The sequence below is a fragment of the Anabas testudineus genome, chromosome 4, assembly GCF_900324465.2.
Source record: "Anabas testudineus chromosome 4, fAnaTes1.2, whole genome shotgun sequence".
Classification (NCBI taxonomy): domain Eukaryota; kingdom Metazoa; phylum Chordata; class Actinopteri; order Anabantiformes; family Anabantidae; genus Anabas; species Anabas testudineus.
Window position 1 is genome coordinate 7,710,439 of NC_046613.1, and position 137,506 is coordinate 7,847,944.

The following is a 137,506-nucleotide window of genomic DNA, read 5'->3' on the forward strand; positions in this document are numbered from 1 at the left end:
GCAGGCAGCAGCTCGACGTGTGTGTGACGGGACAAGAGGCAGACTGCAACAGGCAGCGAGCGACAGGAAGTGAGCTCTGGGACAAACAACCCCTGGCAGCTCACTCGTGTTGTATTAAATATGTTTTATTTTAAACTGCAGTGAGTGAGCGTCGTTTGAAGCATGAAGACACACACACACACACACACACACACACACACACACACACTCCATTCACAACAAGCTCAGCTGAAGTCTGTGCCGTGCTTAGTGTCAAGTGTACAGTCATCGATTGACACGTAACCTCGACCTTTCATAATGACAAACATTATTGGCTGCCTGCGTCACGCTGTGGCCCCCGACCCACATGAAAGGGGACACCGGCTCCTCGGTAGGTAATGGTATCCAACGAGGCCTAGCCTTCCCTGCCATGCTGGAGCCAAACGTCAGCTTGATCGCACGGGACGGCATCAGACAGACATATCAGAGGAGGTTTTAACACATAGAACATGGATTAATGAAGACTGAGGGGAGGGGGGCATCAGAGACAAGTGGAGGAAGAAAAGAGTTGAAACAAGCTGGACACTCATGTCAGAAAATCTGTCCCCTCAGGGACGGACATACAAATGTGAGTGTGAATATGCCCCCACACCAACCAGCATCCCAGTACTCTCTCTGTTCTTCTTTCCAGTTGCCTCTGACGCCCCCTCCCCTCAGTCTTCTCCGTGCCTCCCCCTCTCCTTTTCACCTCTCCTCTCCTCTCGTCCCCTGTATCCCTCCTTCCCTGCCCCTCCAGATTGTATAAATATCTGTGAGCTGGTTGGGGAGAGCTCAGTGTTACAGACCTGTCCACTGAGGAGAGAAGACAACAGAAGGAAGTAGAGAAGCCACACTGACAGCAGCAGGAAGAAGAAGAGAGCCGGGAATTACTAGATTTAGAAAAGGAGACTTCACATCTGAGAAAACATCATTCCAAACAACGTCATTCCTTTAGAGGGAAGTTTAAATTATTCAATTCTGATCTGTTTGGGTGGAAGGAGCGGCTGCAGCATGTTCCTCCTGCTCTCCTTGTGTGTGTGCGGTCTTCTGCTGGGAGGTGATGCACAGAACCGAGCTGCTCTGTGGAGGAGAAACGACCAAAGTGGCCAGTGCCAGTACACCTTCACCGTGCCCAGCCCTGTCGAGTCCAGCTGCCCCCAGAGCGGAGGTCCCGAGATGGAGAGCCTGAAGGCCAGACTCAACCTGCTGGAGGTGCTGGTGTCCCGGCTGACAGGAGGGGAGACTGGGGGTCCCCAGGCGGCTGGAACCAGAGCGCAGTCTGACCTCCAAGAGGCTCTGAATCGGGCGCTGGGAGAAAGGAACCTGCTCCAGCAGGAGAAAGAGCGTCTGGAGAGGGAGTTGGGGACGCTTCAGCTGAGGATGGAGGAGATGAGGAGGGAGACGGAGAGGCTGAGGAACAGACCCTGTCCTCCACAGAGCCCCATGGTGCCACCAGGCACACCTCTGCAGAACAGTGGCCCCATGAGACCTGCTACAGGTAAGGGAGACACTGAGACCACCACATACATTCTAAAAAGCTTTGTCGTCCACTGTCCACACACACACACACACACACACACACAGGGAGCCTTTTCTTCTGTACCCTGATGCTGCAGCACAGGTGACACACTTCAGATTCACCGTAATATATCCTCCTGCACAAATTCTGTTCAAGGGGAAAGGGGGATCACACACTCTCCTAACGCTCACAGCTGTGAGTCTGTGTTGGTGTGGTTGTGTTTTGGTCGCCCTATTACTCTGCTGAGAGCCGTGTCTCGGGTTTCTCTGCTTCCCTCTTCCTGCCTACATTTAGGGGTGATGGTGGCAGGCCTGAGAGGGTCTGCATAGTATTTATGAGCAGATCCTGCTCTCTTTATGACTGGTGTTTCCCTCTGCATGGCGAGCAGGGTGCGAATAGCCCGGTTGGAGAAGGGAGGGGCTGAAATGTGAGGCAAGCATTTGAAGTAAGGAAGGATTTACTGCTGCTGGCAATCCACCATCTCCTGCTGGTCACCATCTCCCTTTATTTCTCATTTAAGCCATCCCTCTGTTTACCTCCTCAGCTCCCAGAGTTTATTGCTTGCACCCCCCCCCACTCCCTCTGCATCAGAAGAGCTTATAAACTCAGTCTCCTGCATACCCTTGGTTATCTGCTGGGCTCCTGGCGTTTTCACCTGCACACTGAAATGCACAGAATTGGCCCCTCGGGGTGAAAAGCAGATGTAGAATAGATCTTAGTGAGAGGACGATGTGCAGTCCCAGAGGAGAAGAAGCATTTTTGTAGATTTGTATCTGAGAACGACTCTTTGACAGTTGAATACAACCCAGACTGTGATAATGACATTTAGTAACCCTCCAAATATATGAGCTCATATTCTGAAATGTTACTTTATGTCTTTAAAAATAGACCATCACGTGAAATGTGCAGTGGAAGTGACAACACAAGGCAGCAAGGCTGGACGCTAAAAATGGTAACATTATTTGTAAAGGGAGACCTGCTCTGTGCTGGAAGCAGAACTTGTTAGAGCAGAAAATACAGGAAGGAAAATTTGTTTAAAGTGAAAATTTGCAAAGACCAGAAGCCTGGAGAGCGGATTTATGAAACTCTGGACATAGACTTTTAGATTAGAAGTTTATTTTGTTGATAACTGCGTGCACCATGTTCCATGTGTAGGTTACTCAAGTCAAAGACAAAGTCTTTCAGGTGTTTTCTGACGCGACGCCAGCAGGCGTCACAAATAAAGTCTAATTCACTGTGTCTGTCATGCAGAAAAATGGATGATTGTGAGAGGGTGTGTAGAAAGACAGTTAAAATGAAATAAAAGAATGAATGAATACTACAAAGTAAAATGCTCAGAAGCTAAATGTTTCTTAACGTTACAGTAGGAAAAAGTTGAAGCTGTGCTCGACTGGATCTAAATAAACTGTGAGGAAGAAGCTCGGTAAGCTGGAGTTGATTAAACCATTGTCTCTGAAGCTCTTCTGGGAAATTCAGACCCAATCACTCTGTTTTCTTGCGAAGATGATGAACATCTGTAGAGCTGAAAGCGAGGAATTAAACACTGCTCTGTTTTACAGACCTTTACATGAACTCGACCTCCACCTCGAGCTTCAGTTTAGTTTAACGTTTAATGTTCTCTGCATCATTGGGGTTATTATGTGCCTGAAATCACAGAACACTGCAAATGCAGGAGCAGAGCTGGCACGGAGACAAGAAGAGAAGAGAAGAGAAGAGAAGAGGAGAGAAGAGAAGAGGAGAGAAGAGAAGAGAAGAGAAGAGAAGAGAAGAGAAGAGAAGAGAAGAGAAGAGAAGAGAAGAGAAGAGAAGAGAAGAGAAGAGAAGAGAAGAGAAGAGGAGAGAAGAGAAGAGAAGAGAAGAGAAGAGAAGAGAAGAGAAGAGAAGAGAAGAGAGAAAGAGAAGAGAAAGCTGATATCTGACGGTGATCCAGGGGAACTTCTGAAGATGGGGAGATGACAGTGTTGGGGTGGGATGGGTTGTTGTGTGTGTGTGTGTGTGTGTGTGTGTGTGTGTGTGTGTGTGTGTGTGTGTGTGTTATGGTCGGACAGTCCACCGTCTGTCTGACTCCAGAGCAGCTGGGAATCCGTTCAGGGCAGCTCGTTTCCTGCTGCCACATTCCCTGCTGTCATTAGTGCCATATCCATGTTTGGGTACAAAACTTTCACTTTTTCTTTCTTGTTGTTGTTGTTGTTGTTTATTTTCAGTATCATATTTCAAATGTGTAACGCGACTCACTCAACGTCTTGTGCCTGTTTAGGTTCCAGTCCGATGTCTCACCTGGTGAGCAGACCCAACAGGCAGGGAGACAGCAGCAGTTTGACAGGTGAGATAACTCATCTGCACAATTACCTCCATCTTGCTGCTGCTTCCTCAACTGACTCCCCCCTCTCTCTCTCCCTCTCTCTCAGATTCAGCATGGCAGTACAGACATCCAGGCTTCCAGGAGCTGAAGGCTGCAGTGACTGAAATCCCTGCTCCTGACAGTTCAGAGGACAACACAGGTCTCTCTCTATAACTTGACATACATGGTTTTTAGTTGTAGAGGAAGAATTTGGCTCTTTTCCTGACGTAAAAGCAGTGATAGCACCCCGGGCTGAAAATGTCACTAAATGTATGGAAGTCTAATCCGGACAATGTATTGAAAGCATCTAAAGTAAAAGTGCTCCTTGTAGAAACATGTTTCCTGTGATTGTTATTTTGTATTTATGTAATTTAGATGATGCATGATGCATTATTCTGGCAACATTTTATGTATTTCATATTAGGAATGGGATGATAGCCAGTTTATATTCACTGATGAAATCAATCATTCATGGCTTTACCGTGCACACTGATGCAAATTTGACGAAAAAGTGCCATTAAGCAAATATTAGACCTGTTTTCTTACCACTAAAGCAAAAACCCTCATTGAAAAAATAAGCTATGGGTGGAGCGCTGAGGGGATCGGGGGTGTGGGCGATGTTTTTAACTTCTATTTCCTTACCTAACACTTGTAATACTGATCTGTATTCATCAGTTTGACAGTTTAGAAGATGAGTAGCTAAGTGAGCTTTGTAGCCTGCACATGTCATGACAACACACACATATGAGCACAGCGGCAACGCGATACACATCACTGCTCCGGTGATACAGCTTTAAAATCAGATCTGCAGGGACGATCCCAGACTCTGGGAGGTAAACACGTCCATTGACCCTCGTGTTTGATGAATCAGGCCCAAAGGGGCTGGAAAACGACTGCAGACGTGTCACGTTGTACTGTCCAGTGAACACAGAAGGAACATGCAATTTATGTAGTTAAAACTTGGTGCTTTAAAATCCAGTCCTCCAACCTCTCTCACTCACGCCCTTCTCTCTCTCTGCCCATGTGACCTGGCAAACATGACACTCAGCCTCCTGCTGACAGCCTCAAAGCAAATACTGCTATTAATACTGCAGCATTCAGGGCGGGAATACCAGACTCATGCCAATCCGTAGGTACGGGGGCCCTCCTGAGTTTCCCCGTTTGTCTCGTAAATGTAAAAGCACAATCTCTGACGCACATTGTTAAACCTTTCACTGATGGATTTCCCAAAAGCACATCACAGGCCACGCTGCTGAGTGACTCTCAGCTGCTTGTATTGTTCGGGCGACATGTGCAGTGACCATGTAAAGTCATAGAAGCTCTGTTGAAGCTGCGCCACACAGAAGCTACATGGTCATAGATGTATTTATAAAACATATTCATATCTGAGCCTAAATCCAGCGCTACGTCCTGGACCTGAGATCAAGGGTGTATTTTAGGAAGAGGTAAATATACGGCCGGCCTTATCGTTTACCCAGTGAGGGGAAGCAGAGGGTTCTTGTGCACGGTGACACACAGCTGCTGCTCTGACTGCAGTGACCTAGACTCTAACAGAGCTGTCAGGCAGCATCTCTAGACCTGCCGTCTGCCATGATGAGAAATCATGACTTCTTCATATCCGTGATCCGCCGCCTCAGCCACATGCTGCGTACCACTGACTGAGCGACTGTCTCCTGAAGTCGCCTGGATGACTTAAAGAAGACGACAGTCATCATGTGCAGTCTTGAAATCGTCTTCCTGATCACTTATTGCCTCCCCAACCTTAGCTCAGTGATTTCAGTGACACCTAACCAAAACTTAATCCCTAATCTCAACCAATGCTGTCACAGAACACATTACTGAAGTAATGCAGTCTATCCGGTTAAGTCTTTTTGTTGGTTCTCAAGCAGATCCGCTGCCTCTAAAACGTTCTTGATGCTCTATCTGAACCAGAAGTGTTGTAATGTGCTCCCAGCCTCATTTGGTCTTTTGGTATTTGGTTTCCCTGCTCATCTCCTCTCCTTCCTTCCCACAGGCTGTGGGGACTTGATTTCAGTCGCTGATCCTGTCACTCATAGGAGGGCTGACAACATAGCTGGTAAATACGGTGTTTGGATGCAGGACCCCCAGGCCGTCTCCCCTTACGGACCGGACATGGTTTGGCGCATCGATGCCATTGGCTCCGAGGTCAGGCAGCTGTTTGGGTATGAGGACATGGAGCAGCTCTCTAAAGGCTTTCCATCCAAGGTAGGTGTCACGTGGACGACATTCACACACGAGTACAAGTCAACTGTCTTCTCAAAACCATCATTCAGAGCTGTTGTCTTGATGTTTTCCCTTAACAGGTGCTGCTGTTGCCAGAGCCGGTGGAGAGCACCGGTGCCACCATGTATCGTGGTTCTCTCTACTACCAGAGACGTCGTAGCCGCACCCTTATCCGCTACGACCTCGGGTCTGAGAGCATCGCGGCCCGTCGTGACCTCCCTCACGCCGGCTTCCACGGCCAGTATCCATACTCCTGGGGAGGCTACACAGACATCGACCTGTCCGTGGATGAGCAGGGGCTGTGGGCCGTCTACTCCACCAGTAAAGCTAAAGGAGCCATCGTGATCTCACAGCTGGACCCACACAGTCTGGAGGTGAGGAGGAGCTGGGAGACCAACATCAGGAAGACCTCTGTGGCCAACTCCTTCATCATCTGTGGCAAGCTGTACACCTTGTCCAGCTACGCGGCAGCCAACGCCACCATCAACTACGTGTACGACACCACAACCAGCCAGGGGAAGGCGATAGCCATCCCCTTCAAAAACAAGTACTTCTACAACTGCATGATCGACTACAACATGGCTCAGAGGAAGCTGTTTGCCTGGGACAACTACCACCTAGTGTCCTACGACCTCAGGCTGGGTCGCACGCAGGCCAACTGAGGCCAGCACGAGTGACTGCTGAAATGACATTTGCTCACCTGTTCCTGCTCCGAAGACTCAGAGCTTTAGAGAAATGTGTGTGTGGTTGAAGTAGTTAGAGCACCAACACCGTCAGTATCCACGTGCAGAAGAAGCTAACTACCAAACTCCAAAGTGAATTGAGGTCGATTGAGGAACAGCGTCCCCTGCAGGTCTGCTTCTTTTTCCTCAGTGGGAGGGCTTTAGCTGTGGCATGGTCCACAACTCTGTTTTTAGAGGAATTATTTTTGTACTGCCTTTAATTCAGATGATTTCCTTGTTTTACGTTAAGCTATATAAAGTATATTTGAGGTCTGAAAGATGAAGCATAGTCAATATCATTAGCTAAGTGGGATAATTAATGCAAACCATTTACATTAAACACCTTTCAATGAACTGCTCTCTCACTCAGCATATATTGAATATTGCATGTACCTTACACTGTAGTCAACAACTCCTGATGAAATAAACGCGTTCCTAAACCTAAACGTTTAAGTGGTCATTATTGTATTGAGATCAGAGATGCACAATTTCATGAATCAAAGAATCGCTTACTGAAAATAAAACTGTCAATGCTTTCAAAGCTAATAACATATATATTCAATAATGTTTGAAATCTTGGCAAGACTTCCATCCATCTACTCTGAAATGCTAATTCCAGTGTTGTAGTGACACCTAGTGTTTAAATGTGATGGATTATCTCCTGCAGAGCAACAAGAAATCGACAAGAATAATAATTTAAAAAATTAAGAAAAGAAACAGACATCACTGAAAAACATCAACAGTATATTATTTTTATTAGTTTCTGTAACCAAACCAAGAGAATGTAAATAAGACCGTACATCTTTTAATACAGCGATGAAACCCCTGTACAAGTACAACAACAAAACAAAACAAAACAAAACAAAAAAAAAAAAAAAAAAAAGAAATCCCTCCCTCCCCCATCCATCCATCCATCAACCACTCACTCATCCATCCTCTAAAGCAAGGACTCTTCCCCTGGCTAGGGCAGAGGTGAGGAGGACACACTCACCACCTCATGGTGCATACCACTGTACATTTCAGAAGGACCCCTGTCACCACAACCCCAAGATGAGAGCATTGTGGGTGGGACAGCCAGCGGAGGTGAGGCAGAGACAGAAAACAGCACTGATTGCTCTCATCAGTAAAGACAACAAAACAATAAGTGTCCTCCTGCCAAATTTCAGAACTTGAGGCTTCTCTCTTCATCTTTTTCCATCGTCCTTTCCTGTGCTTGTTCCCTCTTGTTGTGAGGGTTGACATACACACTCAAAGGTTTTCCACGGTTTCAACAAGCGGCTCCTCACCAATTCTATTCCACTAACTAGCCCTATCCTGCTATATTCTAGCTAAGGGCACTGGAATCAATCAATAGCAGCAGGTCTGGGTGCTTTACAGTGAAGTGTGTACATGTGTTTGTGTGACAGCAAGCGTGAGTGTGACAGCAGTGAAAGGGTGAGAGACGGCTGCCTCGAAACTAAAACAGCTGCAAGTAGTGATCATACATCGTCCGTGTAATCCTAGTTCACTCAAAACTCTGCTGCGGTGGCAACAGCAATCTGAAAAGGCGGTGACTTCATCTCTGCGCCGCTTTAACCTTTGGTTAAATATACAGGAGCCCAGCTGCGAGCTTTCCCCCGTAAACACACTCCAATCAGTACAACTCAGGCAAGGAGATGAGAGCAGAAGGCAGGAGCAAAGGCTCATAGGCAGACTAATCAATAAATCAATCAATCATTAACGTCAATCAAATGCTGCAATTTTCACATTTCCATTCTGGTAAAACGAACAAAAACACAAAATAACGATTTCTGATGTCATGTCTCTGTGTGGTAACCGTGGATGAAACCGTTGGGCGAGTGTGTGCAAGAGCACAAATCTCTATCATTTAGTTATGATGGGAGGCTGGACAACAAAAATACGCTTCACTACATGGCATCTCCTTAAGATTTCTTTGACTACAAAAACAGAGCAGAGTCATTCTTCCGATACCAGGTTTCTTCTATTATATGCGTGATCCTATTTAGGGGGTAAAAATTCAAACAAATCAAGAGCTATAAAAATGGTAAACTCAGCAGCAAATCCCGTTTTAATTTTATTTTATCTACCGTCACAGTAGAGTTCTATGGAAAAAGTTGTGCAGCCATTTTATCTGCATCTAAATATGATGGGAGAATCCAACTCAAACACCCCCCCACCTACAGTGGGACAAGACAGGGGAAGAAAGAAGAGGAAGAGGATTATGTATATGCAGGACAGCACCTCCTCTCAGTAACCACTATCATCCAGATCTCTAACCAACTCATCCTCCTCTCCCACACTGTTCCCCAGTGTTGATATGAGATGGTGATTGAGTGAATGGGGCCAGACTCTCTTCCATCCATTCATTCATATTGTCATCCGAGGAGGGTCGGCAGCTCTTTACTTGCCCTCTTCTGGTTTGATTGCCTGTGGTTTTATGGGGCCAGTCCGTATGGGCTTGGCTGTGGAGACGGAGGGTTTGTCGGAATCCGTGCGATCAACTCCTGCCTGGTGGTTTGGGGCTGAGGTGTCGAGTGGGGGCTTTCCTCCCTGATCAAGCCGAGACGCTTTGCTGACTTGTGGGGCTTTGAGTTGCTGTTGCTGCTGCTCTGAGAAGAACTTATGAGTAGACTGGAGCACCTCAGCCCTCTGCTTTGCCTGTGGGGGGGGGATACAGCAAAACCAACTAATTACTCAAAGATAATCTCATCACCTGACTGACCAATGAACAAGAAAATATTCAGAGTCATCAGATTAAAGTATATGGCACCAGACCTTTAGGTCCTGTTCCGCCTTCAGCGATGCCTGTGTGCTTCTGGCTCCAAGGGAGGGACCAGAGGGTCCTCGTGGAGGATGCTGGCTGTGTTGTGGGTGCTGGGGTCTGGGATGCGGCATTAGACCTCCCCCCACATTGGGTGACATTGGAGGGCCCATGGGAGAACGCTGGACACCTCCAGCAAATGAGTTAGTGTGAGGAGGTCGAACCAAAGGTGAGACGATGTTGGGCTGAGACAGAATCTGACCAAACAGAAAATTAAGGGATCTTTAAGAAGTCCATTTCTTAACAAGCACATTCAAAATGCAGGTCTCATGGTTATTAATGTACCTGTGGGTTGAACTGGCCAGGAAAGTGCTGAGTTATTCTCATACCGGCAGAGTTGGGTTGAAATTGCTTCTGGTACAATATGCTGTTCATTTTACTTGACTGGCTGCTAGGAGAGGTGGAGCTGGCCCTGCAGGGATAGGAGAGGGATTCAAATCATCCGTGTAAAGTATCAATAATAATCAATACCATTTGTAACATCTAATAAATAAGGACTTGCGCTTTAGGTGCTACAGACATGTATGCACATGTATTTAAATAGTGGCAGCTGTTGAGACTGAGGAGAAGCGTCTATGAAGTCAGGTAGTACCTGTAAGGACTGGAGGTTGGTGTCGTGCTCCTGGCGCTGACTGGTGGGGTCCCAGGCTTCACATCCATCCCACTACCAAAGAGTTTCAGATCCATGTCCATCTGTCAACAGAAAAAACGGTTACAGTTCCATTAATTAAAAACCCAAACCAGGCTGTTCAGTCACACAGAGCCACACACACCTTGCTGCTGGGTGGCTGCATCATGTTGTGGTTTGGACCCATGATGCCTCGGTATGGCTGGGAGACAGGGGGCTGTCGGTTTATATTTGGAGGCTGGGCCTGAGGAGGGGTGGGGGGCAATGCCAGGAGTGGCTGACCCCCACCCGAGCCAAAGTTTGGCAAAGACAGCTGGGAACCAGGCAGAGGGACTGTCACCTGGAGAGAGAGACGTTAACCACAAAGAAACAAGCAATTAGTTGATGCATCAAGCCATCAATCTACAGTAAATTCCTCTGATTTCCTATTTTACAACACTAGATATTGAGCTAATTTGGGAGTCTGATGATTGGTTAAACAAGATAAGGTATTTAATATATCCATGAAGTCTAAATGTCTACAAAGTTTGAACATAGGTTACCTGTTGCATTGCTGAACTTGGCGACTGAGTGTTGCTGTAGTAGCTACTCTGGCCATGTTGTTGCACCTGCCCTGAGTACATGTTTGAATGCTGATTCATTCCCTGTCGAGCCTGAACAAAAAAAAAAAAAAAAGCATAAATTAAATACAGATGCCAGATAACAAATGTGAATCCATATTGTAAGCTAGTGTGAAATAGTAACCTGCAGCAGGTGAGTGTCGATGAGCTGGGATCCTCCCATGCCAGACGGCTGGTTGAGCTGTGGCTCAAACAGAATGGGAATGTGCTGAGTGGACGAGGGCTGTTGATAAGCCAGGTTGGACTGAGGCTTGCCCAGCTCTGGTGCCTGCACGCCAGGATAGCTGTGCAGGGACGGTCCTGACAACATCATGGAGGGCTGTGACAAGCTGCTCTGCATGAAGGCCTGCTGCGACCTGGAAGAGGACAGACAAGTGAGATCAAATGACAGAAACAATGGTGCCTACAAATAGTCTCTGTCCTGCTGTCTCATTGTTTTCTTTTATTTATTTTTTTACCTGTAAGGCTGCAGTGAGGAGCTGAACAGGTCCTGTGGCTGGGAGACTGAAGGACCAGTGCTGAGTCCTAGCTGAGCCTGGTGCGTGTGTTGGTGCTGCGGCTGACCTTGCAGTGGAGCATAGATGGGGATAGGAATCTGCTGCACAGCTGTTGGCTGCAAGATGAACAAACCCAGACAGGTGGTTTGTTTATGAAAAAGCCCCCCCCGGAACATAGAGTAGCTACACCCCAAAACATTGGTGCATGATGTTTCTGACTTCAAGCAGACATTCCTACCTGTGAGAGTCCAGGCTGGAAGCCTTGCTGCTGGGCCAGGGAAGGAGGAGCCAAGCGAGGATGTGGGGCGCTGAAGAGATGGCTCGTGTCCATGTAGAAGGCGGGAATCTGGGCTGCAGAACCTGGACATAAACATAAGTAGCTACTTTCAGAAAGAATCCTGAACATCATTACCCAGAGGAGCTGCACAAATGTCCAAGTCAGCCAGCCCAGACATCCAATGGACTTTGTCCTGCAACCCCCCCTAGTACCAGAAAGTACAAAAAATATTAACCATGCTTTCTGTGTATCAAGCTTCTCTTCTTGAGAAAACTGGGGTTACATGCATAACACATTGTTTCTAATCATGTGTCTGGCTCTACTCTATTTCCATCCTGTGCTTATTGTGTTACATCGTGCCTCCTGCACAGTCCTCCCAGAGACAAACTTAACGAAATCAAACAGATTATTTCTTCAAGTGAGAATCCATCTTTCACAGACTATGGCCTGTAGTGTGCTGCATGTGTGAACACGCAGCCCCAGGCAATGTTCAGACCCGATTCGTCACACAGTGTTTGGAGTGCATATGTAAAAAAGACTGGTAATTAGAAACAGACAGGGACAGTTCTTCAAATATGTAAACTTGAACCAACACTGAAGTATAATTCTGCCATCACATCTGTGCCATGTTTCTCACCTGCTGCAGACTGAGAGACGTACACCTGTGGGGTCTGCTGCTGTTGGGGCAGGAGGGGAGGCACACAGCCTAGCTGAGAGAAGCTGCTGCTACTGCTGCTACTGCTGGAGGACGACAGACTTCCACCCTGGAGCTGCTGAGGCTTCACCTTGCAGATGTTAGGGGGGTCAGAGGCCGTGGTGGTCTTGGTACTGAGGGATGATGTTGTATATGTACCAGAACCTGTTAATTAAACATAACAAATAAAAAAATTTGTGAATAAAAGGATTTCATTGATGCACAACTTGAAAAACACTTGTGTACAGTTGTTGAGAAAATCAAGGTGTCAACATATAGTACTGTGGGAGATACACAGCAGATAGTTATGTTACCTGACAGTGAGGTGCTTGGGGTAACAGAAGCCACAGGGATCTGTGGCATGGAGGCTGAGGAGAACGAGTATGAGGATGCACATGAAGTGATGGGAGAGGAAGAGGAAGTGACCGGAGAATTTTTCTCTAGACTAGGAGAGTTTTCCCATGCTTTACGAGCTGATTCCATCTGAGGCGGAAAGAGAACAAGCACATGGATTATGTTTAACTGCAAACAGACTTTGTTAGAGAAACTAATATTGCTTGGGGTGTGCCGTATGTTTGTGCACCTTTAGTGTTAGATCAACAGTAGCAGGGGAGACTGTGCTGAGACTGGAACTCTGCTGCAGGGTCTCTCGTCGAGGAAGTGGTAACGAATGGGGTAGTGCCACCTAAAAGAGAGGGGTTGAATATTAAAAGAAGAATAAAACATCACATCATGTCCAAATATAGGATGATGTTTAACATGCAAGCACAAGAAAAGCCCACACAGATACCAAATACTGAATAATGCTGCCGTTTTTATTTCATTTACATGTTAATGCACCCAAGTATACATCTCTCTGTCCCTCATAAAGACTGTGGGCCACATAAAAATGTTCCTGCTCCCCTGCACAGAATTTCCACCTGTTGGGAGCATGTGTATTTTGTCCAACAACATACCAATAACATGTTTACAGAGGCACAGGTTAGTGACACCACCGCAAGTCCAAATGCAAAAGACAAGTAACTGAAGTCTTAGTTTCACAGTTCGTTTTGGCAGCAGTAAATAGGATATGTACTCACATTAGCCACCAAACTCTCTTCCATTTTGTTGCCTCCAGTAGGAACACTGTCAGCCAATGAGGAGGAGGGTGTGGTGTAGTCTGTGACAGACTCCTGAAAGGAACATACATAAATTCAGTAGTAATTCATACACACACTTTTACATAAAAAGTAGATGTATACTGCATAAAAAAAATAATAAAAAATAAAATAATAATAATTGTTTCCTAATTTGTTTCCTACAACTGGTCACACACTCACAAGTAAAACATAAAAGCAGCAATGATGAAGGTATCATTTAATTGAGATTAATCGTTTTTATTTTGTTAAACTAATTATTAGGTAATGAGTAATTAATTACTGGTTAAAATAATCACAGATACGATTTAAGAGTAAGAAGTTATAATTGCTTGGTTACCATTTACCAAAAAATAACTTTTACAAGGAAGTTATGCGACTGATACCTTTGAGTTACTATTGTAGTCTGCTGTGGGGACTGTAATCATGCCCTCAATGTCCCCTCCCAGCTCTGGTACTGTGGTGTCACTGGTGGGAGGACTCGAGTCTGTAGCTCTGCTGACACCACCGCCAGGTACCCCTCCCTCCATGCCCTCACTTTCTCCTGCACGTGCATCTTTGGCCTTGCGGTTCTTTAGAGAGCGCTCTTTACCAATGGGACCTGGTTTGTACTCCTTTGTTTCCACTGGTTCCATTTCAGGAATCTGAGGAGAGATAAACCATTGTCATTTAATTGTGGTTTTACATGACCCACTAACGACTGGACTGAATACAAATCACTATATTTCAGCTTTAAAAACGTGATCTATTCCAAAGCAGTTACCTTCTGTGTTTTGATTGGGCCAGCTCGATTTTGTTTCTGTCTCTGTTCTTTGGGAGCAGGTAGTTTATGTTCAGAGCCAGTTTCTAGCAATGCTGGGACTCCATCGCTGTCGGTGCTGCCTGCAGATGATGGTGCTCCAAACTGAATACTGTCTATGGCCAATTCTACACTGCCCTCTGATCCTGGTTTCACACCCTAAAACAATGCAGATTTTAGTGGTTTACCCTGTAGTAAAAGGATCAATGCAATCACAACCAAAAATGATGTACGTACGTACCTCAGAGGTGACAGTGCCAGTAAAAGAGGTAAGAGGTTTGTTCCAGGCACTCACAGAAGGTGGCTGTGGAGGACTGATTGGACCAACTGGAATACACAGTATTACAGGTTTAAGACGAAAGGGCCAAGAAATAAGACAAACAAAAGACATTTTGACAAAAAATAAACACTCACGCTTCTTGACATCGGGAAGAACAGTGGAGCCTGCTACCTTGTTCTCCCAGAGCTCTGTACCCAGAGTGCTGTGTGTCTGCGCAGGTGCAGGGGGTAGGCTTTTTGAAGTAAAGTCTACACTAGCAGGAGGTATAGATGGAAGAGGAGCCACGGCTCCTTCCAGAGTCTGAGGGGATGTAGCAGGCTGAGATGGGGCAAGATGAGAATGCTGAGGGGCAGAAATGGGTGGCTGCTGTTGGGCCTGGGTGGTGGAGGCGACAGCAGGTTGAGGTTGTGAGGCCTGTTGTTGCTGGTGTTGTTGTGATGACTGCTTTTTAGCAAATCTTGGTGGTAGCTTTCCTCCACCACCTCTGCTCTTCTCGCCAGAACCTTTTTTACCCCAATTCTGTGGGAGCAGTGTCAATATAAATTCAAAGGTTCAAGTGTTTAGCTCATTCCCATCATGGTAATGCTGCTTAACTACAATTACACAGAGATGGCTATCCTACCTGAGTGGTCTGTTCTTCCTTTTTCCTTTTCTCCTCATCTTGAAGGCGTTTTTGTTGCTTGCGTGATACGACCTCTGTGAAGCCGTCATCATTGGTGCTGGACTGTGGGTCCTCTGTGGTGGTGACCTCTGGGTGGTCATCAATTATCACAACACCTATAGCAAACGAATGGGAAAGGGGTGGGAGTGAATATTGTAAATGACAAGCAGCTCGATGCAGGTGTAGGTTCTAGTGGTCAGCTGATTAATCAGTTAAATTTTCTTTAATGACTGGTATTGGTCAATGTCTGCACCCTACACTGGGAACATTTAACTTGGATATACAATAAAATCTAAGAGTATATTAATCTAAAAAAGTTCTGCCAAAGACTCCCCCTCCCTCTGCCAGGAGTAGCTACCTATCACATCAGCAGCAGAGAGGAGAATCAAACAATGATAATGTTAACATTCTCCATCGTTTTTTTTAACTTAAATTAATTTGAGCTTACCTAATGTGTTCCACAAATGAACAACTCAGTGTACCAAATTTAAACATACAGTAGTTTTACCAGATATTTCTGTTGCTCTCCTTTTAGACAATAAAAGATTTCTAATCAGGTCCTACATTCAGTTTGCTAAATGCACATTTTTATATAATAATGTCTACTTAGGTCAGCATGTGTGTGTCATTTGTAATTATTAAATGTTGTATTTGTATTTATGCAAAACAAACCTCAACATATCAACATTATTTATCACCAATTGGCCTCTGGGAGTATAGGAGTATAATGTTTTTACTTACTGGCATAATTGTTAAGATCGAACTGAGAAAGAGCATTCTCCTTTGGCTTCTTAGCAGCCTGTTTGGCCTCATCTTTACGACGAGAAGGCTGATCTTTTGCAGGCCTCTGGGCTGCTCCTCCAGCTGTTGCTGCTGTAGCGTCAGAATTCTGCTGGGCCGCAGGGCTGTTTGAGTGACATTTTGAGAAAAATTTAAAAGCAGCTAGTGAAACCGTGACACACCTTACTGTTGTTAAGTGTGGTAGTAAAAAAAGCTTGAGAAACTAAAAACCATTGTGTCATCCTAGGGTAAAGGTAGAAAATGCTTTCAATTCAGTTCGGGTGAAGTAGGAGTCTAAAAATACCACCACACTGATGCCATAACAAGTGTTATTGTGTGTGAACAAATGTGTTATTCTACATTGTTCATTAAGTCAACTTCATAATGCAAGTGTTAGTGTAAGCGGACAAAGTAAATGCCTAACAACAAAACAAAAGCCTGATTGTTTCAAACTCACCCTTTGCGGCCAGCTTTGGCCCCTCCCCCTCCTCTCCTTTCTCCCTTGCCCCCTGTGTAGCTTCGGCCTGGTTTGGCTCCACTGTTGCCTCTACGATTCTGTCTCTCTGTAGGTCGCTGACTCGAGAAACTCCTCTTGGCTGCAGCAGCTCCTTCACGTTTTTGAGTCACCCCTCCATCAGGAGGGCTTTTGCTGGGGGTCAAAGAGCGCTGAGGAGGTGCAGGTGCTGGAGCAGAGGCAACCGCTGCTTCATTAGTGGCCTCCAGTGCTCCTTTCCTCTCTTCTCTCTCTCTCCTTTCATTAAAGTCACTGCTCTCAGAAGCAGTTTCCCATTCCTCATTGGCTTGATCTGAAGAGTTCTGGTTGGACAAGTCTGGAGATTTGGTGCCAACTGCAGTGACGTTGGGGCTGCTCGTCTCAGGCAAAGGTGTTTCTGTAGGAGAGGGTAAATCGGGTGCAGGCATAGCAGCTGTAACCTCCGCAGGCACAGTTACAGGGGTTCCTGGAGCTCTAGACAGGGTTGGCGAGAGGGAGATTGGGGCAGAAGCAGAGCTAGGAGCAGTAGTAGCAGGCGCTGCAGGTAAAGGAACAGTGGTACTTGGGGCTGTCTCTCCACTAGCTAACACTGCAGCCTCCCGTTCCTTCAAGCGCCTGAAACGGGGAGGTTTATCTTGCCTGGGTGGACGTGCTGGTCGGGATCTACGAGGTCTTTCTCGGCTACTTTGAGGGGCCCCGTCCCCAAATTTTTTGCCTTCAGACTTGGGGGGCCGTCGTTCATTGGGAGGATTGTCATATCTTGGTGTGGATTCCGTGTCCTCAGGCCTGAACGTCTCCATGGGTTTAGAGGGCCACTGAGAAGATGATTCTCTCGCCACTGGCCGTCTAAGAGGTGCTGAGCGAGGGCCTCCACGTTCCCTTGCTCCACCTCGTCTACTGTATAGTCCTCCTCTTCCTCGCCTAGAAGGCTCTCCCTTAGGAAGAAATCCTGGCTTGGGTCTACCTTCATCATCCCCTCTGGATCCAGCTTTTTCCCCCATGTGAGGAGGGCCAAAGCCTGGCTTGTGTAGCCCAGAACGACCTTCCCCAATAAGGTCTCGCCTTAGTGGACGGTTAGGTTTGGCGCTAGGTTCACGGTCAGAGGGACCAGTATCACTGGCAGACTCCCTCCCACCTTCACTTTCAGAATCTGTGTCTGAACCACGGCGCCGTCTGCGTTTTGGTATAACCTCAAAGTCTGAACTCTCACTGCGTGTCTCGCTTTCCTCCCTGTTACGGAAGCCAGCAGCACCCCCAGCAGAAGGTAAATCAGAGCGTGATCGAGGCTCTCTGTAAGGATATTCTGCCCGACTTCGACCACGACTCCCCCTGCCTCTACCACTGTAAGTCCCCCGATAGCTACGTCCTCTGGAGTAATACTCTCCTCGACCTCTTCCCTTGAAACCAGAGTCAGCAGGCCATTCTCTCTCTCTGTCCTTGTCCATTTCCTTGTCCCTCTCATGCTCCCGCTCTCTCTCCTCTCGTCGGTAAGCACGGGGAGGAAGATTGGACTCTTTCCTGGAGGGCAGCTTAGGTTCTGGATGTTTGTCATTGCTGGGTGGTTTGTCCGTTTTCTCTTCCTGAGAAGACGATGTGGGAGCCCCAGACGAAGGCTGAGACTCTCTGGATCTTTGATGGCCAGTCGGTGTTTCTTCGACCTCTGTAGATTCTCTCTTCACTTCTCCCTGAGGTCTTGAGGCCTCAGCTACAGCAGCAGCTGCAGAAGGGGCTTTGGATGACTGATCCTTTTTTGACCTGTCTCCTCTTTCCCCTCTCTCATGACGTTTCTCTCTTTCCTCTCTTTGTTCCCTCTCTTCCTTCATGTCCCTTAGAACAGGCTTCTTTATAGGCCCAGACCTGCGGACAGGTCTCTCTCCACCTGGGCCTTCCCTGCGACCAGCTCCTGATCTTCCACCCCAGCGCAGCTCGGCTTTCTGCTTGCTAGGAGCTGGTAGAGGGAGCTTCTCTTGTTTGTGTAACCCATCAGCAGGAGGTGTTGCCCTGTTGCTGGTCACCACAGCCTGGGAGTACAGTTCATTCTGAGGCTTATCATCAACCCTTTCCCCCGGGTCCTGTAACTCCAGTGATTTTGTTCCCAGAGGTATCCCATCAAACCTGGGCTCATCCAGCTTGAGGGAGTGGCTAGACCCCTGGGAGACACTTCTTTGGAGCATAGCCTGGCCAAGAGCCTCTACCTCTTCTCCACTTGGTAGACCTGGCTCCTCAGGTTCAAAGGTTGAACCTACAGGGACTCTTTCTAATGGTCCTGACGCATCCTCTGGACCTTGGGTAAACGCTGACAGGGACTCTGTAGGGTCCCGGAAGAAATTGCTTTTACGGGAGTCCAAAGCACTGTGGTCCTGGGGGTACATAGCTGTGATACCTCTCTCCAAATCCAAACCAGAGTCCATCCTGTAAAGAAACAAACAATTGTTATTTGTCTCGTGCAGAAAATAAAAGCTTCTTCATGCAACTGTAATTAATTTATTACCGCTGTTCCTTGTTATCATCCCGTCCTTTTGGTGGAGTTACAGAAGGTAATGGTTCTGGCTGTGGGTATGGGTCAGATCCCCACACCATCCGCGAGTCAGAGGGGAGGCCATGGTCACGAATGGGTCGGGTCAAGTGGTCAAAGGAGTCAGAGCTGGAGCTGGAGTTGTCACCAGGTTCTCTTCGCACAACCTGCTTTGGAGGCATCCGCCCTGAAGAAGACAAAAGAGGACAATTTTGAACAGATGTCTATCAGTGACAGCTGTCAGTAAATTCATTACGACATAATGATGACTGCATGCTATTATTGTACTAATTATTAATACAGGCTTTTTGACCACAACTGGTCTTTCTGGAAATCAATTTAACAAGTAAATAAATCATAAACAGACATACAGTTAATGTTCTACAGATCTCCCTACCAGGATGAATGTTAGTTGGCATGTCCATGGGAGGGCGGCCTGACATCATGCGGGGGTCCATGTAAGATTGCATCATAAGCCAGCGGGGATCGAACCCCATGGAGGCCAGATGTTGGTGGTGGGGCCCCATAGGTTGATACATTGAGCGGTGCTGCTGCTGCTGCTGCTGCTGCTGCTGCTGCTGCTGCTGCTGCTGTTGGTTAGTTGGCACTCCTCCACCACCTGATGGGGACACAGAGCCCCCACTCTGCTGTTGCTGCCACTGTTGCTGCTTCATCTGCTCCTACAACACCAAAGAGAAACAGCCAATGAAAAATTTGGATCAATTCAGCCAACTTCTTTTTTAATGGCATAGACTACACTAGTGTGTCCTATCTGCTTCTTCTAACAAAATAACAAACTAAAAATAGACATCTATGAACACCACTGGGAAATATGAGAAAGCACCTCTTTCCTGGTGTTTGCAAACTGCAGAGTACTGAACATATTGGCCCCAAGAAACTAATGCCATTAGATACTGTAGTAAAATATTAATCTAACTGATTTCAAGAAAATAAAGTAAATGTAAAATAAAACAAAATCATGAAGTCCTGTTGCAGTTCGGTTTTGAAACAAGCTTCCTAGCTGCTGATACACCCACATTATTATTTAACCAGTTACATCCCAGACATTAGTAACTCATGACGCTAGAAGCAGGTACACTTGCCTGCTGTCTGAGGAAACGAGGTGGCAAAGACTTTTGAAACTGTTTGGAATAGCCTGAGGTGAGAGAGGGACGCATAGCCGCTGCTGCTTCTCCCTCCACCTGTGGGGTAGCCACAGGGACCTCCTCACCACTGGGGGTGTCCATGTGCGGCAGAGACAAGTGAGGTTCATCCACTGCAGAGATGAAAGCAGGAATATAAGATCTATGACTGAAATTCTGCCAGATAATGATACAAAAGTAAGCCTCTGAGCTTGCTCACCTCTGTTGTCCTCTATGTTGAAATAGTCTCGGATGGGCACTGCTGTCCTATCAGCCTGGTTCTCCTCCATCAGCGGGCTGACTTCAGCCAAGGAGCTCTCTCCCTCACTGTGAGGTTCTGGCACTACAGCCACTGATCTTTGGACTGGGGGGCTGGGCTGACGAGGCAAGTGAACCTCATCCTCTGCATTTGGTTCAACTCTCTCTCGTTCTCGCTCCATCCTCTCCCTGTCTCGATCCACCCTCTCAGGTAGAGGAGCTTGCATGATTGTGGCCTGTGACTGTGAAATGGTGACTGAAGGTACAGGACTGGGTACAGGAGCAGGAGCTGATAAAGAGGTTTCCTCACGTGCAGTTTCTGAATCATCATTGGTGATCTGAGCAGAGGCAGACTTGCTCTCAGCTATCTGGCGATGTTTTTCATTGAGACGTTTAAGCTTTTCAGCACAGGCAGCAAGTCGTTGTTCTTCCATACGCCGTTCTTCCTCCTCTCTCCTCCGTCTTGCCCGTTCTACAGCTTCAGAGACTTCTACAGGCTTCTTACGCTTCTGTCTCCAGGCCTCAGAGTCCTCATCAGCACCAGGTGCAGCTGTGGCCTGTGGTTTGCTGCCCCGTGGCGCTGTGCCACCAACAGGACGGCTGCCACCCTGAAAAAATACAGAAATTAGTAGATACAGTGAAAGTGATCACTTTGCCTTTACAGCTGTCATGACACACATAATGAGAGGCCTGTGTAATGCATAATTAGCTTTTACCTGGTAGTCTTGTGGAGCAGTGGACTTATTGTATTGTGACATGCTGCCAGATGATGGCGCGCTGGGATCTACACTGTCGGCCCATGAGGTTTTATTGCCCCCACGATCCTCAGATCCCTCCTTCCATCCCTCCTGACTATCAGATGGTCGAGATCTTATACGCTCCATTTTACCCATCCACTCCCTGAAAATGATGCCAGCCAATAAAAAACAAGAATTATAGGTTGTTCCAATTGTCCACTTAGATAGCTCACCTAAATTTGTTCCTCCAGCTCACTAAACACACAAATTGATTATGATAATTTCTAGCATGTTTATCTTTGTATCAACTATTCAGTATTTTTTTTTTTCAGTATGCTATAGTGTAAAAATGTTTAAGGTTACCACTGCCTACACTGACTATACCATTAATAATTTGCAACCATAACAATATTTCAAACTATTAACTACAAATTACAAGTCACAGTCAGTCATGCTTAAAGAAATGTCAGTGTTGGAGCTCTTTCTCATATGCATTTCTCCTACTTAGCAGGCAGACATACCCCTACTATTCATTTGTATACAGTATGAAAATCAACTTGCTTTGCCTCGACTTATTTGTTTGTGATAGTGAACCCATCAAAGTAAATCTGTCTGATTTCATTGTTGTGAAAAATATTATATGGTAGGGCAGAGTAAATTAAAAGAATACTCACCAGTTTTCTCCTTTCTCTTTAGCAGCTTGGTTCTCCTCATCGTCACTGAAGTTTAGTTTCTCAGTGTAGTCCACCTCCATCTGAGCTCCTGGTTTGCAAAAGGATTGAGACAACTGTAATAAGTACTGTAAAAAGTGTATCTATCTATCTATCTATCTATCTATCTATCTATCTATCTATCTATCTATCTATCTATAGCCACTGACCTGCCCAGCCCTCATCAGCATCAGTGTCCAAGTTGTCCAGTTCCTTCAGTTCTGTAGCGCTGACAATAGAGGGTCTGTCTGGGTCCTGGAGCCAGGACTGAGGAGGTGGCTGCTGGGGTCGTACTGAACGAGGAGCTCTGATCACCCAACAGAGAAGGGAGAAGAGGAAAGTTCATTATTCACCCATGATTAATTGATTGATTGATTGATTGATTGATTGATTGATTATATAAATATAAATAATATAAAGAATGGAACACAAATTAAGATAAACTCACTTGGCTCCATCTTGCGAGACTGGGTATCTGAAGTTTCCTTGTCCTTGGCCAAACGACATTTGAGGATAGGTGTGGAACATCTAAAAACACAATAGACACCAATAATTACACAAGGTAAAGAAAACAAACACTACAACTATTTAACTTTGATATCCTTAGGTGGCTCATCCAAGGAATTAAACTTACATAAGGAGGCATCATACTCCTGAAAGCAGGGTCAAAGTGAGTTGGCACCCCACCAGCAGGCTGCTGCCCCCCATTAAGTTTGGGCTGAGGAGGGCCAGGGGGGGGCAGCCTTTCCCTGGCATCCCTCTTCTCCCTCTGGCCATCAGTGGTCGCATTTCGGCCAGGCTCATCAGCTTCTGCAGGTGGTGTGGAGTTACCGAGCCCCGTACCACCCTCCTCTGGAGCCCTGGTGTCCATCTCAGGAGGACCAGCTGCAGTGTTCAAATTTCTCCCTCCGCCCTCACGCCAACTGCCAACATCTAACAGGACGGAAAAAATAAATATTTCTTGTTTAACTTGACTCGTGTATAGTCAGGGAACATGTGGTCCCTAACACCTGAGAGACAGAGGCCAATCAGTGAACAGTGGATGTTCATGATGTGCATAAGTTTGGCCATACTTTGAGGTCTGAGGCTGGGACCTGGTCCATAAGGCTCCTCCTCCTCTTGATCGTCCCCTTTTTCCACCTCCCCTGCTGCCTGCAAGCTTGGAAACTCCTGGTGAAAATGGCTGCTCACACGTGTTCCTGCACAATACAAGATGATTGTGACTACACAGAAGACACACGATTGGATGCAACTTAAGCCTCAATTGTTGAACCCCTTCCATCTCAACCTCGGACATAGAAAAACGTTTGTATCCTTGGAAACGTATTGAACAGCCTGCCAAACTTTAAGGCTGACCACAGCTTTACAACATTAAATGAGCCGGTGTGATGATACAGAGTGAGTGGAGAGAATATTTACCGTCTAGCTGCGTCTGCTTGCTGTTGGCCCAGGAGCGGCTGCCCCCAATAGAAAGCTCTTGTGGCTGGTGCACTGCTGGTTTGTTCTGGGGTGGGGGTGTCTCTTGTTGTCTGTGGCACAAAAACAGGGCACAGTTTCAAACATCTTATAATTTGAAATCTGTATCATAGGCACCTCATCCTCCCCTAGGACTTAACATAAATCCCTTCATTTAGTATATATGCAGTTTACCTCTCCTCCCCTGCCTCAGTTCGAGATGCCCAGCCACTACCGTCTTTGGGGACAATGTTGACGTTGGGATCGTTTCCCTTGTTCTCTGCCTTCAGGCTGGGCAGGTTGGCCGGAGGGGGCATGCGCCGGCTGACAGCAACTTTGCCCAAACTCTGGAGCCCATGTCTGGCAGCCACTGGAATGGACAAAAATTTGACAGAAAACAGTGACCTTTTTTTTCATATATATATATATATATAAAATCAACATTAGGTGCAAGATGTGAACTAGATCATCCTTAAAGCTTATTTGCAAGCTTTATTTTACAAGCTTTGTATATTTACTACAAATCCATAAGTATGTTTATTGGCTACTGTATATGTATATGTAAATACTGGGTAAGATTGGAATGGAAACTGTTTACCTGCAGTTTTTTGGGTTTCCAGAGATTTGCCCTTGTAGGTGTTGAAGAGGCTAAGGGTTGCATACTTTGTTTTGCCATCCTTTGCCTTGGTGCTCTGCCCTGACTTCTCTGACATTTCGCTGGAAACTCATTGAGTCTGGTCCTTTGGCCTCGCCCCCAGAACCAGCCTCCTGTAGACCAAATGAGAACAAAGATGTAGATGTTATTGGCTCTAGACACTACAACACAACAGATAAAACCTTTGTGAAGTTCACCAACAGACATCACTTGTGTTACCTATACCAATGGTCATGAGAAGATAAATACTATGCTTAGCACAGCAGGTCATATTATATTACAAAAATATCACACTTCACATAAATTTACACATTAAAATTATTCAGGTGAAGCAGTTATAAAAAAACACTAACATGGTATAAGAGTGCAACTAAACTAAACCTACTGTGTTGTAGGATCAGGAGCTTTGATCAACTTGAGCCATTACTGATCCTTTGTGTGGTCTGAGAAGGAGTCTGAGTGACCTATGGTGCACAACAGCCAGCAGTTTTAATTCCTCTTATATCATGTGTGTTAGTGGGTTGTACATGAGAAGTTGGACTGGAGTGATCCAGCTTTTGTAGAAGTCAAAGCATTTAATATGCTGCTTAATTCTGCTGAAATTAGAATGCAGTGGTGTGAGAAACTTGGAACATTAGAAGGGAATAGCAAGAAAGGTAAAAGCCAAAAAGTAAACTAGGGTGAAGAGTTTCAAGCACAGGGTGACAGCATGCTTGGGGCTGCTGTGTCTTTTCTAAGTCACACCAAGGTAATTTATTATTAATGGATGAAAAAATTAACTATGAGATTAGTCTGCATTAAAAAAAAAAGTTCAACTCATACATTTTTAAGATTATAAGTTTTCCCCTGTGAGGAAAAACACAGTAAGATTAAATTATGTCTGACGACAAAAAAAATAAAATAAAAAAAAATAAAAAATTGTATTCACACTTTGTGTGTCTTAATAGTCTTAATAATACAATGCCCTAAAAATTAAGTAATGTAAGGGAACCGGTAGCAAATCAATCTAATCTGAAACTGGATTTATATTCTGTCCATCTCCTTTAGATTACTCATTCAACTGTGTTCATCAAGTAAAAACTTTACATTGCTATGGACTTGAGCATCAAAGTGTGCCTCTGTGTCCATTTAACGAATGCAGAAGATATGCAGTAAACAAGCTATACAGACATTATCTTGGAACAGACACAGACTGAACATAAAATTTTTCTAGTTGGAGCAATGGTTGCTGATCACTGAAGGCTGAGAACTGTATTTTATTCTCCATCCATCTGAAACGCGTTCTTCAAGAAATAACAGTGCCACACACTCAAGCCGAGCGCACACTTCAATTGACTTGCAGAGGTGACAACACATAATTCACTTGTCTCAGTCTTTTAGTCCAACACATAACAGGTCTAGACAAACCACTGGTGCTAGTGCCTGCTGACCCAAATGTTGTCAACACAGAATTCCTTTAACACACAGCTGTTGATTTGTGTCTACTATGTACAGCAGAACAATAAGAAAAGACAAAAAATGTTGTTGAATCACAGGCTGAATGTGACTTCCAAATTTGGCAGAACAGACTGATTACAGGTCTGTAGGCACAATTTATGAGAAACTGACATATAAAACAGCTGCATTTAGCATAATTCTGTGATTCTAGTTTGATTTTGTTAGATACAGCAGAAATGCTTGACTCCTCCTTGGCTATTGAGAGTGTTTAGAGGCTCATACATGGCAATCACCTTTTTATTTAACATGTCTAATCCTAACCAAAGGGATCAGAAAACAACTCTCCTGTTGTCAAGTGTCAGGTAAGGGACTATGAGGCAGAGGGTGGATGGAAGATCTCAATGTACTGTATCCATAATATTCATGATGTGCACAAACATCCTGACATCAGAAGGATATGGGGTGTGTAAGGATGTGTTTCAAAATAGGAAAAAACAGGACAAGACAGCAGAAACCTGGCAGCCAATGTCACCTAGGAACATTAAAAATACTTTTTTATTCACTGAGAACTCTAGTTTTAGGGCACATTAAGAGACTGTGAAAGAAAAGCACATCAACATTTCTCATCAAGCACACATTCCTGCTCAAGCTTGATCTCCTCTGCCTGACCTCCAGCATGACCCTCAGCGAGTGTGAATGCACATCTGCATCACTGTTTATCCATCAAGGTAAGTCCTTTGCTTCCCCATTTCCAAACACTCAAAATAACAACTTTACATGTAAATGAGGGTAAACACAGTATGGCTCTTCTTTCTTGTAGACCGACTTCCGGTTCAACTCGGATGATGTACCTGTACAGTGTTTATGTTTTGTTGACACTGTGCCATGGGACCAACCTGTCTAATGTAACTGTAAAGTCACAAAATAAGACGTCTGGCAGACGACCTAGTGATGGGTGCTTAACGAACAGGCTTGCATTTCACTGTTCCTATTGGTTTGTTTTAAAGTACTGTCTCCAGTGAAGAACAGTGGCCACAAATCTAACACTAGAGGGTATAATATCTCAATCATCAGCTGCAAGAGCCAAAATAATGACAAGATTACAGCTATTTGTACCAACATGGGTTAAGGGCATGAATACCAAATCAAGCTGTCACTCCTCACAGATGCTGGACTACTCAACCTGGCTCATATGGCCAACTTAGACTGATTAGCATTATTACACATCAAGTATCAGTGCAAGGGACATCTTCCACTAGCACTTGTGTTTACTGGTTTTAGCCAAATGAACAAAAAGCCTTGAAAAATGGTTAATACTGCAAGACACTTAAGACTATTGTGATTCTCTAACACCAGGCCATCAATAGCTCCCAAAGGAGACGATTTCCCTTTGGGGTTGTAAGTAATTTCATTAAACATATGAGGAACTGGAGGGTGGCTATGTTTTCACAAATTGGATGTTAAAATGCACACAGTTGATGCTCACCATAAACATATTTTACAACAAATGGCAGCTACAAACACACACGTAGGGATTTATAAGAAACAAAGTGATAAACTGTATAAAATGTTACATTTGATCCTTCCCAAAGCCAGTTGATTGCAAGAGGAATCATAAGACAGAAATTGTTAGCATTTCCTTTTGTTTAAATTACCCAAAGTGTTTGGGGGGGGAAAAAATGCATGCTAGTAAAAGCTCTGTGAGCAGATCATGTCACTGACTGGTCAATCAATAAGCACTACTCCAATCAATACACATCTGAATGGCTTCCCTCAAATTAAGCAGATGTGGACCCATTTCAAATCATGAATGCACACATTAAACAACATTGTCTACTGATACTCTTCCAGGTAGTTTCCATCTCCCAGTAGTTTATGAATCATCTGGACTCTTTCTCACCGCAGCCAAGCTGAACTCTCCAAAGCGCACTCACACACAAAAAATGTGCTCCTTAAAACACACACACTTTGTTGAATGTGCAAGATATCATGAAAGGAAAAAAATGACTGTGCAAATCTGTATACAAGACTCACATAATGACACATGAATAAAACATCCCCAGAACGTCTAGTAATGTAATGTAGTGTCGCACTGTTTGAGTAAATCACTGCCATTGATGAGTCTGCAGGCCACCCCTCTCTGTGAACACAACTTATTTTTATTTATTAATCTTAAACAGCAGAACATTATTGAACAAGCAAACACTTCCTCAAACAATAGGTCTCTATGAACCCAACTGCTGGTGGGCTGGGTGGCTCGTACCGGCAGGGAGTAGAGGCCCTGTCCGCCCGGAACTCAAGCAGACCGGCCTCAAATAACACGTTAATTGCGCAAATGTTATCAAAATGATCAACGTTAAAACTAAAACAGCAAATTATTTTGCTATACAATGTAAACACGGTGCTCTTAGGGTGCAGGCCGTCAGCTGCATCGTTTAGCACAGTTTCGTTTCGCACTAGTCGCCATCACATCCACTTTCAGCCCGTCAGTGGCCGGAGCATGCTAACCAGCTAGCGCTGTGAACACCAACACATCAGCTACGGAGCAGAACTTTAAATTTTCCACTGACGTGACATGCAGACCCACCTGCCACCGCCGGTGCCTTCTTTGTCCTTTTGGCTGTTTTGTGGCCTCCTTTGAATCCGGTTTCGGCCTGGTCTGCGGTGGACGACTGTGAGTCTGGCCGGCGGATTACAAAAGCTGGCTAGCCTGCTAACGGGGGCTAGCTACGATGCTCGCTGGTTGCTAACTAACCACTCTCCACATGCACGGCTTCAGTTTTGTGTCCTGTGCGCCGGTTCAAGCCACCGGGCCGTGCTCGTCTGTCGGGCCGCTGCTACGGGATCCGGTTCGCAGTCCTTCGGTGGTCCAGTGTCTCTCCTCGCCCGTTATCTCGTGCCAGACCGTTTTCTAGAGGAGTGAGGCCCCGCTCGCGCCGCGGCCTGTCGCACAATCAAAGATGGCAGACTCTAGTTGCCAGATTTATAATCTCACATCCCCCTCTCTCACACTCTCCAACCCGCTTTGCAGGTGTTCAGTCACACTTGTGTTATCTCAACACCACTCATTCACTCAGAGAGACCACAGAGAGTCGGTTTCCTCTACAGAGAAAACTTACATTTATATCCTGCTGACAACATTGGTATTGGAATTATACAGGATATAGACGTACATCATCATAACATTATAATAATCTAATATTATAACTACACACAAACATGGATAACTTTAAGTCAAATAAAATGTAATGTAGCGCAATCCATAGTTACGGAAAATAAAATCTAATAATGCACAAATATGAACTGGTCTTTGTCTTGATCTATAGCAGTGACTGGTAGTTGATGACCTGCACTGGTTATTATACAAGATTATTATAGTGTGAAAAAAACTGTACAAGAACGAGTCTTTACTACTATGAGGTTTTATTGAAATTCAGTGAAGCCTTTGATATCAAACAATTTGATATGCAATAGAATTATCAAGAATTCAACACATACTTTGAATAAGCAGTAACAGGCTCATATAGTAATAGTTTTAACAGACTTTTTAAAACACATAGCTGCATAGGGAGACTGTAGTATATAGTCAGTTTCTGATTTGATTACAAGTAGATACTTGATACTTACATCTTGAGACCTGTTAAATATTAGTTTAGAAAAAATTATATATTCTAATTACTAAAAGCCTCACTCTAAACCTGGCAACCCAAATGTTAACGAGTCACACGTGGACCGTTCTTGTTCCGGGTCTACCGGTAGTTCACGGCGGCTATACTGAAATCTATCTATCTGTCTATCTGTCTATCTATCTATCTATCTATCTGTCTATCTATCTATCTGTCTATCTGTCTGTCTGTCTATCTATCTATCTGTCTATCTATCTGTCTATCTATCTATCTGTCTGTCTATCTATCTATCTATCTATCTATCTATCTGTCTGTCTGTCTGTCTGTCTGTCTATCTATCTATCTATCTGTCTATCTATCTATCTGTCTATCTATCTGTCTATCTATCTATCTATCTATCTGTCTGTCTATCTATCTATCTATCTATCTGTCTGTCTGTCTATCATCTTATCGTTCTTTCTGTCTTTGTCTGCCTGCCTTTCTTTCTTTCTTTTTAACCATACATCTAACAGAATATGCAAAACAATATATGGTTAACAAAGTCTGTTATGGATATGTGATGATGTATTACAAATGTAAGTGGATAAATTAGAAGTGATGAAGGCACATGACATTTCTCTTTCACAGCCACGCACAAGGTTCACAAATGGATTGAATGTCAAAACCAGGCAAGCCTACAGATCATTTGATTTCTTTAAAAAATAATAATTATAAGAAGGAGAAAGCCTTTATAATAAACCAATATTGAGCTTAACGATGAGCAAGCATCATCTCAGTATTTCTCCTCCTGTATTTGAGTCATGTTAATTAAGAATCATCATGAAGCTGCCATTAGGTGGCATCACTGGCCAATCCACAGTGTAAAGTGGGCCAGTAGACTAGATTTACCATGTGTGACATTAAAATACTAGTGCTTGCAAATGAATTACCTCATTAGTAAATTAACAATTAGTCTAATGTCTACAACTTATATCATTTTTATAAATTTTATTTATATGTGATTGCTACATTTTTTAGCATTCAAACTTGACTGTGTTAATTATAATTGATAAATCCCTATCAGCATTTCTGCCATGTACTATACAGTTATAATTACATCAGTCAAATATCAAAAATCAACTGCACATCACTGTGCAGGCAGGTACAATTTAATCTTGTCCAGCAATGCAGTGGGATCCTGTAGGAAGGCTGGGAGGTTGTTCCGGTAAACCAATACAGCCAAACCCACAGCAGCAGCCGACAGAACCAGAGGCCACTTGAATGATCTCTTGGGTTTGGGATCATTACAGGGCCTGGTCTGCATGGGCTGAGCCACTCTCTCCCACTGAGTGAGGATGGCCTGACGGGCCCCAGCCCACTTTCCTGGCCCTCTCAGACGATACTGGTATGGGGTACAGGGGCCGAACATCACATTCAGGCCCAGCCTGGGATCAGTCAACAACAACCTCCGGATTCTTGGTCGGACTCCTACAAGTTCTGCTATCTCGTCCATGTAGGTGACATAGTCCACCTGGATGGTGTGTCTGTTACTGCTGACGTACCTGAAGAAGAGACTCAGGTTGAACATGTGGAGGAGATACAGTTTGGACTTAATCACCTACACAATATGTCAGTGATCACAAAGGTAAATAAATCTGTCACAGCACCTTTTAGTCATTGCCTCCTGCTTGCACTGAATGTCTTTTAGCATGGCTGCCACTGAGGGAAGCTTGATGCAGCCTGTTTCAAAGGAGACATCGTGACACAATAGTTTAGCTTCTTAAACACAGAACACTTCTGAAAGGGACGGAGTGATGAGAAAAGACTGTCTCACCTTTAAAGACACGTGTGGCCCATCTGGCCTGCATCTCAGAGATGGGCATGATGGCTCCCAGTGGCTGCACCAGACCAATGATGGCCAGCGTGGGGCGGTCCAACTCAGGAGGAAACACATACTTGTACAGAGATGCTTTGTTCTCAGACACAGAGACCACATGTGAGGCCAGGAATGGAAAGGAAAACCTGTAACCTGTGGCAAATACCTGCAAATCAGGAGTTCATGTCGGTCAGACTACAGGGAAACTGTGCTGCAGAAAAACAGACAATTAGTGCAGTGGGGTTGGTGTGTGTCCACTTTTATAAGTTAACTTACCACCAGGTCTACATCTTCCACAACACTTCCATCATCAAACTCCACACTGGATCCCTGAAATCTGCGGATGTTGGGTTTCACCTGAATTGTTCCAGAGAGGATGCGGTTGGGCAGCTCATCATTGACTGTGGGATGTTGGCTGAACAACCTGAGAGTCACATTAAGACTGATAAGTAACACTGCAAGTATTGCAATCATAGAAAAGTCTTTGACTACTCTTGCTGCAATACCTGTGCTTTGGCTTCAAGTTGTAGAGAGTGTGATCAAATCTTTGGTTGAGTTGTCTTTCTGTAATGCTGCAGAATAACCCAAAGGGAAGAGCTTTTCGAAAACAAAGCATTACCCTGTTGTATAGCAAATCACCTGGAAGACCATTGTCTGAAACTCTGTTTCGGATCCAGGACCCCCTTCGAGTGCTTAGATATACCTGAAATGTAAGTTTTAAGAAGTCATTACGCCAGCAGATTAAAGAATAGTGTACTCCTGAGAACCCATAAATGTTTGACCTGTTTTGTGACTCTGCTCAGCTCCACTGCTAGGTCTCCTCCAGAGTTTCCTATTCCGATCACTACAACTTTTTTATTCCTCCACTCCTCAGGAGTCTTGTAGTCTCGGCTGTGGAAATATGTTCCCTTGAAAGTGTCAATGCCTGTAAGAGATTTGTGACTATAAGACAAAATGTATTATACTCTTACATTGTTGACATTTTGTTGGGAGACCCTGTATATGGCTGGAGGAGCAGATGGACCAATGTAAAAACAACATTAAAGACCTATACACTATTTAGGATGAATGGTGTTTTAAGGCTTCTACACCAAAAGTATCAATATGACTTTATCAAGGTGTTTTGGCACATTTTTAAAAATATACCACATGAAACTTGTATATTTAAAGATGACTGAAACCTACTGGTAAACACTGAGTAGATGGTTAAAATCAAAATGTCTTCTCCAAAAGGTCTTGAGCACTAGTGAGCCACAAGCATTTCTTAAACTGTGCTTGATTGAAATGAAGAGTTTTTTTATAACCTGTAGATCATACCTGGAAAGTCATGGAGGGGCAGGTTGGGGTGGCAGTGATGTCCAATACAGATCATCACAGCATCAAAAATGTGTTTCTCCTTTTTACCGTCCTTGTTCTCTGTTTCAACATCCCACTGGCCTGAGTGAGAAAAATCAGACCTCTGCTTCACCTGCGAGACTTTGGTCTGGGAGACAGAAACAGAGAAACATGACAATTAGCCATCAGTAGGACACATTCAGAGACATGACTGTTAAAACTATTTGTAATCTAAACAGTGTTAAGAAAGTTAATGAGGAATCCTCACATTGAAGCGTATGTGCTTGGTCAGCTGGAAGTGGTCAGCGTACATCCGAAAGTAGTCCATGATCAGGGAGTTGTGCATGAAGTTGGGGAAGTGTGCAGGAATGGGGAAGTCACTGAAACACATCATCTCCTTGGAGGTGTTGATGATGACAGAGTGGTAGATGCTGGCCCTGTCTGGCTCTGGATTCTCCTGCAATCATCCAGTAAAACAAGCGTCATCCTCACTTTAGAAATATGTTGTCTGAGTGAAGGAGAAGTCCAGCTTGAACATAGTGTGACCCACCTTGAACCTCCACAGACCACCGATATCATCACTGCTTTCAAAGCAGACAGGCTCCAGCCCTTCATCCAGACAGCACTTGATGCAGGCCAGACCTGAACTTCCTCCTCCAACCACAGCTACACGACGAGTCATGCTTCAGCTCTGAAAAATGATTTGAGGATCTGTTGGTGTGGATCTTTCCTGGTTGTGGTTCCCTTTCTTTCTGTCCAAGTTGAGAGCAACTGTAACGAAGCAAAGCAATTTCCCTCCGGGATTAATAAAGTTTTTTGAATCTTCAGTCTTGAATCTTAATATGTCTCCAGTGTGGTAACACTTGTGTAAAGAGTCCACACACACTTTATCATTCAGATTATTAAATTAATACATTTGTTAATGTGACCCAGCATCTATAGTAATGTTTTAAGTGACTAAAACATTGACTGTTTTTTAATGTCATAGTCATTTTAAACAACACACCAAGACAGTCTAATACAAAAAAAGATGTGAGCACTTTTGCAGAAAGCAAAGAAGATAATTCATCTGGCCTACCCAATGCGTGACCTGTGTTACAGAATATGCGTTTAACTGCACAGCAAATAGAAAAAAAAGGTTTGCAAAAAGCAGCTTCAACCAATAAATGAGAAAAAAACAAACCATTAGTTCGAGCAACTTAACTAAATCAGTGTGTTCATGCAGATAACTTAGTTCAGTAGATGAGCTGAAACGTAAAAAGTATCGGTGGAATAACACACACACTTACCTTTGGACCCTGTAGCATGAATGTGTAACTCGTTAGTAAACTCCGCTGCACACAGGACGTTTAAGAGAAACACCTGAGCCCGTTCACAGTGGGAGAGACATGAAGTTACTGAAAGTTACTGAAGTCTTTTACTCTTAACTTCCAGCGAGAGGTCGGACTATTTGCAGGAAAGGCGGTGACGTCACTGTTTTACGACACCGTGAGTCGAAAAGTGTCAATTAAAGTGACGTATTGTAGTTTTTCTGACAGCTGAGCTTTGTAGTTGTTAGACAGTGGAAAGTGAGAACTTTATGTTCATACGGAAAAACAAACAGAAGACGACACAGCTGATAAAAACCTAAGTAATATACTTCTAGTTGTTGTATTATGTAATTTCCTGTTCCCACATTTAGTCTGTTCTTACTTGCATAACGTGGTTTACACTCGTGTCAGTGTTTAGGCCTGTGCATTGTACTCCAGGTGACTACTCTGATTTCCTAACTTATGAATGTTAATAGTCCACCTGTTGACCAGGAGTGAGACGCTTAGTAAATCGGGGACTTCTTTTAGTTCTTTAGATTCAAGATTCAAAGTGTTTATTGTGATATGCACAGTGAGGAAACGAGTTTCCCTGTGCAATGAAATTCTTTCTTTGCCGCCCACAGTGAATGCCTACAGCTTAAACAGTACAATACAAATAGGGCTTAGAAATAAGAATAGAATACAATAATCAAGTAATGTTAATAAAATAAAATATGTACAAATAGTATGTGCAATAGTGCAGTACAAAATGTGCAAATAGTACCGTAACAGCAGCAGTATCATTAACATGGCAATGACATATGATATTTGTATGTTGTGGGAGTTATGCATTTAAGAGTCTGATGGCTGAGGGAAAGAAGGAGTTGCTTAGTCTGGACGTCCTGCATTTCACACTCCTGTACCTTCGTCCTAAGGGGAGAGGTGTGAACAGTCTGTGTTGGGGATGTGTGGGGTCTTTGAGGATGGTGGCAGCTCTCCTGTGAACTCTACGATGGTAAATGGTCTGCAGAGAGGGCAGTGGAGTTCTGATGATCTCCTCAGCAGTCTTCACCACTCTCTGCAGACGTTTACGGTCTGCCACAGTAGTGTTGCCGTACCACACAGTAATGCAGCTAGTAAGGACGCTCTCCACAACACAGCTGTAGAAGCTGTTGAGGATCTTGGGAGACATGCCAAACTTCCTCATCCTTCTTAAGAAGTACAGTCTTTGTTGTGCCTTCTTGACCAGTTGTGTGGTGTTTAGTGTCCAGGTGAGGTCCTCACTTATGTTGACCCCCAGGTATTTAAAGCTGCTCACCCTTTCAAGCTCTCGGATAAACAGTGGCTGGTGAGTTGAGCTCTTTTTCCTCATGTCCACTATCATCCCTTTGTCTTGTCTGTGTTGAGGGTGAGATTGTTGTCCTCACACCATGCCACCAGACTGGCCACTTCCCTCCTGTAGGCTGCTTCATCCCCGCCAGTGATCTTTCCTATCACTGCCGTGTCATCAGCGAACTTCAGGATGATGTTGTCCTTATGGGAGGCAACACAGTCATGTGTGAATAGCGATGAATAGATAATAGGATGGGACTGAGAACACACCCCTGTGGGGTGCCAATGTTTGTTATTGTAGTGGCTGAAGCCTTATTTCCAATCCTGACAGACTGTGGTCTGCCAGTCAGGAAGTCTAGGAGCCAGTCACAGAGTGTAGGGTGTAGTCCAAGTGTTAGCAGTTTGTGAGAGAGCTTATGAGGGACGACTGTTTTGAAGGCAGAACTGTAGTCGATAAAGAGCATCCTGATGTAAGTGTCCTTATCTTCCAGGTGGGAGAGGGAAATGTGAAGGGCTGCGGCAATAGCGTCTGAAGCGGACCCGTTTGGTCGGTATGCATATTGCAGGGGGTCCAATGTATCCGGTATACTGCTTTTGATGTGGGCCAGCACCACTCTCTCAAAACACTTCATAATGATTGGAGTGAGTGCTACCGGCCTGTAGTCATTTAAGCAGGTTGGGGGGCTCTCCTTAGAGAGGGGGACAATGGTTGTGGTCTTTAAACAGGTGGGGACGATGCACTGGCCGAGTGAGAGGTTAAAGATGGAGGTGAGTACATCAGCCAGCTCTGTAGCACAAGCTCTGAGGGCCCGCCCAGGAATGTTGTCTGGTCCAGACAAATAGTTCCTTAATAGTTTTTGTACAAACTCAGAACTTGAAAATGATACACTGGACAAGCTGCAAATAATAAATCAAATCATGTTATATATAATACACATGCCATTTGGTGAAATCAACATTTTTTATTTATGTAAAGTATTGTAAGTAATTACAAAGGTATAAACAGCAATCGGGATTGTGATATAGTAAACAGCTCGAGTTATCATCTGATTTACTTGTGTTTGCAAACAAAACTGCTAACAGCCTCAGAGAAAAATACTGTGTTCTTATTTAGCTGTTTCATAAAAGCCAATTCATTTGGGAGATTTCTAGAGGTGGGGATGAGATTTTCTTATACTGTAAAAGACTTCATCTTTACATGGTCCAGTTTCCTGCCAGGAATGTAATTATGTAAGTAAGAAAAATATTTAGTAACACTGTTGTTGTAGAAAGCGCTGACTTACGTAAAAAATTAAAAAAAATGAATGATGAAAGAAAACCCAAACTGTAACATTAATATAAAGAACTGGCAAGGAAACAAAATTTAAAAAATATGATAATGATTATTTTTAAAAAAAATGTTTAACTGCATCTGTGTTGCTTCTTAGCTATGCTCTTCTTTATACACACACACACACGCACCCACACACACACACACACATATACATATATGCAGATACATATAAATAAAAGAGCATTAACAATATAATAATAAGCAAATAAGCTTTCCACAAATCAAAATTCAATATTATTAAAGACTATACAAGGCATGAGAAAAGCATGGCAGTGGTTGTGTTATGCTGTGGGCATACAATGGGCAAAATAAATGAGATGTCTGCGACATGGCTGAAACTAAAGGATCAGATGAATGTAACATTGTGTAGTAAGGGACAAAGACAAAATACAAGTGTGGATTCACCAATAATAATTAATAATAGTAGCTCAGGAATAACATCTATTACGAGAATATAACTTTCCCATCAAGGTAGAGATCCCTCACTACAATCCTATAAATTACACAACATGATATTCAGAATAAAAAAATTTAACTGTAGTACTGCTGGGTTGTGAAGCTGCTGCTAAAGGTTTGTATATTGTTTTTAGAACTGAGGCCGTAGTGTAAAAATTACATGTACCAGTGTAATTACAGCTGTAACTCATTCAGTGTGGGCTCCACATCACTGTGCAGGCAGGTACAGTTTAATCTTGTCCAGCAGTGCAGTGGGATCCTGTACGAAGGCTGGGAGGTTGTTCCGGTAAACCAATACAGCCAAACCCACAGCAGCAGCCGACAGAACCAGAGGCCACTTGAATGATCTCTTGGGTTTGGGATCATTACAGGGCCTGGTCTGCATGGGCTGAGCTACTCTCTCCCACTGAGTGAGGATGGCCTGACGGGCCCCAGCCCACTTTCCTGGCCCTCTCAGACGATACTGGTATGGGGTACAGGGGCCGAACATCACATTCAGGCCCAGCCTGGGATCAGTCAACAACAACCTCCGGATTCTTGGTCGGACTCCTACAAGTTCTGCTATCTCGTCCATGAAAGTGACATAGTCCACCTGAATGGTGTGTCTGTTACTGCTGACATACCTGAAGAAGAGACTCGGGTTGAACATGTGGAGGAGATACAGTTTGGACTTCATCACCTACACAATATGTCAGTGATCACAAAGGTAAATAAATCTGTCACAGCACCTTTTATTCATTGCCTCCTGCTTGCACTGAATGTCTTTTAGCATGGCTGCCACTGAGGGAAGCTTGATGCAGCCTGTTTCAAAGGAGACATTGTGACACAATAGTTTAGCTTCTTAAACACAGAATACTTCTGAAAGGGACGGAGTGATGAGAAAAGACAGTTTCACCTTTAAAGACACGTGTGGCCCATCTGGCCTGCATCTCAGAGATGGGCATGATGGCTCCCAGTGGCTGCACCAGACCAATGATGGCCAGCGTGGGGCGGTCCAACTCAGGAGGAAACACATACTTGTACAGAGATGCTTTGTTCTCAGACACAGAGACCACATGTGAGGCCAGGAATGGAAAGGAAAACCTGTAACCTGTGGCAAATACCTGCAAATCAGGAGTTCATGTCAGTCAGACTACAGGGAAACTGTGCTGCAGAAAAACAGACAATTAGTGCAGGGGGGTTGGTGTGTGTCCACTTTTAATAAGTTAACATACCACCAGGTCTACATCTTCCACAACACTTCCATCATCAAACTCCACACTGGATCCCTGAAATCTGCGGATGTTGGGTTTCACCTGAATTGTTCCAGAGAGGATGCGGTTGGGCAGCTCATCATTCAATGTGGGATGTTGACTCATCAACCTGAGAGTCACATTTCTACTGGTTAGTTACGTTATAACCAGTAGATGAACACTGCAAAAACTGCAGAAAAGCTCAGTGACAAGAGGTAAGAGAGAAAAACTTCCTATAATAGAAAGAAACCTCTGACAGAACCAGGTTCAGGATGGACGACCGTCTGCCTCCACCAGTTGGGGTGAGTAGAGAGCAAAGAGAGAAAAGAAGAGAGACAACAAGTGACAAACAGGATGTTGGGGCCAGTACCTGCAGAAAGGTGAAGAGAGGGAGACAGAGATGTGAAGAGAAGAAGGTAGTGACGCGAATGTAACACCTTGGTTTTCAATAGAGAGATACTAATAGAGGATAGGTAGTTGATGGGACGTCCTCATAATGGTACAAAACCAGAAACAAGTACGATACCTGTGCTTTGGCTGAAGATTGTAGAGACTGTGGTCGAATCTTTGGTTCAGTCGTCTCTCTCCCAAACTACAGAAAAATCCATAGGGCAGGATTTTCCAAAAAAAATTAAATGATCTATCAAACAACAGATCGAGGGGTAATCCATTGTCTCCCACTCTGTTCAGAATCCAGGCTCCTCTTCGAGTGCTCAGGTAAACCTTGAAAGAGAAGACATGTCACTCAATATATTTGTACATTACATGTCTTCATTTAATGACAGTTTTAACTTCTCTGATGGCTTGTGTTGTGTATTCTGGATTCAGTACTACAATATTTTGACCCTGGTTGCATATAATGTCGATATAAATTGAATGTACACATATTTCAGACACATCTGTCTGTCTCAGTTTGACCTGTTTGGCGACTCTGCTCAGCTCCACTGCTAGGTCTCCTCCAGAGTTTCCTATTCCGATCACTACAACTTTTTTATTCCTCCACTCCTCAGGAGTCTTGTAGTCTCGGCTGTGGAAATATGTTCCCTTGAAAGTGTCAATGCCTGGAAAAAAAACACACGCTGACTGGTAACTGCTATACAAAAAGACTTTGATCTGTGTTTGAAGTAGGTTTTGCAGCTTTGCCCTAAAGGCACTGTTATAATCATCATATTGACACACTGATTTATGCAACCACATTTATGTAAGCACTAGTACATGGTTGATCATTAAATATCATTATCTCTCTTTGATACTGCAAAACATCTCCAGCCCGACTCGCCCTTGAATAAACGGAATCACAGCTAACATCTGTGGATCATACCTGGAAAGTCGTGGAGGGGCAGGTTGGGGTGGCAGTGATGTCCAATACAGATCATCACAGCATCAAAAATGTGTTTCTCCTTTTTACCGTCCTTGTTCTCTGTTTCAACATCCCACTGGCCTGAGTGAGAAAAATCGGACCTCTGCTTCACCTGCAAGACTTTGGTCTGGGAGACAGAAACATGACAATTAGCCATCAGTAGGACACATTCAGAGACATGACTGTTAAAACTATTTGTAATCTAAACAGTGTTAAGAAAGTTGGTGAAGAATCCTCACATTGAAGCGTATGTGCTTGGTCAGCTGGAAGTGGTCAGCGTACATCCGAAAGTAGTCCATGATCAGGGAGTTGTGCATGAAGTTGGGGAAGTGTGCAGGAATGGGGAAGTCACTGAAACACATCATCTCCTTGGAGGTGTTGATGATGACAGAGTGGTAGATGCTGGCCCTGTCTGGATCTGGATTCTCCTGCAATCGTCCAGTAAAACAAGCGTCATCCTCACTTTAGAAATATGTTGTCTGAGTGAAGGAGAAGTCCAGGTTGAACATAGTGTGACCCACCTTAAACCTCCACAGACCACCGATATCGTCACTGCTTTCAAAGCAGACAGGCTCCAGCCCTTCATCCAGACAGCACTTGATGCAGGCCAGACCTGAACTTCCTCCTCCAACCACAGCTACACGACGAGTCATGCTTCAGCTCTGAAAAATGATTTGAGGATCTGCTGGTGTGGATCTTTCCTGGTTGTGGTTCCCTTTCTTTCTGTGCAAACATATAGAGAAGTTTGAAGAAGGTAAATGAACCCCAAACGAGAAAGAAGGACGCAGCACAGAGGATCAAACCAGCAGAGCCTCTTTGGGATTGTTTTCTGTGGGATGTCTCTGCTCTTGTTTACACCCGTGGGGTGGACTTCCTCTCTACAGGTTGGATCTGTGCCACACGACCAAGACGTTACTATAATCAAAGTTCACCTCGAGTTAATTTGTAACTACTAGTCGTATTTCTGTCGTGATTGTACTTTGGGATCCAGCGGGTTTCCCACCTCGATGTGCTCCAACACACAGTTGAACCCTGTGGTCCAGCTCCGCACGGAAGTTGTCAAAACTCTCGATTCAGCTGCAACGTCGCGTTTTTTTAACACAACTCAACACGTTTTCACTGATTATAGTCGTCTTTTGCATTTTTCTTACCTGTTGCGATTCGAGGACGGAAATGTCTCCTTAGAGTTGCATGGGAGTGGACAGTGGGTGGAGTGAGAGCTCTGGATCAGTACCTTCAAAACGACCCACGGAGGTTTTACACACACTGACAGGCCAATGGACGACGCCTCTGCTCGAAAACAACACACCGTGTCCCACTATTACTGTCCAGTTGACTTTATTTTATTAGAAACACTTATCGGAAACAACAGGACGTGTCTCAACTTTCGATCAAACGGTCTTATTTTTATTTTCCCCAGTGTAAATAATATCTAATCTTGCATCTAGCGGTCGAACTTCAATATATTACTCAGATCACAAAAATGTGATTATATGTAGATTACATCGTCTGCGATTATACATGAATATGAGCTCAGTCGTTAATTAAGGGCAACATGTTTGTCGCTTTCTATAATACAGCCTCATAATGTCCATAATTAAAGTCAGTCTACTTGTACAATCTGCTGACTGAGGGATCAGATATCAGCTTTCTGCTCGTGTCTCCATCTGCTGGTTGTAAACAAGAAACAATATACAGTAGCTTCCTTAAAAGTATTGAACTGGTGAGACCATGGGGTTTCTGTTTACTGCAACCCTAAGACATTTGGTTAAAGGTCATAAGGTGAGATGACAGTCTGGTGTTTACACCTGGATACAGTAAAGATCGTATAACATAGAGCTCTGCGTCAGATAACCTGATTTTAAGAATTGGAAAAATGTGACATGATTGAATAAATGTCAGTGTTTATGTAATAGCAAGTGAAGAAATACAGTGTGGACAATTCATGTTAAATTATATATTTCATTGCTTGAGCTCATATGAACGGTTGATTGCAACTCTGTGTAGAAAGAAACAAAGATGATACATAAGTGTGGATTGCACAAGTATTATTAAAATAATAAATGTTTTAGATTAACGCCTATTAGGAGAATTTAACTTTGCCAGGATTTCAACACAACAGAATCCTCATATCACACAATGCAAGATCCTGAATATTAGATTTTTGTATAGTATAACATCAGCTAGCTGATGTGGTGTCTGCCCCACTAATGTCTCCTAGTATAATCACTACTTCAAGACGTGGGACAGTTGTGTAAAAATTACATGTACCAGTGTAATTACAGCTGAAACTCATTCAGTGTGGGCTCCACATCACTGTGCAGGCAGGTACTGTTTCATCTTGTCCAGCAGTGCAGTGGGATCCTGTACGAAGGCTGGGAGGTTGTTCCTGTAAACCAATACAGCCAAACCCACTACAGCAGCCGACAGAACCAGAAGCCACTTGAATGATCTCTTGGGTTTGGGATCATTACAGGGCCTGGTCTGCATGGGCTGAGCCACTCTCTCCCACTGAGTGAGGATGGCCTGACGGGCCCCAGCCCACTTTCCTGGCCCTCTCAGACGATACTGGTATGGGGTACAGGGGCCGAACATCACATTCAGGCCCAGCCTGGGATCAGTCAACAACAACCTCCAGATTCTTGGTCGGACTCCTACAAGTTCTGCTATCTCGTCCATGTAGGTGACATAGTCCACCTGGATGGTGTGTCTGTTACTGCTGACGTACCTGAAGAAGAGACTCGGGTTGAACATGTGGAGGAGATACAGTTTGGACTTCATCACCTACACAATATGTCAGTGATCACAAAGGTAAATAAATCTGTCACAGCACCTTTTAGTCATTGCCTCCTGCTTGCACTGAATGTCTTTTAGCATGGCTGCCACTGAGGGAAGCTTGATGCAGCCTGTTTCAAAGGAGACATTGTGACACAATAGTTTAGCTTCATAAACACAGAATACTTCTGAAAGTGCCAGAGTGATGAGAAAGGACTGTCTCACCTTTAAAGACACGTGTGGCCCATCTGGCCTGCATCTCAGAGATGGGCATGATGGCTCCCAGTGGCTGCACCAGACCAATGATGGCCAGCGTGGGGCGGTCCAACTCAGGAGGAAACACATACTTGTACAGAGATGCTTTATTCTCAGACACAGAGACCACATGTGAGGCCAGGAATGGAAAGGAAAACCTGTAACCTGTGGCAAATACCTGCAAATCAGGAGTTCATGTCAGTCAGACTACAGGGAAACTGTACTGCAGAAAAACAATTAGTGCAGTGGGGTTGGTGTGTGTCCACTTTTAATAAGTTAACTTACCACCAGGTCTATATCTTCCACAACACTTCCATCATCAAACTCCACACTGGATCCCTGAAATCTGCGGATGTTGGGTTTCACCTGAATTGTTCCAGAGAGGATGCGGTTGGGCAGCTCATCATTGACTGTGGGATGTTGGCTCATCAACCTGAGAGTCACATTTCTACTGGTTAGTTATGTTATAACCAGTAGATGAACACTGCAAAAACTGCAGAAAAGCTCAGTGACAAGAGGTAAGAGAGAAAAACTTCCTTTAATAGAAAGAAACCTCTGACAGAACCAGGTTCAGGATGGACGACCGTCTGCCTCCACCAGTTGGGGTGAGTAGAGAGCAAAGAGAGAAAAGAAGAGAGACAACCAGTGACAAACAGGATGTTGGGGCCAGTACCTGCAGAAAGGTGAAGAGAGGGAGACAGAGATGTGAAGAGAAGAAGGTAGTGACGGGAATGTAACACCTTGGTTTTCAATAGAGAGATACTAATAGAGGATAGGTAGTTGATGGGACGTCCTCATAATGGTACAAAACCAGAAACAAGTACGATACCTGTGCTTTGGCTGAAGATTGTAGAGACTGTGGTCGAATCTTTGGTTCAGTCGTCTCTCTCCCAAACTACAGAAAAATCCATAGGGCAGGATTTTCCAAAAAAAATTCAACGTCCTATCAAACGATAGATCGAGGGGTAATCCATTGTCTCCCACTCTGTTCAGAATCCAGGCTCCTCTTCGAGTGCTCAGGTAAACCTGGAAAGAGAAGACATGTCACTCAATATGTTTGTACATTACATGTCTTCATTTAATGACAGTTTTAACTTCTCTGATGGCTTGTGTTGTGTATTCTGGATTCAGCACTAAAATATTTTGACCCTGGTTGCATTTAATGTCAATGTAAATTGAATGTACACATATTTCAGACACATCTGTCTGTCTCAGTTTGACCTGTTTGGCGACTCTGCTCAGCTCCACTGCTAGGTCTCCTCCAGAGTTTCCTATTCCGATCACTACAACTTTTTTATTCCTCCACTCCTCAGGAGTCTTGTAGTCTCGGCTGTGGAAATATGTTCCCTTGAAAGTGTCAATGCCTGGAAAAAAAACACACGCTGACTGGTAACTGCTATACAAAAAGACTTTGATCTGTGTTTGAAGTAGGTTTTGCAGCTTTGCCCTAAAGGCACTGTTATGGTCATCATATTGACACGCTGATTTATGCAACCACAATTATGTAACCACTAGTACATGGTTGATCATTAAATATCATTATCTCTCCTTGATACTGCAAAACATCTCCAGCCCCACTCGCCCTTGAATAAACGGAATCACAGCTAACATCTGTGGATCATACCTGGAAAGTCGTGGAGGGGCAGGTTGGGGTGGCAGTGATGTCCAATACAGATCATCACAGCATCAAAAATGTGTTTCTCCTTTTTACCGTCCTTGTTCTCTGTTTCAACATCCCACTGGCCTGAGTGAGAAAAATCGGACCTCTGCTTCACCTGCAAGACTTTGGTCTGGGAGACAGAAACAGAGAAACATGACAATTAGCCATCAGTAGGACAAATTCAGAGACATGACTGTTAAAACTATTTGTAATCTAAACAGTGTTAAGAAAGTTGGTGAAGAATCCTCACATTGAAGCGTATGTGCTTGGTCAGCTGGAAGTGGTCATCGTACATTCGAAAGTAGTCCATGATCAGGGAGTTGTGCATGAAGTTGGGGAAGTGTGCAGGAATGGGGAAGTCACTGAAACACATCATCTCCTTGGAGGTGTTGATGATGACAGAGTGGTAGATGCTGGCCCTGTCTGGCTCTGGATTCTCCTGCAATCGTCCAGTAAAACAAGCGTCATCCTCACTTTAGAAATGTGTTGTCTGAGTGAAGGAGAAGTCCAGGTTGAACATAGTGTGACCCACCTTAAACCTCCACAGACCACCGATATCATCACTGCTTTCAAAGCAGACAGGCTCCAGCCCTTCATCCAGACAGGACTTGATGCAGGCCAGACCTGAACTTCCTCCTCCAACCACAGCTACACGACGAGTCATGCTTCAGCGCAGCGAAAGATGAACCAGATTAGATCAGTAAATCGTTTCTGTGCAAACAGGGAGAAGCAGTGGAGCTGCACACATTAAAGAAGAAGCTTCTGAGCACTAAGGTACATATGCTACGGTTGTGTACTGCTGACCTGTTGCTCATTTATAGTTGAAGTCTTTAGTGTGTGACGTAACATGAGTGGGTGTAGTTCATCCTAAGTTAATATGTAATAAGCATGATTCACGGAAGTCTCTGTAGATGAATCACTGCATTAATCTGTGTCACCGAACACCTGTAGAGCTGTTCTGTAGGCATTACAAACCAAATCAGTACAGCACGGCACAGCACACCTTACTATGAGAAAGAACTGCAAAAGATACTGAAGTTAAAGACTGTAGTGTTATAATAAATTAAAATTACAGTAAATATATGGACTATGTTTGTTGTTTGCTCCATTGTGATCTTGATCTCAGTGAAATTTCCTCATTAAATAAAGCTTAACTAACTAAATGCCTTAGTTCCTAAAATACAGTGTAGTGAATTAGGAGCCAAAAGAAATGAGGGTCATTTACCTTTGGTCAGCAATCGGACTCTTTAGCAAAACACACACACACACACACACACACACACACACACACACACACACACACACTGTTTCATTGTTTTCACGCCTTTACAAACGCTGCACTTTGAGCAACAGGAAATACTATACAGTAATAGTATAGAATGCAGTTATGAACCAACCCAGTAATTATATCCATCCTTACATTCTACAAGCCTAACTGTGAACTCAAACAGTCAAACAATCATAGTCACAGTTTAATTGGCATTTGAAGTCGAAACAAAAGTGAACATCAAAGTTATAGTGTCAGTCAGACTTTCCCTTGTAAACGAAGAAAAAACTACAGCCTCACTGCTTGGCCAGTGCATAAAACCTCAGTGCAATAATTCTGTTATTATGTGGTTTTGCAGAGCTGTAAATGAACATCTTGTCTGTAGTCATGAAGTAAACCATTATTTATTATACTGGTCAATCAATTCATGCTGACAGTTAGCAAAATGTTTTTTTTTTTTTAACTTTGATAAGTTAATGTAGTTTTTCTAAAGTGCACTCAAAATAAGGTGGTTAATCTGTAAAATGTGGTTTCTAATATATTTCACTTGCTCTCATGGTTATTAACTGTGTCTGAACAAAACCTTTCACCCAGTTGTTGTATCCAGGTCATAAACACCACCATTTAATCTAATCAACATATGAAATTGAAAACAAAGGTGAACAATAAATTTGCAATGTCAGCTAAACTCAGCAGTGGTGTCCAGTACAGATCATCACAGCATCTACAATTTGTTTGTTCTCTGTTTCAACATCCCTCCGGTCTGAGGGAGAAAGATCTGATCTCTGCTTAAACTGGAGAACTTTGTTTTGGGAGACAGGAAGGTACAAGTAGAAGCAAGTAACAGTGTGTGTTTGCTGATGACGGTACAGAAGCTGATATACTGTACATCCCTTTTTAGTTCAGCAGCACATTTCCTGTTCTCATTGTCTGGTAACGTTACTAAAACACAATCTGCCAATATGTGTTCATTATGAATGAATATAATTAATAGGTAAAAAGATTGACCTCATTATCCAAAGAGTTTTTCTGCATATTTATTTGTACAGTAAACAATTAATCATAATATATATAAAGTAAAATGTTGCTCATCTAAATAATAAATTGACTTATAACCTGATGCTTATGAAAATTAATTGAACCTTTAAAATTAGAACCAATATTAATATATTTGAATATTTATGGAGTAAAACAGAGAAATAAAACCTCAGGATAAGATAAGAAAAGCATTTATTGATCCCTCAAAGGGGAAATTCACATGTCACAGCAGCACAGTAAAACAAGCAACAGCAGCAGTCAATTGACAGGTGCCTTCAATCAGGCAGATCAGTGGGAGGTTTTCCAGGTCGCTTGAGTTGCTGGAACTGATGGAGACCAAGAAGACCCATGGTAGCAGGGCCTTGTTGTCCTTTTCATCCTCACCAGCTGAAAACTGTTAGTTTCTTCAGCCATGTCCCGATCTGGTCCTGGTTGAGCACAGACGACCATCTCAGCTGTTTTCTCAGCGTGTCTCTCCTGCTCCACACCTCTGCCTCTTCTGGTGGATTTCAGCTCTCTCTCCTGGGATCAGGCCGGTGTTTTGCAGGGTTAGTAGCTGTCTGTCAGTCAGTGACCTAGTCCACCTGGAGAGGACTGTGCTCTGAGCAGGCAAATCTAACAGAGAGGAACAAAAACTGTGTTTATAATACAACAATTATCAGAACATTTACCAGAACTCACATAAAAGAAGCCTGAAAAAGTCTCATTTGTTCTGTTGTCACTTCCACAAAGTGAAATCAAATAAAGGGGTTTTGTTACCCATGGTTTGGCTTCAGGACATATGGTGTGTGGTCAAATCTTTTGTTTAGCATCTTCTCCAACACCCTGTTGATCCATGAGGGGAAGAGCTTCTAGATCATCAGGTCAGCACAGAGATGGTAACACTCATGTCCTTCTTCCCCTGCAGACCCTCAGTGTTTCCAGCTGTGGAAACAGCTGCCAGACAAACAGAGATAAAGTGCAGCAGCTGCAGATAAAGCCTGATTAGAGTGTACAACCTGTGAGCTTGTGTCCTGGTACCTGGGAAGTCTTTCAGGAGCACGTGAGGCTGGGTTCACGTGTCCACTTCAAACTATCACTGCATCAAAAACACCAGTCTCCCTCTGATCAAAATCTGGTGTCTGCCTCACACTGACCACAGATGTCTGAGAAACACACACACAGTGCACTGAATATCCTGCAACGCATCTCACATGTAGATGACATGGTAGCTCTATGATCATGTAAGGCCACCAACCTCACAGTGGATGTGCTGCAGCAGTTTGAAGGTCTGAGAGTAGAGGTGCAGGTACTGCAGCAGCTCAGACTGGAGCATGTTGTTGGCAGGTGGAGCAGGAAAGTCTCTGTAAGATATCATCTCCCTGGAGGTGTTGACAATCAGAGATTCACACATGTTGGCTCGTCCAGGCTCTGGCTTCTCCTGCTGAATGACATCATAATCATTTGGGGTTTTGGAGTCACTCAAACACAGATATAAAATAAAAATCTCAAAACCTTTGATTCATTCTCACATTAATTACCTGTTCCTCATGCTCCTCCATGTCCACCGTAAAGACAAATCTTCTCGTCTCTTTTCTCCTCTTAGCATGTTTCCTAATTCCTGGAGTCATCAGGTGTTTTCTTCATATCGTTCCTCCTCATCTGTTCTCTCCTTATTCTCCTGCTGGGCTCCTCTTGGTCCTGGAGTCGTCCAAAGTAAGCACTGCGGGAAACAAGACAAACACAACAACCCAGCAAAGACCTGTCCAAAATGTCTCACTGCTCATCTTCACCTTCACTCATTCAATGTGTTGTTTAAGGAGCAGGAAATTGGAGCATATCCAGTGGTACCTGATCTTTACTGTATCTATCCAAGTACCAAACATACAGCAGCTTTCAAACTCACCTTTTCATACAGCATCTGCATCGAATGAGCCTCTCCCAGGTTTCACCGTGATGATTTACATGTGGACGTTTCATTCTACTACTTGTTTCTGTTCTGTTACCACACCTCTTGTTTCCACTGCTAGTGAGCAGAGGAGCCTGGAACACTACAACTACTGTCATCATCAAGTGGGTTAAAATCAAATAAAGACTGATTCCAATAAAACCCACACATTAAATCAAATCTGAGTTCAGATCAGACAAAATCACAGCAGATCAATTCAAAGAAAATCTGACCCGATTACATGAAGGCACCACAAATCAAATCAAATTAAAAGCACATATTAAATCCATTCAAAGAAAGTTAGATCACATCAAATCAGACAAAATCACAGCAGATCAATTCAAAGAAACGGACGTTAGAGGTTAAACTAATTATTAAAAGCTCGTTTTCTCAGAGGTTCACCTTGTGGAGCTCTAGCAGCTCTCTTACCTCCTCTGACACCACGCTGCCGGTTCCTCTCCCTGAGAACAGCCTGGATGTTCCTCACCCACTTCGGCTTGGGGCCAGCTGTCATCACAGGAGGCTCGGGGGGTCTCTGAGGAAGATTCAAGATTCAAAAAACTAGATTAATCCCAGAGGGAAATTGTTTTGCCTCATTACAGTTGTTCTCAACACAGAAAGAAAGAAAGGAAACCACAGCCAGGAAAGATCCAACCAACATAAATACACAACAACATCAATAGAGAGAACTCAGTATATGTACAGAATATGTGAGATGAATGAAGGACCGGAGCGTGCAACACAAACCTCACGGGGTTCAGGAGACCTCGCTGACGGCAGTCTTCTAAGGACAATCTTGTTCTGGTCCTGGAGCACCTCACAAGTCCAGCGGTCTTCCTCCGGAGCTGCACAGGGCTGCCTAGGAGGAGAGCTTGACAAAGAGTTAGGGGACAATCTGGAAGGACTACAAGACAAGTTAGTGGAAGAGGAGGCAGCGGAGCCGGAGGAAGAGGAAGAAGAATCAGAGAAGGAGCCAGGACTGGAGCCACAAGAGGAGGAGGAGGAGGAGGAGGAGGAGCAGGGGGCAGGAGAGGAACCTGGGGACCAGCTACTGGACGAATCAGGGGAAAACCTGGAGGACAAAGAGGAATTCAGAGACAAGCCAGAAGAAAGGCATGACAAATAATCAGAAGTGGAAGGAGAGTTAGAGGGGGAGTTCAAGAGGGAGGAAGGATGTGAGTGGGAGACCTGGATGTGGAGCCTGGGAAGGTGCTGCTGCAGGGGACTGGTGCTGGGACCTTCCTCAGGATCAGTCTCGGGCTGCCGGGCCGGTTCGGGTCTGCTGTGAGGACAGCTGTCCAAGTGAAGCTCTGGTGAACCAGAGACACAGAAAACTCAGTGAGACTTCCTTTTTGATTTGACACTGTTCAAACAGGACACGTGCTCAGGTGAACACGTCCAATGGTACGACCCCAGAAATACACACAGAATTGACAATATGTGGAAAATGGAGCATTCATTTTTTTAATGTCTTTCTAATCTCTACACCAACGTCACATGTTTACATAGGAGTTCATGTCTGTCCTGTCTAATGGGATTTTTTAGTCAAATACCAACAGTTTCACTGCTTCCTATAAAACCAATTGACTCCACTTACAGGTCTCATTGTTCAAATCCCACTGTTCACTGGTCTTATTTCTTATTTCAAGCTGGTTCAAACCAACACCTACTGTGTAGCTACTATTTATTTAGAAGTGTCTTATCTGTTTCAAACCAAATGGCTCTTTATCTCCAGCTTTCTTGTCTAAGGACTCAGCAGCTCTGCTCAAACCTTGTTCACTACTTGTGGATCTTTAGAAACTCGTCAACTTGCACTAATGTTCCCACACACTTTGATTTAAGGGACCTGATCGTTGACTTTGGCTAAAATACACAGTAAAAGCACCTGGATGTGAACCATCTAATCTTACATCTTCCATGCTCAGACTGCTGTGATCCCTGTCAGTGGGTCGTCAGTCGAGGTCAGGCTACAAAAAGTGGTCGATGGAGCTTCGTCTTTTTCAACAAATCGTCGAGTGAAAAGTGTCCAAACTGGGACAAATGTTCTCACCGTGTTTCCGGAGTTTGTTTGTGTTTAAATGTTGATGGAGACGAAGCAGCAACCACAGAACCTTCAGCACAGAGACGTCATCCAGCTCGATCCAGCACCTGATGCTGCTCGGTGTGTCTGCAGGAAACACAGGAGACACACTGGGACACTAGATGGCGCTGTTCGTCTGCAAATGATGTGGTAAAAGTTACCAATTAATACGACACAGACTGACGATGTGAAGCGCTACATCTGGAGAAATACTTATGTTTTACAATCAAATCTACAAGTCACGTATTTATATTTAAGCTAATAATACAAAGTTAGCTTCAAACTGACTGACAGCCGTGCTATCCTAGCATTGGCTAGCGTTAGCTAGGTAACTTAATTTACAGATCGTTATAATCGGTGTCTGTTCTTCTACACTAACTTTAACATTATTTTACTTCTATTTGTGATGACAAACATTAACATTAAATACTCACCAGATATTTAGCTACAACAACAACAGGAGCAGCAGATTGTTCCACCACAGAGACGCAGGTTGACTCAGCATTGATCCAGAAAAACTGATCAACTATATTTGTTTTAAGTGGGAAAAACATCTCACTAACTTTAACAAACACTTTTTATTTAGAAATTACAAGGAACATTTCAGAGATCTAGTGTTAGAACTTACCTTAAACCAAAATTAAGCTCTTAAATGAAGGAGAGTCTTTCTAAGACTATGGGACCAGTCTCTGTGGCCAGTCTATTTGCTTTTGCTTTTTTTTCCCACAACAATTTCCCATACTTTAGATTATAATTATTTTCTTCTCTTTATCATAAAAGTTCTTGTGCAATTTATTTGTCTCTCTAAGTATATTTTGTTAGTTGTTATAGTTTCTATTAATATATTTATAAATATTAATTAATTTCAAACTTAAACTTGATCTTTCTTATCTTTTTACAAAATATGTATTTTATTCTCCTGTCAACAGCCAACTCATTTCTATGGAGCAACAAGTCCAATCAGCAGATCACTGTTTGCCTCTGTTCGTTGTTCTACTGAGACACTGTTTTAACTACTTTTCCCACAGGAAAACCTATTTTAATATTTTATTCTACTGGTACCTGCCCCCAGTAGAGGAGTGCCTGGAAAGTGTAGAAAACCTTCCAGGGGTCAGTAATGTTAATGATTTTGTCCACTAGAGTAGTTGGAGTCTCGGATTTGAGCCACTTCCTCTCAGCACTCCTGAGCATGGTGCAATGTTCATGGATCTGGTCAGTGAGGGCAGACCTGGAAGACAGAGGACAGAGACTATCCAGACACGTTGAAGGTGTAGTGTAGAATCTTTCACTGGATGTGTCTGTGTCAAGGCAGAGAAGCATGTCAAACTCATCACAGTAGTGACCCAGGGGGCCCGGTGGTCAATAGATCAATCAAACTGTAAATGGTGAAGTAATCCTGATGGCGTGATCCTCTGGTAACGAGAGACTGTTGAGGGGTGCTGTGGGGAAAACTTTCAGGTGTCACTGATGAGCAGTCCAACTTCACCTCACTGTCCTGAAGGGCTTAATTAGTGGAGAGTGAAGCTGGGGTGGCCGTGATCTGTGGAGTGATCCAGGTTTCTTTAAGTGCCAGTAACTGAACAGCTGACTGTGTAGCAAAAACAGAAATTAAGTTAATGACGAAGAAGAACAGTGATTTACTGAAAACACATCATGGAGTCGCAAATATGGAAGTAGGGTGTGCTGAGATGTAAACAGGAAAACCAAAACAAGACAAGATAAGAGAAGCAAATCTAGCAAAGATAAACACCATCTGTTCACCACTGCTGCTGTTTGGAGACTCTGCTCAGCTCCATCTCCTCCACTTTCCTATTCTGATTCCTACAACCTTTTCATCCACCAACTCCTGTTATAAGGTTTAAGTAGGTGAAGGACCCAAGAAGAGGCTGGACACTAAAGAAACATTTACTGAGTTTAAGTGGAAGTGTGGAGATGATGTTGCTGGAGTCTCAACATCAGGACCTCTCAGCCAGTTGATGAAGTATGGACGGGCGAGTATGAAGGTCTAAGTTTCCCCAGGATCCAGAACAGCTCAGTGAGTAAAACAGCTTCTGTTCATGTAAATGAATGGGAGTGAATAGTAGAGGTCTGACTCAGAGGAGCCAGTGGAGGAGTGAAGACCCAGAAGACAGAGGACATTACTGAGAGGTGAGAACAAAATGGCGGATGGAACCAGAACACAAAATGGCGGCCTGGACCGGAACACAAAATGGCGGCGGGAACCGGCCATCTTAAAGCACAGAAATCAGTCCAGAGATTCAAACCCAGTTCTATAGAATTCACAGTTCAAAAACACATCAGAGGTCCAGAGGCAGAGAGACCGTGAGATAAAAGGGGGAATCAGAGGCAGAATCGGGTCTAGAAACAGTCAGAGGTCCAGAAACAAACTGAATCTGACATACCTCTGTTGACTAGGGTTAGGCAGAGGTAGGTTTGAGCCGGAAAAATCACACACGGTCAAAAACGAGGATGGAGAGTTACTTCAGAGAAGAGACAGCAGACAATCTGGTCAGGTGAGAATGAGAGAGGTGCTGCTGCTTCTACAGGGGGAGGCAGGTGAAGGCAGCAGGCAGATAGCGACTGTCAGGTAGAGGAAATAAGACACGGACCAAACCGGAAGTGAAACGATATTTCAAAATGAAACAGGAAGTGAGGGCCACTTGTGATCTTGGTGGAAAAACTTCCCTTCAAAGTGTGAATGTCAGGAGTTCACTGGTTCACTAGTGGTTAGTGCGTGAACCAGAAAAGATCAGCATCCCTGCTGCAAGTCTGTTTGGATCCATTATTTCATGTCATACCCTCTCTCTTCTTTGTTTCCTGTCTGCCTCTCTACTGTCAAGCTATCTAATAAAGGCTAAAACGATCAAAAGAAAGTATGAATGCCTATAACTATTCCACTACTTTCATGTTTTTTTGGAGAAGGCTTTGCCCTAAAAGTGCTATTATAGTCATCATATGTACACACTTCTGCTGATCAGAATTGTAACCACTTGTACAAAGTTAATTATTAAATTATGTCCACTTCATACTGCCACAGGCTCATTCTATAATTTGTGGTACATTTCATATCAACCAGAAAGTGAGTGAATTAGTATATTATTTTGTTTGTTACACTAGATGTTTCTGTAAGAGACCACCTTGATGTGCTAAATTAATTTATTGCCAAGCTTAAACAATTTATTATCCTACATTATTATCATACATTTGTTGTCATGCAATTAAGACGATGAGATCAAGTGAAAAGATTAAAAACATTAGAACAACGCTGTGAACGAATTCTTTTGTTCTAGCAGTATTATTACTGTTTTCACAGCAGGTCTTTACTGTATAAACTGTGTACAGTATATTACTGTAGATATTCTGTTTTAAAAAGTATTATTACTGTATTTATAACAGGTCCTTACTGTATAAACTGTGTACAATATATTACTCTAGATATTCTGTTTTTAAAGTATTATTACTGTATTTATAACAGGTTCATACTGTATAAACTGTGTACAGTATATTACTGTAGATATTCTGTTTTTAAAGTATTATTATTGTATTTATAACAGGTTCATACTGTATAAACCGTGTACAGCATATTACCTACTGTAGATATTCTGTTTTTAAAGTATTATTACTGTATTTATAACAGGTTCATACTGTATAAACTGTGTACAGTATATTGCTGTAGATATTCTGTTTTTAAAGTATTATTACTGTATTTATAACAGGTTCATACTGTATAAACTGTGTACAGTATATTGCTGTAGATATTCTGTTTTTAAAGTATTATTACTGTATTTATAACAGGTTCATACTGTATAAACTGTGTACAGTATATTGCTGTAGATATTCTGTTTTTAAAGTATTATTACTGTATTTATAACAGGTTCATACTGTATAAACCGTGTACAGTATATTACTGTAGGAATTCTGTTTTTAAAGTATTATTATTGTATTTATAACAGGTTCATACTGTATAAACTGTGTACAGTATATTACTGTAGATATTCTGTTTTTAAAGTATTATTACTGTATTTATAACAGGTTCATACTGTATAAACTGTGTACAGTATATTGCTGTAGATATTCTGTTTTTAAAGTATTATTACTGTATTTATAACAGGTTCATACTGTATAAACTGTGTACAGTATATTGCTGTAGATATTCTGTTTTTAAAGTATTATTACTGTATTTATAACAGGTTCATACTGTATAAACTGTGTACAGTATATTGCTGTAGATATTCTGTTTTTAAAGTATTATTACTGTATTTATAACAGGTTCATACTGTATAAACTGTGTACAGTATATTACTGTAGATATTCTGTTTTAAAAGTATTATTATTGTATTTATAACAGGTTCATACTGTATAAACCGTGTACAGTATATTACCTACTGTAGATATTCTGTTTTTAAAGTATTATTACTGTATTTATAACAGGTTCATACTGTATAAACCGTGTACAGTATATTACTGTAGATATTCTGTTTTTAAAGTATTATTATTGTATTTATAACAGGTTCATACTGTATAAACTGTGTACAGTATATTACTGTAGATATTCTGTTTTTAAAGTATTATTACTGTATTTATAACAGGTTCATACTGTATAAACTGTGTACAGTATATTGCTGTAGATATTCTGTTTTTAAAGTATTATTACTGTATTTATAACAGGTTCATACTGTATAAACTGTGTACAGTATATTGCTGTAGATATTCTGTTTTAAAGTATTATTATTGTATTTATAACAGGTTCATACTGTATAAACCGTGTACAGTATATTACTGTAGATATTCTGTTTTTAAAGTATTATTACTGTATTTATAACAGGTTCATACTGTATAAACTGTGTACAGTATATTGCTGTAGATATTCTGTTTTAAAGTATTATTATTGTATTTATAACAGGTTCATACTGTATAAACCGTGTACAGTATATTACTGTAGATATTCTGTTTTTAAAGTATTATTACTGTATTTATAACAGGTTCATACTGTATAAACCGTGTACAGTATATTACTGTAGATATTCTGTTTTTAAAGTATTATTACTGTATTTATAACAGGTTCATTCTGTATAAACTGTGTACAGTATATTACTGTAGATATTCTGTTTTTAAAGTATTATTACTGTATTTATAACAGGTTCATACTGTATAAACCGTGTACAGTATATTACTGTAGATATTCTGTTTTTAAAGTATTATTATTGTATTTATAACAGGTTCATACTGTATAAACTGTGTACAGTATATTACTGTAGATATTCTGTTTTTAAAGATTTATTATTGTATTTATAACAGGTTCATACTGTATAAACCGTGTACAGTATATTACCTACTGTAGATATTCTGTTTTTAAAGTATTATTACTGTATTTATAACAGGTTCATACTGTATAAACTGTGTACAGTATATTACTGTAGATATTCTCTTTTTAAAGATTTATTATTGTATTTATAACAGGTTCATACTGTATAAACTGTGTACAGCATATTACTGTAGATATTCTGTTTTTAAAGTATTATTACTGTATTTATAACAGGTTCATACTGTATAAACTGTGTACAGCATATTACTGTAGATATTCTGTTTTTAAAGTATTATTACTGTATTTATAACAGGTTCATTCTGTATAAATCGTGTACAGTATATTACTGTAGATATTCTGTTTTTAAAGTATTATTATTGTATTTATAACAGGTTCATACTGTATAAACTGTGTACAGTATATTACTGTAGATATTCTGTTTTCAAAGTATTATTATTGTATTTATAACAGGTTCATACTGTATAAACTGTGTACAGTATATTACTGTAGATATTCTGTTTTTAAAGTATTATTATTGTATTTATAACAGGTTCATACTGTATAAACTGTGTACAGCATATTACTGTAGATATTCTGTTTTTAAAGTATTATTACTGTATTTATAACAGGTTCATTCTGGGAAAATATGACTGTAAACATAAAAACATTAAAAGTATCCAACAAACCTCCATCTTAAATAAAAGACTCTCCTTCATTTAAGAGCTTAATTTTGGTTTAAGGTAAGTTGTAACACTAGATCTCTGAAATGTTCCTTGTAATTTCTAAATAAAAAGTGTTTGTTAAAGTTAGTGAGATGTTTTTCCCACTTAAAACAAATATAGTTGATCAGTTTTTCTGGATCAATGCTGAGTCAACCTGCGTCTCTGTGGTGGAACAATCTGCTGCTCCTGTTGTTGTTGTAGCTAAATATCTGGTGAGTATTTAATGTTAATGTTTGTCATCACAAATAGAAGTAAAATAATGTTAAAGTTAGTGTAGAAGAACAGACACCGATTATAACGATCTGTAAATTAAGTTACCTAGCTAACGCTAGCTAATGCTAGGATAGCACGGCTGTCAGTCAGTTTGAAGCTAACTTTGTATTATTAGCTTAAATATAAATACGTGACTTGTAGATTTGATTGTAAAACATAAGTATTTCTCCAGATGTAGCGCTTCACATCGTCAGTCTGTGTCGTATTAATTGGTAACTTTTACCCCTGCTAACTGCTGCTAATTAGTGTCACAGGATAATGTGTGTAGGAGTCGCTCAGGTTAAACTTAGCATCCTGTGGATGAACCCCTTCTGTCTGTTGTACTGACCAAACACAAAAACTCAGTCTTTAAGCCTGAGTGTGATCAGAATACACAACAGCTCTCTTTTCAAAGGTACTTAAATAGTGTGTATTAGGGAATTTTGGATTAGGTTTACCTCAGTTATTGATTTGTATTTTATATATTTTTGCAGGACAGACATTTTCTCCCTGCCCCCCTCCCCAGTGATGCCTCCACCCTCACATTTTTAATTCTGCCATCAATTGTTCAGTAAGAAGAATCAGTCTATTGTAGTTATACAGTAGTATACAGTGTAGAGTAGCACTGTAAAATAAATTACACTTATATTTCAATAGAAGAACTGTACTTCATTATACAGTAAACCAAAAATAACAGTATAGTACTGCAGGTTAGCCTGGTAAACAAGAACAGCACAGTACTGTAATGTACCCTATATTATGCTAAAATCTACAGTACTCATTAGTAGAGAGCACATTTTGTGGCATTCATTTTTATACCAGTGTCTGTCAAAGTCCTACACCAGCACATCTAATTCTACTTCTTGAGGTACTGATTAGTTGATCACCTGAATCCTGTTGCATTTATTGCAGAAGCAGTGGTTTACAGTGACGCATCAGCAACGTCAACAACTGGTGGAGAGCAGCCAAAACACACGAAAGCAGTGACAGCAAATCAGAGTTATTCAATCAAACACTGATTTGTGAATGTTCTTCAGTGGAAACATGATCATCACTTTGTTTAGAGGTGAATAGATTTCTTTTAATTTGTTAATATGGAGTTTTCTTTGAATTATTCAAATTCTGCCAACACTGTGACACGTTTGTTATTTTAATGTGTTGTCATTTCTTTCAAATGTATTTTCTAAATAATAGTTTTATTCAGAATTTAGGAGAAATATTGTGAGCAGTTCACAAAACGTAAAAAAAAGCTGTGCATGCAGCAATAAAAGATAAAACCTGAGAAACAGATTGTTTTGCAGTGGTCTCCTTTATTATTTCTGAGCTGTGTTTATTCTTCCAGGTTTGTTCAGGTAACAGTTCTTGATTAGACCGTCTCTGAACGTCACACATGGAGTTCCTGCAGCTTTTGTGGGAATAAAAGTGTCCTTTAAATCTGAAACTAAGACTATGTTCTAGTATGATTCAAGTCATGGTAAAATGCTTTCTATAAAATGTAACTTTTAAAGATGATGGTGAATCAGTGACTAGACCTCAGTCAGAAACAGTGTTACAACGATGATGATCATTTGCAGACGAACAGCGCCATCTAGTGTCCCAGTGTGTCTCCTGTGTTTCCTGCAGACACACCGAGCAGCATCAGGTGCTGGATCGAGCTGGATGACGTCTCTGTGCTGAAGGTTCTGTGGTTGCTGCTTCGTCTCCATCAACATTTAAACACAAACAAACTCCGGAAACACGGTGAGAACATTTGTCCCAGTTTGGACACTTTTCACTCGACGATTTGTTGAAAAAGACGAAGCTCCATCGACCACTTTTTGTAGCCTGACCTCGACTGACGACCCACTGACAGGGATCACAGCAGTCTGAGCATGGAAGATGTAAGATTAGATGGTTCACATCCAGGTGCTTTTACTGTGTATTTTAGCCAAAGTCAACGATCAGGTCCCTTAAATCAAAGTGTGTGGGAACATTAGTGCAAGTTGACGAGTTTCTAAAGATCCACAAGTAGTGAACCAGGTTTGAGCAGAGCTGCTGAGTCCTTAGACAAGAAAGCTGGAGATAAAGAGCCATTTGGTTTGAAACAGATAAGACACTTCTAAATAAATAGTAGCTACACAGTAGGTGTTGGTTTGAACCAGCTTGAAATAAGAAATAAGACCAGTGAGCAGTGGGATTTGAACAATGAGACCTGTAAATGGAGTCAATTGGTTTTATAGGAACCAGTGAAACTGTTGGTATTTGACTAAAAAATCCCATTAGACAGGACAGACATGAACTCCTATGTAAACATGTGACGTCGGTGTGGAGATTAGAAAGACATTAAAAAAATGAATGCTCCATTTTCCACATATTGTCAATTCTGTGTGTATTTCTGGGGTCGTACCATTGGACGTGTTCACCTGTGCACGTGTCCTGTTTGAACAGTGTCAAATCAAAAAGGAAGTCTCACTGAGGTTTCTGTGTCTCTGGTTCACCAGAGCTTCACTTGGACAGCTGTCCTCACAGCAGACCCGAACCGGCCCGGCAGCCCGAGACTGATCCTGAGGAAGGTCCCAGCACCAGTCCCCTGCAGCAGCACCTTCCCAGGCTCCACATCCAGGTCTCCCACTCACATCCTTCCTCCCTCTTGAACTCCCCCTCTAACTCTCCTTCCACCTCTGATTATTTGTCATGCTTTTCCTCCGGCTTGTCTCTGAATTCCTCTTTGTCCTCCAGGTTTTCCCCTGATTCGTCCAGTAGCTGGTCCCCAGGTTCCTCTCCTGCTCCCTGCTCCTCCTCCTCCTCCTCCTCCTCCTCCTCCTCCTCTTGTGGCTCCAGTCCCGGCTCCTCCTCTGATTGTTCTTCCTCTTCCTCCGGCTCTGCTGCCTCCTCTTCCACTAACTTGTCTTGTAGTCCTTCCAGATTGTCCCCTAACTCTTTGTCAAGCTCTCCTCCTAGGCAGCCCTGTGCAGCTCCGGAGGACGACCGCTGGACTTGTGAGGTGCTCGAGGACCAGAACAAGATTGTCCTTAGAAGACTGCCGTCAGCGAGGTCTCCTGAACCCCGTGAGGTTTGTGTTGCACGCTCCGGTCCTTCATTCATCTCACATATTCTGTACATATACTGAGTTCTCTCTATTGATGTTGTTGTGTATTTATGTTTGCTTGGATCTTTCCTGGCTGTGGTTTCCTTTTTTCTGTCTGTGTTGAGAACAACTGTAATGAGGCAAAACAATTTCCCTCTGGGATTAATCAAGTTTTTTGAATCTTGAATCTTCCTCAGAGACCCCCCGAGCCTCCTGTGATGACAGCTGGCCCCAAGCCGAAGTGGGTGAGGAACATCCAGGCTGTTCTCAGGGAGAGGAACCGGCGGCGTGGTGTCAGAGGAGGTAAGAGAGCTGCTAGAGCTCCACAAGGTGAACCTCCGAGAAAACGAGCTTTTAATAATTAGTTTCACCTCTAATGTCAGTTTCTTTGAATTGATCTGCTGTGATTTTGTCTGATTTAATGTGATCTAACTTTCTTTGAATGGATTTAATATGTGCTGTTAATTTGATTTGATTTGTGGTGCCTTCATCTAATCGGGTCAGATTTTTGATTTTGTCTGATCTGAACTCAGATTTGATTTAATGTGTGAGTTTTATTGGAATCAGCTTTATTTGATTTTACCCACTTGATGATGACAGTAGTTGTAGTGTTCCAGGCTCCTCTGCTCACTAGCAGTGGAAACAAGGGGTGTGGTAACAGAACAGAAACAAGGTAAGTAGAATGAAACGTCCACATGTAGCTCATCACGGTCAAACCTGGGAGAGGCTCATTCGATGCAGATGCTGTATGAAAAGGTGAGTTTGAAAGCTGCTGTATGTTTGTACTTGGATAGATACAGTAAAGATCAGGTACCACTGGATATGCTCCAATTTCCTGCTCCTTAAACAACACATTGAATGAGTGAAGGTCAAGATGAGCAGTGAGACATTTTGGACAGGTCTTTGCTGGGTTGTTGTGTTTGTCTTGTTTCCCACAGTGCTTACTTTGGACGACTCCAGGACCAAGAGGAGCCCAACAGGAGAATAAGGAGAGAACAGACGAGGAGGAACGATATGAAGACCAGACACACCGGGAGGGAACATATGAGGAAAACACCTGATGACTCCAGGAATTAGGAAACATGCTAAGAGGAGAAAAGAGACGAGAAGATTTGTCTTTACGGTCGACATGGACCAAATGATTATGATGTCATTCAGCAGGAGAAGCCAGAGCCTGGACGAGCCAACATGTGTGAATCTCTGATTGTCAACACCTCCAGGGAGATGATATCTTACAGAGACTTTCCTGCTCCACCTGCCAACAACATGCTCCAGTCTGAGCTGCTGCAGTACCTGCACCTCTACTCTCAGACCTTCAAACTGCTGCAGCACATCCACTGTGAGGTTGGTGGCCTTACATGATCATAGAGCTACCATGTCATCTATATGTGAAATGCGTTGCAGGATATTCAGTGCACTATGTGTGTGTTTCTCAGACTACTGTGGTCAGTGTGAGGCAGACACCAGATTTTGATCAGAGGGAGACTGGTGTTTCTGATGCAGTGATAGTTTGTAGTGGACACTTGAACCCAGCCTCACGTGCTCCTGAGAGACTTCCCAGGTACCAGGACACAAGCTCACAGGCTGTACACTCTAATCAGGCTTTATCTGCAGCTGCTGCACTTTATCTCTGTTTGTCTGGCAGCTGTTTCCACAGCTGGAAACACTGAGGGTCTGCAGGGGAAGAAGGACACGAGTGTTACCATCTCTGTGCTGACCTGATGATCTAGAAGCTCTTCCCCTCATGGATCAACAGGGTGTTGGAGAAGATGCTAAACAAAAGATTTGACCACACACCATATGTCCTGAAGCCAAACCATGGGTAACAAAACCCCTTTATTTGATTTTACTTTGTGGAAGTGACAACAGAACAAATGAGACTTTTTCAGGCTTCTTTTATGTGAGTTCTGGTAAATGTTCTGATAATTGTTGTATTATAAACACAGTTTTTGTTCCTCTCTGTTAGATTTGCCTGCTCAGAGCACAGTCCTCTCCAGGTGGACTAGGTCACTGACTGACAGACAGCTACTAACCCTGCAAAACACAGGCCTGATCCCAAGAGAGAGAGCTGAAATCCACCAGGAACTGAGGAGGCAGAGGTGTGGAGCAGGAGAGATGGTCGTCTGTGCTGAACCAGGACCAGATCGGGACATGGCTGAAGGAAGCGTTTTCAGCTGGTGAGGATGAAAAGGACAACAAGGTCCTGCTACCATGGGTCTTCTTGGTCTCCATCACTTCCAGCAACTCAAGCGACCTGGAAAACCTCCCACTGATCTGCCTGATTGAAGGCACCTGTCAATTCACTGCTGCTGTTGCTTGTATTACTGTGCTGCTGTGACATGTGAATTTCCCCTTTGAGGGATCAATAAATGCTTTTCTTATCTTATCCTGAGGTTTTATTGCTCTGTTTTATCCCATAAATATTCAAATCTTTTAATATAGGTTATTATTTAAAATGTTCTCATATTGTTATATGTTTGAAGTAGTTTTTATAACAGCATCAGTTAAGGACAAGGTAAACTAAAGTGAATAATTCCTCCAGCTAAACAAAACTGGAATAATAAATACAGCACAGAAATAAAAAAGGAGACCTTCGCAAAACAATCAGTTTCTCAGGTTTTATCCTTTATAGATGTTTGTAATATGAGTAGAAACTATTACTGAGTTAATTTGTATTAGACATCTTGGTAAAAGAAAAATGTACAAAATCAGAATCAAAATCAAAATGTGTCTCATTATATGTCATCAATAAAGGACATGGTGGGTTATTTGGTGAGAGTCTCCCTCTTGTTGGTTCCACTGTGTGTTGTATGTTAGCAGCAGTGAAACAGCAGTAACAGAGTCTGAACACAAGTTATCTTGTTATATAGACAGTGACGCACTTCAGATGTTCACCTCTGTTTGGATCACTGACATGCATCTTAACACCAAGTGTAAGACGAGTGTTGACACAGCTACCACCTGTCTCCAACTACGGTTACAGTTTGTTACATAAACAGCATCTGTTCACCAGTGAACCAGCTGTCTCTTAGGAAATGTTGATCCTGTCCACCATGTGAGCTGCACCCTGCAGTGATGAGAAGACCTGATTCTTACACAGAAGCATAGCAATAACCACACTTCCTCCAAACGTGAGAAGCCAAGAGGAAAAGAAAACCGACGACCTGGTCACTGGTTCTGGTGCAGCTCTGGTTCTGAAAGGCTGAGCAACCCGCTCCCACTGAGTGAGGATAGCGTGTCTGGCACCAGCCCACTGTCCAGGCCCGGTGAGACGATACTGATACGGAGTGCAGGGACCAAAGACGACCTCCTTCCAGAGCACGGGATCTCTCAGAAGTAGTTTCAGGAAGTTTGGTCGAACTCCTATCTGTTAGTAGAAGTCTGTCATGATTGTGGATTTGAAAAACTTATTGTGACACATTTTCTATAGAAAGTTGAACTGAACTGACCTCCTGAGCCAGGAAATCCAGGTATGGGATATAATCTACCTGGAGAGCAGCCACTCGTGGACTGAAAAGGCTGAGAAAAGACAGTTGAATCACAATCATTTCATTTTTAACAACACTTTTATTTTGAGTTGAATTTCAGTTTTCCACAAGTAGGATCAGATTAATCTGCTTAGGTCATCTAAATGTACCTTTTCATGTTCATCTTCTTTTTTGACTCAATGACCGCCAACATTTTCTTCTGAGATGGAAGACGACAAGAACCTTGAAGATACAGTCGCAAGGAAAAGTATATGAACCTTTTTGAATTTCATGGTTTTCTGCATTAATCACAATAAAGTGTGATTTGATCCTCATCTAAGTCAAGAGTATTAATAAATATAAGGTGCCAAAAGTAATAACTTAATAATAAACTTAATAAAAATTCTGATCTTTCGTGTCTTTATTGAGAACAACCACAAAAACCTCATAGTGATACGGTGGTATGTGAACTCTTGGAATTAATAACAAGTTGAATTCAACTTCGGCCTTCTGTAGCTGTAGATCAGACCTGCACATCGTTCAGGAGACAATTGTGTGTCTTTACCCCAAATGTAGAGCTGTGTGTTCATTCCAGAAAGTTCAATATAGTTTTATCAGTCCACAAAACATTTTTCCAATACTGCTGTGGAGTGTCTTTTTAGTAAGCAGCAGCTTCCTTCATGGTGTCCTGTCATAGACACCCTACTTGTACAATGTTTTACCTACTGTAGACTCATGAACACAGATGTTAGTCAGTTCCAATTATCCCTTCAAATCTTTGACTGTCTCTCTGGGTTGTTTATTTACCTCATTAATGAGTGTTTGTCGCGTTCTTGTGGTCATTTTGATTGGCCGCCCCCTTCTTGGTAGAGTAGTCACAGTCCCAAAGTGGCTCCATTTGTAGATTGCTTTGTACTTCGTAACCATTTCCAGCATTATGTAAATCATTCATTCTTGATTGTAGATTCTCTGAAAACTCAGACTTAGTGAGGCATAGCTCGCATAAATATATTTTTCTTGTGCAAACTTAACAAGTTTGAGTGTTATCGAGTTATTGAGTATTGTTGTCTAGTCCACACTCTCAAAATACTGTTCTTCCAGGTTTGGTAATAACTGACTCCAAGTAGCTTTTTGGATGTCATTATTTCAAGGGGCCAAATCAGAGCCCAGACCTCAACCCAATTAAAATGCTATGGAATGACTTGAAGAGAGCCACGCATGAAACGTCAAAGAATATGACGGAGCTAAAGCAGTTCTGCAGGATGAAAGGGCTAAAATTCCTCCTGAACAATGTGCAGGTCTGATCCACAGCTACAGGAAGCTACTGGGTGAGGTTATTGGGGGAAGGGGGGATGGGGTCACCCAGTTCTCAATAAAGACACGAAAGATTAGAATTTTTAAAATTATTATTTAAGGCACATTATATTTATTAATACTCTTGACATAGATGAAGATCAGATCACATTTTATGACAAACTAATGCAGAAAACCATGAAATTCCAAAAGGTTCACATCCTTTACTTGGCAACATCTTGCTTATAAAAATAATGTGTGCTGTATGTTATGTGTAAAGATGTTTGAAGGTGTTTACCTGAAAAGACCTTAACAGTCCACCGAGCCTGCATTTCCACCAAGGGCATAGCTGGTCCCTTTGCATATACATTACCTATAATAGCTAATGTATGGAATTGAAGAGAGGAAGGAAACAGTCCCCTAAAAAAAATCAAATCAAACCTGTGAGGCAAAACTTTAAAATTATATTTTAATATAGGTGTATAATGTAGAGTTTCAGTCTTCTGTCTTTACATAATACAAGTTATCATCTGTAGCTATACAGTTCTCTATACGTCATATACGTACTTGTACAACATCAGCTCTCCATGAGGCCCATGAGACAAAATTGTGGTCAGGAATGGGAAGTGTTCTTTATAACCTGTACCGAAGACCACAACATCAATGTCCTCCTCCAAGGTGTCGTCTTCAAATAAAACTCCAGAGTCCTTGAAACCTTTCAGATTGGGCTTCATTACTATTGCTCCTTGAAGGATTTGACCAGGAAGGTTATCATTGATCACAAGCCTTCTTTCCAAAGCTCTGGGAAAAGAACAAAAGTTGGTTTACAATGCTGACAAATGTGCTTAGCTGACCAGCCTATCTAGACCTATAATCTGATTTATCCAGAGTCCAAATGGCTGTTTGTCCTAGATATAACGAAATTCCTTCCACGTTTTTTTATTTATATCCACAACAAATCCCAGTGGCTTGGTATCATGACGCAGACAGCAGAAGACTTCAACACAGGGTTGAAATAAGTCACCTGTGTGAGGGCTTCAGTCCATACAGTCTGTGGTCATATTTTTGGTTCAGTGATCTCTCTATTGCCCAGTTGAGCAGAGTCTTGGGAAGAAGCTGCATAAGGATGTTGTTGAACCTGGTGATGGCTGTTATGTCCAGGGGAAGACCACGGCTGGACATCTTGCCAAACACCCAGGCCCCTTGACGTGTGCTGAGAAATGTCTGTCAGAGGGAATAAGAACACATTGGGCTGCATGTTCTGTCACTGACATTCAGAAAATACTGTATGTACTGTATATACTGTAGATTGAAGCGCAGAACTGTGACAAACATCTTGCGAGATGTTTCACAACAGAAATCAGTTTCTGCATGATGAAAAAACTAAGCTGAGACTTACTGACACCGAGTGTGTTGTTTTATAGCTTTTAATCATACAATACACAGGGTAGTAGAATAAAGTCAGCATGAAAATAAAAGTCATTGCACATCACTGGAGACAAAGATCTTCTACTCTCTTACCTTCTGTGCAGATCTGCTAATCTCTACAGCAATATCTGCTGCAGAACTGCCAATGCCAACCACCACAACTCTCTTTCCTTTGCAGGCATCTGCATCTTTATATTCCCAGCTATGAAAACACCTGCCAGTGAACGTCTCATATCCTAAAGAAATACAGATGGTTCGGCACCTCAGAGGAAAACAACAGAATGTGCTGATGGAAAAGAAATGCTGGAAATGTTTCAAGTGGTTGTTCACCAACCTGGAAAGTCTGACAGGGGTAAGTCTGGGTGGGTGAAGTGTCCTGAACAAACCAGAACAGCATCAAAGATGTGTCTTTCTTCCTTTCCATCTCTGTTTGTGGTGACTACATCCCACTGACCCGTCACAGAAAAATCTGGTCTTTGCGTAACACTCTTCACTGTGGTCTGTAGCATGCGCACACACGCACACACACACACACACACACACACACACACGAAAAAAAACAAGAAAAGATGAACTTTGACTCATTATCATATGTTGACACAACCTGCGACAGTGACTCTCTCTGTAAATGGAGCAACCTGAAAGTTGATGTATCTGAGCAGATCAAAGTGATGTGCGTAGAGCCTGAGGTACTGCAGAACTTTAGAGTGGTGCATGTAGTTTGGATAGTCAGCTGGCATGGGGAAGTCACTGAAACACATGATCTCTTTGGAGGTGTTGGTCACCAGGGAACGATAGATGCTGGATCGCTCTGGTTCAGGTGACTCCTGCGGACACAGTGATAAACAGGACAGTGCTGATAAAAACACACCTGATGAGGACATTTCCCTACTGTTCTATTCAACGTGTTCGTTAACCACCTTTGTACACGAGCTACGACATGTTGAATAGACGGGATTGATATTTGAGACTGTGTCCTCACTCACCTTAAATTGCCAAAGGCCACCAATGTCAGTGCTGCTTTCAAAGCAGACCGGCTCCAGGCCCTCATCAACGCAGGTCTTAACACAGGCCAGACCAGAAGTGCCTGCACCCACCACTGCCACACGTCGAACCATTGCTGAACACTGGGTGGAAAGGGGACAAAGTCAATTTGAAAACGTGTCATGTCTGGAGCTCTGTGAGGCTGCTAAATACTAACATCAGCATATTCAACATATTTCCCATGTGCACTGTCCTTGCAATGTTCTTCAAACCTTCGTGTGTTTGCTTTGGTCTCTCGGTTCAGTTTCTTTGTCACACTGAAAAATCCAGGTGAACTCAAACGAGTCACGTCAAATCACGCGAGAACTCCCTCTACGCTCATTGGTCGGATGTGTCCGCAGCGGGAACAGAAAAGGTAAATACAGGAAGTTGGTGAAGTGTTGTTGACACTGTATGTTTGTGTGACAGTGGGGAGGTGATTTCACAATGGAGGTTAACACAGGTGGATCATCCCGTTGATTTTTTATTTTTTTTTTTTACTTTACTTCGCCTGCATATTCATCAAACCTGGTGTCTGTGACTTCACCTCCTCACGTTTCCACGTTTGTCCTCGATTAAACAAACAGCATGTTTTTAGTGGACAAACGAACAAATAGAAATCTACACACTACCCAAAGTCCTCAAATCATGCGATTCATCGCGTTTGGTCCCGTTTCGGTTCGGTACGGTTTCTCACCAGAGTTTATTAGATGATGCGGATCGAGACCAGCTCTTGTTGGGGTGTCGGTGCGGTTGTTTTGGTGCGATTACCGTGTTCACACCGGACAAAACGAACCACACCAATTAGCTTGTGTAAGTGCAATTTTGTTTGGATCTGAATCCTGAATTGTTTCCATTGTAAGAAAGGTAGACAACCTCCTAAGCAAGCAGACATGACATTAGAAGTCTGTGATTATTATAAGCAAGCAATCCAAAGAGTTGGGTGAAGGAGGGTAAAACTGAGCCAGGGAACAGTGAGAGAGCACACAGTGTGACACATCTGTATTAGTTTATAATCCACCCCTGTGCTGCTGAATAATGTTTTATGTGAAGTTCATGATGCAAATTGATGTTAACAAAATTTCACAAATATTTAATTCATTTAAGTTTAATATGTCTAAATTAAAAAATGTGATTTAATGTGCAGTAAATTCATTTGTTACAGCCAATTTGTCATTGTTAAGGAACATTAAGACATAAAGTGTTGTGTCTCATGAGAATGTACTGGAGAGTTAAAGGGAGAGACATAAGAACGATCTCTCCCATGGATTGCAGGTGAGCAGATGAAGAGAAAGGCAGAGAAAAGCTAAAGCAATAAACACCCGTTTCAAAGTGCTGTCCTGTGTCTGAGTTGTCGTGAACAGAGATTCCCTCTTCATAAAAAACACAGCATGGCATCATAACACTTTTTCTCAGAATCAAACTTGAAGCATGCACCAATAAAAAAACTGTAAACTCGCCACTTTCACAGCAAAGAGTAGAACACAACTATTTTCATCAAAGCTTTGTTTTACATGTATGTAGGTTCTTGAGCACTGCAAGGGTCACTCAGCTTATGATGTAAATATCATTAACCATTTTACAACTCATAAGAATATTGTTGAAAGTTTTTATGTCTACAACCTCATTTTAGAAACGGGATCATCTGCAATCAATAAATAGCAGGAAATAGTTTGTTGTTGAAGTCTGAAAGGCGTCAGATCTCACCTTGTCTATTAAGCGGATTGGAAGTCCTGTGGAGCTGTGAACACCCTGTTCGCTCAAATGAACTACTGAACTACTTGTTCTCACCTTATCACTTAAAGAGCATTACGGAGAGGCACTTTGACCCTGTTCACTGTTTTGTTATCCTTTCCCAGGCATATTAAATCATTGGGAAGAACAAACAACGCATCATTTGTTCACAACCATACTTTGTTGATTCATTAACTCCCCACAAAGTCCAGCCTGACTGCAGGAGGAATGGATGCTACAAATTTTAAATTGCAGACAACATAGTTTATAATTAATTAAACAATACTACTTGTTTTATCATTTTCTTTTATTTTTTACACAGCAGGTACCAGGTAGACCTGTGCTTCAAGTTAGCATTTTATATTCCTAACAGATCTCAGAGTTGTCTAAACGATACCAAGAATACCAAGAAGGGTAATGTAGAGAAATGATGATGCCAGTATCTTAATTGTAACTGTGTTACCAGCACATTCGTGTAAAACTGGTTACAGAGCTGTAATGTGAACAAACACAAGTCAAATATCAGTAAATGTAAAGCGAGGAGATAGAACCTTTCTGTGTTAAAAGCTCATGCTTCCCAAATGATCTAGAAACACTAAATATAGACAGAGGCAGAAAATGAAACGTTGGACTTGTGCTTCAGCACGAGCAGCAGTTCAGACTGTTTGTAGACGAAGCTTGGACAGAAAGGTGGGGATGGTGGCTGGGTCGCGAACATGAATGTAGTACAGGGCACCTCCTCCAGCCATGAGTGTCAGACTCAGCTTAATCAGGCGACCGGTGCTTGAAGGCTGTTGTACATCAAGCTGGAGAAGACAGGAAAAGATCATGTTCATGTTCATCTTAGTCACACTTTACACCTGCTTCAGCTAATTTGACAACTGTATTGTATATTTAACATGTACGAATAGATTTTTAAAATTCAGACCTGTCTGGTTTTTAGGGGCTGGTACATGCGATCAAACTGGGTAAAGATTGCTTTGCGGGCTCCCTCCCATTTCCCTGGTCCCATTAAACGATACTGGTAGGCTGTGACAGGTCCCCAAAAAACCCTCTGAAACAGTGGGAAGTCTGTGAAAAAGAGCCACAGGAGACTTGGCCCCACTCCAATGTCCTTAGCTAAGCTGTCCATGTATTCAACAAAGTCCACCTGAATTGGTGTCAACTTTGACACAATGTAGCTGTAGAAAGGGCAGATCAGAAACAAAGCATTTTAATATGGACGAATGGAGTCCTGATTTACTACGTTATGTAAAATCAACGCATATATGTGGGTGATGAAATGAATACTGGAAGCTTTACTTTTTCTCAGTGTCTTTTGTGTCCTTCTCAACGGCCTTAATCATAGCCTGGTTTGATGGCAGCTTTTTATGTCCTGCAGAGCAAAACACAAACAGGGAGAAAAATGCAGACTTTCAGTTACGAGGTAGGATTGTTTATCAGTCCTCATTTAGAAGGTCTTCATCGTGCGCAGAGGGTTTACAGCCACTGTATTTTCCTCACCTTTGAAGACACGTGCGACCCACCGGGCCTGCATTTCAGCCTGAGGCATGATGGCTCCATCAGAATGGATAAAACCCACAATAGCCAGAGTGGGATGCTCCAGATTTGGGGGCAAGACGTGTTTGTACAGACCTACACGGGGCCCAGACTTGTAAATTGCATTCTTTTGCAAGTAAGGAAAATCATAGTTGTACCCTGTGGCAAAAACAATCATGTCCACCTGTAACAAAGAGGAAGAGAAAAAGAAAATTCTGAATTGATATTAAATTACTGAAAGGTAAGTGTGTAGTACATAGGCATTGATTTACGTTTTCAACAATGCTGCCATCATCAAAAACCACACTGGAGCCTCGGATCTCCTTCAAGTTTGGTTTGACGATGACCCCACCAGACAGAATCTTGAAAGGCAGGTCATCGTTGATCACTGGGATCTGACTGAAGAACCTGATGTAGTGATGGACAGCAGAGGGCAACAGAGACAATGCTCTTATTTTTGATTTGAAGATTACTGTACATTGGAGACTGCACATGCGCCATTGTTTTATGAGACTGAACAAATGCTGCTATACACTGCTGCTTAAATTCAGTTCACCAGGTAATCTGAAGGAATAATAATATGACGTGAGACTGCATTACAATATTAACAATACTTTTAAGAGAGAAGCACCAATATCCTACCTGTGTTTAGGTTTGAGGCCATACATGGCGTGATCATACATGGAGTTCAGTTTTTTCTCACCAAGCCAGTTGAGAAATCTCATTGGCAGCAGCTTGAACATGATGTGGACAAAGCGTGTGTTGAATCTGTCCACTGGCAGGCCGTTGTCAGAAACCTGGCGGATGACCCAAGCACCACTACGAGTGCTCAGATACACCTACAGAAAGAGCAAGAAAAACAGACGAGTGAGACTTTTATTACTTTGATATTGACATAGAAATTATAAGTTCACTATTAATGTTTTCACATTCTGCTCCTTGTTTCTTCTTGGACTCTCCTTTGTTTGTAATTCAAGGCATGTGCCTATAATACAAGGTTCCCTAAGGATCGATTTCAGGGCCACTGCTTTTTAAATATATTTTCACTGTCTGCTGAATCCTCAGGAGACATGTCTCCACATTCTTTGTATCCTATGATTGTTTTTACAGCTCTACCAGGATAAAACTGCAATTTTAATTTTAATTACAGGTTCACAGACTCAAAGTGAGAAATTGTTCACGTTCAAGTTGAATTCTATCGAATAGCCCAGAAACCTGAGGCCTTCAGTAAAATCAGGTAGTTTAGGCTTTACATTAAAAATGTTTTTCAAGCACTTCATTGTCTTAGAAACTGCTTAAAAGGTGCAATTCAATCAAAGTTTGACTGATTGACTTCCCAACCTGCTCTGCCACTCTGCTTCCCTCCACAGCGATATCGCCTCCTGAATTACCAATACCGATGACCACTACTCTTTTTCCGTACATGTCTTCGGGGCCCTTGTAGTCCCAGCTGTGGAAGTATTTTCCTTCAAATGTCTCGATACCTGAAAAAGCAGAATGATATTTATACATTTCCCCAGCTCTGTAGTTTTTCTGTGTGTTATAACAGATGGTGGAGTTATGCATCAAATGCTATTTGCATCACATGTGAAAAAAGCTTATGCATACTATAAAACATGTCTTTACCTGGAAAGTCCTTGAGTGGCAGGTTAGGGTAGTTGAAGTGACCAGAGCAACAGATAACTGCATCAAAGACATGCCTCTCTTCCTGTCCATCTCTGTTCTCAGTCACCACTTCCCACTGACCAGTGCGAGAAAAGTCTGATCTCTGTGTGACACTTTTTACGGAGGTCTGAAATATGAAAGTGATAAACAACAAGTTATTCTATATAAATACTGTTTAAAGATATTGTATAATAATAAATATTGTAAAATATTATATATATAAATATATAAAAACTGTATTGAGCTATTTTATTTTCTGGGTTTTCCTACCTGCAAGCGAATGTGTTGCAGCAGTTTGAAGTGTTCTGCATACATCCTGAAGTATTTCAGGATTTTCGAGTGGTGCATGTAGTTGGGATAATCAGCAGGAATGGGGAAGTCACTGTAGCACATCATCTCCTTCCAGATGTTGATAGTAAGGGAACGATAGATACTAGCCCTGTTTGGCTCTGACACCTCCTGCAGAAATGTACATTTCGAAGATCAGGTGCTAAGAAATTATGTTAACACTGAAAAGGCCTATTTACCAAATGTTATATGAACCACTATTAAATGTGGAACAAATGTTCCCAGACATTTTTCCAGAGAAAAGTCTTGCCTTGAACTTCCATAGTCCGCCGATGTCATCGCTGCTTTCAAAGCAGGTTGGTACCATGCCTTCTTCCAGACAAGCCTTCATGCTGGTCAGACCAGAGGGGCCAGCCCCAATCACTGCTACTTTGTGCACCATGATGGAGCTATAACAGGAAATGGGAAAGTTAGCCAACAAAAAGCTGGATAGAAGGAATAACATTGCATCAATAATTTAAGGACTTTTACAGTATATATGGAAATCAAAGCTTTTACTTTTAACACCATCCGGATCCTTCACTGAATTGTGGATTTTTTTCATGCTTAAAGTCACATCATGGTTAAATCTAAGCTACAAATGGCAGGAATACTACATTGTATTGTGATCAGTATGTGGGTTTTGGGAAAATCTAAACATATTGATGTATGGTGAAGAGGATTATTCTGCAGGAAGAGTTTTCAAAGAGTTTTCATGCTTTGCTGCTGTTTTCTATATTAAAATCAATGGAGTCAAGCAGCATCTGCAGTTACATTTCTAGCTTTCAGAACAATAAGGTACTATATGTCAACTAGGTCTCTGTATACTCATATCGGCATGCAATAAGATTTTAAGATCATACAGGTTATACACTGTGTGGTTATGGCTCCATTTCTATAATTGAACACTATTGTGTACTGAGCAACCCTTAATCTCAGCTTCTGTCATAAAGCTTTGTCACATCCCAGAATCAGAATAAAGACCAAAGGTGCAATAAAAGCATTGAACTGTGGAATGATACTTTAATACTCAACACTTCATTTCTAAAATGAATTATTACATAATTAGGTATTCTATATTCTATTGCAACTGTGCAAAAGCAGTGCAAATGTTTTAATTTAGTGGGTAATATGAATCACCATGTTGCTCTTATTTGGATCTGTACATAACTGTTAGTATTCACCCTCTATCTTTATTGTAGTGCACATGTAGAAGTCAGTGCAAAGCCGACAAATTCTTAATCAGCTGGCTGATTTTGCATCTCCCATGTTAACCATTCATTCATGTATTTGCACATGGCTGATAACATAGTATATGAAATATATATTGAGGATATTTGAAGTCAGACATATTGCACATGCAACATATCTCAGTGTGATATGACTATGAATACTGAGTATCTAGAGTGAAAGAAACATGCTGAGGTATCAGCTTTCTAGCTTACCTTGATCCTTGTGTGTGTTGGCTCTGTGGGTCTGGAAAGAGGGAAGGGAACCATCAGAGCGCAGACTTTTATACTCAGACAGTGTCCAATGGCACACATTCGGCTTTTCCCAACACACATGAGATGAGTGTGTTCCTCACTGCTAGACAATCAACTGGAAAAAAACCCATTGCTTCTTTATGCAGCCTAATTCAGTCTGTGTAATTTGATATTAAATTGGATATTGTGTATACAATGAGGATGTTAATACGCTAAAAAAACACTTCACACACAGCCTATAGCATACCGCATATACTCCACTTTGGGGCGGCGTTCTGATGACGCACTAAAGAACAGTTATCTCCTGCTGTGTGCACTTTTCTCTCTGTGACCTCTTCAACCCCACTGATAATAGACTCACTGCTTTAAACCAAAAGATAAATGAAGTAATGTTTTACTACTCTAGCATATCTTTTGACATACTTTCCAAAAACTTGACAGACTTAGCGTGTTTTTTATTTTTAAGTAATATTATGTCTGTTACAGGGTTGATCAGTGACCACAAGTTACACTGTAATCAGGACGAACGTGGAGCTGTTTCTTTGGCATGTGCGCACAGCTCCACCTGAATAAATGATTGACAGCCTGCTGCTTCCCTGTCTATATGCCTTTAATTTGAACATACAGCACAGATGTGGAAAAGTGGATCTATATCTGTTCCAGGCTGTGCAAAACATTATAGCCCATTATGACAGACATACGAAATCCAGCAGTGCGCTTTAAGAACTAAACTTTAACTACAGTTAACAGTTCTGTTAAGCTATTTGGGGCTCTTACACACAGTAACAATCAGGTATTTAATAGGTGAGTTACTGAATACACATTATAAAATAATCGCTACGTGAAACTTTCCCAATCAGCAAATGTCAGCTGTCACGTTAGTTGTGTTTACTCAGCACCAAAGAGATTAACTTTTGACTTAAGTTCAATTTGTGTCCTCTGGCTCAAATTGCTAATGCTGCAGGATGAAGGGTCTGGATGTGTGGAGTTTTCCTGATCATAGACTAGCAAATAATACACATTAAAACATTTCATTGACACTGTACTATAGACTGAGACCATCATTTGTATCCATGCGTGAACCACAACACGGGTACAGTACAGCTGGGAAAATTAGGTTTCAGTCGATTTCTCTGAACATCAAAATGTTCTGTGCAAACAAAAAATGCACCAGAGGAGCACGTAAAGGAGGGGTGAAATAATGACAGAGCGAGAGCGAGAGAAAAAAACATGAGGCAGACTTTGCCCAGGCTGATGGAAATTTCCACCACAGTCTCTGTCAGTGAACTCAAATGTGGTGTTCAGTAGACGTTTTTTCAAATTATACCTTTGATATGAATTAATAATGATTTCACAGGTTCAACAAGATGACATATATAGGAAGGAATGCAAAAATAAAAACAATGTGCAAGTAAAAGTACTAGTGCAACACTGTCTATCTTAGGTAAAAGTACAGAAATACTGAAACATCCTGTGAATGATTATAAATGACTAATCCTACTACTACTACTAATAATGTGTCAGTGCATTAGCAGCCTTATAATATCGTGGACCTGCATTTAAACAACCCAGGTTGTTTAAATGTCTATTAACTTATATGAAAGCTTCTCTGCAAAATGTGTTGGTGTCACCCATGTAATATCAAATGGCTTTTTTAAAATTAAAAAGAGATGTTGCTGGTTTGTTGTTTTAGTCACGCAACAGCACTTCACATTCATGGTAATACATGATGTAAGTAAATCTGGTTACCTTAGTTGTGCTTGATATTTAAAGGATAAGTTCACAACTCAAGGTTGTCTCAGTCAGTCAAGTCCTCCAAATGAACACTGAAGTGGGTTTTGTTTACCATAACCATTAAAGTTTATTTGAAGTCGATTTAAGTTGTCAGTCATCAAAATTAGTCACATTAAGTGGATATCTTTCAAAGATTTTATAATTTCCCTGCACTGAAACTCAACAGAGAGATATTTTCCAGGGAAACACAAAGAGGAAATTATATACTAAAAATACTTTGATTACTTTCAGTGTTACATGGAACAAGGATAGTAGATGTTGTTCCCCATCATTTCCACTGAAAGGGTTTGGGAAAGGGTGTAGTGATGGCCAGTGTCAACAGGAGATCATGACACCAAATAAGACTCTTCACATGGACACTCGGCCATCTTAATGTGGACATTGTAGAATTTGTGAACTTTTACTTTAGCGATCTGGTCAATGTGGACAAACAGACAACAAAGAAGTAACAAACTTATAAAAAGGCACTTCCACACATTCAGTTACTCTATTTTCTACCAGCTGTCTACATATACAACTGTTTTGCTAAAGTCATTTATATCCACTACAAACTTTATGTTCCACCATAGAAACTTTCAGCATAAAGCACTGTAAGACTGTAGAGGTCAGGAAGCTTAATAACTGATGAACTGCTGCGTATGTATATTAGTGATAAAAGGGAAGCTGGTACACCTACAGCCTACGTATCCCACAAACAAGGATTTAGTATCTTGCACCAAAACAGTAGATATGGTTCTTGGATTGAATGTTTCAGACTTCTCTTGTCAGCATATTCACACTGTTTGTGGATGGATTTTGGACAGCAGGGAGGGGATGGCAGTCGGGTGGTGAACATGGACATAGTAGACAGCAGCTCCTCCAGCCATGATGGTCAGACTCAGTTTAATCAGGCCGGTAGCAACAGAGGTCTCTTGTTCCGCAGGCTGGAAGAAATGAAGTAACGTGTTTACATTTGCATAGAGTACTTCATGTTCAGATAAAGCTGTACTGTGGAACTAGAATGGAGAAGAAACAGCATCCATATCAGACCTGTCTGGTTTTTAGGGGCTGGTACATGCGATCGAACTGAGTGAAGATTGCTGAACGGGCTCCCTCCCACTTCCCTGGTCCCATTAAACGATATTGATAGGCTGTGACAGGTCCCCAAAAAACCCTTTTAAATAGTGGGTAGTCTGTGAAGAACAGCCAGAGGAGACTTGGTCGCACGCCGATGTCCCCAGCTAAGTCGTCCATGTAGGTAACAAAGTCCACATGCAGGGGTGTCAACTTTGACACAATGTAGCTGTGAAGAAAATACACTGGAAATGAATGATTTAATATAGTATGTGCAGGATGAATATAACATGTAGCATAGGAAACTGTAAACTAACATTGTACAACACCTTTATATGGTGTTCAAGAAAAAACAAAAAATGTATTGATGCCATCTTAAAAATGATTACTAATGTGCTTGATAGGCGTAAAATATAACAATATTGATTATAACATTAATAAAGTACAGAGGGCTTTACTTTTTGTCAATGATCTTTGTGTCGTTCTCAATAGCCTTGATCATTGCCTGGTTTGAGGGAAGTTTTTTATATCCTGAAGAAGACAGAGATAAATGTACTTGACACATATCAATTTAATTTAATGTTTATTTATATAGTGCCAAATCACAACAGATGTCATCTTAAAGCACTTTACAGTATGAGGTTTAAGACCTTACAAATGTAACATTATACAGAATTATAAAGAAAACCCAACAATCCCACTTGAGCAGCACTAGGAGACAGTGGAGAGGACAAACTCCCTTTAACGGAAGAAACCTCCAGCAGAGCCAGGCTCAGGGTGGGCGGCCATCTGCCTCGACCGGTTGGGGTGAGTGGAAAGAGAAGAGAGAAAAGAACAACAAGCAGGAAACCCTGCCCTCTGGAGATATACAGCTTCAAGATGGAGGAAACCTGTGAAGAAGAGAGGAGAGGAAGACAGAGAGGAGGAAGCACATCTATGGGTGAGAGAAGACACAAAGTTAATGACATGAAATAGAAGCATATGAATAGATAAAGCAGAGAAGAGAGAGTAGAGGAGCTCAGTGTATCAGTAGAGTTCCCCCAGTCGACTAACCGGTAGCAGCATAACGAAGAGATGGTTCAGAGTCACCTGATCCATCTGTAACTGTAAGCTTTAAAAAACGGGTTGTTTTAAGTCTAGTCTCAAATGTAGAGAGGGTGTGTGCCTCGCAAACCTGAACTGGGTGCTATATAAGTAAATGGTCACTTATATAGCACTTTTCTACCTAGCTGGTACTCAAAGCGCCTTACACTGCATCTCATTCACACACACACACACACACACACACACACACACACACACACACACACACACACACACACACACACACACACACACACACAAACACACCGATGGCAGAGCTGCTATGCAGCTGACTTGACTCACCGGGGGCAACTTGGGGTTCAGCAACTTGGGGGGGGTGGAAAGAGGACCAGGCCTTTATGTATTTTAAGAATGAGTGATTAGTTTGATTAGTTTCTTCAGGTTTCATGTCTAGGTGTCCAGGTATCTATTAGCGGTTACCTCACCTCTGAAGGCACAGGCGACCCAGCGGGCCTGCATTTCAGCCTGAGCGATGATGGCTCCAAAGGCATGAATGAAACCCACGACAGCCAGGGTGGGATGCTCCAAGTTGGGAGGAAAAACGTGCTTGTACAGACCCACACGGTACCCAGATTTGTACATAGCACTGCTGGGCAAGTAAGGAAAACCATAGTTGTAGCCTGTGGCGAACACAATGATATCCACCTGTGATGAAGAAGAGTTAAGTTAGATACGTTGAAATTATGTTTAAAGTAAAGGAGGATTCTTGGTTGTAAGAAGCACAGCACTAACTTTTTCCACAACGCTGCCATCATCAAACACCACGGTGGAGCCTTGGATCTCCTTCACATTTGGCTTCACGATGACCGCACCAGACAGAATCTTGAAGGGCAGGTCGTCATTAATCACAGGGATCTGACTGAACAACCTGACGAGGTGGGAGCAGCACAGGACAAGAGATTGTGATATAGTTAGATATGCAGTGACAGACGGAAAGTAACATCCTCATACACCTACTGCACATTTCTGTTCATTATACAAGATGTATTGCTTCAATGAGGTTGATTTTATAGCCTGCACACTTCAGCTACAATGTGAGACTTTATTGGAGGTCCTGGTGACACCTACCTGTGTTTAGGTTTGAGTGCATACATGGTGTGATCATACATGGCGTTAACTTTTTTCTCACCAAACCAGTTAAAAAATCTCATTGGCAGCAACTGGAACAAGATGTGGACAAAACGTGTGTTGTACTTCATGTCCACTGGCAGGCCGTTGTCAGAAACCTGACGGATGACCCAGGCACCGCGACGAGTGCTGAGATACACCTGAACAGTGACACAGAATAAAAACCTACATTATCAAAATGCAACTGTGTATGAAAAGAAGTTATCACAATCAGACTGACTTCCCAACCTGCTCTGCCACTCTGCTTCCCTCCACAGCGATATCACCTCCTGAGTTACCGATGCCAATCACCACCACTCTCTTCCCGTACATGTCTTCGGGGCCCTTGTAGTCCCAGCTGTGGAAGTATTTTCCTTCAAACGTATCAATTCCTGCAACACAGCAGACTGATGTTTGCACATATGATGTTACGGTGCCTGCTGATATCTTTCAGTTTTTTGGAGCAGATGTGGGAAACTTGTGCCAAGAGCAAGAAGTGAAAACCACGATCCCACAGTGGTCTTAATGTTGAATGTAGAAATCAACCCTTATGTCAAATCTGTCTTTACCTGGAAAGTCCTTGAGTGGCAGGTTAGGGTAGGTGTAATGTCCAGAGCAACAGATAACTGCATCAAAGACATGCCTCTCTTCCTGTCCATCTCTGTCCTCAGTCACCACTTCCCACTGACCAGTGCGAGAAAAGTCTGATCTCTGCCTGACACTTTTTACGGAGGTCTGAAATATGAAAGTGATAAACAACAAGTTATTCTACAAAAATACAGTTTAAAAAACTGCATTGAGCTATTTTACTTTCTGGGTTTTCCTACCTGCAAGCGAATATGTTTCAGCAGTTTGAAGTGTTCTGCATACATCCTGAAGTATTTCAGGATTTTAGAGTGGTGCATGTAGTTGGGATAATCAGCAGGAATGGGGAAGTCACTGAAGCACATCATCTCTTTGGAGGTGTTGATGGTGAGGGAACGATAGATACTAGCCCTGTTTGGCTCTGACACCTCCTGCAATTTGAAATGATAGAAAACACAAAGAGCTAGAAAGACTGTTTCTCACATGGCACATGGAAAGCTTGGAGCATAAACACAAACTGCTTGTCAGCACTTGTTCCTAATCTGGAGTCTTGCCTTGAACTTCCACAGTCCGCCGATGTCATCGCTGCTTTCAAAGCAGGTTGGTAGCATGCCTTCTTCCAGACAAGCCTTCATGCTGGTCAGACCAGAGGGGCCAGCCCCGATCACTGCTACTTTGTGCACCATGATGGAGCTATAACAAGAAAACTAATTATGTTCAGAATTATTTCTGTAAAATAATCTGCAGAATCAGTTTCGAGTGGATATTTCCAGATGTGCAATTGTCCCATCCAGTGCATGACCCAGATTAATGTTGCGTATTCTACAACATGATTAGTGCATGCACTGTCCTGCTGCATCCTAATGTGGCTGGAACCTGCACTATATATACGGTGCCTATAAAAAGTTTTCACCCCCTTGAAAGTTTCATCCTTTTATTGACATCATAAATCAATCATGGTCGATAAAAGTTGGTGACTTTGACAAAAATATTTCAGAAAAATACCTCATTAATGTCAAAGTGAAAACAGGTATCTACAAAGTAATGTCAATTAAATAAAAATATGTCAGGTGAAATCAGTGAAAGCAGACGCTTTTACACAAAGTGACTTACAAGTAAGGAACAAGACAAGCAAAAATCTAAGTGAAGGAGAAAATATCAAAGCAGCAAAGTTCTATCAAAGAAGTGTTTCTGTTTCATGAAATGCAAGGACAAGAAAGAGCAGAAAAGTTTTCTTTAGGGGAAAGGAAGATGAAGAAGAGTTCTGTTATTTAAATATTGAGAGTGAGGTCGCTGAGCTTGCAGAGTTTGGCAGCTCATTCCACCATCGTGGGATCACTGAGCTGAAGAGTTTTCCATGGTGTCTACTGTGTAGTGCTGGGACCACCAGATGTCATTCACTGGTCGAACGCAGTGGACTGGAGGGGATGTAGACCTGCACGATTGAGTTGAGGTAAGTTGGAGCTGTAGAGTTGACCACTCTGTAGGCAAGAGACAGAGCTTTGAACTTAATTCTGGCAGCCACAGGAAGCCAATGCAGAGATCTGAAGAGAGGTGTGACATGAAGTCTTTTGGGTTGATTGAAAATGAGGCCTGCTTCTGCATTTTGGATCAGCTGCAAAAGTTTGCAGATGCCGGTAACCCCATCAGCAGTGCATTGCAGTAATTGAGACGGAATATGATCAACGCCTGTACAATGAGTTGCGTCATGTACTCCGACAGGTAGGGTCTGATCTTCCTGATGTTGTGGAGGGCAAATCTACATCACCTAGAGACTGTGGCGATGTGTTCTGTGAAGGTCAGTTGGATGATGACCTCCTGATTTCTTGCTGTCTTAGCAGGGACAATCACAGCAGATCCAATGTTAATGCTGATGTTGTGTTGTGTTGAAAGTTTGGCAGGGAAAACAAGAAATTCAGTCTTGGAGATGTTAAATTGAAGATGGCTCTCTCTCATCCAAACAGAGATGTTAGAGCGACATGCAGAGATGCGTGATTAGACTGTAGAGTCATCCGGCGGGAAAGGATTATAGAGCACAGAGAAAAAGTATAGATGGAAAAAAGAAAAGGACCAAGGACTGAGCCCTGTGGTACACTGGTGGAGAGATTAGGAGAGTTAGAATCATTCCGCTGCCAGGATACCTTGAAGGTTTGCCAGACAAGTAAGACCAAAGCCAGGCTAGAGCTGATCCAGAGATGCCCAAGTCAGAGAGACCAGTCTTAAGGATTTGATGGTTCACAGTGTCAGAGGCTGCAGATAGGTCTAATAGAATTAAGACAGAAGAGTTACCTGCAGCTTTTGCAGCCCATAGGGATTCTACAACAGTCACAAGTGCTGTCTCTGTGGAGCGACCACTCTTGAAGCCAGACTGATTGACATCAAGGAGGTTGTTCCGGGAAAGAAAGTCTGAGAGTTGATTGAAGACTCATTCCGGGGTATTGCCCAGAAATGGAAGAAGAGAGACTTGTCTGTAGTTTTCCACAAGGTGGGGATCAAGAAAAGTCTTTTTTAACAGTGGAGTAATCTGGGCCTTCTTGAATGAGGTGGAAAACGTGCCTGTTGTGAGAGAAGTGTAAACGTGCCTGTTGTGAGAGAAGTGTTGATGATCTGTGTATTAGTGTTGGTGCAACAGCTTGAAGAAGAGTAGAGGGGATTAAATGCAGAGAGCAGGTGGTCGGGCAATTCAAAAAGAGGAGGGTGGATACATGATCCTCTGAGAGGACTGCAGATGTAAAGTGAGATGTGTCATTGAATGTAGTTAGCAGGACGTCATCCTCAGGAGGCGGGAGTTGATGGCTGCCACCTTGTTAGTGAAGAAGGAGGCGAAGTCGTCGACTGTGAGACAGGTGGATAGAGCAGTGACTTGAAAGTGGAGAACAGCTTTCTGGTGTCTGTGGTGTTGCTGAGTGTGTCCTGGTAGTATTCAGTCTTCGCCCTAGTGACACTGAGAGAGAGATGCAAACAAATCCTGATATTCTGCAAGCGCAGGTTGAGTCTCGGATTTGCGCCACTTCCTCTTAGCACTCCTGGGCACGGTACGCTGCTCACGAATCTGGTTGGTGAGCCAAGAGGTGGAAACTGAAGGACAAGCAGGTCTGGAAGATATCAGACAGAGACTGTTCAGGCAGAATGAAAGTGTATTGCAGAGCCTGTCCGCGTCAGGGGTGGAGAGATCTTGCGGCGAGGGCAGCGTGGCAGAAACCAGGGAAGAAAACCGCTCCAGGTTTAGAGATCGGAGGTTGCAGTGGAATCTTACCAGTGTCGATAAATGAAGACTCTGAGCTGAATGAAGAACTGATCTGATAAATACAGGTAGCAACAGAGATGTCGTCCGAAAGACCAAAGACTGAGTTTAGGACAATCCTGGAGGATAATCTTATTCAGTCAGCAAGACAACTATGGCTTAGAAGAAGATTTGTTTTCCAGCAAGATAATGAACCGAAGCATACAGCAAAAGCTACACAGAGATGGTTTACCGACAACAAGGTGAATGAGTCAAAGCCCAGATCTCAATCCAATAGAGAATTTGTGGATGCACTTGAAAAAGGCCGTTTACACCGATCCCCACACAACCTGTGATTGATTTATAATGTCAATAAAAGGATGAAACTTTCAAGGGGATGAAAACATTTTATAGGCACTTTATTACACAAACTGTGCCAAAAACTAACTGTAAAAAACAGTGATCATGCGTAAGTAATAAGGCAAACTCTGATTCCTAATACATGCAGCACAAAGCTGTTAATGGTTTATAATAGTCTTTCTGGGTGTTATTGAACTTGTGAGCAACATACTAATCACAGGTTCTGTTATAAAACTGTCCGTCTACAAAGAACTATTCACAAGCTATTGCACATCTTTAAAAAGTGAATTTTCTTGTTTTAGTCACGTTGCAGTTTAACAATATGCACATAATCATAACATCTCACTAAAACACTCAGCCACCTCACTTGCAATCTTTAAAAAACTGCTGAAAACAGAACTCTTCCGCATCTTCCTTTGCACCTAAAAAAAAAAAAAAGTTACTACTCTCTTGTACTTACATCTCTTTAAACAGAAACACTTTTTTGATAGCACTTTGATCAGCTCAGTGATCCCACGATGGTGGAATGAGCTGCCAAACTCTGCAAGCTCAGCGACCTCACTTTCAATATTTGAATAACAGAACTCTTCTTCATCTTCCTTTGCACTTAAAAAAACCTTTCTGCTCTTTCTTGTACTTGCATCTCATGAAGCAGAAACACGTTGATAGCACTTTGCATTGATGTTTTTACTCTTTGACTTAGGTTTTGTTTGCTTGCCTTGTTCCTCACTTGTAAGTCGCTTTGAATAAAAGCGTCTGCTAAATGACTAAATGTGAATGTAAATATAAAACACTTGATATCTACACATAGGCAGTGAAACCATTAGCTCTCTGCTGACAAATTTTCCAGAACTACAAATGTATTTACTTTTCTTACCTTCAATTGCGCGTGTCCGTTTTGTCTGTCAAGTGAAGTGGTCACAGAGTTTAAGGCACACTTTCTTTTCTATTTTTTTAATGGTGCCCAAAAAAGGCAGCAGCCAAGTTAAGCAGTATTTACCCAAAGCCAAGGGGCATGACTTTGTCTAAAGTCCAGTTTGGAGTCCTCTGTATTAAATTAAGTGGAATTCGGAAAAGTGCTGATGATTAACTGTGTCCATCCAACGTGTATGACATGAGACAGGTTCAGATTTTGTTTCCTGTTTAATTATTAATCTAAATTACAACCCAATAATTCAGAATTATATTTTCCTCACCTTTGAAGACACGTGCGACCCATCAGCCTGAGGCATGATGGCTCCATCAGAATGGATAAAACCCACAATAGCCAGAGTGGGATGCTCCAGATTTGCGGGCAAGACGTGCTTGTACAGACCCACACCGGCCCAGACATGTAAATTACATTGTTTTGCAAGTAAGGAAAATCATAGTTGTACAAAAACAAGCATATCCACCTGTAACAAAGAGGAAGAGAAGAAGAGAATTCTGAATTGATATTAAATCACTGAAAGGTAAGTGTGTAGTACATAGGCATTGATTTAAGTTTTTAAAAAATCTTGCCATCATCAAACACCACACTGGAGCCTCGGATCTCCTTCAAGTTTGGTTTGACGATGACCCCACCAGACAGAATCTTGAAAGGCAGGTCATCGTTGATCACTGGGATCTGACTGAAGAACCTGATGTAGTGATGGACAGCAGAGGGCAACAGAGACAATGCTCCTTTTTTTGATTTGAAGATTACTGTACATTGGAGACTGTACATGCGCCATTGTTTGATGAAACTGAACAAATGCTGCTATACACTGCTGCTTAAATTCAGTTCACCAGATAATCAGAAGGAATAATAATATGACATGAGACTGCATTACAATATTAACAATACTTTTAAGAGAGAAGCACCAATATCCTACCTGTGTTTAGGTTTGAGGCCATACATGGCGTGTTCATACATGGAGTTCATTGTTTTCTCACCAAGCCAGTTGAGAAATCTCATTGGCAGCAGCTTGAACATGATGCGGACAAAATGTTTGTTGAATCTGTCCACTGGAAGCCCCGATCACTGCTACTTTTACAGTTTATAATAGCTTAAAGGTGTTTACTATTGTCCTATAACTGTCATAACACTTTGTAGTGTAAATCAAAGCTTTTGTCTTAAACAGCATCCAGATCTTTCACTGAATTTTGGATTGTTTTCATACTTAATTTCACATCATGTTTGAATCTAAGCTACCAATGGCAGGAATACTGAGTATAGTATTGTGAATAATATATGAGTTTTAGGAAAATCTGAGCATATTGATGGAGAGTGAAGAGGATTATTCTGCAGGGAGAGTTTCCAAAGTGTTTTCATTGTTTGCTGCTGTTTTCTATATTAAAATCAATGGAGTCAAACAGCATCTGCCGTTACATTTCTAGCCTTCAGAAGAATAAGGTACTATATGTTACTGACTCATTTCACCTGTGTGTCCCTTTTGTTTTATTAGCTCCCCTCAGTCTTCTGTTCATTGCTGGTTTGTTGTTCGTCACATGCCCATTACTCCTCACACGCTACACCCTCCATGACTCCAGTTTGTTTGTTCGGCGGTCTGTTTGTCAGTCAAGTTCTTTCTGTTCTTTTGCTGGATCCCCTTGGACTCTTCCTTTGTTTGTTGTACTCTGTTTTCAGATTTGTAAGTTTGCATTTCTTTATGTCTGCCATTTGCAGTGCCTTTTTGTTGATACTTTGTACTGTTTGGTTTGTCTGTTTGTCTGTTTGTTTTTGTTTGTTACTTTGTATTTCCTATTCAGTGAATTTGTGTTTTATTGTCCTCAGTTTGGTTATTCGGTTCTTTGTGTGTTTTAGTTTGTTAATTTGTATTTTGCCTGCGCCTTTGCAGAGTTTTCCCTTGTCACTTTGCATGTCTGTTTATGCTTTTGTTGTTCCCTCAATTTTGTTAATAAATTATCCTTTTTGTACTTACCTGTTTGGTCCCCATCAGTCTAACCCTCCCAATTGACAATAAAATTCAGACATTTCATTGACACCGTACTCTAATCTGAGGTTCATTCATCATTTGTGTCCATGCGTGAACCACAGGTAAAAGATAAAAGTAAAGTACTGAAATCCTGTGAATGATTAGAAACGACATCTACTACTAATAATGTGTCAGTGCATTAGCAGCTTTATAATGTTGTAGTTGACTGAGGTGAAGCTGAAGATGGTGAGACTAAATTATTGTTGTGATTTCACCAATTATTTTAATTTAAATGTCACCCAGGTTGTCTAAACTTTGTTTGATTAAACTAAAAACACTGTTTGTTCAGGTCAATTGTTGCTCAGGGTGATGTAGTTCATGCATAATCTTCCAAAGAGCCAAAAAAAATATTTTTAAATAAACATGTTGTTTATTCACTTTTATGAAAGCTTCCGTGCAAAATGTGTTGGTGTCACCCATGTAATATCAGATGGCTTTTTTAAAATAAGAGATCTTGCTGGTTTATTGTTTTAGTCACACAACAGCACTTCGCATTCATAGTTACACATGTATTCAAAAGTTCATTTGAAGTTGATTTGAGTTGTCAGTCATCAAAATTAGTCACATTTAGTGGATATCTTTCAAAGATTTTATACAAAATTCTGTCTTTTGTTAATTTTCCTGCATTGAAACTTAACAGAGGGATATTTTTCAGGGAAAGACAAAGAGGACATTTTATGCTAAAAATACTTTGATTACTTTCAGTGTTACATGGAACAAGGATAGTAGATGTTGTTCCCCATCATTTCCACTGAAAGGGTTTGGGAAAGGGTGTAGTGATGCAGAACAGGAGATCATGACAGCAAATAACACCTCTTCAAATGGACACTCGGCCATCTTAATATGGACATTGAAGAACTGGTGAACTTTTACTTTAGAGATCTGGTCAATGTAGACAAACAGACAACAAAGAAGTAACAAACTTATAAAAAGGCACTTCCACACATTCAGTTACTCTATTTTCTACCAGCTGTCTACATATACAACTGTTTTGCTAAAGTCATTTACATCCACTGCAAACTTTATGTTCCACCATAGAAACTTTCAGCATAAAGCACTGTAAGACTGTAGAGGTCAGGAAGCTTAATAACTGATAAACTGCTGCGTATGTATATTAGTGATAAAAGGGAAGCTGGTACACCTACAGCCTACGTATCCCACAAACAAGGATTTAGTATCTTGCACCGAAACAGTAGATATGGTTCTTGGATTGAATGTTTCAGACTTCTCTTGTCAGCATGTTCACACTGTTTGTGGATGGATTTTGGACAGCAGGGAGGGGATGGCAGTCGGGTGGTGAACACGGACGTAGTAGACAGCAGCTCCTCCAGCCATGATGGTCAGACTCAGTTTAATCAAGCCGGTAGCAACAGAGGTCTCTTGTTCCGCAGGCTGGAAGAAATGAAGTAACGTGTTTACATTTGCGTAGAGTACTTCATGTTCAGATAAAGCTGTACTGTGGAACTAGAATGGAGAAGAAACAACATTCATGAAAGACCTGTCTGGTTTTTAGGGGCTGGTACATGCGATCGAACTGAGTGAAGATTGCTGAACGGGCTCCCTCCCACTTCCCTGGTCCCATTAAACGATATTGATAGGCTGTGACAGGTCCCCAAAAAACCCTTTTAAATAGTGGGTAGTCTGTGAAGAACAGCCAGAGGAGACATGGACGCACTCCGATCTCCCCAGCTAAGTCGTCCATGTAGGAAACAAAGTCCACTTGCAGGGGTGTCAACTTTGACACAATGTAGCTGTGAAGAAAATACACTGGAAATGAATGATTTAATATAGTATGTGCAGGATGAATATAACATGTAGCATAGGAAACTGTTAACTAATATTGTACAACACCTTTATATGGTGTTCAAGACAAAAAAATCTATTGATGCCATTTTAAAAATGATTACCAATGTGCTTGATAGGTGTAAAAATATAACAATGTTAATTGTAACATTAATAAAGTACAGAGGGCTTTACTTTTTGTCAATGCTCTTTGTGTCGTTCTCAATAGCCTTGATCATTGCCTGGTTTGAGGGAAGTTTTTTATATCCTGAAGAAGAAAGAATGTGCTTGAGACATATTGATTCAATTCAGTTCAATTCAATTCAATTCAATTCAATGATGTAATCTCAAATCACTTTACAGTATAAGGTTTAAGACCTTACAAATGTAACATTATACAGAATTATAAAGAAAACCCAACAATCCCACTTGAGCAGCTCTAGGAGACAGTGGAGAGGACAAACTCCCTTTAACGGAAGAAACCTCCAGTAGAGCCAGGCTCAGGGTGGGCGGCCATCTGCCTTGACCAGTTTGGGGTGAGTGGAAAGAGGAAAGAAAACAACAACAAGCAGGAAACTGCCGTCTGGAGATATACAGCACAAAGTCTGAGGATACCTGCAGATTAGAGAGGAGAGAGGGAGACACAAAGTTAATGACATGCAGTGGTAGCATTTGAATAGGTGTGACTATTGCATCCTTCACATCTGCCCCATCATTTGTTTCACCTAACGAGCATATTCAGGCCAAGGGGTGGAGTGAAACCAAACCTTGAGCATAAATTTGTGGCCTCTAACCAACTATCTTCAGACTGAAGAAGCTACTTGGATGAGTAGCGAAACGTTTCAAGCTAACAAAAGAAAGTCCAGTTGCCACGACTCAACTTCCAGATAAAAGAGGTAAGTTTTAAGTCTAGTCTTGAAGGAGCTAGTTAGCTAAAGCTAAGAGACTTTAGCTTGATAGCCAGAGTCTCTGCCTCTCATTCTACTTTTATAAACTCTATGAACCACAAGTAAACCTGCAGTCTGAGAACGGAGAGTTCTGCTGGGAACTTTAAGATAAGATGGAGCTTGATTATTAAGTGATTTATAAGTGAGATAAAGTGTTTTAAATTCAATTCTGGATTTTACAGAGAGCTAATGGAGAGAAGCTAATGTAGGTGAAATATGATCTCTCTTACTAATTCCAGTCAGGACTCTGGCTGCAGCTTTTTGGATTAACTGGAGGCTTTTTAGGAAGTTTTTGGGACAAACTATTAAGTTAGGACCAAATAAAATAACCTCTGTCTTGTCTGAATTTAGGGTAAGAAAATCATCAAGAGGACATCCAGGCCTTTATGTATTTTTAGCATGCCTGAAGTTTGATTAATCAATTTGTTTCTTCAGGTTTCATATATAGATGTCAGGTATTTAATAGCAGCTGATAAACTGGACATTCTGCCTCACCTCTGAAGACACGGACGACCCAGCGGGCCTGCATTTCAGCCTGAGTGAGGATGGCTCCAAGGGCATGAATGAAACCCACGACAGCCAGGGTGGGATGCTCCAAGTTGGGAGGAAAAACGTGCTTGTACAGACCCACACGGTACCCAGATTTGTACACAGCACTGCTGGGCAAGTAAGGAAAACCATAGTTGTATCCTGTGGCGAACACAATGATATCCACCTGTGATGAAGAAGAGTCAAGTTAGACACGTTGAAATTATGTTTAAAGTAAAGGAGGATTCTTGGTTATGAGAAGCACAGCACTAACTTTTTCCACAACGCTGCCATCATCAAACACCACGGTGGAGCCTTGGATCTCCTTCACATTTGACTTCACGATGACCGCACCAGACAGAATCTTGAAGGGCAGGTCGTCATTGATCACAGGGATCTGACTGAACAACCTGATAAGGTGGTATATTTAGATATGCAGTGACGGACGGAAAGTAACATCCTCATACACCTACTGCACATTTCTGTTTATTATACAAGATGTAATGCTTCAATGTGGTTGATTTTATAGCCTGCACACTTCAGCTACAATGTGAGACTTTATTGGAGGTCCTGGTGACACCTACCTGTGTTTAGGTTTGAGCGCATACATGGTGTGATCATACATGGCGTTGAGCTTTTTCTCACCAAACCAGTTAAAAAATCTCATTGGCAGCAACTGGAACAAAATGTAGATAAAACGTGTTTTGTACTTTATGTCCACTGGCAGTCCGTTGTCAGAAACCTGACGGATGACCCAGGCACCGCGACGAGTGCTGAGATACACCTGAACAGTGACACAGAATAAAAACCTACATTATCAAAATGCAACTGTGTATGAAAAGAAGTTATCACAATCAGACTGACTTCCCAACCTGCTCTGCCACTCTGCTTCCCTCCACAGCGATATCACCTCCTGAGTTACCGATGCCAATCACCACCACTCTCTTCCCGTACATGTCTTCGGGGCCCTTGTAGTCCCAGCTGTGGAAGTATTTTCCTTCAAACGTATCAATTCCTGCAACACAGCAGACTGATGTTTGCACATATGATGTTACGGTGCCTGCTGATATCTTTGTGTTTTTTGGAGCCAAGAGCAAGAAAAGAAAACCACAATCCCACAGTGGTCTTAATGTTTCCATGTAGAATGTAGAAATCAACCCTTATGTCAAATCTGTCTTTACCTGGAAAGTCCTTGAGTGGCAGGTTAGGGTAGTTGAAGTGACCGGTGCAACAGATAACTGCATCAAAGACATGCCTCTCTTCCTGTCCATCTCTGTTCTCAGTCACCACTTCCCACTGACCAGTGCGAGAAAAGTCTGGTGTCTGTCTGACACTTTTTACTAAGGTCTGAAATATGAAAGTGATAAACAACAAGTTATTCTATATAAATACAGTTGAAAAATATTGCATAATAATACATATTTTAAAATATTATATATATAAAAACTGTATTGAGCTATTTTACTTTCTGGGTTTTCCTACCTGCAAGCGAATGTGTTGCAGCAGTTTGAAGTGTTCTGCATACATCCTGAAGTATTTCAGGATTTTCGAGTGGTGCATGTAGTTGGGATAATCAGCAGGAATGGGGAAGTCAACTTAGCACATCATCTCTTTGGAGGTGTTGATGGTGAGGGAACGATAGATACTAGCCCTGTTTGGCTCTGACACCTCCTGCAGTTTGAAATGATAAAAAACACAAATAAAGAGCGAGATAGATTGTTTCTCACATGGCACACAGAAAGCTTGGAGCATAAACACAAACTGCTTGTCAGCACTTGCTCCTAATCTGGAGTCTTGCCTTGAACTTCCACAGTCCACCGATGTCATCGCTGCTTTCAAAGCAGGTTGGTACCATGCCTTCTTCCAGACAAGCCTTCATGCTGGTCAGACCAGAAAGGCCAGCCCCGATCACTGCTACTTTGTGCACCATGATGGAGCTATAACAAGAAAACTAATTATGTTCAGAATTATTTCTGTAAAATAATCTGTAGAATCAGTTTCGAGTGGATATTTCCAGATGTGCAATTGTCCCATCCAGTGCATGACCCAGATTAATGTTGTGTATTTTACAACATGATTAGTGCATGTACTGTCCTGCTGCATCCTAATGTGGCTGGAACCTGCACTATATATACGGTGCCTATAAAACGTTTTCACCCCCTTGAAAGTTTCATCCTTTTATTGACATCATAAATCAATCATGGTTGATAAAAGTTGGCGACTTTTACAAAAATATTTCAGAAAAATACCTCATTAATGTCAAAGTGAAAACAGGTATCTACAAAGTAATGTCAATTAAATAAAAATATGTCAGGTGAAATCAGTGTTTGCATTAATACATTTTCACTTAGTCATTTGGCACTTGACGCTTTTACACAAAGCGACTTACAAGTGAGGAACAAGACAAGCAAAAATCTAAGTCAAGGAGAAAAACATCAAAGCAAAGTGCTATCAACGTGTTTCTGCTTCATGAGACGCAAGTACAAGGAAGAGCAGGAAGGTTTTTTCTTTTGCAAGTGCAAAGGAAGATGAAGAAGAGTTCTGTTATTCAAATATTGAAAGTGAGGTCGCTGAGCTTGCAGAGTTTGGCAGCTCATTCCACCATCGTGGGATCACTGAGCTGAAGAGTTTTCCTTGGTGTCTACTGTGTGGTGCTGGTACCACCAGACGTCGTTCACTGGCCGAAAGCAGTGGACTGAAGGGGTTTTAGACTGGAATGATTGAGGTAAGTTGGAACAGTAGAGTAGACCACTCTGTAGGCAAGAGACAGAGCTTTGAACTTAATCCTGGCAACCACAGGAAGCCAATGCAGAGATATGAAGAGAGGTGTGACATGAAACACCTTGGAGACTTGGAGCTGTTAAGCTGAAGATGTTATTCTCTCATCTAAGCAGAGATGCGTGACACGACAGTAGAGTCATCTGGCGGAAAGGACAGAACGAGCTGTGTGTCATCCGCATAGCAGTGATAGGAAAAGCAATGTGAAAGGATGATAGAGCCCAGAGAAGAAGTATAGATAGATAGGAAAAAAGAAGAGAACCAAGGACTGAGCCTGACGGTACACCGGTGGAGAGGTTAGGAGAGTTTGTCCAGACAAGTAAGACCGAAGCCAGGCTAGAGCTGATCCAGAGATGCCCAAGTCAGAGAGACCAGTCTTAAGGATTTGATGGTTTACAGTGTCAAAGGCTGCAGATAGGTCTAATAGAATTAAGACAGAAGAGTTACCTGCAGCTTTTGCAGCCCATAGGGATTCTACAACAGTCACAAGTGCTGTCTCTGTGGAGTGACCACTTTTGAAGCCAGACTGATTGACATCAAGGAGGTTGTTCCGGGAAAGAAAGTCTGAGAGTTGATTGAAGACTCATTCTGGGGTTTTGGCCACATATGGAAGAAGAGAAACTGTAGTCTGTAGTTCTTCACGAGGGAGGGATCAAGAAAAGGCTTCTTTAACAGTGGAGTAATCTGGGCCTGCTTGAACGAGGTGGGCAAGGTGCTTGTTGTGAGAGAAGTGTTGAGGATCTGTGTATTAGTGTTGGTGCAACAGCTTGAAGAAGAGCAGCGGGGATTAAATCCAGAGAGCAGGTGGTTGGGCAATTCGATGAAGACTGTGAGCTAAATGAAGAAGTGATCTGATAGATGCAGAGGAGCAACAGAGATGTTGTCCCCAGTGCAATTCCAGATCAGAACAAGGTCCAGGTTGTTGCCAGCTTTGTGGGTTGGAGGAGTGGAGACCAGTCTCAGGTCAAACGTGTTCAGAAGAGCGAGCACGTCAGCCGCCTGGGGTTTGTTCAGGTGGATGATGAGGTCTCTTAAGATGATAAGAGGAATGCCATCTTCAGGGACCTGGCACAACAGCATATCAAGGTCATCACAGAATGGCCCGGTGGTCAGTAGATCACAATGCCGTGGGTGATCGGTGACATAATCCTAATGGCATGATATTCCGACGAAGACAGATTGTTGAAGGGTTCCAAACATGGAAAACTTCCAGGTCTCGGTTACGAAAAGTCCAGTCCTACCCACCCGACCTGATGGGCAAGGAGTGTGAAAGAAGGCAAAGCCAGTGGAGAGCGCAGCTGGGATGGCTGTGTTCTGCAGTGTAATCCAGGTCTCCATAAGTGCAAGCAGCTGAACAGCTCAGTGTGTGGCAAAAACTGGAATAAAGTCAGCCTTGTTCACCGCAGAGTGGCAGTTCCACAGGGTAAAGTGTTAATATTCACCCCCTTTAAAATGACTGACATTATCCAACAGTGGTCCAGATATTTGGTGCTAGTGGTCCCACGACAAAGAGATGGGGATCACCCGAGTGCAGTGAATGTGTCTCAAGTGATTGCGGTATAAAGACCCTTGTTTCTGGAAGGTCCAGTCACTGGTTATTTGGTATTCCTGGTTACCATTACACCATGAAAACAAAAGAATACTCCCAGCAACCCAGAAAACAGGTAATTCGAGAGCATAAGTCAGGGGATGGATACAAAAAAATCTCCAAGGCACTGAATGTCATCAAGAAGTGAAAGGAATAAGTGACATGTCTAAATTTGCCTAGGACAGGCTGTCCACACAAACTGAGTGACTGTCCAAGAAGACTAGTGAGAGAGGCCACAAACACAACGATGACTACTCTGAGGGAGTTACAAGCTTCAGCAACTGACATAGGAGAGACTGTACATACAAGAAATGTTGCCCGGCTTCTTCACCAGTCAAAGCTTTATGGGAGAGTTGCAAGGTGAAAGCCACTGCTGAAGAAAAAAATCACGACTTGAGTTCGCCAATAGGCATGTGAAAGACTCCATGGTCCAGTGGAAGACGGTTCTTTGGTCTGATGGGACCAAAATGGTGCTTTTTGTCCATCAGACAAGATGCTGTGTTTGGCGCAGGCCAAAGACTGCACATCACCACAAACACACCATCCCCACTGTGAAACACGGTGGGGGAAGCATTATGCTGTGGGGATGCTTCTAGGCAGCCGGCCCTAGAAGGCTTGTTAAGGTAGAGGGTAAGATGAATCTAGCATAATATATGACAATCCTGGAGGACAATCTTATTCAGTCAAAAAGACAACTACAGCTTGGGAGAAGATTTGTTTTCCAGCAAGACAATGACCCGAAGCATACAGCGAAAGCTACACAGAAATAGTTTACAGACAAAAGGGTGAATATTCTGAAGTCAAAGCCCAGACCTCAATCCAATAGAGTATTTGTGGATGCACTTGATTCCAGTGTCCAGGTGTCCAAGTCTAATTAAGACCTATCCACACAGACTTCATGCTGTGATCACAGCCAAAGGTGTATCTACTAAATACTGACCTGAAGGGGGTTCATATTAATACAAACACTGATTTCACCTTATATATTTTTATTTAATTGACATTACTTTGTAGAAACCTGTTTTCACTTTGACATTAATGAGGTATTTTTCTGATTTGTTTTGTCAAAGTTGCCAACTTTTATTGACAATGATTTATAATGTCAAGGATGAAAAATCCAAGGGGGTGAAAACATTTTATAGTCACTTTATTACACAAACTGTGCCAAAAACTAAAAAACAGTGATCATGTGTAAGTAATAAGGCGGACTCTGTTTTTCAGCCAATATCATACAAAATACTTTAGTAAGAATTTTAAATAAAACATGAAAGATATCATCTATGCTTCTGGTTGTAAAACTGTCGGTCTACAAAGAACTATTCACAAACTATTGCACATCTTTAAAAAGCGAATTTTCTTGTTTGATCTCAGTCACGTTGCAGTTTAACAATATGCACATAATTATAACATCTCACTAAAACACTTGCTAACTAAACATAGGCAGTAAAACCATTAGCCATCTGCTGATGAATTTTCCATAATAAGTGTATTTATATTTCTTACCTTGATTTGCATGTGTCAGTTTTGTCTGTGAAGTGGAGCGATCACAGCACACTTTCTTTTCTATTTTTTTATTGAGTGCAAAAAAAGGAAGCTGCCAAGTTAAGCAGTATTTACCCAAAGCCAAGTGGCATGACTTTGTCTAAAGTTCAGTTTGGAGTCCTCTGAATTAAATGAAGTAGGTGGAATTTGGAAGAGTGCTTGTGATACTGTGTCCATCTAATGTTTAATTATTAATCTAAATTACAAACCAATAATTCAGGAATTTAATTTTCCTCACCTTTGAAGACACGTGTGACCCATCGAGCCTGCATTTCAGCCTGAGGCATGATGGCTCCATCAGAATGGATAAACCCACAATAGCCAGAGTGGGATGCTCCAGATTTGGGGGCAAGACGTGCTTTGTACAGACCCACACGTGCCCAGACTTGTAAATGACATTGTTTTGCAAGTAAGGAAAATCATAGTTGTACCCTGTGGAAAAAACAATCATATCTGCCTGTAACAAAGAGGAAGAGAAGAAGAGAATTCTGAATTGATATTAAATCACTGAAAGGTAAGGGTGTAGTACATACGCATTGATTTAGAAAGATTTAGAGATCAGACGTTTTCAACAATGCTGCCATCATCAAACACCACACTGGAGCCTCGGATTTCGGAGACAGAATCTTGAAAGGCAGGTCATCGTTGACCACTGGGATCTGACTGAAGAACCGGATGTAGTGATGGACAGCAGAGGGCAACAGAGACAATGCTCTTGTTTTTGATTTGAAGATTACTGTACAGAGATGTTGATGGTGAGGGAACGATACTAGCCCTGTTTGTCTCTTACACCTCCTGCAGAAATGTACATTTTGAAGATCAGATGCTAAGAAATTATGTTAAAACTGAAAAGGCCTATTTATCAAATGTTATATGAACCACTATTAAAAGTGGGACAAATGTTCCCAGACATTTTTCCAGAGAAAAGTCTTGCCTTAAACTTCCACAGTCCACCGATGTCATCGCTGCTTTCAAAGCAGGTTGGTACCATGCCTTCATCCAGACAAGCCTTCATGCTGGTCAGACCAGAGGGGCCAGCCTCGATCACTACTAATTTTATATATATATGAGTTTTAGGAAAATCCGAGCATATTGATGGACGGTGCAGAGGATTATTCTGTAGGAAGAGCGTGATGTAGTTTATGGAAATTCTTCCAAAGAGCCAAAAAACTATTTTCAAATAAACATGTTGTTTATTCACTTATATGAAAGCTTCTCTGCAAAATAGGAAACTGTAAACTAACATTGTACAACACATTTATATGGTGTTCAAGAAAAAACAAAACAAAACATGTATTGATGCCATTTTAAAAATGATTACTAATGTGCTTGATAGGTGTAAAATTATAACAATGTTGAATATAACATTAATAAAGTACAGAGGGCTTTACTTTTTCTCAATGTTCTTTGTGTCGTTCTCAATAGCCTTGATCATTGCCTGGTTTGAGGGAAGTTTTTTATATCCTGAAGAAGAAAGAATGTGCTTGAGACATATTGATTCAATTCAATTCAATTCAATTCAATTCAATTCAATTCAATGATGTAATCTCAAATCACTTTACAGTATAAGGTTTAAGACCTTACAAATGTAACATTATACAGAATTATAAAGAAAACCCAACAATCCCACTTGAGCAGCACTAGGAGACAGCGGAGAGGACAAACTCCCTTTAACGGAAGAAACCTCCTGCAGAGCCAGGCTGAGGGTGGGCGGCCATCTGCCTTGACCGGTTGGGGTGAGTGGAAAGAGAAGAGAGAAAACAACAACAAGCAGGAAACTGCCGTCTGGAGATATACAGCACAAAGTCTGAGGATACCTGCAGATTAGAGAGGAGAGAGGGAGACACAAAGTTAATGACATGCAGTGGTAGCATTTGAATTGGTGTGACTATTGCATCCTTCACATCTGCCCCATCATTTGTTTCACCTAACGAGCATATTCAGGCCAAGGGGTGGAGTGAAACCAAACCTTGAGCATAAATTTGTGGCCTCTAACCAACTATCTTCAGACTGAAGAAGCTACTTGGATGAGTAGCGAAACGTTTCAAGCTAACAAAAGAAAGTCCAGTTGCCACAACTCAACTTCCAGATAAAAGAGGTAAGTTTTAAGTCTAGTCTTAAATGTAGAGAGGGTGTCCACCTCCCGAATTGGAAGTAGGAGATGGTTCCACAGGAGAGATGCTAGGCAGCTCTTTAAAATAAGATGGAGCCTGATTATTAAGTGTTTTAAATATGAGATGAATTGTTTTAAATTCAATTCTGGATTTTACAGGGAGCTAATAGAGAGAAGCTAATGTGGGTGAAATATGATCTCTGGCTAATTCCATTCAGGACTCTGGCTGCAGCTTTTTGGATTAACTGGAGGCTTTTTAAGGAGTTAAAATGCCTTAAAAAGACTCACTATTAATAGTGAATTACAAAAGTTCAGTCTGGAAGTAACAAATTCATGGACTAGTTTTTCAGCATCACTTTGAGACAGGATGCTCCTAATTTTACTAACATTCAGGTAAATTCAGGTTTTATATCTAGATGCCAGGTATCTAATAGCAGCTGATAAACTGGACATTCTGCCTCACCTCTGAAGACACGGACGACCCACCGGGCCTGCATTTCAGCCTGGGGCATGATGGCTCCATGGGCATGAATGAAACCCACGACAGCCAGGGTGGGATGCTCCAAGTTGGGAGGAAAAACGTGCTTGTACAGACCCACACGGTACCCAGATTTGTACACAGCACTGCTGGGCAAGTAAGGAAAACCATAGTTGTATCCTGTGGCGAACACAATGATATCCACCTGTGATGAACAAGAGTTAAGTTAGATACATTGAAATTATGTTTAAAGTAAAGGAGGATTCTTGGTTGTAAGAAGCACAGCACTAACTTTTTCCACAACGCTGCCATCATCAAACACCACGGTGGAGCCTTGGATCTCTTTCACATTTGACTTCACGATGACCGCACCAGACAGAATCTTGAAGGGCAGGTCGTCATTGATCACAGGGATCTGACTGAACAACCTGATAAGGTGGTATATTTAGATATGCAGTGACGGACGGAAAGTAACATCCTCATACACCTACTGCACATTTCTGTTCATTATACAAGATGTAATGCTTGAACGTGGTTGATTTTATAGCCTGCACACTTCAGCTACAATGTGAGACTTTATTGGAGATCCTGGTGACACCTACCTGTGTTTAGGTTTGAGTGCATACATGGTGTGATCATACATGGCGTTGAGCTTTTTCTCACCAAACCAGTTAAAAAATCTCATGGGCAGCAACTGGAACAAGATGTAGTTAAAACGTGTGTTGTACTTCATGTCCACTGGCAGGCCGTTGTCAGAAACCTGACGGATGACCCAGGCACCGCGACGAGTGCTGAGATACACCTGAACAGTGACCCAGAATAAAAACTACATTATCAAAATGCAACTGTGTATCAAAAGAAGTTATCACAATCAGACTGACTTCCCAACCTGCTCTGCCACTCTGCTTCCCTCCACAGCGATATCACCTCCTGAGTTACCGATGCCAATCACCACCACTCTCTTCCCGTACATGTCTTCGGGGCCCTTGTAGTCCCAGCTGTGGAAGTATTTTCCTTCAAACGTATCAATTCCTGCAACACAGCAGACTGATGTTTGCACATATGATGTTACGGTGTCTGCTGATATCTTTCAGTTTTTTGGAGCCAAGAGCAAGAAAAGAAAACCACAATCCCACAGTGGTCTTAATGTTTCCATGTAGAATGTAGAAATCAACCCTTATATCAAATCTGTCTTTACCTGGAAAGTCCTTGAGTGGTAGGTTAGGGTAGGTGTAATGTCCAGAGCAACAGATAACTGCATCAAAGACATGCCTCTCTTCCTGTCCATCTCTGTTCTCAGTCACCACTTCCCACTGACCAATGCAAGAAAAGTCTGGTGTCTGTCTGACACTTTTTACTAAGGTCTGAAATATGAAAGTGATAAACAACAAGTTATTCTATATAAATACAGTTGAAAAATATTGCATAATAATACATATTTTAAAATATTATATATATAAAAACTGTATTGAGCTATTTTACTTTCTGGATTTTGCTACCTGCAAGCGAATGTGTTGCAGCAGTTTGAAGTGTTCTGCATACATCCTGAAGTATTTCAGGATTTTCGAGTGGTGCATGTAGTTGGGATAATCAGCAGGAATGGGGAAGTCACTGAAGCACATCATCTCTTTTGAGGTTTTGATGGTGAGGGAACGATAGATACTAGCCCTGTTTGGCTCTGACACCTCCTGCAGTTTGAAATGATAGAAAACACAAATAAAGAGCTAGAAAGACTGTTTCTCACATGGCACACAGAAAGCTTGGAGCATAAACACAAACTGCTTGTCAGCACTTGCTCCTAATCTGGAGTCTTGCCTTGAACTTCCACAGTCCGCCGATATAATTGCTGCTTTCAAAGCAGGTTGGTACCATGTCTTCTTCCAGACAAGCCTTTATGCTGGTCAGACCAGAGGGGCCAGCCCCGATCACTGCTACTTTGTGTAAAAATCTAAGTCAAGGAGAAAACATCAAAGCAGAAAAGTGCTATTAAACGTGTTTCTGCTTCATGAGACGCAAGTACAAGGAAGAGCAGGAAGGTTTTTTTAAGTGCAAAGGAAGATGAAGAAGAGTTCTGTTATTTAAATATTGAAAGTGAGGTCGCTGAGCTTGCAGAGGTTGGCAGCTCATTTCACCATCGTGGGATCACTGAGCTGAAGAGTTTTCCTTGGTGTCTACTGTGTGGTGCTGGTACCACCAGACGTCGTTCACTGGGTGAGCGCAGCGGACTGGAGGGGTTGTAGACTGGAATGATTGAGTTGAGGAAGTTGGAGTTGTAGAGTTGACCACTCTGTAGGCAGGAGACAGAACTTTGAACTTAATCCTGGCAACCACAGGAAACTAATGCAAAGATCTGAAGAGAGGTGTGACATGAAACCTTTTTGGGTGATTGAAAATGAGGCGTGCTTCTGCATTTTGGATCATCTGCAAGGGTTTGGTCGTTGATGCTAGTAACCCCATCAGCAGCATTGAACACATTGCAATTGCAATTGTAATTGCAATTTTTCTGTGAAGGTCAGTTTGTTATTGATGATGACCCACAGTTTTCTGGCCGTCTTAGCGAGGACAATCTCCACAGATCCAATGTAGATACTGATGTTGTGTCGAAGGTGTGGAAGGGAAGAAATTCAGTCTTGGAGATGTTAAGCTGAAGATGGCTGTCTTTCTCTCCAAGCAGAGATAGAGACAGGCAGAGATGCGTGATGAGACAATAGAGAGCGGTGTGTCATCTGCTTAGCAGTGATAGGAAAGGCCATGTGATTGGATGATAGAGCCTAGAGAGGAAGTATAGACGGAAAAAAGAAGAGAACCAAGGACTGAGCCCTGTGGTACACTGGTGAAGAGGTAAGGAGAGTTAGAATCATGCCGCTGCCAGGAAACCTTGAAGGTTTGTCCAAACAAGTGAGACCGAAGCCAGGCTAGAGCTGATCCAGAGATGCCCAAGTTAGAGAGACCAGGATCTGATAGTTCACAGTGTCAAAGGCTGCAGATAGGTCTAATAGAATTAAGACAGAAGAGTTACTTGCAGCTTTTGCAGCCCGTAGGGATTCTACAACAGTCACAAGTGCTGTCTCTGTGGAGCGACCACTGAGGTTGTTCCGGAAAAGTAAGTCTGAGAGTTGATTGAAGACTGCTAATTTCAGGGTTTTGACCAGAAATGGAAGAAGAGAGACTGGTCTGTCGTTTTCCTCAAAAGCACAATTCGGGGGATGGATACAAAAAAAACTCCAAGGCACTGAACATCCCACAGAGCATACAGCAAAAGCTACACAGAGATTCTTTACCGACAACAAGTTGAATGTTCTGAAGTAGCAGAGTCAAATCCCAGATCTCAATCCAATAGAGAATTTGTGGATGGACTTGAAAAGGGCTGTTTACACCCAATCCCCACACAACCTGTCAGAGCTTGATCAATTTTGCAAAGCAAAATGGCATTAAATTCCGGTGTCCAGATGTCCAAGTCTAATTAAGACCTACCCACACAGACTTCATGCTGTGATTGCAGTCAAATGTGCATCTACTAAATACTGACCTGAAGGAGGTGAATATTAATGCAAACACTGATTTCATCTTATATATTTGTATTTAATGGTAAAAATAGAAACCTGTTTTCACCTTGACATTAATGAGGCATTTTTCTGAATTTGTTTTGTCAAAGTCACCAACTTTTATTGACCATGATTCATTTGTAATAAAATAAAAGTATGAAACATCCAAGGGGGTGAAAACATTTTATAGGCACTTTATTACACAAACTGTGCCAAAAACTAAAAAACAGTGATCATGTGTAAGTAATAAGGCACACTCTGTTTTTCAGCTAATATCATACAAACTACTCTAGTGAAACTTTTAACTGAAAGATGAAATATATCATCTACTGTATGCTTCTAGTTATAAAACTGTCCATCTAAGCGAATTTTCTTGTTTTAGTCATGTTGCAGTTTGACAATATGCACACAATTATAACATCTCACTAAAACACTTGCTAACTAAACATAGGCAGTAAAACCATTAGCCATCTGCTGACGAATTTTCCAGAGCCACAAGTGTATTTACTTTTCTTACCTTCAATTGCGCGTGTCCGTTTTGTCTGTCAAGTGAAGCGATCACAGAGTTTTATACTGAGATGGTGCATGAAGGCACACTTTCTTGCCCAAAAAAGGCAGCTGCCAAGTTAAGCAGTATTTACCCAAAGCCAAGGGGCATGACTTTGTCTAAAGTTCAGTTAGGAATCCTCTGAATTAAATTAATGAAGAGTGTGGAATTTGGAAGAGTACTGATGATTACTGTGTTCATCTACTGTTTAATTATTAATATTAATAATTCAGGAATGAAATTTTCCTCACTTTTCAAGACATGTGTGACCCATCGAGCCTGCATTTCAGCCTGAGGCATGATGGCTCCATCAGAATGGATAAAACCCACAATAGCCAGAGTGGGATGCTCCAGATTTGGGGGCAAGACGTGCTTTTACAGACCCACACGGGCCCAGACATGTAAATGACATTGTTTTGCAAGTATGGAAAATCATAGTTGTACCCTGTGGCAAAAACAATCATATCCACCTGTAACAAAGAGAAAGAGAGAAAGAAAATTCTGAATTGATATTAAATCACTGAAAGATAAGTGTGTAGTACATAGGCATTCATTTATGTTTTCAACAATGCTGCCATCATCAAACACCACACTGGAGCCTCGGATCATCAAACACCACACTGGAGCCTTGGATCGCCTTCAAGTTTGGCTTGACGATGACCCTCTAGACAGAATCTTGAAAGGCAGGTCATTGTTGACCACTGGGATCTGACTGAAGAACCTGAAGTAGTGGTTGACAGCAGAGGGCAACAGAGACAATGGTCTTGCATTTGCTTTATGAGACTGAAGAAATGCTGCTATACATACAAATGCTGCTATACATACATTGCTACTGCACTGAAGACTAGGACTGCAATACAAAATTAACAATTATTTTAAGAGAGAAGCACTAATATCTTACCTGTGTTTAGGTTTGAGGCCATACATAGCGTGATCATACATGGAGTTCAGTTTTTTCTCACCAAGCCAGTTGAGAAAACTCATTGGCAGCAGCTTGAACATGATGTGGACAAAGCGTGTGTTGAATCTGTCCACTGGCAGGCCGTTGTCAGAAACCTGGCGGATGACCCAAGCACCACTACGAGTGCTCAGATACACCTACAGAAAGAGCAAGAAAAACAGACAAGTGAGACTTTTATTACTTTGATATTGACATAGAAATTATAAGTTCACTATTAATGTTTTCACATTCTGCTCCTTGTTTCTTCTTGGACTCTCCTTTGTAATTCAAGGTATGTGACCATAATACAAGGTTCCCTAAGGATCGATTTCAGGGCCACTGCTTTTTAAATATATTTTCACTGTCTGCTGAGCCATCAGGAGACATTTTCCCTCATTATTTGTATCCTACAGTTGTTTTCACAGCTCTACCAGGATAAAACTGCTATTTTAATTTTAATTAATGGATCACAGACTCAAAGGGAGAAATTGTTCACTAAGCCGAAACCTGATGCCATTGTTAAATCAGGTGGTTTAATTTATTTATTTATGTATTAATTTATGCATTTATGTCCAGCACACTGGACTGCAGCTTTTCTATATTCAAGGAGCTACTTGGATGAGTAGTGAAATGTTTCAAACTAACAAAAAAGATGTCCAGTTGCCATGACTCAACTTCCAACTTTTGTATATTATCTACTTAAACAGGTGTACAGCTGATTCAAAATCATGTTGTTTCAGTACTGCCCAGGAACCACAGGAAGAGGACACATTACATCTGCTTTGGAGTCTTTGGTTTCCTGTATGAATTTTAAAGTACTTCATTGTCTTTTGGTGATGAAGATTTTAGTTTTTTGCTCTAGTATAGACTCATGTATAAAGTGTTCTGCATACATCCTGAGGTATTTCAGGATTTTCGAGTGGTGCATATAGTTGGGATAATCAGCAAGAATGGGGAAGTCACTGTAGCACATCATCTCCTTCCAGATGTTGATGGTGAGGGAACGATAGATACTAGCCCTGTTTTGCTCTCACACCTCCTGCAGAAATGCAAATTTTGAAGAAAATTTCTAAAAGAAATTATGTTAACACTGAAAAGTCAGGCCTATTTACCAAATGATATAGTATAGTTACAGTTTATAATAGCTATAAAGGTGTTTACTATTGTCCTATAACTGTCATAACACTGTAGTGTAAATCAAAGCTTTTGTCTTAAACAGCATCCAGATCTTTCACTGAATTGTGGATTGTTTTCATACTTAATTTCACATCATGTTTGAATCTAAGCTACCAATGGCAGGAATACTGAGTATAGTATTGTGACTATATATTAGTGAGTTTTAGGAAAATCTGAGCATATTGATGGACAGTGAAGAGGATTATTCTGCAGGGAGAGTTTCCAAAGTGTTTTCATTGTTTGCTGCTGTTTTCTATATTAAAATCAATGGAGTCAAGCAGCATCTGCAGTTACATTTCTAGCCTTCAGAAGAATAAGGTACTATATGTCAACTAGGTCTCTCTATATACTTATATCCACCGTCAGGGTTCCTGCCTCATCCCCGTCCTTTTGTCTGCCCCTGGTGTTTCCCTGTTCTCCCTTCCTCCACTCTCCTGGACTAATTGACTGACTCATTTCACCTGTGTGTCCATTTTGTTTTATTAGCTCCCCTCAGTCTTCTGTTCATTGCTGGTTTGTTGTTCGTCACATGCCCATTACTCCTCACACGCTACACCCTCCATGACTCCAGTTTGTTTGTTCGGCGGTCTGTTTGTCAGTCAAGTTCTTTCTGTTCTTTTGCTGGATCCCCTTGGACTCTTCCTTTGTTTGTTGTACTCTGTTTTCAGATTTGTAAGTTTGCATTTCTTTATGTCTGTCATTTGCAGTGCCTTTTCGTTGATACTTTGTACTGTTTGGTTTGTCTGTTTGTTAATGTTTTCGGCAGTGATTTTTGTTTGTTACTTTGTATTTCCTATTCAGTGAGTTTGTGTTTTATAGTCCTCAGTTTGGTTAGTCGGTTCTTTGTGTGTTATAGTTTGTTAATTCGTATTTTGCCTGCGCTTCTGCAGAGTTTTCCCTTGTCACTTTGCATGTATGTTTACGGTTTTGTTTGTACTTATCGACCGTGTTTTCGGGTCTCTTTAAGCTGGTACTTTGTTAGTGTTTGTTTGGTTTATTTGTGTTCCCTGAATTTTGTTAATAAATGATCCTTTTTGTACTTACCCGTTTGGACCCCGTCAGTCTAACCCTCACAATTGACAATAAAATTCAGACATTTCATTGACACCGTACTCTAATCTGAGGTTATCATTTGTGTCCATGCTTTTTCAAATAAACATGTTGTTTATTCACTTTTATGAAAGCTTCCGTGCAAAATGTGTTGGTGTCACCCATGTAATATCAGATGGCTTTTTTAAAATAAGAGATGTTGCTGGTTTATTGTTTTGGTCACACTAAAGCACTTCAAATTCATAGTTACACATGTATTCAAAAGTTCATTTGAAGTTGATTTGAGTTGTCAGTCATCAAAATTATAATAATTATACAAAATTCTGTCTTTTTGTTCATTTTCCTGCACTGAAACTCAACAGAGAGATATTTTCCAGGGAAACACAAAGAGGAAATTTTATGCTAAAAATACTTTGATTACTTTCAGTGTTCACATGGAACAAGGATAGTAGATGTTGTTCCCCATCATTTCCACTGAAAGGGTTTGGGAAAGGGTGTAGTGATGGTCAGTGTGAACAGGAGATCATTACAGCAAATAAGACTTCTTTACATGGACACTCGGCCATCTTAATGTGGACATTGAAGAATTTGTGAACTTTTACTTTAGAGATCTGGTCAATGTAGACAAACAGACAACAAAGAAGTAACAAACTTATAAAAAGGCACTTCCACACGTTCAGTTACTCTATTTTCTACCAGCTGTCTACATATAAAACTGTTTTGCAAAAGTCATTTATATCCACTACAAACTTTATGTTCTACCATAGAAACTTTCAGCATAAAGCACTGTAAGACTGTAGAGGTCAGGAAGCTTAATAACTGATGAACTGCTGCGTATGTATATTAGTGATAAAAGGGAAGCTGGTACACCTACAGCCTACGTATCCCACAAACAAGGATTTAGTATCTTGCACTCTAACAGTAGGTATGGTTCAGACTTCTCTTGTCAGCATGTTCACACTGTTTGTGGATGGATTTTGGACAGCAGGGAGGGGATGGCAGTCGGGTGGTGAACATGGACGTAGTAGACAGCAGCTCCTCCAGCCATGATGGTCAGACTCAGTTTAATCAAGCCGGTAGCAACAGAGGTCTCTTGTTCCGCAGGCTGGAAGAAATGAAGTAACAAGTTTACATTTGCATAGAGTACTTCATGTTCAGATAAAGCTGTACTGTGGAACTAGAATGGAGAAGAAACATCATTCATGAAAGACCTGTCTGGTTTTTAGGGGCTGGTACATGCGATTGAACTGAGTGATGATTGCCGAACGGGCTCCCTCCCACTTCCCTGGTCCTGTTAAACGATATTGATAGGCTGTGACAGGTCCCCAAAAAACCCTTTTAAATAGTGGGTAGTCTGTGAAGAACAGCCAGAGGAGACATGGACGCAAAGTCCACATGCAGGGGTGTCAACTTTGACACAATGTAGCTGTGAAGAAAATACACTGGAAATGAATGACTTAATATAGTATGTGCAGGATGAATATAACATGTAGCATAGGAAACTGTTAACTAACATTGTACAACACCTTTATATGGTGTTCAAGACAAAAAAATCTATTGATGCCATTTTAAAAATTATTACCAATGTGCTTGATAGGTGTAAAAATATAACAATGTTGATTGTAACATTAATAAAGTACAGAGGGCTTTACTTTTTGTCAATGATCTTTGTGTCGTTCTCAATAGCCTTGATCATTGCCTGGTTTGAGGGAAGTTTTTTATATCCTGAAGAAGACAGAGATGAATGTGCTTGAGACATATTGATTCAATTCAATTCAATTCAATTCAATGATGTAATCTCAAAGCACTTTACAGTATGAGGTTTAAGACCTTACAAATGTAACATTATACAGAATTATAAAGAAAACCCAAGAATCCCACTTGAGCAGCTCTAGGAGACAGTGGAGAGGACAAACTCCCTTTAACGGAAGAAACCTCCAGCAGAGCCAGGCTCAGGGTGGGCGGCCATTTGCCTTGACCGGTTGGGGTGAGTGGAAAGAGAAGAGAAAACAACAATAAGCAGGAAACCCTGCCCTCTGGAGATATACAGCACAAAGTCTGAGGATACCTGCAGATGAGAGAAGAGAAAGGGAGACACAAAGTTAATGACATGCAGTGGTAGCATTTGAATTGGTGTGACTATTGCATCCTTCACATCTGCCCCATCATTTGTTTCACCTAACGAGCATATTCAGGCCAAGTGGTGGAGTGAAACCAAACCTTGAGCATAAATTTGTGGCCTCTAACCAACTATCTTCAGACTGAAGAAGCTACTTGGATGAGTAGCGAAACGTTTCAAGCTAACAAAAGAAAGTCCAGTTGCCATGACTCAACTTCCAGATAAAAGAGGTAAGTTTTAAGTCTAGTCTTAAATGTAGAGAGGGTGTCCACCTCCCGAACCTGAAGTGGGAGCTGGTTCCACAGGAGAAACGCTAGATAGCTAAAGGCGGTGCCTCCCATTTTACATTAATTAACTCTATGAACCACAAGCAAACCTGCACTGTGAGAACAGAGAGTTCTGCAGGAAAATTTTGGAACTATGAGGTCTTTAAGATAAAATGGAGCCTGATTATTAGGTGCTTTATATGTGAGATGATCTCTTGCTAATTCAGGTTTTATATCTAGATGCCAGGTATCTAATAGCAGCTGATAAACTGGACATTCTGCCTCACCTCTGAAGACACGGACGACCCAGCGGGCCTGCATTTCAGCCTGAGTGAGGATGGCTCCATGGGCATGAATGAAACCCACGACAGCCAGGGTGGGATGCTCCAAGTTGGGAGGAAAAACGTGCTTGTACAGACCCACACGGTACCCAGATTTGTACACAGCACTGCTGGGCAAGTAAGGAAAACCACAATGATATCCACCTGTGATGAGGAAGAACAAACACCACGGTGGAGCCTTGGATCTCCTTCACATTTGGCTTCACGATGACCAAACCAGACAGAATCTTGAAGGGCAGGTTGTCATTGATCACAGGGATCTGACTGAACAACCCCGATAAGGTGGTATATTTAGATATGCAGTGACGGACGGAAAGTAACATCCTCATACACCTACTGCACATTTCTGTTCATTATACAAGATGTAATGCTTGAACGTGGTTGATTTTATAGCCTGCACACTTCAGCTACAATGTGAGACTTTATAGAAGGTCCAGGTGACACCTACCTGTGTTTAAGTTTGAGCGCATACATGGTGTGATCATACATGGCGTTGAGCTTTTTCTCACCAAACCAGTTAAAAAATCTCATTGGCAGCAACTGGAACAAGATGTAGTTAAAACGTGTGTTGTACTTCATGTCCACTGGCAGGCCGTTGTCAGAAACCTGACGGATGACCCAGGCACTGCGACGAGTGCTGAGATACACCTGAATAGTGAGACAGAATAAAAACCTACATTATCAAAATGCAACTGTGTATGAAAAGAAGTTATCACAATCAGACTGACTTCCCAACCTGCTCTGAGGAAGAAATAAAAACCACAATTCCACAGTGGTCTTAATGTTTTCATGTAGAATGTAGAAATCAACCTTTATGTCAAATCTGTCTTTACCTGGAAAGTCCTTTAGTGGCAGGTTAGGGTAGTTGAAGTGACCAGAGCAACAGATAACTGCTTCAAAGACATGCCTCTCTTCCTGTCCATCTCTGTTCTCAGTCACCACTTCCCACTGACGAGTGACACTTTCTACTGAGGTCTGAAATATGAAAGTGATAAACAACAAGTTATTCTATATAAATACAGTTGAAAAATATTGTATAATAATAAATATAGTAAAATTTTAGATATATAAATATATAAAAACTGTATTGAGCTATTTTACTTTCTGGATTTTGCTACCTGCAAGCGAATGTGTTGCAGCAGTTTGAAGTGTTCTGCATACATCCTGAAGTATTTCAGGATTTTCGAGTGGTGCATGTAGTTGGGATAATCAGCAGGAATGGGGAAGTCACTGAAGCACATCATCTCTTTTGAGGTTTTGATGGTGAGGGAACGATAGATACTAGCCCTGTTTGGCTCTGACACCTCCTGCAGTTTGAAATGATAGAAAACACAAATAAAGAGCTAGAAAGACTGTTTCTCACATGGCACACAGAAAGCTTGGAGCATAAACACAAACTGCTTGTCAGCACTTGCTCCTAATCTGGAGTCTTGCCTTGAACTTCCACAGTCCGCCGATATAATTGCTGCTTTCAAAGCAGGTTGGTACCATGCCTTCTTCCAGACAAGCCTTTATGCTGGTCAGACCAGAGGGGCCAGCCCCGATCACTGCTACTTTGTGTAAAAATCTAAGTCAAGGAGAAAACATCAAAGCAGCAAAGTGCTATTAAAGAAGGTTTCTGTTTCATATAAGGACAAGAAAGAGCAGAAAAGTTTTTTTAAGTGCAAAGGAAGATGAAGAAGAGTTCTGTTATTTAAATATTGAAAGTGAGGTCGCTGTGCTTGCAGAGGTTGGCAGCTCATTCCACCATCGTGGGATCACTGAGCTGAAGAGTTTTTTTCTTGGTGTCTACTGTGTGGTGCTGGTACCACCAGACTTCGTTCACTGGCCAAACGCAGTGCACTGGAGGGGTTGTAGACTGGAATGATTGAGTTGAGGTAAGTTGGAGCTGCAGAGTTGACCACTCTGTAGGCAGGAGACAGAACTTTAAACTTAATCCTGGCAGCCACAGGAAACTAATGCAAAGATCTGAAGAGAGGTGTGACATGAAACCTTTTTGGGTGATTGAAAATGAGGCATGCTTTTGTATTTTGGATCATCTGCAAGGGTTTGGTCGTTGATGCTAGTAACCCCATCAGCAGTGCATTGAACACATTGCAATCTGTTCTGTGAAGGTCAGTTTGTTATTGATGATGACCCCCAGATTTTTGGCCGTCTTAGCGAGGACAATCTCCACAGATCCAATGTAGATACTGATGTTGTGTTGTCTCAAAGGTTTGGAAGGGAAGACAAGAAATTCAGTCTTGGAGATGTTAAGTTGAAGATGGCTCTCTCTCTCATCCAAACACAGATGTCAGAGAGACAGGCAGAGATGCGTGACGAGACTGTAGAGTCATCTGGCGGAACGGACAGGAAGAGCTGTGTGTCATCCGCATAGCAGTGATAGGAAAAGCCATGTTATTGGATGAAAGAGCCTAGAGAGGAAGTATAGACGGAAAAAAGAAGAGAACAAAGGACTGAGCCCTGTGGTACACCGGTGGAGAGGTTAGGAGAGTTAGAATCATGCCGCTGCCAGGAAACCTTGAAGGTTTGCCAGACAAGTAAGACTGAAGCCAGGCTAGAGCTAAACCAGAGATGCCCAAGTCAAAGAGACCAGTCATAAAGATGTGATGGTTCACAGTGTCAGAAAGACAGCAGGCTGCAGAAAGGTCTGATAGAATTAAGACAGAAGAGTTACTTGTAGCTTTTGCAGCCCATAGGGATTCTACAACAGTCACAAGTGCTGTCTCTGTGGAGCGACCACTCTTGAAGCCAGAGTGATTGACATCAAGGAGGTTGTTCCGGGAAAGTAAGTCTGAGAGTTGATTGAAGACTGCTAATTCCAGGGTTTAGGCCAGAAATGGAAGAAGAGAGACTGAAGAGAGACTGGTCTGTAGTTTTCCACAAGGTAGGGATCAAGAAAGGTTTTTTTTAACTGCTTGAACGAGGTGGGAAAGGTGCTTTTTGTGAGAGAAATGTTAATGATCTATGTAATGTAATTAATGTTGGTGCAACAGCTTGAAGAAGAGTAGAGGGAATCACATCTAGAGAGCAGGTGGTCGGGCAATCCGAAAGGAGGAGGGTGGATACGTCGTCCTCTGACAGGGTTGCAAATGTGAAGTGAGATGCGTCGTTGAATGTAGTTAGCAGGATGTCATCGTCTGGAGGAGAGAACTGGGAGCAGAGGGCTTCCACCTTGTTAGTAAAGAAGGATGCGAAGTCATCGACTGGGAGACAGGTAAATACAGCAGTGATTTGAAAGTGGAGAAAAGCTTTATGGTGTCCGTGGTGTTGCTGAGCTTATCCTGGTAGTATTCAGTCTTCGCCCTAGTGACACTGAGGGAGAGATGCAAACAAATCCTGATAATCAGAAAGAGCAGGTTGAGTCTTGGTTTTGCGCCACTTCACAGTGCTGTGCTGCTACTGTGAGCTGAGTCCAGTCAGTTCAGTCCCACCCCTGACCTGATGGGCGAGGAGTGTGAGAGAAGGTAAAGCCAGTGGAGAGCACAGCTTGAATGGCTGTGTTCTGCAGTGTAATCCAGGTCTCCACAAGTGCAAGCAGCTGAACAGCTGAGTGTGTAGTAAAAGCTGGAATAAAGTCAGCCTTGGTCAAGTGATTGCAGTATAAAGAAACTTGTGTCTGTATGGTCCAGTCACTGGTTATTCAGTATTCCTGGCTACCATTACACCATGAATACAAAAGAATACTCTCAGCAACCCAGAGAACAGGTCATTCAAAAGCAGAAGTTGTTTCACTTCCTCCCTCTGCTCCTGACTGTGGGTTTTGTTTTGTTTTGTTGTGGTCTCACCCTCCTGTCTCACCCCATGTATGGACTTCCTCCACTCTCCACTCTCACTCACTGGACTAATTACTGACTTTTTGTTTTATAAGCTCCCCTCAGTCCTCAGTTGGTTGCTGGTTTGTTGATGTCATTCATTCAATTCAATTCAATTCAATTTTATTTGTAGAGCGCTTTTTACAATTGACATTGTCACAAAGCAGCTTTACACAACCAAAGAACAGTACATGAACAGTGTATGTGTATGAGTCATAATAATCAGATTGTCCCTGATGAGCAAGCCGAGGGCGACAGTGGCAAGGAAAAACTCCCTGAGAAGGCAACAGGAAGAAACCTTGAGAGGAACCAGACTCAACAGGGAACCCATCCTCATATGGGTGATTACATGCTGTGTAGGCAGCAGGCAGTCCAGTATAACAGTTAATGTCTTTTAAGTTACAAACAGCTTCCGACGTCCGCCGAGGCCAGGACCGACATCAAAGTAGCTTGTGACCAATCCAGTCTCCAAACGCATCCCATAGGGCAAACGGTGGATCCAGGCGACGAGATCTCCAGCCAGAAGTTGGGCATCAGGACGAGTCAGACAGGTCCAGAGGGCAAAGGGTGGAATGACGTGTAGCTCGACAGAGAGACAGGAAGAGGGAAAAGAGAGAGGGAGAGGGAAAGAGAGAGAAGAGGAGAGATTGCAGTTAGTTGTATTCACAGTCAGATAAAGTTTGAGGTGAATGTATATGTAGAATAGTGCAGCAGGGACTCCGGCAGGACTAATTATGACAGCCTAACTAAAAGGGTGGGTTCAGAAGGAAACACAGAGATGAGGGCTCACTGGGATGTAGACCAACCGAACACTTCACCATCAACAAACCTGAGTGATCAGTGAGAGTTGGGAAGACAGCATCTAAACATACCAGTTCACCATAATGCTCTACGTCCATGATTCATGCTGCACACTGTCCAGGGAATCCACGCCACAAGTTTGGCAGTTTGTCTTTTTGGATACTTTGGACTCGTTCGTTTCACACTACTCTGCACATTGCACACTACTTATGGACCTACTCCACTCGTTTGTCAGTTTTTTCGTTGTTACTTTGTCTTGTTTGCTTAGTATGTCTGTTCCTGTTTAGTCTGCGTTCCGCAGTGTTTTACGTTGATACTTTGTTAGTGTTTGTGTTAGTTCCCTGTGGCCCCTCCCCTCTTCTTAATAAATATCCTTTTTGTTCTTACCTGTTTGGTCCCCGTCCGTCCAGTTCATAACATAAGTCAGGGGATGGATACAAAAAAATCTCCAAGGCACTGAGCATCCCACAGAGCATACAGCAAAAGCTACACAGAGATGCTTTACCGACAACAAGTTGAATGTTCTGAAGTAGCAGAGTCAAAGCCCTGATCTCAATCCAATAGAGAATTTGTGGATGGACTTGAAAAGGGCTGTTTATACCCAATCCCCACACAACCTGTCAGGGCTTGATCAGTTTTGCAAAGCAAAATGGCATTAAATTCCGGTGTCCAGGTGTCCAAGTCTAATTAAGACCTACCCGCACAGACTTCATGCTGTAATTGCAGTCAAATGTGCATCTACTAAATACTGACCTGAAGGAGGTGAATATTAATGCAAACACTGATTTCATCTTATATATTTGTATTTAATGGTAAAAATAGAAACCTGTTTTCACCTTGACATTAATGAGGCATTTTTCTGAATTTGTTTTGTCAAAGTCACCAACTTTTATTGACCATGATTCATTTATAATAAAATAAAAGTATGAAAAATCCAAGGGGGTGAAAACATTTTATAGGCACTTTATTACACAAACTAAAAAACAGTGATCACGTGTAAGTAATAAGGCGGACTCTGTTTTTCAGCTAATATCATACAAACTACTCTAGTGAAACTTTTAACTAAAACATGAAAGATATCATCTACTGTATGCTTCTAGTTATAAAACTGTCCGTCTACAAAGAACTTTTCACAAACTATTGCACATCTTTAAAAAGCGAATTTTCTTGTTTGATCTCAGTCACGTTGCAGTTTGACAATATGCACATAATTATAACATCTCACTAAAACACTTGCTAACTAAACATAGGCAGTAAAACCATTAGCCATCTGCTGGTGAATTTTCCATAATAAGTGTATTTACTTCTTCATACCTTGAATTGTGCGCCAGTTTTGTATGACAAGTAAAGCGATCACAGAGTTTTCTGAGATGGTGCATGAAGGCACACTTTCTTTTGTATTTTTTTATTGCAAAAAAAGGCAGCTGCCAAGTTAAGCAGTATTTACCCAAAGCCAAGGGGCATGACTTTGTCTAAAGTTCAGTTAGAGTCCTCTGAATTAAATTAAGTGGGTGGAATTTGGAAGAGTACTTATAATTACTGTGTTTATCTAATGTTTAATTATTAATATTAATAATTCAGGAATTTAATTTTCCTCACCTTTGAAGGCACGTGTGACCCATCGAGCCTGCATTTCAGCCTGAGGCATGATGGCTCCATCAGAATGGATAAAACCCACAATAGCCAGAGTGGGATGCTCCAGATTTGGGGGCAAGACGTGTTTGTACAGACCCACACGGGGCCAGACATGTAAATGACATTGTTTTGGAGGTAAGGAAAATCATAGTTGTACCCTGTGACAAAAACAATCATATCCACCTGTAACAAAGAGGAAGAGAAGAAGAGAATTCTGAATTAATATTAAATCACTGAAAGATAAGTATGTAATACATAGGCATTGATTTACGTTTTCAACAACACATTATCAAACACCACACTGGAGCCTCGGATCTCCTTCAAGTTTGGTTTGAAATGCAGGTCGTCAATGACCACTGGGAATTGACTGAAGAACCTGATGTAGTGATGGGCAGCAGAGGGCAACAGAGACAATACTCTTGTTTTTTATTTGAAGATTACTGTACACTGATTTTGATGGTGAGGGATAGATACTAGTCCTGTTTGGCTCTTACACCTCCTGCAGAAATGCAAATTTCGAAGATGCTAAGAAATTATGTTAAAACTGAAAAGGCCTATTTACCAAATGTTATATGAACCACTATTAAAAGTGGGACAAATGTTCCCAGACATTTTTCCAGAGCAAAGTCTTGATCGTTCACAGTCCGCCATGGCTTCATCCAGACAAGCCTTCATGCTGGTCAGACCAGAGGGGCCAGCCCCAATCACTGCTACTTTTACAGTTTATAATAGCTTAAAGGTGTTTACTATTGTCCTATAACTGTCATAACACTGTGTAGTGTAAATCAAAGCTTTTGTCTTAAACAGCATCCAGATCTTTCACTGAATTGTGGATTGTTTTCATACTTAATTTCACATCATGTTTGAATCTAAGCTACCAATGGCAGGAATACTGAGTTATTCTGCAGGGAGAGTTTCCAAAGTGTTTAAATGTTTGCTGCTGTTTTCTATATTAAAATCAATGGAGTCAAGCAGCATCTGCAGTTACATTTCTAGCCTTCAGAAGAATAAGGTACTATATGTCAACTAGGTCTCTCTATGGCATACTTATAACAACTACAATAAAATTCAGACATTTCATTGACACTGTATGTGAACCACAGGTAAAAGATAAAAGTAAAGTACTGAAATCCTGTGAATGATTAGAAACGACATCTACTGCTAATAATGTGTCAGTGCATTGGCAGCTTTATAATGTTGTAGTTGACTGAGGTGAAGCTGATTATGGTGAGACTAAATTATTGTTGTGATTTCACCAATTATTTTAATTTAAATGTCACCGAGGTTGTTTAAATGTTGTTTGTTACAAGATTAAACTAAAAACATTATGTTCGTTCAGGTCACTCATTGCTCAGCATGATGTAGTTTATGGAAATTCTTCCGAAGACCCAAAAAAACATGTTGTTTATTCACTTTTATGAAAGCTTCCGTGCAAAATGTGTTGGTGTCACCCATGTAATATCAGATGGCTTTTTTAAAATAAGAGATGTTGCTGGTTTGTTGTTTTAGTCACACAACAGCACTTCACATTCATAGTTACACATGTATTCAAAAGTTCATTTGAAGTTGATTTAAGTTGTCAGGCATCAAAATTAGTCACATTTAGTGGATATCTTTCAAAGATTTTATACAAAATTCTGTCTTTTGTTAATTTCCCTGCACTGAAACTCAACAGAGAGATATTTTCCAGGGAAACACAAAGAGGACATTTTATGCTAAAAATAGGATAGTAGATATTGTTCCCCATCATTTCCACTGAAAGGGTTTGGGAGAGGGTGTAGTGATGGCCAGTGTGAACAGGAGATCATGACAGCAAATAAGATTTCTTTACATGGACACTCGGCCATCTTAATGTGGACATTGAAGAATTGGTGAACTTTTACTTTAGAGATCTGGTCAATGTGGACAAACAGACAACAAAGAAGTAACAAACTTATAAAAAGGCACTTCCACACGTTCAGTTACTCTATTTTCTACCAGCTGTCTACATATACAACTGTTTTGCTAAAGTCATTTACATCCACTACAAACTTTATGTTCCACCATAGAAACTTTCAGCATAAAGCACTGTAAGACTGTAGAGGTCAGGAAGCTTAATAACTGATGAACTGCTGCGTATGTATATTAGTGATAAAAGGGAAGCTGGTACACCTACAGCCTACGTAATCCACAAACAAGGATTTAGTATCTTGCACTCTAACAGTAGATATGGTTCAGACTTCTCTTGTCAGCATGTTCACACTGTTTGTGGATGGATTTTGGACAGCAGGGAGGGGATGGCAGTCGGGTGGTGAACATGGACGTAGTAGACAGCAGCTCCTCCAGCCATGATGGTCAGACTCAGTTTAATCAAGCCGGTAGCAACAGAGGTCTCTTGTTTCGCAGGCTGGAAGAAATGAAGTAACGTGTTTACATTTGCATAGAGTACTTCATGTTCAGATAAAGCTGTACTGTGGAACTAGAATGGAGAAGAAACAGCATCCATGACAGACCTGTCTGGTTTTTAGGGGCTGGTACATGCGATCGAACTGAGTGAAGATTGCCGAACGGGCTCCCTCCCACTTCCCTGGTCCCGTTAAACGATATTGATAGGCTGTGACGGGTCCCCAAAAAACCCTTTTAAATAGTGGGTAGTCTGTGAAGAACAGCCAGAGGAGACTTGGTCGCACGCCGATCTCCCCAGCTAAGTCGTCCATGTAGGTAACAAAGTCCACTTGCAGGGGTGTCAACTTTGACACAATGTAGCTGTGAAGAAAATACACTGAAAATAAACGATTTAATATAGTATGTGCAGGATGAATATAACATGTAGCATAGGAAACTGTTAACTAATATTGTACAACAATGAAACAAAGAAAACATGTATTGATGCCATCTTAAAAATGATTACCAATGTGCTTGATAGGCGTAAAATATAACAATGTTGATTGTAACATTAATAAAGTACAGAGGGCTTTACTTTTTGTCAATGCTCTTTGTGTCGTTCTCAATAGCCTTGATCATTGCCTGGTTTGAGGGAAGCTTTTTATATCCTGAAGAAGACAGAGAAGAATGTGCTTGAGACATATTGATTGATATTGATATTGATATTGAATTCACTTCAAGTCCCGACAGTCCCACTTGAACAGCACTAGGAGACAGTGGAGAGGACAAACTCCCTTTAACGGAAGAAACCTCCAGCAGAGCCAGGCTCGGGGTGGGCGGCAATCTGCCTCGACCGGTTGGGGTGAGTGGAAAGAGAAGAGAGAAAACAACAACAAGCAGGAAACCCTGCCCCCTGAAGATATACAGCTTCACGTCTGAGGATACCTATAGAGGAGAAAAAGAGAGGGAGACAGAGAGAAGGAAGCTCATCTACGTGAGAGAGAAGACAGAAAGTTAATGACATGAAATGGAAGCATTTGAATAGATAGAGGAGAGGAGCTTAGTGTATCAGTAGAGGTCCTGCAGCAGACATGTAGCAGAATAACTAAGAGATGGTCCAGAGTCACTTGAGCCATCTGTAACTATAAGCTTTACAAAAAAGGTAAGTTTTAAGTCTTAAATGTAGAGAGGGTGTCTGCCTCCCGAACCATAGGTTGGAGCTGGTTCCACAGGAGAGAAGCTTGATAGCTAAAGGCTCTGCCTTCCATTCTACATCTGGAAACTCTAGAAACTACAAGTAAACCTGCACTGTGAGAATGAAGAGTTCTGCTGGGACTATATGGAACAATGACTTCTTTGAGATAAGATGGAGCCTGATCATTAAGCGATTTATATGTTAGGTGAAGTGTTTTAAATTTAATTCTGGATTTCACAGGGAGCTAATAGAGAGAAGCTAACGTAGGAAAAATATGATCTCTTGCTAATTCCAGTCAGGAGTCTGGCTGCAGCATTTTAGATTAACTGGAGGATTTCTAAGGAGTTACTGGGACAAACTAGTTAATAGTGAATTAAAGTAGTCCAGTCTGGAAGTAACAAATGCATGGACTAGTTTTTCAGCATCACTTTGAGACAGGATGCTGCTAATTTTACTAATATTCCTCAGGTGAAAGAAGACAGTTGAAATTTCTTTTATGTATCAAGTAAAGGAGATATCCTGGTCAAAGATAACTCTGAGACTTCTCACAGTGTTACTTGAGGCCAATAAATCATCTATGGTAAGAATGTGATTAGACATCATGTCTCTCTCTCTTTTTAGGACCAAACAAAATGACGTCTGTCTTGTCTGAATCTAGGGGGGGCGGGGGTAGAAAGAGGACCAGGCCTTTATCTATTTTCAATTTAAGTTTCTTCAGGTTTCATATCTAGATGTCTAGATAGTATCTAGACATTAAATACCTCTAGTATCTAGAGGTATTTAATAGCAGGTACCTCACCTCTGAAGGCACGGACGACCCAGCGGGCCTGCATTTCAGCCTGGGGCATGATGGCTCCAAGGGCATGAATGAAACCCACGACAGCCAGGGTGGGATGCTCCAAGTTGGGAGGAAAAACGTGCTTGTACAGACCCACACGGTGCCCAGATTTGTACATAGCACTGCTGGGCAAGTAAGGAAAACCATAGTTGTATCCTGTGGCGAACACAATGATATCCACCTGTGATGAAGAAGAGGTAAGTTAGATACGTTGAAATTATGTTTATAGTAAAAGGAGGTTTCTTGGTTATGAGAAGCACAGCACTAACTTTTTCCACAACGCTGCCATCATCAAACACCACGGTGGAGCCTTGGATCTCCTTCACATTTGGCTTCACGATGACCGCACCAGACAGAATCTTGAAGGGCAGGTCGTCATTGATCACAGGGATCTGACTGAACAACCTGACGAGGTGGGAGCAGCACAGGACAAGAGATTGTGATATAGTTAGATATGCAGTGACGGACGGAAAGTAACATCCTCATACACCTACTGCACATTTCTGTTTATTATACAAGATGTATTGCTTCAATGAGGTTGATTTTATAGCCTGCACACTTCAGCTACAATGTGAGACTTTATTGGAGGTCCTGGTGACACCTACCTGTGTTTAGGTTTGAGTGCATACATGGTGTGATCATACATGGCGTTGAGCTTTTTCTCACCAAACCAGTTAAAAAATCTCATTGGCAGCAACTGGAACAAGATGTGGACAAAACGTGTGTTGTACTTCATGTCCACTGGCAGGCCGTTGTCAGAAACCTGACGGATGACCCAGGCACCGCGACGAGTGCTGAGATACACCTGAATAGTGACCCAGAATAAAAACTACATTATCAGAATGCAACTGTGTATGAAAAGAAGTTATCACAATCAGACTGACTTCCCAACCTGCTCTGCCACTCTGCTTCCCTCCACAGCGATATCACCTCCTGAGTTACCGATGCCAATCACCACCACTCTCTTCCCGTACATGTCTTCGGGGCCCTTGTAGTCCCAGCTGTGGAAGTATTTTCCTTCAAACGTATCAATTCCTGCAACACAGCAGACTGATGTTTGCACATATGATGTTACGGTGCCTTCTGATATCTTTGTGTTTTTTGGAGCCAACAGCAAGAAAAGAAAACCACAATCCCACAGTGGTCTTAATGTTTCCATGTAGAATGTAGAAATCAACCCTTATGTCAAATCTGTCTTTACCTGGAAAGTCCTTGAGTGGCAGGTTAGGGTAGGTGTAATGTCCAGAGCAACAGATAACTGCATCAAAGACATGCCTCTCTTCCTGTCCATCTCTGTTCTCAGTCACCACTTCCCACTGACCAGTGCGAGAAAAGTCTGATCTCTGCCTGACACTTTTTACGGAGGTCTGAAATATGAAAGTGATAAACAACAAGTTATTCTACAAAAATACAGTTTAAAAAACTGCATTGAGCTATTTTACTTTCTGGGTTTTCCTACCTGCAAGCGAATATGTTTCAGCAGTTTGAAGTGTTCTGCATACATCCTGAAGTATTTCAGGATTTTAGAGTGGTGCATGTAGTTGGGAGAATCAGCAGGAATGGGGAAGTCACTGAAGCACATCATCTCTTTGGAGATGTTGATGGTGAGGGAACGATAGATACTAGCCCTGTTTGGCTCTGACACCTCCTGCAATTTGAAATGATAGAAAACACAAATAAAGAGCTAGAAAGACTGTTTCTCACATGGCACATGGAAAACTTGGAGCATAAACACAAACTGCTTGTCAGCACTTGCTCCTAATCTGGAGTCTTGCCTTGAACTTCCACAGTCCACCGATGTCATCGCTGCTTTCAAAGCAGGTTGGTACCATGCCTTCTTCCAGACAAGCCTTCATGCTGGTCAGACCAGAGGGGCCAGCCCCGATCACTGCTACTTTGTGCACCATGATGGAGCTATAACAAGAAAACTAATTATGTTCAGAATTATTTCTGTAAAATAATCTGCAGAGTCAGTTTCGAGTGGGTATTTCCAGATGTGCAATTGTCCCACTCAGTGCATGACCCAGATTAATGTTGTGTATTCTACAACATGATTAGTGCATGTACTGTCCTGCTGCATCTCATGTGGCTGGAACCTGCATTATATATACAAACTGTGCCAAAAATTAACGTAAAAAAAACCATCATGCGTAAGTAATAAGGCAGACTCTCTGATTTCTGATGCATGCAGCACAAAGCATGTTAATGGTTTATAGTAGTCTTTCTGGTTGTTATTGAACTTGTGAGCAACTTACTGGCCCCTAATCACAGGTTATGTTATAAAACTGTCCGCCTACAAAGAACTATTCACAAGCTATTGCACATCTTTAAAAAGTGAATTTTCTTGTTTTAGTCACGTTGCAGTTTAACAATATGCACATAATCATAACATCTCACTAAAACATTTGCTAACTACACATAGGCAGTAAAACCATTAGCCATCTGCTGATGAATTTTCCAGAACTACAAGTGTATTTACTTTTCTTACCTTGATTTGCGTGTGTCAGTTTTGTATGTCAAGTGAAGCGATCACAGAGTTTTATACTGAGATGGTGCATGAAGGCATACTTCTTTTCTATTTTTTTTTTTTTTTTATTGGTGCCAAAAAAGGCAGCTGCCAAGTTAAGCAGTATTTACCCAAAGGCAAGACTTTGACTAAAGTTCAATTAGGAGTCCTCTGAACTACTGATGATTAACTGTGTCCATCTAACGTGCATGACATGAGACAGGTTCAGATCTTTTTTCCCAGTTTTAATTAAAAATCTAAATTACAACCAAATAATTCAGGAATAATCCCTCAGATAGTATTGAATCTCACATTCAAATTCATTAAACCTAACAGTGTACTCACATGACCTTACAGGCATTGGTCTACAGAAAACATACAGTAAGAATTACAGTATACAGCAGGCAAAACTGAGCGTGACAGATAATGTTTGACTATATAGTTATGAGAATAATTGATAGATAGATCTTCAAGTGCTGAATAAAACAAATATGTCTCTAAGTTGGGCTTTCTCAACCTAGGAAGCAGGTGGCATGGAATGTGCAAAATCTAATCATTACTTAGCTTGTAATGATTACAATGAATATTTTGTCTTAGGTTTAGGTCCTTTAAAAACATGTAAAACAACAAAAAAAGAATATCAGAAAAATCATTTGGTCACCAGGTTCACTATCCAGCATATTTAGATTTGCTACAAAAGTGTAACGAACTCAAAAAAACAAAACTAGGAAACGACTGGATGCTCCCGCCTCACTCTGGGTTCTCTCTTATCACTCGCACTGGAAAGATCATTGGTCAGTTATTGCAGAAAGAGGGCACAGATTTTGACAGATCAATCAAACAGTCTACAGCGAGGCACCAGTGTGCCATGGAACAGCCTCATAAAGTTTACGTTGATTCACACCCATCACAAAATCTCTCAGAAAGTGAAGAATATTTGTAAAAACTATGCAAACGTGTAAACATACAAGTTAAACAATCTGTGTCAAAAAATGTAAATTGTTAAAATACATTTACAGAAAAACAGAAACATCTGATCACAATCGTCATTATAGACAAATTAAAACAGGCCATGGAAATCAGGGTGCAGCAAGATCCGGATTCTGGCAGTGTGTGTAAAGTGAGTAAGACAGAGCCAGCTGTTGGGCAACTTATTCAATAATCTGCTCCCTGCTGACAGTGTAGTCTAGTCAAACAGCGCAGCAGCAAAAGTCAAACTGTGTGCATGCAGTGCACTGCAAATTGCAAAAACAAGCTGAACAATTTTTATAGGTCATGTCATCCGTCCAAAAAAGATTTGGCACAAAGTTGAGCCACCAACTGGAAGGACACAAACAGCTAACAACAGCTCTTCAGGAGTAGCTCAGAGGCTAACGTGCGGGTTGACAACCTCTGTTACAGCACTAGTATCAAACACACATTTGAGTTACACCATTATCCCTGTTCTAATATTATTATTGGACCTCAGCTTGGTATTTAATGCGAACTCAGTGCGTCAGTGCATGGATGTGGATTAATCATCAATCATGCTGCTTCCGCAATGTGCAAATCTGCAATCTGCAAAAACTCCTGAAAACCATCAACAGACAGACAGAATCAGTAGGTCTACGTGGGTGAAACACCCAGACACCCAAACATAAAAGATACAGGTTCTAACTAAACTAACTTAATTAAACTCTAAGATTCAAGACCGAGTAGGTCAAATATTTATTGTGGGAAGATTTACCACAGGTCCACAATTGGCTCTTAAACTCCCTTACAGATTATTGCCTTTGTGAATCTGCAGCTGAGAATTTGCGGTTACCAGAGAACTGTATGGAAAAACATGACAAAAGATTAGCAACCATTACTCTATTCAAACATTAATTAACATACAGTGACTTTAGAGTTAGTACACCAGATATTATGCCCTTATTTACATTCACATACAAGTATGTGAAACAGAACTGCTAATAAATAAATCTGCTGTGATGAAGAATGACGCTGATGGGAGTTGGCATGCTTAATTAGAAGTCCAATTCTGCTTTTTAAACTTGAACAAATAAAATCCTCCCATATTCTGCAAAGTTATACTCACTTTTTTATTTCAGTGAAGAGCAAATGTGTGGCTCCTTTATCATCAGATGAGCTAAACCAGTTGTTTTTTTGTCTAAGCAAGCTCATTACTTTACAAAGACGTGTAAAGATACCTCTGCCTAAAACTAACCAAGTCATTTAATACAAAACTCATTTTCCTTAAATAGACAAATGTATTGTACAGTCAGTGCCGTACCAAGACTTCAGCCACTTTTAAAGATTTAAAACGGTGAATGTGTAGAGAACTCCCCACACTTCTTCTTCTCCAAAACGGTGCCAATTCTGTCTGACATAATGTAACTGTAAGATACATATAAAGAATAATTCAGTATGAAATACTGAACATCTACATAACTAATGTGTCAAGTATGTAGTCTGTTACATAATTTATGTTTATGTGCACATATCATTAAGGTTGAGCGTACTGTACATGATGATGATGTTGGCTTATTAGTAATCTGAAATATCTCATATGTTTTGGTTAATAATTAACAAAACACTGACAAAGTCGAGGAAATTAACATGGAAATAAAATGTGCATGCTGTGATGCTCAAACATCACCAGATGAAGAAAAGTCTTCTGTGCTCTTTGTTCAAGGAGAGCTGAGAGCTGAGTGGGAAAATCCTGTGTCTAGAAATCAAATAAGAAGTAAGAAGACTGTGTGGGTTCAAAATGATGTACCATTAATTAGACAGGCTGGTCATGAGTGTGAGTGATAGAGCTCTCTTCTCCAGGACAATTTCTCTCCATCAATGACAACGTGCAGGTGCTCTGAACCCACCAGCGTCTCCTTCTCCTTTTGTCCTGTTAAACTAACTGTCCCAGCAGCCCTTGCAGGGTTTGAGGTGAGAGCCACAGCATCTCCACCAAATTGTACTGACAATAGCCCATCCAGAACCCAAACAGCACATCAGTCACATTGTGCCTGCCGAGCAGCACTCGGCTCAGCCCCACCAGGCCGGTCCACAGCAGGACGAGCACCCTGAGCGGGGCGGCCAGCACGAGGTGAGCCAGCAGGAACCGCCCACACAAGGCAGCACGGGTGGCATGGCCGGAAGGGAAGGAGTAGCAGTCCACAGAGAAGGTGGCAAACATGTCCATACGGTTATGTGCAGGCCGGCGCCGACGCACCACTGCTTTAACAATGGAAACCAGGACCAGGTCCAACAGCAGACCTGCAGGGAAAGACGGGGAAGAAGAAGAGGGAGATGAGGTTTAATGTATGGAAAAAAAACAATGTCAACACATTAATACAGACGGGTATGAAGCCCTTATCACCGTGGCCTCATTTCAGTGATATCAACACACTTATTCCTTATTCCAGAGCTGCATTAATTTCTCAGCAAAAGCTTGTATTGCTGAGAGGAGAGTCAGATTGTTGAGTAGTGTCTTCTCCAGCACATCCAAATTCTCAATAGGGTTAAGGTCTGGACTCTGGCAACTGCAACGTATTAATCTCTGCAGTAATTATCTAATGGAAGGCTCTTATCTATTTGCTTAGAGAAATCAGTGTATAAAAAAATCTAAACTGTACTGTACAAAAAGTATTTATAATTACGTACATGTCCACCTGACAACCCCAAACACTGAGGAATGTGGCAGCATGTTCCTTTTATGGTGGCACAGCCCTTTACAGTAGAGCATATACAGTATATATGCACGATTAGCCTGCTTGTACATAGAGTGCATGACTGGAACCAGAAAAGGTCAGAGAAGAAGAGGTTTTGTTTGCTTTGGCACCATCTGGTGGCTGCATCCTCGAAGTGGCACATACCAAACTGTTACACAAAGCAGATGATGTGATGTAAGCCTGACTTTCTCACTACTGTCAACTATACTTACCAACCATGTATGGTGTGTAACAGAGGCTGTCAGACACCAAGAACAGAACACATGAGGAATCCTCAGGGGGGGGGCTATGTAAAATTACTATTTTGTCATTTTCTCATGAAGAACATCTAATTCCTAAATGTTCTGGTGTTATCTAGAAGAAACCTACAGTTCATTTTGAGAAAAGGCTGCTCACTGCCCTTTACTAGAGCACAGTACACTTTTTCTATGTTGTGTCACTGCGCTGCTTGATGTTCTCCAGGGCTGCAGTGCTGAAAAATTAATGCAACAGTGCAGTGGCATCGAGCCAGTCGCTACTGGGAGTCCAATAAAAGGTTTTTATCTAAATGAATACGCAACAGGATTCATTAGCGATAAGCACTCTAAGCTCAAATAACTAATGTTGTTAAAGGCCACAGTTTAAAACCACAGCTGGTAAATGGGTCCGAATTAAATAGACATTTAAAATATTAACATGATCAAACTGAAGTCTGCTGTTTCCTCTATGCATTGTCTGTTTGATGTGAGCTCAGTATTTGTCACAGTCCTGCAGGAACTGTGACTTCAAGGTGGGACTTTCTTCATAGTTTCCAGGTTAATACAGTGTAACACCCTCTGCCTTTCGTTGGTTTAAACACATACCGGAGATAGAAAGTGGTTAAGCAGAAGAACAGACTAACTTTCTGTATCAAGTGAACTCTAATCTTCACTGTGCGCTGGAGCCAAACTCCAAAGCCTGAGGTGGGACAAGGCCTGAGTTAAAGACAGGTGACAGCTACAGGTGCCATGCTGCCTGCACCAGGGAAGGAAATGGGATCAACTCTCTAACAGAAGAGCTCAGCATGGCAAACCAGGACGGATCAGGGAGAGGAGGGGGGGGGTTGACACAGATACTGCGTCTCAGCCCACCTCAGCGGTCCCTGCAAACCTGTCCGTGTGGGTAGTGTGAGCTCCGTGAGCTGTGGCTTTTACCCGTGAGGAGGTTGAGCATGACCTCTTGTCCTGCAGCTGTGTCGCTCTTGTACAGACAGTAGACGGTACCGGCCAGCCACGGGATGCCATGTCCGGATATCTCCAACAGTTTCATCAAGGGGCGCACGCTGCCCCAGGACGAGTCCTCGCAGGCGCACACCCCGAGCCGCTTGGACAGCCACAGGTCGATGGCGAGCAGGGAGCTGAGCGCAACGCGGACGAACGAGGGGTTGAGCCGTATCCCGTCCTCCTCCGGCTGTCCGCCCGCCGAGCCCGTGGAGGAGCTGGAGCCCCGGCGTCGAGTGGGGCTCTCCGAGGCTCGGAGCCGGGCGGTGGTCGGGTCGGAGCCCTGTCGCTGGAGCAGGTGCGGCGGCGGGGAGGACCGGTTCATCTGCTTTGTCAGAGACATGAACTCGTAGCGGCCATTGGAGCCGCCGAGCACCGGGCTTCCTCCGCTGCGAGCGGGGTTTTTGGCTTTAGGAGAAGGCATGTTGTCCGCTGATCTACCGACGCTGACGCACCGCGGTGGTAAATGTGCTGCAGTGCTGTCGCTCCTTCAACTCATCTGTTGTACGTTTAACAATTCACATCACGTCGAGTAACGCCGAGCCGGACTGCCATGTTTGTTGTTCTGAGCGCAAAGCCACCTGGGAAATGGAGTTCTACTACAAACGTGAACGATCACGGTGACAGCATGTTGTATTAAAATAAAATACAATTAAAATAAAATGTTTGGACGTTTATTTCGTGGACAGTGTCAAATGTTTTCAATTTCAACCAAAGAGCTTAATATGCTGAACTTTTTTCAGTAAAATCTGTATAAACAGAAGAGAGACATTTGTAATTTTTATACATTTATTAATTAGTATTTTCTTCTATGAAATTATGTTTTATACATTTACAAACATTTGTAATAAAAAAAATAAAATAATAAAATCCCCATATGCTCTGGTTGGTCGATCCCCACGTACTTGACGTGAACCCGCCCCCTGTCAGGACCCACGTGCTGCTGGTCTCGGCTCCTTTCGTTTACTTGAAGGCCCAACAAACACGCAAAGTGCGCCGTCTTCCTGTCTTTCGTGTCTGAGCTGCAGACAGGACACACATCATGCCTGGACTCCTGCTGGGAGACGAGTTTCCCAATTTCGAAGCCGAAACCACCATCGGCAGGATCAAGTTCCACGATTTCCTGGGCAGCTCGTAAGTGCGCAGACACCACACCACGTTGTACCGGATTTATTTGATCCCGGGTCTTGTGATGTGTTTGATATAATATAACAATATTTGATACAGGCACACGCTAAATGAACGCCCTGTGTGCAAATCCCACCGATGCATTTGCGCGTCTCTGAACTCTGTACGGATTAACTCAGAATAAAAAAACATAAAAACAAGTTGCGTCATTTTACAGCACATTAGCACAAAGAGGAGAGTGTGTAGATCCTAATCCGTCTGTGGGAGTCTCTGAGGACCCGTACGACGTGCAGGGACTCGCTCACGTCGCTAATTAAGAAGGATCTTGTTTCTGTTGTCCAGGTCTGTCTGCGTGTGTTGAACTGTGACAACAAAGTTTTCTGTTACATTTGGTCCATTTGCCACATCGTGTCGTTGTTTTATTATTTTTGACAGGACATACTTCTTTAAAAACACAAACACAAGTTGTCCAATAATGGAATAATGTCCAGTAATGTTATAAACACAAGTAAGAGTTTAGTAAGGATCAAATTCAGCAGTTTCATAATTGAATGAGGCTGATTTACTTGCAGCAGGGTTACAAGAGCAGGACAGTCAGGATTCAGTAGATCAGCAATGATCAGATAAAGATGAGGGTCAACAGATGTGATGAAACTCACCCAGACACCCTGCTGCTTGTTGCTGTGAAGCTGCATAAATAAATATGAGGACACTTCCCAGTTATATTGATTATGTAACTTCCATATTTAGTGGGAATAGTTGCTGGACTGTGAGAAACTGTGTCTTTTAGCTCTGTGATATGTTTTTCAGCGGTTGGTTGAACTTGGCAGCCAGTGTGGACCTGGCAGTCACAGCACAGCTAACACCACACAGCCACCTGCGAACATTCAAATGGAGCCACAAGTATTTCTTAGAATTACTGGACTTAGACTGGCCCACGAGGACTGAGAGGTTGTCAGTGATTCAAGCAACATCAGCGTCCAGCGCTCCAGCTGCTTCCACTTAAACAAAGTCCAGTCACTCCATAATCAGCTGATCACAGTGAGAAGCAGCTTTTCTTGTTGCCTCTACCCCATGTAACAAAACAACACACTGAAGAAATCATAGGAGAAACATCATCTGATTGTTTTGAAGTGATATTTAATATTTACAGCATCAGTGATGTTTTTTTTTTTTTTTTGCAGGACAACTCGTGTTAGTCATCTCCAGCATGACACAGCTGGATTTATTGTCTTTGAGACTGGATGTAGTTCTTGATCTTTTAGAACCATTTCATTTCAGCCTTGAAAGAAATGCTCAAGCTTGGAAAATATTGTAGCTTTGACCTTTAGCCAGTTTTACATTGTGTGGGGTAACTTTATCTTGTTGCCTGGAAGGATGTCACACACCCAGACCATAAACATGCAACTGTGCAGGATCCGTTTTAAATGGGGTTGTATATGTGCAGACCGATGTTTGACAATCACCCTGTTTGTTTTGTTTTTATTTTATCCTGAACATTAGTTTACACAGAGCAGGATAATAATGTTTGGAACAAAAACCTCATTACTTGATGTCTCTTTTCCTCTGCAGGTGGGGTATCCTGTTTTCCCACCCAAGAGACTTCACTCCGGTCTGCACCACTGAGCTGGCCTGTGCCGCCAAGATCAGTGACCAGTTCAAGAAGCGAGGTGTGAAGATGATTGCCTTGTCCATCGACAGTGTTGAGGATCACCGCAACTGGAGCAAGGTTGGGGAATAAAGGGAACACACACACACACACACACACAAACACACACACACTCTTCCCTCCCTGTCTGCTTGACTTATACCTCTTTTATACAGAAAGCCTGTTATATTTTATTATAAAATATAACAGGCTTTGCAGCTTACTGTATAACTACAGTATAACTGACCATTCATAGAGATACGTCTTCCTGTTTACACAGAACTACAATAAACTGTCCTAAAGGCACAGTGGTCATTTAACAGAGGTACCAGCACCCTGGTATGAGTGGCAATATTTTACATGGCTTCCAATGTATTGTATAAATTGTACATGACAGAAACTGAAGGGTCAAACATTCAGGGGTTAACCCAGACACTCGACACAGCAGCAATGTGACTTTTAACTGTGTTGTCACATTATAACAGGGCCTGCTCCAAAAGGCCAGTGACTGGTCCAAAGGTAACAAAGTTCACTGGACCAGTGTCAGATGAACTATATTGAGCTTGATAATGAAGCCTAATGTTTTCTTTGCCTCGCAGATTTTTCCTAGATGGGACTTTCTTAGATTTGTAATGTCTGTAAGGCAGCAGTGTCTGTACTGTGCTTGAACACGTACGTTAGATATGCAACTGTTTACGGCTCATGTAAGAGTTAAAGATCAGAAGTTGGGGTTGTCTGGTTACTCATCACATCTGTCCTGCAAAGGTTGGTGAGCGATTAACTTCGGACACTGACATACACCTTCTACCAAGTGGCTGAAATCATGTGTCTCTTCCCTCTGCAGGATGTGATGTCATTTAACAGTGAGGCTGAAAGCGCACTGCCCTTCCCCATCATCGCTGATGATAAGAGAGAGCTGGCTGTCCTGCTGGGCATGCTGGACCCTGATGAGAGAGACAAGGATGGAATGCCCCTCACTGCTCGATGTGTAAGAGACCTGTTGAAGGCCAAAAGACCGTAGTAGTAGTTTGTAGTAAAACAAACTGCGCCATTGTTTTATTGTACTGCATTGAAGTATCTATAATGTAGTCAGATAAAGTATATCGTCAGTGTCACATTGATCCTGTGTCTTCTCAACTCACATCAGGTGTTTGTGGTCGGCCCTGACAAGAAGCTGAAGCTGTCCATCCTCTACCCCGCCACCACAGGAAGGAACTTTGACGAGATTCTGCGAGTTATCGACTCTCTGCAGCTTACTGCACAGAAGAAGGTTGCTACACCAGTCGACTGGAAGGTAAATGCTCGAACTGTGTGCTTGCAACTGTGAGGAAGGTTTGTTTCATCAGAAAGGAAAAGCAAAAAGAAAACAAAAACCTTGAGCCATTACATGAATTGAAATTCTCTTCCAACGTCGTTTTCAGCCTGGAGACAAAGTCATGGTCATTCCCTCGCTCTCTGAGGCTGAAGCCGCTGCTCTCTTCCCCAATGGCGTGACCACTAAAGAGGTGCCTTCTGGAAAGAAATACCTGCGCTACACCCAGCTGTGAAGACGCACTCTGAGACAGCGCTCTGCACTAATTGACCGCTCTTTGAACTGACAAACCTTTTATGTTTGTTCACATGTAGAACTGGCCAAAAAGCAATGATGCACATGTCCAATAGCAACCAATGAATATTAACTGTCATTGTACAGTGCCTTTTTTCCCTTCAATAAACTCACACTTCCCAATTTTTTTGTGAATCTTTAAACTTTTTTACACTGTTTACAGTTTGGAGCAACACAGGAAGACGCTGCTTTCCTCTGCAATAACTAAATACACCGCTAGGTGTCACTCTACACCCTGAACCTGAAAAATGATCCTGTTTCCTGAGCTGAGGCACCACGTTTTATCAATAGATGGCAGGATATGCATGAGAATGAACAGAGCTACGCTGCCCCAACCTGTTCTTAGCAGTTGCAGAAATAGGGAGTGGTACCTACCAACAGGAGTTTATTTACATGTCTGTTAATTAAATGGTGTATAAGTTGATAACCACTTTCAGTTATGTTTTTTTTGGCAGATTTTTCAAACAGTTTACTCCTAAACCTTCCCCAGTTTACAATTTATCCATTTTGCCAACTCCACATTAATGCACTACCTGTGTAAATGCCTTAATGTACAGTGGATTAGTCTTTAGAATTAGTAGTTCAATAGTTGTGTGTTCAGGCTTTTTAAATGCTGTTATGAAGATAGAGACCTGGTTACTGCACTTGGACTATACTGTATATGCTGTGTTACTTCAACATAGTGAAAAATGTACATGCATAAAATGCATGTGATAGTGTTAATATACAACAAGTGAGTACACTAGTGGTGTCCAGCTGTTTTGGATTGTAAACGTCTTACAATAAAGGAGTGTGGAACCGGGGCCCCCTTGTCATGTTTCAGATGTCTATGTTTTGTTAGCGGTTCCTCCAAAGCAACATTTCCCCTTTAAACTTCTCACAAGGCCTTGTTTAAATAGCTGTTCTAGACCCAAAGAGATAAAATTATCCATTGTTTTCAGAGAGTCAGAAAAAATAAATATCAATTTGTGTAGCAGGGCTATGTTTTGTCTGCTCTCCCATTAATCACTTCATGACCTCTTTTTTCATCTCGTGACCCCTGTGAATGTGGATTTGGAACCAGTGGCCTCAACTATTTAACTGTTTATAAAGTTGGTAAAACAACTCTACGTCGAGCTTCAACAGCAAAATGCTGTTTACATATTTATGCATTAGTGTCAAACAATGTAAAATCTGTTGGACATTTACATGCAGAATGAATAGTTTCATACATTTTAATAAGTAATTCAATGTTTACAGTGAGTAGTACTTTTTATTAGAAGGTAGACATTTAAATCCAGAACCTAATTGTAGTGAAGTATTTTTTACATTGTTCCATTTAAGCAAATGACCCGAGTACTTGTTGTTACATTAGTCTGGTTGAACTGCACATTAGGATTAATTGTACATATCACAATGGATATCTATATGAATACAAATAAATTACATCCCTGTATCTTAAAAATGAAAGCCAAAAATAACACTCGCATCGAGAGCAAGATAAGATGCTACAGCGGGTCGGCCTCGACTATGGACGAGACACCGAAGCCACGACGGAGTGTAGGTTTCACTTCAGAGTTATTCAACCCTAAAAGCTGCATGGCTGAGGATTGTATTAATTACTCTGAGTAGTCTGAAGGTGAACACTGATCTCACACACACACACACAAACACAAACACACAGGCATAGACAATTTGGCCTTGCATTCACTCCAAGTCTGAGGAATGCTGAGGTCAAAGAGAAAAGATGGGATTCCCTTCGAGTGAGGAGGGAGGTATAGTGTGTGCAGAGCCAGATAAAATATCTCTGGGCCCTCCCTCCTCTCACTCCTGTCATCCACACAATGTGGACTGGAATGCAATTCTTTTTTTTTTTTTAAATTTTCTTTCTAATCAGTTGCTCATTTAACACAATCTCCCCCTAAAGGTTAATGAAAACAATTCTTTTCTTGATTTCAGAGTCTCTTTCAGTGTAGGGGGGGTGGGGGGCTACGTTCTCCTTGACATGTATTCATCAGGTAACCCTTGCCCCACACCTCCTCTGTCTATTCTCCCTTTCCCTTCTCTTGTGGCTGTTTTGTCCCCAGGAGTCGTCCAAAATAACACCCACACAGACACACCGTCCCGATCAAATGCATTTCTCAAATTCCAGACGACAATAGCCTGTGCCAGAGCATGAGAAGCGCTTTGGGTGTCAGACACTGGCTTAATTGGCCAGTACCAAGTCTCCCCCCACCCACCCACCCTCACTCCTGTTCATCTGTCACCCTTCACTACTTGGCTATCGAGCCAACTCACCCCACCTCGCCTCAGCAACACTGGTACCATGTAATACAACACCGGCCGGGGCCAGGTCTCACAGGAGCAAAACACAAACACAATACCAGCTGCTGGTCTCTCTCACACTCTAACATACATTCGTGCACACATCACACTGTGGATCAAAGACATGTGCACTGCTCTGAGAGGAGTGGCCTCGCATCAAGCCCGTCTTATCTCAGAGAAGAAGATATTTTCCTTTAAGGCACACAAGGCTACAGTTTTCCTGAGAAGTGGCGACCACAAGGGGATAGACGCCAGGTAAACAATCTCCCTACTAGTAACTGATAGGTTATGTTCATCTGAGGACTTTGTGGTTGGATTCAGAGACTTAAAGGAGTATGAAACAGAAAGATGATCTGTTTTCTTGCCAAGAGTTAGACAAGTAGATAGATCCCATTCCCAGGGCAAACAGCCAGCCCGGCTGGTGTGGAAGGTAACAAAATTCACTCACCAGTCTCAACTCGTTAATTAACACGTTATATGCAATTTGTTAGCATGATGGGTGTACAAACAGCAGTTTGTGATTTGGCATAGCATCCCCACAGTAACAACAATCCACGCTGTAGGTGCACCTGGCCACGAAATAGTCAGGTGCATAATGGAAGACCTGCACAGATTAAACTAATCCAAACAAAACATAACACGTCATTATGTAGTTGTAGCTTCACATGACAGTCGTCTCGATCTTCTTATTTTACTCTCTGCAAGAATTGAATAAGCACATTTCCTGTAATATCAAACTATTCTTGTATTGCGGACCTTTGCCACGCAGCGATGTATGAACGCTCAGCATGTATGTTGCAGTGTATGTGTGTTTATTCATGAGTCATTATTCCCATGCTGTGTGCCAGGCATTGACTTCATCACATGAAGCTGCCCGTGACCTGCAGGTTAACAAGCCAGAGACCAGAGGAGCTGCACAACACACACATGTGCATGTACTTGCACGTATGCCGAGCTACGGCTTGATGCTTTCCAGACGCGCTCTCGGTCTCTCTCTCCCCTCCTACATCGCCTGGCACTCTCGCCTGATCCCCCTCTCAACATCCCCCACACACTTGAACACACAAACACACTCTAGCACCTCCCCCATCTCACCCAACCCCGCTTATCAAAGTTTTCGCTTTTTCAGCTTCCCCTTCCCTTGCACAGACACAGTCGAGTCCCTCTCGTTGTTTCTTCCTCGCTCACGTTTCTAATTAATTTTCTGTATGATTCATAGTGGTTTGCATTGAGAAACTTCTGCTAAACCTGTAGGCATTTCTGTGTACCAACATACTAAGTATGACTAAAATAGGTACTGATTGACAGTAGGACAGATGAACACAACGAAGGTCAGACGAACAGAAACATATTGCATCGACCTCAAGATTTTGGCTGGACTTTAAGGAGCATCACCCGCATCGCAGTCGACACTCTCCCTTGAGCTTTCCCTCGCTCCTGCTAAAGCATGGGTCAACGGACCTTTCAACACACACATACACACACAGAGGCGAAGACATAATGATAAAAGTGATGAAAGTGTATGATCCAAGTGCCTAGATAAATGCCATTGTTTTGATGGCACCTCATAAATACAGCATCCAGACAGGCTATTACTGAAGAGGAGGTTAGGGCGAGTTAGTGCTCTATCCGAACAGGGTGATGAATGAGAAGGTAAAAGTGCAATCACTCTCTGCGCTTATCTTTATCTCTCTCTATCAATATTGCTGTCTTTCCCTTGCTTTTTGCTCCCCCACCCCCCCTATTCTCTCTATTAGAGACACATTGATCACCAGCCGCTGGCAAATCACCTGAGTAATGGCTAAGGGTGTCTGGGCTCTAAAACTACCAGCGTACAGCGCCAAGAGCTTTATCATGGCGACAAGGCAAATGGTTGTGCACTTAATAAAGTGTGCGTCTGTGTGTGTATGTGTGCGTTTGTGTGATGCAGGGTGGACAAAACACAACCCAATAAGAATCATAGACCACCAGCATGGCTACAAAACCCAGTAGTACTAGCCACTTAAAGTCATTAATAATGTTTTCAGCATCTGGCTTCACAGACACTCCTAATATGCTGATGGGATTTACATTTTAACCCATTAACATACCATTTTTCCCCCCATTTTCCCACATGAAAGGAGCAGCTTGTCATTATGTCTAAATGGTTATGGTTAAATAATAAGACTGATACCAGTCATATTATGAAGCTTCAAGCTTTTAGCTTATGTCAGTACAAAGTCTGGAGCAGGGAAACCACAAGCTTTCTTTCTGTCCAACGATAACAACATGTACTCAACGTTTTTACATTTTGATTTTCATACAAATTCAACATGACACTTGATACGTATTAATCTGTGAGCTCCAGAGGCGCTTTAAGGTGAATGTACTAACGTCTGGCTCGTTGCTGCAACTTTCTTTAAGCCTTTATGCCAAGTTGATAGTCGTAGATTAATATTTACCATACGCATGTGAGAGCCATATTTTTCTTTCCATCTATCTTTCTGCAAGAAAACAGAGCACGTCTGATAGTAACAGGCTCAGCATAGCTATTTCCTACAAGCTTGTTACTGTGTTCAGTCATGTTTGTGTTAGAATGAACAACTTAGAATAAAACTTTTCCTGGTAAGCTAAAAAACAAACTAACAAACATAAATCACAACCATAACTATCTCTTCCTGGTCCAAACTGACCATTAACAGGATGTGATTCAACCACCTACACAGAAACCTGACTGGGACATTTCAGTGGAGCCAAAGACTTTAACTAACAACAAGAGACGTTCAACAAAATAAAGCACAATGGAGGAAGATGGAGACGTACGGTTCCAAAACCCTGCTGCTGCTTTTTGTCCTCTGCACTATTTTCCACGGGTTTATTTTTCTTTAAGCAGAGGGCGGTCAGTGTGAGAGGGCAGAGGGAAGGTGGTGGTGAAACTCTATCGCTGGGGGAATAGAGAGCGAGTGCCACGTTTGTGTGTGTGTCTGTGTGTGTGTGTGTAAGTGTGTGTGGACACGATCTTGAGTGCGTGGCAGATTGTGCTTGTGTGTGTGTGTGTGTGTTGACTATGATGTGGTGAAGTGAGGAGAGGAAGGGGAGAGGGAGGGAGTGAGGGGGGACGCAGAGGTGAGGTACGAGAAGAGACGGGAGGAGCGAGAGCAAAAAAAAAAGGCGAGGCACGTTGAAAAAAAGAGAGGTGACATGGCGTTACCATGGCAGCTGTTTAGGGTTTGGATGATTTTCCCCAACCATAATGGGCTAGTTTGGAACATAATGAAACCAGTCTGTCTTTCCTGGCTCTCGCATCCCGGGTCATGTGCACACACACACACACACACACACACACACACACACACACACACACACACACACAGATCCACAGCTTAGAGAGTAACACGTGTTTTGCTTTAGTACTTGTTTATGTTCATCCAGCAGTGGGAGAGCAGAGCCATGGTGAGCTATCAATTAAAGCGATGATCATGAAACAAGCACTTGTAAATAAACACTGCCACACTAACACACACACACACACACACACACGCACACACACACACACAGATGGTAAAGTTCACTTAAGCTCCAGACAGAATCCCACTGTTAAAATATAGATGTAAGACACCAAGTTCGCTCCATGCAGGAAATTAAACATATATTCCTTTCTCATGTTATAATGTAGCTTCAGGGCTTCACCTCACCAGGATCCAGTGAGTTTTCTGGGTAACACTTATAAAACACTGAGTATTAATGGGGTTTTAGGCAAACATATGCACACGGAGTGTAATAAGTCTCTCTGTGTGTGTTAAAGGAGTTTGGAGGTGTGTGTCCCAGTGTGTGTATGTGAGTTAATGTCTCTGCTGTCTGAGCATAATGAGCTCCCCCGGGCCTCCCTCACCTTCTACCCCTCCTTCCATGCCTCACAGCTCCCTGCCTTCTCCTCCTTTCCCCCTGAACTTGGCCCTATTAACCCCTCGCTTCCCCCAGCATGTTTATTTAAGTAGGGGATGGTGGGGAGGAAAGGTGAGTCGACCGCCTGTACACATGTTTATTTATACATAGGTAGGTCTGAGGATTGGAGGAGGGGCAAGACCGAATGTGTGAGGCTTTGATTCATGTCACATTTGTCTGCTGGAAAACAAAAAGACAGCGACAACTGCTTGGACATCGGGTCATTGGCTTCACACCTCGGACTGACCCAGTGGCCATGATGCAGAGGTCACCTCTATCTACTGCGCTGAATATTAGACCACTGAGGGTGGCTGCTGAGCTCCTCCAGCCTGGTCTGAACTCTTCAGAGATCAAAGGTCAGGAGTTGCCCTTTACTGACATCAGTATGGGTGTGGGTCCACCTGAGGGTGCAGCTGTGTACAAACTTTATCACGCACACGGTCAACACACTCACTCTGCAAACTAACACACACATAGTGCACCCTCGCTGCTGGTCAGTGCTTTACTTCACACTTAGCTGACATTTGATTATTACTCACATATAAATGAATAAAAGGCTCCCGTTATGAGAATTATCATGAATCATTTTGCAAATCAGAACTGAGGGACAAAGATTTTACTGTGTCTTTTGTTAATTGAACTACAGTTCAACTCTTGAATTACAGTTTAATATGTGGTAGATTCTAGGTATTAGAATAATTGCTTTTGGTCAGAGTAAGGCTTTCAATCCTGCCTTTTTCTACTCTTTTTGCTAAGATCTGCTGATTTTTGCTCTCTATAGCTTAAAATGTACCATATGTTTCAGAATAAACATCAATGTTCAAACTCTTGTCACAAAGCAAAAAAAACAACAAAACAAAACAACAACAACAACAAAAATGAATACATAACAAGAGAAAGAGGAATCATTATTTATGTCATGTATTTGTTTTCATTCCACCCTGGACTATTTATTATTTTCATCCATCTGTTCTGCATATATACTGAGTTTTCTGTATTGATATTATTCTGTATTTGTGTTAGTGTAGACCTTTTCTGGTTTCCTTTCTTTCTCTCTGAGTTGAGAACAACTGTAACAAGGCAAAACAATTTCCCTCTGGGATTGATCAAGTTGTTTGAATCTTGAATTTTTTATTGAATTATGAATCTTAATGTATGAAAGCTCAGGTACAATATCTTTCTCCACCCACAGCGGTGGGGCAGGGACATGAACAGCAACCATCTTAAAATCTGTGACACTGAACAACAAACTGAAAGTCAAATGTTTGCTCTTGGATTATGGATAATCCTACCTGATTCAGAAGTAGCC

General features: G+C 42.1%; 13 protein-coding genes across 30 annotated transcripts; 3 read left to right on the forward strand and 10 right to left on the reverse strand.

Moving 5' to 3' along the window:
• The first annotated feature begins 825 nt into the window (after nt 1–825).
• myoc (myocilin) lies at nt 826–7,290 on the forward strand. Its single transcript, XM_026343436.1, has 5 exons — nt 826–1,516; nt 3,795–3,860; nt 3,946–4,038; nt 5,893–6,104; nt 6,203–7,290. Exons 1-5 carry the CDS (start codon nt 1,030–1,032, stop codon nt 6,782–6,784), a joined length of 1,440 nt encoding a protein of 479 aa, XP_026199221.1. The 5' UTR covers nt 826–1,029; the 3' UTR covers nt 6,785–7,290.
• Nucleotides 7,291–7,567: 277 nt separating this feature from the next.
• Nucleotides 7,568–28,404, reverse strand: prrc2c (proline-rich coiled-coil 2C). The gene is made up of 34 exons (XM_026344359.2): nt 28,027–28,404; nt 23,946–24,115; nt 23,543–23,717; nt 23,312–23,421; nt 22,966–23,091; nt 22,527–22,825; nt 22,341–22,420; nt 22,063–22,199; nt 21,857–21,944; nt 21,162–21,345; nt 20,408–21,053; nt 20,149–20,321; nt 19,443–19,725; nt 19,022–19,232; nt 16,495–18,942; nt 15,999–16,162; nt 15,219–15,373; nt 14,731–15,115; nt 14,558–14,643; nt 14,281–14,475; nt 13,904–14,161; nt 13,461–13,553; nt 12,965–13,066; nt 12,696–12,864; nt 12,325–12,546; nt 11,649–11,770; nt 11,372–11,526; nt 11,038–11,269; nt 10,836–10,946; nt 10,439–10,633; nt 10,258–10,358; nt 9,951–10,077; nt 9,620–9,862; nt 7,568–9,502 (listed from the first exon to the last, which is right to left on the reverse strand). The coding sequence occupies exons 2-34, from the start codon at nt 24,058–24,060 to the stop codon at nt 9,245–9,247; spliced, it is 8,448 nt and encodes a 2,815-aa protein (XP_026200144.1). The 5' UTR covers nt 24,061–24,115; nt 28,027–28,404; the 3' UTR covers nt 7,568–9,244.
• A 1,101-nt stretch (nt 28,405–29,505) lies between these two features.
• Nucleotides 29,506–33,713, reverse strand: LOC113152084 (dimethylaniline monooxygenase [N-oxide-forming] 5-like). 3 transcript variants are annotated; one of them, XM_026345082.1, is made up of 10 exons: nt 33,545–33,713; nt 32,806–33,003; nt 32,524–32,712; nt 32,238–32,403; nt 31,703–31,845; nt 31,427–31,623; nt 31,197–31,344; nt 30,879–31,086; nt 30,712–30,784; nt 29,506–30,606 (listed from the first exon to the last, which is right to left on the reverse strand). In XM_026345082.1, the coding sequence occupies exons 2-10, from the start codon at nt 32,935–32,937 to the stop codon at nt 30,192–30,194; spliced, it is 1,671 nt and encodes a 556-aa protein (XP_026200867.1). In that variant the 5' UTR covers nt 32,938–33,003; nt 33,545–33,713; the 3' UTR covers nt 29,506–30,191. The 3 variants fall into 3 exon arrangements, with proteins under 3 accessions (XP_026200867.1, XP_026200866.1, XP_026200865.1); XM_026345081.1 differs by having other exon boundaries at nt 32,806–33,007; XM_026345080.1 differs by having other exon boundaries at nt 32,806–33,026.
• A 2,105-nt stretch (nt 33,714–35,818) lies between these two features.
• Nucleotides 35,819–44,660, reverse strand: fmo5 (flavin containing dimethylaniline monoxygenase 5). Of its 6 annotated transcripts, none has more exons than XM_026345075.1 (10): nt 40,409–41,569; nt 39,779–39,976; nt 39,497–39,685; nt 39,219–39,384; nt 38,816–38,958; nt 38,424–38,620; nt 37,880–38,027; nt 37,561–37,768; nt 37,394–37,466; nt 35,819–37,288 (listed from the first exon to the last, which is right to left on the reverse strand). In XM_026345075.1, the coding sequence occupies exons 2-10, from the start codon at nt 39,908–39,910 to the stop codon at nt 36,874–36,876; spliced, it is 1,671 nt and encodes a 556-aa protein (XP_026200860.1). In that variant the 5' UTR covers nt 39,911–39,976; nt 40,409–41,569; the 3' UTR covers nt 35,819–36,873. The 6 variants fall into 6 exon arrangements, with proteins under 6 accessions (XP_026200860.1, XP_026200859.1, XP_026200862.1 ...); XM_026345074.1 differs by having other exon boundaries at nt 39,779–39,980; XM_026345077.1 differs by lacking the exons at nt 37,394–37,466; nt 37,561–37,768; nt 37,880–38,027; ... (4 more) ...; nt 39,779–39,976; nt 40,409–41,569 and adding exons at nt 42,091–42,163; nt 42,258–42,465; nt 42,573–42,720; ... (3 more) ...; nt 44,198–44,386; nt 44,480–44,645.
• A 2,670-nt stretch (nt 44,661–47,330) lies between these two features.
• Nucleotides 47,331–50,227, reverse strand: LOC113152667 (putative protein TPRXL). 3 transcript variants are annotated; one of them, XM_026346051.1, is made up of 7 exons: nt 50,090–50,227; nt 49,368–49,489; nt 48,927–49,251; nt 48,609–48,714; nt 47,773–47,954; nt 47,490–47,672; nt 47,331–47,397 (listed from the first exon to the last, which is right to left on the reverse strand). In XM_026346051.1, the coding sequence occupies exons 1-5, from the start codon at nt 50,096–50,098 to the stop codon at nt 47,905–47,907; spliced, it is 612 nt and encodes a 203-aa protein (XP_026201836.1). In that variant the 5' UTR covers nt 50,099–50,227; the 3' UTR covers nt 47,331–47,397; nt 47,490–47,672; nt 47,773–47,904. The 3 variants fall into 3 exon arrangements, with proteins under 3 accessions (XP_026201836.1, XP_026201835.1, XP_026201834.1); XM_026346050.1 differs by having other exon boundaries at nt 47,490–47,675; XM_026346049.1 differs by lacking the exons at nt 47,331–47,397; nt 47,490–47,672; nt 47,773–47,954 and having other exon boundaries at nt 48,281–48,714.
• A 5,976-nt stretch (nt 50,228–56,203) lies between these two features.
• LOC113152363 (putative protein TPRXL) lies at nt 56,204–62,061 on the forward strand. Of its 3 annotated transcripts, XR_003297898.1 has the most exons (8): nt 56,204–56,304; nt 56,407–56,498; nt 58,162–58,278; nt 59,019–59,590; nt 59,803–60,949; nt 61,042–61,166; nt 61,251–61,427; nt 61,572–62,061. XR_003297898.1 is itself a non-coding variant. In XM_026345571.1 (7 exons), exons 1-4 carry the CDS (start codon nt 57,565–57,567, stop codon nt 59,968–59,970), a joined length of 897 nt encoding a protein of 298 aa, XP_026201356.1. In that variant the 5' UTR covers nt 57,503–57,564; the 3' UTR covers nt 59,971–60,949; nt 61,042–61,166; nt 61,251–61,427; nt 61,572–62,061. The 3 variants fall into 3 exon arrangements, 2 of the variants coding, with proteins under 2 accessions (XP_026201356.1, XP_026201357.1); XM_026345571.1 differs by lacking the exons at nt 56,204–56,304; nt 56,407–56,498 and adding an exon at nt 57,503–57,604; XM_026345572.1 differs by lacking the exons at nt 56,204–56,304; nt 56,407–56,498; nt 58,162–58,278 and adding an exon at nt 58,281–58,418 and having other exon boundaries at nt 59,019–59,140; nt 59,257–59,590.
• A 130-nt stretch (nt 62,062–62,191) lies between these two features.
• Nucleotides 62,192–68,571, reverse strand: LOC113152357 (dimethylaniline monooxygenase [N-oxide-forming] 2-like). Of its 3 annotated transcripts, none has more exons than XM_026345560.1 (11): nt 68,524–68,571; nt 66,780–66,920; nt 66,432–66,620; nt 66,128–66,293; nt 65,887–66,029; nt 65,390–65,589; nt 64,933–65,166; nt 64,664–64,785; nt 63,243–63,315; nt 63,055–63,124; nt 62,192–62,972 (listed from the first exon to the last, which is right to left on the reverse strand). In XM_026345560.1, exons 2-11 carry the CDS (start codon nt 66,909–66,911, stop codon nt 62,634–62,636), a joined length of 1,668 nt encoding a protein of 555 aa, XP_026201345.1. In that variant the 5' UTR covers nt 66,912–66,920; nt 68,524–68,571; the 3' UTR covers nt 62,192–62,633. The 3 variants fall into 3 exon arrangements, with proteins under 3 accessions (XP_026201345.1, XP_026201347.1, XP_026201348.1); XM_026345562.1 differs by lacking the exon at nt 68,524–68,571 and adding an exon at nt 67,050–67,101; XM_026345563.1 differs by lacking the exon at nt 68,524–68,571 and adding an exon at nt 66,995–67,059.
• Nucleotides 68,572–68,856: 285 nt separating this feature from the next.
• On the reverse strand, nt 68,857–73,673 carry LOC113152359 (dimethylaniline monooxygenase [N-oxide-forming] 5-like). Its single transcript, XM_026345567.1, has 11 exons — nt 73,527–73,673; nt 72,353–72,491; nt 72,025–72,213; nt 71,716–71,881; nt 71,431–71,573; nt 70,732–70,928; nt 70,362–70,497; nt 70,054–70,273; nt 69,853–69,925; nt 69,479–69,731; nt 68,857–69,356 (listed from the first exon to the last, which is right to left on the reverse strand). Exons 2-11 carry the CDS (start codon nt 72,482–72,484, stop codon nt 69,207–69,209), a joined length of 1,659 nt encoding a protein of 552 aa, XP_026201352.1. The 5' UTR covers nt 72,485–72,491; nt 73,527–73,673; the 3' UTR covers nt 68,857–69,206.
• A 1,711-nt stretch (nt 73,674–75,384) lies between these two features.
• LOC113152358 (dimethylaniline monooxygenase [N-oxide-forming] 5-like) lies at nt 75,385–84,009 on the reverse strand. 3 transcript variants are annotated; one of them, XM_026345565.1, is made up of 11 exons: nt 83,988–84,009; nt 79,763–79,901; nt 79,451–79,639; nt 79,193–79,358; nt 78,873–79,015; nt 78,585–78,784; nt 78,249–78,384; nt 77,942–78,161; nt 76,871–76,943; nt 76,389–76,641; nt 75,385–76,282 (listed from the first exon to the last, which is right to left on the reverse strand). In XM_026345565.1, exons 2-11 carry the CDS (start codon nt 79,892–79,894, stop codon nt 76,133–76,135), a joined length of 1,662 nt encoding a protein of 553 aa, XP_026201350.1. In that variant the 5' UTR covers nt 79,895–79,901; nt 83,988–84,009; the 3' UTR covers nt 75,385–76,132. The 3 variants fall into 3 exon arrangements, with proteins under 3 accessions (XP_026201350.1, XP_026201349.1, XP_026201351.1); XM_026345564.1 differs by lacking the exon at nt 83,988–84,009 and adding an exon at nt 83,669–83,746; XM_026345566.1 differs by lacking the exons at nt 75,385–76,282; nt 76,871–76,943; nt 83,988–84,009 and adding an exon at nt 83,669–83,746 and having other exon boundaries at nt 76,494–76,641.
• Nucleotides 84,010–86,538: 2,529 nt separating this feature from the next.
• Nucleotides 86,539–99,398, reverse strand: LOC113152360 (dimethylaniline monooxygenase [N-oxide-forming] 5-like). 2 transcript variants are annotated; one of them, XM_026345568.1, is made up of 10 exons: nt 99,320–99,398; nt 99,004–99,192; nt 98,703–98,868; nt 98,394–98,536; nt 98,107–98,306; nt 97,797–97,932; nt 97,490–97,709; nt 96,305–96,377; nt 87,247–87,499; nt 86,539–87,140 (listed from the first exon to the last, which is right to left on the reverse strand). In XM_026345568.1, exons 1-10 carry the CDS (start codon nt 99,374–99,376, stop codon nt 86,991–86,993), a joined length of 1,587 nt encoding a protein of 528 aa, XP_026201353.1. In that variant the 5' UTR covers nt 99,377–99,398; the 3' UTR covers nt 86,539–86,990. The 2 variants fall into 2 exon arrangements, with proteins under 2 accessions (XP_026201353.1, XP_026201354.1); XM_026345569.1 differs by having other exon boundaries at nt 99,301–99,321.
• A 5,688-nt stretch (nt 99,399–105,086) lies between these two features.
• On the reverse strand, nt 105,087–120,737 carry LOC113152361 (dimethylaniline monooxygenase [N-oxide-forming] 5-like). Of its 2 annotated transcripts, none has more exons than XR_003297897.1 (11): nt 120,625–120,737; nt 119,912–120,050; nt 119,596–119,784; nt 119,338–119,503; nt 119,029–119,171; nt 118,742–118,941; nt 118,406–118,541; nt 118,098–118,317; nt 106,415–106,487; nt 105,974–106,188; nt 105,087–105,867 (listed from the first exon to the last, which is right to left on the reverse strand). XR_003297897.1 is itself a non-coding variant. In XM_026345570.2 (11 exons), the coding sequence occupies exons 2-11, from the start codon at nt 120,041–120,043 to the stop codon at nt 115,976–115,978; spliced, it is 1,662 nt and encodes a 553-aa protein (XP_026201355.1). In that variant the 5' UTR covers nt 120,044–120,050; nt 120,625–120,737; the 3' UTR covers nt 115,137–115,975. The 2 variants fall into 2 exon arrangements, 1 of the variants encoding a protein (XP_026201355.1); XM_026345570.2 differs by lacking the exons at nt 105,087–105,867; nt 105,974–106,188; nt 106,415–106,487 and adding exons at nt 115,137–116,125; nt 116,232–116,484; nt 116,699–116,771.
• A 142-nt stretch (nt 120,738–120,879) lies between these two features.
• Nucleotides 120,880–126,234, reverse strand: plpp6 (phospholipid phosphatase 6). The gene is made up of 2 exons (XM_026346243.1): nt 125,522–126,234; nt 120,880–123,894 (listed from the first exon to the last, which is right to left on the reverse strand). The coding sequence occupies exons 1-2, from the start codon at nt 126,009–126,011 to the stop codon at nt 123,527–123,529; spliced, it is 858 nt and encodes a 285-aa protein (XP_026202028.1). The 5' UTR covers nt 126,012–126,234; the 3' UTR covers nt 120,880–123,526.
• A 258-nt stretch (nt 126,235–126,492) lies between these two features.
• On the forward strand, nt 126,493–130,772 carry prdx6 (peroxiredoxin 6). The gene is made up of 5 exons (XM_026346297.1): nt 126,493–126,721; nt 128,288–128,444; nt 129,208–129,351; nt 129,511–129,657; nt 129,785–130,772. The coding sequence occupies exons 1-5, from the start codon at nt 126,630–126,632 to the stop codon at nt 129,908–129,910; spliced, it is 666 nt and encodes a 221-aa protein (XP_026202082.1). The 5' UTR covers nt 126,493–126,629; the 3' UTR covers nt 129,911–130,772.
• The last annotated feature ends 6,734 nt before the right edge of the window (nt 130,773–137,506 follow it).

Excerpts from the sequence above, each read along its gene's own strand:
- LOC113152361 (XM_026345570.2), bottom strand. The coding sequence starts at position 120,043 with ATGGTGCACAAAGTAGCAGTGATCGGGGCTGGCCCCTCTGGTCTGACC. Across the intron at positions 116,485-116,698 it reads ACAAAGAGCATTGACAAAAA|CTACATTGTGTCAAAGTTGA; the intron begins GTAAAGCCCTCT and ends TTTTCTTCACAG. Across the intron at positions 116,126-116,231 it reads AGCCCCTAAAAACCAGACAG|CCTGCGAAACAAGAGACCTC; the intron begins GTCTGTCATGGA and ends CATTTCTTCCAG.
- myoc (XM_026343436.1), top strand. The coding sequence starts at position 1,030 with ATGTTCCTCCTGCTCTCCTTGTGTGTGTGCGGTCTTCTGCTGGGAGGT. Across the intron at positions 3,861-3,945 it reads AGACAGCAGCAGTTTGACAG|ATTCAGCATGGCAGTACAGA; the intron begins GTGAGATAACTC and ends CCTCTCTCTCAG. Across the intron at positions 6,105-6,202 it reads CTAAAGGCTTTCCATCCAAG|GTGCTGCTGTTGCCAGAGCC; the intron begins GTAGGTGTCACG and ends TTCCCTTAACAG.
- LOC113152357 (XM_026345560.1), bottom strand. The coding sequence starts at position 66,911 with ATGGTTCGACGTGTGGCAGTGGTGGGTGCAGGCACTTCTGGTCTGGCC. Across the intron at positions 66,294-66,431 it reads TCAGATACATCAACTTTCAG|ACCACAGTGAAGAGTGTTAC; the intron begins GTTGCTCCATTT and ends CGCATGCTACAG. Across the intron at positions 62,973-63,054 it reads TGGATTTCCTGGCTCAGGAG|ATAGGAGTTCGACCAAACTT; the intron begins GTCAGTTCAGTT and ends TTCTACTAACAG.
- LOC113152667 (XM_026346049.1), bottom strand. Across the intron at positions 49,252-49,367 it reads TTCCCAGGCTCCACATCCAG|GTTTTCCCCTGATTCGTCCA; the intron begins GTCTCCCACTCA and ends TTTGTCCTCCAG. Across the intron at positions 48,715-48,926 it reads GGTCTCCTGAACCCCGTGAG|AGACCCCCCGAGCCTCCTGT; the intron begins GTTTGTGTTGCA and ends AATCTTCCTCAG.
- plpp6 (XM_026346243.1), bottom strand. The coding sequence starts at position 126,011 with ATGCCTTCTCCTAAAGCCAAAAACCCCGCTCGCAGCGGAGGAAGCCCG. Across the intron at positions 123,895-125,521 it reads CATGCTCAACCTCCTCACGG|GTCTGCTGTTGGACCTGGTC; the intron begins GTAAAAGCCACA and ends CTTTCCCTGCAG.
- LOC113152363 (XM_026345571.1), top strand. The coding sequence starts at position 57,565 with ATGTTCTTCAGTGGAAACATGATCATCACTTTGTTTAGAG. Across the intron at positions 57,605-58,161 it reads GATCATCACTTTGTTTAGAG|ACACACCGAGCAGCATCAGG; the intron begins GTGAATAGATTT and ends TGTTTCCTGCAG. Across the intron at positions 59,591-59,802 it reads GGTCTCCTGAACCCCGTGAG|AGACCCCCCGAGCCTCCTGT; the intron begins GTTTGTGTTGCA and ends AATCTTCCTCAG.
- prrc2c (XM_026344359.2), bottom strand. The coding sequence starts at position 24,060 with ATGTCAGAGAAGTCAGGGCAGAGCACCAAGGCAAAGGATGGCAAAACA. Across the intron at positions 10,359-10,438 it reads TGCAGCCACCCAGCAGCAAG|ATGGACATGGATCTGAAACT; the intron begins GTGTGTGTGGCT and ends TTCTGTTGACAG. Across the intron at positions 10,078-10,257 it reads CCAACCTCCAGTCCTTACAG|GGCCAGCTCCACCTCTCCTA; the intron begins GTACTACCTGAC and ends CTATCCCTGCAG.
- prdx6 (XM_026346297.1), top strand. The coding sequence starts at position 126,630 with ATGCCTGGACTCCTGCTGGGAGACGAGTTTCCCAATTTCGAAGCCGAA. Across the intron at positions 128,445-129,207 it reads ATCACCGCAACTGGAGCAAG|GATGTGATGTCATTTAACAG; the intron begins GTTGGGGAATAA and ends TTCCCTCTGCAG. Across the intron at positions 129,658-129,784 it reads CTACACCAGTCGACTGGAAG|CCTGGAGACAAAGTCATGGT; the intron begins GTAAATGCTCGA and ends CGTCGTTTTCAG.
- LOC113152084 (XM_026345082.1), bottom strand. The coding sequence starts at position 32,937 with ATGACTCGTCGTGTAGCTGTGGTTGGAGGAGGAAGTTCAGGTCTGGCC. Across the intron at positions 31,624-31,702 it reads TGAGCAGAGTCACAAAACAG|GTATATCTAAGCACTCGAAG; the intron begins GTCAAACATTTA and ends CTTACATTTCAG. Across the intron at positions 30,785-30,878 it reads GGCCACACGTGTCTTTAAAG|GCTGCATCAAGCTTCCCTCA; the intron begins GTGAGACAGTCT and ends CCTTTGAAACAG.
- fmo5 (XM_026345077.1), bottom strand. The coding sequence starts at position 44,611 with ATGACTCGTCGTGTAGCTGTGGTTGGAGGAGGAAGTTCAGGTCTGGCC. Across the intron at positions 42,721-43,116 it reads AATCTTCAGCCAAAGCACAG|GTTGATGAGCCAACATCCCA; the intron begins GTATCGTACTTG and ends TGTGACTCTCAG. Across the intron at positions 42,164-42,257 it reads GGCCACACGTGTCTTTAAAG|GCTGCATCAAGCTTCCCTCA; the intron begins GTGAGACAGTCC and ends CCTTTGAAACAG.
- LOC113152358 (XM_026345565.1), bottom strand. The coding sequence starts at position 79,894 with ATGGTGCACAAAGTAGCAGTGATCGGGGCTGGCCCCTCTGGTCTGACC. Across the intron at positions 76,642-76,870 it reads ACAAAGATCATTGACAAAAA|CTACATTGTGTCAAAGTTGA; the intron begins GTAAAGCCCTCT and ends TTTTCTTCACAG. Across the intron at positions 76,283-76,388 it reads AGCCCCTAAAAACCAGACAG|CCTGCGGAACAAGAGACCTC; the intron begins GTCTGATATGGA and ends CATTTCTTCCAG.
- LOC113152359 (XM_026345567.1), bottom strand. The coding sequence starts at position 72,484 with ATGGTGCACAAAGTAGCAGTGATTGGGGCTGGCCCCTCTGGTCTGACC. Across the intron at positions 72,214-72,352 it reads GCGGACTATGGAAGTTCAAG|GAGGTGTCAGAGCCAAACAG; the intron begins GCAAGACTTTTC and ends ACATTTCTGCAG. Across the intron at positions 70,929-71,430 it reads GAAGCAGAGTGGCAGAGCAG|GTGTATCTGAGCACTCGTAG; the intron begins GTTGGGAAGTCA and ends CTCTTTCTGTAG.
- LOC113152360 (XM_026345568.1), bottom strand. The coding sequence starts at position 99,376 with ATGGTACCAACCTGCTTTGAAAGCAGCAATTATATCGGCGGACTGTGG. Across the intron at positions 97,710-97,796 it reads ATGGCAGCGTTGTGGAAAAA|GTGGATATCATTGTGTTCGC; the intron begins GTTAGTGCTGTG and ends TGTTCATCACAG. Across the intron at positions 96,378-97,489 it reads GGTCGTCCGTGTCTTCAGAG|GATATAAAAAACTTCCCTCA; the intron begins GTGAGGCAGAAT and ends TTTCTTCTTCAG.